At 45.4% G+C, this 144,092-nt stretch overlaps 2 protein-coding genes across 3 annotated transcripts; both read left to right on the top strand.

Moving 5' to 3' along the window:
- The first annotated feature begins 24,633 nt into the window (after positions 1-24,633).
- Positions 24,634-111,465, top strand: SIDT2 (SID1 transmembrane family member 2). 2 transcript variants are annotated; one of them, XM_040425967.1, is made up of 28 exons: positions 24,665-24,777; positions 28,826-29,126; positions 51,772-51,893; positions 53,627-53,791; positions 53,874-53,919; positions 60,645-60,746; positions 66,616-66,699; positions 68,801-68,900; positions 68,989-69,054; positions 69,877-69,970; positions 76,479-76,537; positions 78,182-78,193; positions 80,098-80,148; positions 84,039-84,116; positions 89,416-89,537; positions 90,882-90,955; positions 94,362-94,428; positions 94,526-94,599; positions 96,013-96,136; positions 97,716-97,833; positions 97,938-98,074; positions 100,604-100,712; positions 100,805-100,881; positions 102,504-102,550; positions 103,846-103,951; positions 104,033-104,143; positions 106,484-106,597; positions 106,722-111,465. In XM_040425967.1, exons 2-28 carry the CDS (start codon positions 28,953-28,955, stop codon positions 106,782-106,784), a joined length of 2,496 nt encoding a protein of 831 aa, XP_040281901.1. In that variant the 5' UTR covers positions 24,665-24,777; positions 28,826-28,952; the 3' UTR covers positions 106,785-111,465. The 2 variants fall into 2 exon arrangements, with proteins under 2 accessions (XP_040281911.1, XP_040281901.1); XM_040425977.1 differs by lacking the exon at positions 78,182-78,193 and having other exon boundaries at positions 24,634-24,779.
- Positions 111,466-127,322: 15,857 nt separating this feature from the next.
- Positions 127,323-140,167, top strand: TAGLN (transgelin). Its single transcript, XM_040425953.1, has 5 exons — positions 127,323-127,470; positions 133,821-134,015; positions 135,798-135,975; positions 139,081-139,183; positions 139,281-140,167. Exons 2-5 carry the CDS (start codon positions 133,833-133,835, stop codon positions 139,423-139,425), a joined length of 609 nt encoding a protein of 202 aa, XP_040281887.1. The 5' UTR covers positions 127,323-127,470; positions 133,821-133,832; the 3' UTR covers positions 139,426-140,167.
- The last annotated feature ends 3,925 nt before the right edge of the window (positions 140,168-144,092 follow it).

Below are 144,092 nucleotides of genomic sequence, written 5' to 3'. Positions count from 1 at the left end.
TCGGCAGCCGAAAATATCGGCCGAAAATGCACCTAATCCACTTCGGCCGATATTGTTACATATCGGCCGAAAATATGGGGTGTGGGATTTGTCACCCACCATCTGCGGGCGGGCGCCGGGCGGGCGGTTTACTTTGTCACTGCATCTTAATTTTACCTTACAATCGTGAGGCTCCAGTAACTAACAACTCTGCAGGCAGAGCGGAGGGCGGCGTAACGTCACTTACTCACGTGACGCGCCTGCTCCGCCTCCTTCATTCATAAAGTGGGCGGAGCAGGTGCGTCACGTGAGTAAGTGACGTTACGCCGCCCTCCGCTCTGCCTGCAGAGTTGTTAGTTACTGGAGCCTCACGATTGTAAGGTAAAATTAAGATGTAGTGAGTGATTAGTCTGCTGTGAGCAGCAGGGCCGGGGCTGTTATGGGTAGGGGGATCGGTCTATGGCACTGCTATGGGGAGGGGGGATCTGTGCACTGCTATGGGGAGGGGGGATCTGTGCACTGTTATGGGGAAAGGGATCTGTGCACTGTTATGGGGAAAGGGATCTGTGCACTGTTATGGGGAAAGGGATCTGTGCACTGTTATGGGGAAAGGGATCTGTGCACTGTTATGGGGAAAGGGATCTGTGCACTGTTATGCCCATAACAGTGCACATATCCCCCCCTCCATAACAGAGCCACCCACAGATCCCCCTCTCCATAACAGCGCCACCCACAGATCCCCCTCTCCATAACAGTGCCACCCACAGATCCCCCTCTCCATAACAGCGCCACCCACAGATCCCCCTCTCCATAACAGCGCCACCCACAGATCCCCCTCTCCATAACAGCGCCACCCACAGATCCCCCTCTCCATAGCGCCACCCACAGATCCCCCTTTCCATAGCGCCACCCACAGATCCCCCTCTCCATAACAGCGCCACCCACAGATCCCCCTCTCCATAACAGCGCCACCCACAGATCCCCCTCTCCATAACAGCGCCACCCACAGATCCCCCTCTCCATAGCGCCACCCACAGATCCCCCTCTCCATAACAGCGCCACCCACAGATCCCCCTCTCCATAACAGCGCCACCCACAGATCCCCCTCTCCATAACAGCGCCACCCACAGATCCCCCTCTCCATAACAGCGCCACCCACAGATGAATTTCATTCATGAAAAAGAATTATTAATAAAATCATTAAAAAAAAAGTATTTTAAAAGTATTTGGGCAAAAAGGCAGTTTCGGTTTCGGTTTCGGTTTTCGGTCAAGGGCATCCTGAATTTTCGGTTTCGGTTTCGGACCAGAATTTTCATTTCGGTGCACCCCTAGTGTTCTTTGACTGTCCCCTCGCCGCGCAGTCTCGGAAAATGTGTGAGTATATATGTATATATATATATATATATATATATATATATATATGTATGTGTAATGCTTGTATGAAGTGTACGCTCGCTAGCTGTGGTCGAGCCAGGGACCAAAGCTGGAAAATGACCCTCAGAAGTAGGACATGGGCATCCTGGGTAACAGCATGCGGCTTAGAAAAGAAGCCTAGAGCAACATGTAACATAGCCATAACACAATCAAGTATAACGTGCAGAATTAGGGCCAATGAGAGCGCCAGATAGCGGGGTATACCCTATAGTGTTTGTACAGCTTTAAATCTCATCCGTAGATCTCGCCTCTATAGAGCTTATGCTTCGACGTACGGTATAATGTTGTTATGTGTGTATGGAGAGGAGTTATAAAACTAACCATGGAACTACGCTCTCTGTCTGTATGTTACTTCCTACGTCTAAAGCCCCTTTCACACAGGTGAGTATTCCGCGCGGATGCGATGCGTGAGGTGAACGCATTGCACCCGCACTTGAATACCGACCCATTCATTTCTATGGGGCTGTTCACATGAGCGGTGATTTTCACGCATCACTTGTGCGTTGTGTGAAAATCGCAGCATGCTCTATATTCTGCGTTTTTCACGCAACGCAGGCCCCATAGAAGTGAATGGGGTTGCGTGAAAATCGCAAGCATCCGCAAGCATGTTTTACTATGCATTCTGTATTCAGAATGCTATTATTTTCCCTTATAACCATGTTATAAGGAAAAATAATACAATCTACAAAACACCTAACCCAAGCCCTAACTTCTGTAAAGAAGTTCGGGTTTGGGTACCAAACATGAGCGATTTTTCTCACGCGAGTGCAAAACGCATTACAATGTAATGCGGAAAAATTGCGGGTGTTCCCATAACGCACCCGCACATTTTCCCGCAACGCCCGTGTGAAAGAGGCCTAAGGGTGGCTGATCTGAAAATGACTCGCAGTACGTGCTGGAAAGTTTCTAGTAGGGATGTACCGATACCATTTTTTTAAGACCGAGTATCGATACTTTTATTTAACCGCCTCCGGACCGCCTAACGCAGGATCGCATTCCGGAGGCGGCAGAGTCACGCATCTACGCGTCATCTCGCGAGACGCGAGATTTCCTGTGAACGCGCGCACACAGGCGCGCGCGTTCACAGGAACTGCAGGTAAGCGAGTGGATCTACAGCCTGCCATAGGCGATCGTTCGCTGGCAAACTGTAGATGCGATTTTTTTTTTAACCCCTAACAGGTATATTAGACGCTGTTTTGATAACAGCGTCTAATATACCTGCTACCTGGTCCTCTGGTGGTCCCTTTTGCTTGGATCGACCACCAGAGGACACAGGCAGCTCTGTAATAAGTAGCACCACACTACACCCCCCCCCCCCCCCCCCCCCCTGTCACTTATTAACCCCTTATCACCCCATATAGACTCCCTGATCACCCCCCTGTAATTGATCATGCCCCTGTAAGGCTCCATTCAGACGTCCGTATGTGTTTTACGGATCCATGGATCGGATCCGCAAAACACGTACGGACGTCTGAATGGAGCCTTACAGGGGGGTGATCAATGACGGGGGTGATCACCCCATATAGACTCCCTGATTACCCCCTCTGTAAGGCTCCATTCAGAATTTCTTTTGGCACAAGTTAGTGGAAATTGATTTTTTTTATTTTTATTTTTTCTTACAAAGTCTCATATTCCACTAACTTGTGACAAAAAATAAAATCTCACATGAACTCACCATACCCCTCACGGAATCCAAATGCGTAAATTTTTTTAGACATTTATATTCCAGACTTCTTCTCACGCTTTAGGGCCCCTAAAATGCCAGGGCAGTATAAATACCCCACATGTGACCCCATTTTGGAAAGAAGACACCCCAAGGTATTCGCTGAGGGGCATATTGAGTCCATGAAAGATTGAACTTTTTGTCTCAAGTTAGCGGAAAGGGAGACTTTGTGAGAAAAAAAAAGGAAAAAACTATTTCCGCTAACTTGTGCCAAAAAAAAAAAAAATCTTCTATGAACTCGCCATGCCCCTCATTGAATACCTTGGGGTGTCTTCTTTCCAAAATGGGGTCACATGTGGGGTATTTATACTGCCCTGGCATTTTAGGGGCTCTAAAGCGTGAGAAGAAGTCTAGGATCCAAATGTCTAAAAATGCCCTCCTAAAAGGAATTTGGGCCCCTTTGCGCATCTAGGCTGCAAAAAAGTGTCACACATGTGGTATCGCCGTACTCAGGAGAAGTTGGGCAATGTGTTTTGGGGTGTCATTTTACATATACCCATGCTGGGTGAGATAAATGTCTTTTAGAGAGATATTTCTCTCAACCAGCATGGGTATATGTAACAAGACACCCCTAAACACATTGCCCAACTTCTCCTGAGTAAGGCGATACCACATGTGTGACACTTTTTTGCAGCCTAGGTGGGCAAAGGGGCCCAATTTCTAAAGAGTACCTTTAGGATTTCATAGGGCATTTTTTACACATTTTGATTTCAAACTACTTCTCACGCATTAGGTCCCCTAAAATGCCAGGGCAGTATAAATAACCCACAAGTGACCCCATTTTGGAAAGAAGACACCCCAAGGTATTCCGTGAGGGGCATGGCGAGTTCCTAGAATTTTTTATTTTTTGTCACAAGTTAGCGGAAAATGATGATTTTCTTAGTGGAATATGAGACTTTGTAAGAAAAAAAATAAGAAAATCATAATTTTCCGCTAACTTGTGACAAAAAATAAAAACTTCCATGAACTCACTATGCCCATCACAAAATACCTTGGGGTGTCTTCTTTCCAAAATGGGGTCACTTGTGGGGTAGTTATACTGCCCTGGCATTTTAGGGGCCCTAATGCGTGAGAAGTAGTTTAAAATCAAAATGTGTAAAAAATGCCCTGTGAAATCCTAAAGGAGCTCTTTGGAATGTGGGCCCCTTTGCCCACCTAGGCTGCAAGAAAGGGTCACACATGTGGTATCGCCGTACTCAGGAGAAGTTGGGCAATGTGTTTTGGGGTGTCTTTTTACATATACCCATGCTGGGTGAGAGAAATATCTCTCTAAAAGACAACTTTTCCCATTTTTTTTTTTATACAAAGTTGTCATTTGACAGAGATTTTTATCTTACCCAGCATGGGCATGAGTAAAAAGACACCCCAAAACACATTGCCCAACTTCTCCTGAGTACGGCGATACCACATGTGTGACACTTTTTTGCAGCCTAGGTGGGCAAAGGGGCCCACATTCCAAAGAGCACCTTTAGGATTTCACAGGGCATTTTTTACACATTTTGATTTCAAACTACTTCTCACGCATTAGGGCTCCTAAAATGCCAGGGCAGTATAACTACCCCACAAGTGACCCCATTTTGGAAAGAAGACACCCCAAGGTATTTCGTCATGGGCATAGTGAGTTCATGGAAGTTTTTATTTTTTGTCACAAGTTAGTGGAATATGAGACTTTGTAAGGAAAAAAAAAATCATCATTTTCCGCTAACTTGTGACAAAAAATAAAAACTTCCATGAACTCACTATGCCCATCAGCGAATACCTTAGGGTGTCTACTTTCCGAAATGGGGTCATTTGTGGGGTGTTTGTACTGTCTGGGCATTGTAGAACCTCAGGAAACATGACAGGTGCTCAGAAAGTCAGAGCTGCTTCAAAAAGCGGAAATTCACATTTTTGTACCATAGTTTGGGTAAAAGTTATAGCGTTTACAAACATTATTTTTTTTATCAGACATGTAGAACAATAAATTTAGAGAAAAATTTATATAGAAATGTAGTTTTTTAAAAAAAATATTACAACAGAAAGTGAAAAATGTCATTTTTTTGCAAAAATTTCGGTAAATTTTGATTAATAACAAAAAAAGTTAAAATGTCAGCAGCAATGAAATACCACCAAATGAAAGCTCTATTAGTGAGAAGAAAAGGAGGCAAAATTAATTTGGGTGGTAAGTTGTATGACCGAGCAATAAACGGTGAAAGTAGTGTAGGTCAGAAGTGTAAAAAGTGGTCTGGTCATTAAGGGTGTTTAAGCTTTGGAGCTGAGGTGGTTAAGTACTCACCGATACCAATTACGGTGTGGTAATGTTTTTACTTAAAATTTAATTTAGTCTTAGGGGAGACTTATTTAAACTTTGTACAAAGAAATAGCGGCTCAGTTGCTGATAGCAATGAAAAAAAATTAAAGCTGGAATTTCGTTGCTATGGACAACTGCTTTACTTTTTCTTTGTACAATGATTAATAAATGGGCATATAACAGTGCTTCCCAACCAATGTGCCTCCAGCTGTTGCAAAACTACAACTCCCAGCATGCCCGCACAGCTTTGCTGGGGAGGTGTAGTTTTGCAACAGCTGGAGGCACACTGGTTGGGGATCACTATTATATGCCCATTGCCCCCACCACCACCACCTTATTTTATTATTCACTGTTTGTCTGTTTTAACATGAAATGGAGAGAAATTAACTGGATTTCTTCTCCATTTCATGCATCATACCCACCTGGCCTGATGTAATCCTTCCCATGCAGATGCACAGAGTACAGCCACGTGACCTCTGCGATATTCTTTACTTCATTACATATTTCCGGCATAAATCTGTGACAACCCCTTTAATGGCCAGCATGACACAGACTGTATGAGTGCTCCCAGTCTGGTAGATTCTTGGTGACAACCACAGCAGCCAGCATCACAGCAGTCACAGGGGTTGTCGCCCACTTTCCCTGAAGTTCTCAATGCCAGCTCCTCCCACTTCTGCTCTGGATGGCTCTGCTTATGAGAGGCGGCCATATTGGCTGTCACACAGCTTTCTCGGAATCAGATGTGGCTGGCAAACATAAGAATGGACTGCAGTACCTGGGCTCCGGCAGCTCCTGCCATCTCTCCACCTCCGGCCCAGCTTCTTGCAGTCCCCTGAGGATAATATCCAGAACCCCAGCCAGAGGCGGCCTCTTCTTGCCGCTGCCGAGCCAGCACGTCCCCAGGTGTATAATATCCGCTGCCATCCCCACGCTGATCAGCTGGGAGCAGCGCCATCGCCGCCCGGAAGAGAAGATGGGACACGCCACCGCTGATCTGGGCCATGAGGTATCGGCCGTGGTATCGGCGACATTTGCACGAGTACAAGTACTCGTGCAAATGTCCGGTATCGGCCCCTATACTGGTATCGGGACATCCCTTGTTTCTAGACACATGTACTCCCGCGCAGGATCACGTCACTGGATGCATCTTCTACTGAAGATGGGAAAGACAAGATGAGCGTGCATGATTTTTATCAATAGAACGATATGGCGGGTTCCCTGCATGTTTCATGATATGTGAGGCTGGAAAAGGTGTCTCTACATGATTACAGTTAAGAAGTGGAGACTGTCAACATTGGTTAAAGGGGTTTATCCCAATGTGGAGGGGTCTGACTTCTGGGCCCCCACCCCCCGCGTTCCCTCATTTCAGTGGAGCGGCTGTCACACGTACACTGCTGCTCCATGAAATTTGGGATGGCCAAAGAGAAGCCGAGTACAGTGCTCCACTACTGAAAGTCAGTTGAATAGGCCAGCAATGGACATAGGTGACATTTAAATAGGGGAACACTGGCAGAGGTGAACTGGAAGCTAAAGTGGCCCCATGTTGTTGGCGGGTCTAAATTGACAGAAGGTGAGGCAACAGAAGTAGGCAGGGCCAACTATACTATAGTGCATATAGTATAGAGCGTAAAACTCAACAGAACCAAATACAACAGTGCAGCACAAAATACTGCCACCCTCACTGCAGTTTAAGTTAGGAGAACAGCTGCTGGCCAGGTGCATTTCCCTGTTGGCTCTATGGCCAATCTGCCCCTGAACACTGGGCAATCTATCCCAAGAAAATTTAGACTAGCACATCCAAAGTTAAAGGTGCACATCCATAAAGCTAACATGCAAACAAAATAATGCAGCACAATGTTATACATGCAACAGAACTAGGGATTATTCTGAATTAAAGTGGTACTATACACGAAAAATGGAAGCTCGGTGCTCACATTTTTGATCAAACGTGTGTTGGACCCATCTACCAACATCAAGGTGGCTTCTGCAGCTGGGTACCTAACACTAACTGAACTGCCTCTCCTTGGCCTAACCTAAACCTACGATGTTCGGGGCGGTGTAGGAACCAGCTGTATTTATACTCTGCTCAGAAGCCCTGGGCAGATGGGCGCAGAGTGCTTAATCTAAAGGAGGCAGCTACCCTCCAAACATACTGCAAGAACATTTAGACTAGCACATCCAAAATCACATGTGCACATCCATAAATGAACATACAGACAGCAAACAAAATATGGCAGCACACTGCATCCTTTAGATTGAGCACTCCCTGCCCTTCTGATACCATAAAATAGAGAAACTGAGCAAGGGCAGCACCGCCCAGCGTACACCCTGCAGGTAGTGTGTCCTCCCATATCCCGTCTGTTATACAGTGATCGTGGTGCTCAGCCCAATAAACAACAACTTGATTGTAGATAAGAAGAAAAGAAGGTGGCACTCCCCACTAGGATAGTAAATCTTTATTTTTCCATACGAATACAGATAAAATCGGGCTGGGGCGGACTTTCTATCTCACAGAACGCCAAGTAGTGACGGCCGTTTCACGTGTCTGTGCTACCTCGGCCACTCCCCGCCCATCTGCCTAGGGCTTCTAAGCAGAGTATAAATACATGTGGTTCCTACACCGCCCTGAACATTGTAGGCTTAAAGGGATTTTTCAGAGATTTTTTTTTTTTTTTTTACTGATGACCCATCCTCAGGATAGGTCAGCAGTATATGATTGATGTTTGTCCAACACCTACGATCCCTGCCGATCAGCTGTTCGAGAAGGCAGCAGCACTCCTGTGAGCGCCACAGCCTTTTCGTCGCTTTTTCTCAGGCAAATGAATGGGCCTGAGCGCAATATCAAGCACAACTGCTATACAATGTACGGCACTGTGCTTGGTGAGCTGTGAGAAGGCAACGGGGTCTCGGGTGTCAGACCCCCACTAATTAGATACTAATGACCTATCCATAAATCTCAGAAAACCCTTTTAAATTAGACTCAGGAGAGGCAGTTCTATTAGTGTTAGGTACCATCTACAGAAGCCACCCTGATGTTGGTAGATGGGCCCGACAGACGTTCAAAAATGTGCGCAAGAGCTCCCATTTTTCATGTATAGTCGGTATAGCACCGCTGTAATCCAGAATAATCCCTAGTTCCATTGTTTGCATGTATAACAGTGTGCTGCCATATTTTGTTTGTTGTGTGTGTGTGTATATATATATATATATATATATATATATATATATATACACACACATAGGGATTAGCTCAAAGAAAAAGTGTAGTAGTTTCACACAACCAATTAGATTTTCCTTTGGATGATGAAGGCTGCATTCTGATTAATTGCTATAGATTTGTTAGCAAACCAATTTATGAATGTAGTTTCCTTTCATTGGCTTGAAAACAAGTAGAGATCTTGAAAATGTTGAAAAACTGAAAAGTACATTTGAAATTTGAATTACTTTTTATAATGACAATTTAAAATCAAGTGAAACTCTCAACATGTGTGAAGGCACTTACTCTATCCCCAAAGGATCAACGGGGAGACCGAACAAGGGTCGTCTTGTACATCGCTCCCTCTACTATGATCAGGTCTCAGACAGTGTGTTGAGAGTTATTCCCAGGTGGGCTCTGACAACCACTGATCGAAGTGCTCTGGCGGTCTGCAGTAGTTGGCTGCAAGAAGACCACAAAAAAGTGGGTGGTAAAAAAGCAGCTTTGCAGAACCATGTTGTATTTGCCTCTATTCTGGTGAAAATCACAGCTAGGCTTGCCTCCCCTCCTGCATATTTACCTTTTCTCAGATCTCTACTCCTCCACACTGGCTCCTGCGTCTCCATCTTCTGGTCCACGGTTTGTTCTCTTCCTCCCAGGCATGATCATAGTCACCTGATCCTCTCTAGCCAAGCGCTGGAGACACATCACCGCTGAAGCCAGTATGGGGGGGGGGACAACTGTTAGAAATGATGTATTCCCAGACAACCCCTTTAAACTATAACTGTTGTTCTGTTTATTTTTAATATTGTGTAGGGACAGGGATGTGAAGCTTTTTTTGTAATATACTTTATTAGGCTACATTCACGCAGCACTTGCAGTGGTTTTTGTCCGGCCAAATCCCAATACTCATGCCAGAAACAGGCTGGATCCCATTATAGTCATGGGGCTCTGGTGGGGAAAGGCAGTAGTTGGCTATCTGTATACGATGACCTCCGGCAGGCTATTCCTCTGCTGGATAATTTTAACTCTAGTCTAGTGTGAAACTAGCCTTAAAAGCTATCTACACCTTTGGGGGATTATTTTTTTTTAAATTATTGCTAAAATCATTATTTCAATTGGTCTTTTTTTGAATGTTGAACAACTGTCTCTGTACAGCCTTGAGTTTCTCTAGTAGCATGATCCGAGTCTTCATTCTGTTCAGTCAGGCAGCTCAGCTGACGGCTCCTGATCTATGACCTTATAAACACTCACTATAGCTCAGTTCTTATCTTACTGATAAGAATGTGACTTAACCCCTTCCTGACATATGACGTAAAAGTACGTCATGGCGGCAAGTGCCTTGCCGCATTTTGATGTACTAATACATCATGGTGATCCGCCCGATCACTGCAGGGGCCCGGCAGTCCCTGATAGCCGGGCCCCTGCTGTATCCGCCAGCATTGCTGTAAAAGCCGATGACGGCGGATTAACCCATTCTATGCCGCGGTTAGCGCTGACCGCGGCATAGAAGGTGCATGCGGCGCATGAAGGAGCTCATCGGGTCCCCGTGCTGCTGTGGCAGGGACCCGATGGGTGAAAAGGCAGCCTGATGCCGTGCACGACATGGGGACCTGCCTTCTACCGAGGCCGATGAGATCTAGCCCCAGGCTGCGTCTCCTAGGCAACCTGTTAGTGTATTACACAGAGTAATACACTAACAGGCAATGCATTACAATACAGATGTATTTTAATGCATTGCAGAGGGGATCAGACCCCCAAAAGTTAAAGTCGCAGAGTGGGACAGAAATAAAGTTTTAAAAAATAAATTAAAAAGTGTTTTAATAAAAAAATATATATATTTTCAAGTAAAGAAAAACGCCCCTTTCCCCTGATTTTATTATAAAAAAAGAAAACACACATTAGGTATCGCCGCATCCATAACGACCAGCTCTATAGATATATTACATGATCCACCTAGTCTGGTAAACACTGTAAAAAAAGCGCCATTTTTGTCACCTTACATCACAAAAAGTGCAACACCAAGCGATCAAAAAAAAAAAGTGTATGTCCCCCAAAATGGTACAAATCAAACCGTCACCTCATCCTGCAAAAAATGAGACCCTACATAAGAAAATCGCCCAAACAAAAAAAAATAACTATGACTCTCGTACTATGGAGACACTAAAATATGATTTCTGTCACGATCAGTGTGGGGGGGGGATACGACGCCTCGTGCCCGCTTGACGTCACCTACGTCGTGCTCACGAGACGCGGTATGGTCCTTGGTTACCACAGCGTGACGTTACGCCCTCCAGAGGAGCAGGTAAGGTCAGCTTGGTACAGTTTACACAGACACCTCCTGTCCACGCGGGCACAGAGAGGCAACAAGCTAAGAGAGCCTTTTCACTGCCGCCGTGAAACAGTGTGTTCTCAGCCCGGGTAACTGCCACCAGCTTCTCGTTAATTATAAAAGCCCGGTCCGCTAACGAGATTATATAGGGTAAGAAACCAACCAGCGGTAGCTTATAACTAGACCGAAACACGGACGTGGGGATTCGTGATCGAGATACAAGATAGCACAAGATTAAATTATATATTTAATCGCCTTAAAGGGGTTCAGCTCTGAACCCGGACATATCCTTATTTTCACCCCGGCAGCATCCCTGAGGCTAGCATCGGAGCATCTCTTGCTCCGATGCGCTCCCTTGCCCTGCGCTAGATCGCGCAGGGCACGGGCTCTTTTGTTTATCATAACACACTGCCGAGTGGAAACTTCCGCCCGGCAGTGTGTTCGGTGACATCACCGGCTCTGATGAGCGGGCATTAGCACTGCCCTAGCCATTTTACTGGCTAGGGCAGTGCTAAAGCCCGCCCATCAGTGCAGGTGACATCACCGGGCTTCCTGGCAGCCCCATGGAGAGCCCTGGTACGTCACCAGGACTGCTAAAAATGCCTTTGCCCTGCGTGATTTAGCGCAGGACAAAGGAGAGCATCGGACCATGAACTGCTCTGATGCTCAAGTCAGGGGGGCTGCCTGGGTGAAAATAGAGGTATGTCCGGGTTCAGCTCTGAACCCGGACAACCCCTTTAAGGGCACGCTAGATGTAACACTATACGCAGAATATATACAGTGGTCTGAGGTTACAAATACAGGTGATATAGATACAACAGGGTTAAGCACAGCAAAAGTCAGTTACCCGGTAGATGAAAGTTCCTTTGGGTTATAATGATGGAATAGTCCTTGGCTGCAGTCACGTGGGGGCAGTGATGTCAGCTGGTTCCCGGTCTCTCCAAACACTGACACAATGTGACCCCCTTCAGAAAAGACACTGCCCGCTGGCTTGCATGGGCTTATGACCTGTAGCCGGCCGCTCCCCTCCCCGCCTATGAGTAGGGTCCACTCCTTCTCTGGTGCTGGCAGAAAATGACCCATACCCATAAAACCGCTTAGGGCTCATAGCCCTAGACCAGAATGTCGCAGGAAGATGATTCCGGGCCCAATTGATCCGCCTCGGTTCTGGCTCCAAGCATGGTACCGTTATTTGGTTTCTGTGGGGAGATATGTATATCTCCCCTGCCAGGCATCCTAGCATCAAGCCAGGACCACGTGGATGTTTGGCTTTGCCCCAAGATTGCAAAAAGATAACCAAATTATGCCTGGGATGGACAGACGATTCATAATTCCTTATGAAATGTAGGTGCCAACATGTCTGTGAGGTATCATTGATCCTGGGCAAGGGCTGAGACCTCCTACTGGGGTTTTTCCTACAGGATTAGCTTGCCTCCAACCTGGCTGGTTGAGGTGTGAATTTATCCACCTGGGGCCTCCTTAAAGCCTGGACCCTTGGGACTTTTTCCCTTGCTAGCTGACAGCAGATGGCTGGGGGGTGAGAACATATTTTACAAGTACACTGACTGTGTACATTGCAAAAGGTTAATCAAATGACAACCAGGGCTGCCAGTATATGATAATCCATATTCCTCACAGCTGGTATTCAGTGAGCTTTATAGAACGAGCCTGGATTCTACACACCTGTGGTTATGGCAGGCTGCATGACTAGGGGCTGGATTTATACACCTGTGGTAATGGCAGACTGCATGACTAGGGGCTGGATTTATACACCTGTGGTAATGGCAGACTGCATGACTAGGGGCTGGATTTTATACACCTGTGGTAATAGTAGAATGCATGGATGGGGCAGGATTTTATACACCTGTGGTTACAGCAGACTGCATCACAAGGGGTTGGATTTTATACACCTGTGGTAATACTAGAATGCATGGATGAGTGGGATTTTATACACTTGTGGTAACGGCAGACTGCATGGCAAGGGGCTGGATTTTATACACCTGTGGTAAAGGCAGACTGCATGGCTAGAGGCAGGATTTTATACACCTGTGGTAATGGCAGACGGCATGGCAAAGGGCTGGATTTTATACACCTGTGGTAACAGCAGACTGCATGGCTCTGCTTCTCAATGTACACAGCGGAGTGCAGAAGCCTCATGTTCGGAAGAGGAGGAAGTGGATTGCGGTCCAGATCCGAATGAGGAGTTAACCTCTTCATGCAAAACGATGGCCATAGAAGTGTCCAAACTCCTAGCCCCGGATATTAAAGCATCGCTGGAGGCCACAGTATCAACGGCCTTGCAGCAGTTACAATCAGAGGTGGCGCAACATACCTCCCAGATCACCGAAGTGCAGCAGAGGGTGATGCTGGTCGAGGAAGAGTTGGAAAAAGCTCAAAGCATTTCTGCAGGAGACCCACCTGGAAGAGACAGACTATTGGAGGATGCGGAGATTATGGGTGGGGCAAGTGATAGGATCATCCTCTGTGGGTAAAAAGGCGGGAGTCATTGTCCTATTGCACAAGCGTTTACAATATGTGATCAAGTCCACATCAACGGACGATCAAGGGAGGTGGATGCGTATATGTTTGGATTCCTCCGCAGGCCATATGGTCATACACAATGTCTACGCCCCTAACACATCTAGGGCAGACTTTTATAAGGGATTAGAGATGGATATTCTAAAAGAAGATTCGCCAATGATAATGGTGGCGGGAGATTTTAACAGAGTGCATAATGAACAGGAAGATAGGAAATGAGGGGTCTCTGGGTTCATCAATAATCAGGGTCGCGCACAGACTTTACTCCCTCTACTGCAGAACACCGGATTGTTTGATGTATGGCGGTACCATCACCCAATGGACCGCGAGTTCACCCACTTCTCACATGCCCGGGGGTCATGGTCAAGGATTGACTATTTTTTAACGTCATCAAGATTGCTGACGAGAGTTAAAATGGTTGAGATCTCTCTGACCATCCCCTAGTGATCATGGAAATCATGGACACTGTTCCCAGGGGACAGGTGTAACGGTCGCGTACACACACACACAGGGGGGAGGGAAGTGACCACTGCGCTCCACCCTTACCCCTGGCCCTGCCTACTTGCCTCGCGAGTCCTAATGACAGGGGACAACTGGACGGCAATCCCTAACTTGGAGTAAGTGCAGGGATGACAGACAGACAAACAACAGGACGTGAACGGACCGAGTCAATACCAGGAAAGCTGCAAAGTACAAATGGAGCAAGCAGAGAATTGTCAGGAGAAGCTGGGGTCATAAATACCAGGAGAGCAGAGAAGTACAAGAGGAGTCCTAAGAGAGTAGTCAGGTGGGAGCCGAGGTCACAATACCAGGACGGAAGCGCAGTACAGGAGGAGCAGGCAAAAGGATGGTCAGGGAACAGGATCAGGTAAGTATTCAGCAGTCCAACAAATAGCCAGGAACCTAGAAATTAACAGGCAATCTGTAGCCAGCAGGCTGCCTGTATTTATAGTGGGGAGTGAGGGTCATGTGACGTGGCCAGCGTCACATGACCGACAGACCAACCAGTCGAGCACCGAGTGATCAGCTCGGCGCTCAAGGCAGACTAGGAGCAGGGAGCCACCCAGCTAGTAAAGCCGCCCTGGGAATGAGGTCAAACACAGAACCTCATTCCAAAAGCTAAGCAACAGTTCTGCGGGCAATGGGGGACCGAGTGCACCTTCGGAACCCAGTGACAACAGGAATATATATGGAGAATGCCTCAGCACTTGTCCAAGGATAAGGAATTTATAGACAAAATGAGAGGGTGGTGGTGGGAATACTCACAAGATAACGCAGAACATGTGCGCAATCAGGCTCTATTTTGGGATGCGGCCAAGGCAGTACTAAGGGGTCGTATATTGTCACATACGATAGGGGGGGAAAAAAGAGGCGAGGAAAAAGTATGAGGAGGCTACTATACAGGTACGGGAGGCATACACAAGTTTCCTGCAAAATCCCACAGACTCCAACAAAATACTTTGGGTAACTGCTAAACATAATTTCGATTACTGCCTGGAAAGACAGGAAAAATGGTTTGGAGACTACCAAAAGGCGAATTTTTTTCGCCATGGTAATAAAGCAGGTCAATTGTTGGCCAACTTAACGTGTCCATTTGTCAAACAGTCACAATTACATCCTTTAAAAGATAAATCGGGAAGATTGTGTACTCAGCCTAAGGATATAATAGAAACACTGGGTGAATTTTTCCAGACGTTATATACTAAGGACCCCTTTGATACCCAGGGAGCAAATGAACTCTTGAGTAAGGTAGAACTGCCACAACTTTCTATAGATGTGTTGGAAACGCTGAATCGTGACATAAGTGAGGAGGAGTTAGTGGCGACCATAAAAACTCTTGCGAACAACAAGGCGCCGGGCCCCGACGGGTTCCCCGCGGAATTTTATAAGGCAATGATTCAGGAGTTGTCCCCGACTTTGACCAGTCTATTCAATACCATCATGAATGGAGAGGGCCTGCCGGACACAGGCAAAGTAGCCTACATAAAAATACTTCCAAAACCAGGAAGGGATTTAAGCCAGCCGGGCTCGTATAGACCGATATCCTTGATCAACCAGGATATCAAGATTTTATCCAAAATCCTAGCTAATAGATTGGCCAACTGTGTGTCTGAGTTAATAGGCCCACACCAAGTGGGGTTCATGAGGGGTAGATCGGCGGTGACCAACATTCGTAAGGTTCTAGCATTTTTAAGCATCGACAGAAATAGCAAATGTGAATACAAACCAGCGCTACTAGCAGTCGATACCGAGAAGGCTTTCGATAATGTTAGCTGGCAGTGGTTGGATATGGTGCTGGATAAGGTTAACATCAAGGGCAACTTTAGAAATGACCTAAAAGCGCTATATGAAAATCCTCAAGCGAAAGTTTATGTATCGGGCTTTTTATCAAAAAACATTGTACTCAGCAAAGGCACGCGACAAGGATGCCCCTTGTCTCCCTTGCTCTTTAACCTGGCAATGGAACCCCTAGCGAGATTGTTGGTAAAATCTGATACCTTTGAAGGAATTAAAGTGGGTAAAAAGGAGTTAAAAGTGAGTTGTTTCGCGGACGACATCCTGATATACCTAGGAGCCCCGGTGCTTCATTTAGATCGGGTACTGGATACACTAATCGCATATGGGAAAGTGACAGGTTATAGGATTAACGTAGGCAAGAGCCAACTGTTGCTCTTGGGACAGAGGACCTACCAGGAAAGTCAAATGAAAGCTAGGGTTGAAATCCGGAAAGATTACCTAACTTATCTGGGTATCAAAATAGGGCGCACCCTGAAATCGATATACACACTGAATTACTCCCCTCTCTTCCTAAAGATAGAGAGTGAATTGGAAAAATGGTAGGAGTTGCCCTTGTGCGGTAGAGAACACTTAATTAAAATGGTAAGCTTCCCGAAATTGCTTTACCCACTTCAGACGATTCCGTTACTACTAAAGCATACGGATACTACGAGGATGCAGAGGGCCTTTAACCGCTTCTTGTGGAAAGCTAAAAGGCCCCGCATTGCATATGCGAAACTGACGATGCTGAAAGGGGAAGAGGGGCTACAAATGCCAAATATTTGCCATTATAATCTAGCGGCCCTATTCCGACATGTACGGGATTGGGTGTGGGGAACAGGAGATTATTCAGCAAATAAGATAGAGCAGGAACTAGCCGGCTTGTGGAACTTAGAGGCTTTACTGCATCCAAAATTAAGAGATATTCCCATACCGACCAGACAGTCCATTTTGCTAAAAGACACCATAATGGCGTGGAAGTCGATTAGGAAGATCTATGGACTTCCTTACTATATATCACCCAGGATGCCATTATGGACGCTACCTGCGTTCCCACAAGGCAGAGAGAATATTTTGTTTCGGGGCTGGAAGAATAAAAGCATTACGAGACTCAGTGATTTATTGGAAACCAATGGCCAACAACTGATGTCATGGGAACAGAACAGATGAAGGGAAAGTATGATCTAGCTGACGCACACTATCTCCCCTTCCAGCAAATTAAGAGCTACTGCAAAGCCCAGGCAGGCTCTTTGGGTGACCCAGAAAAGCTTGCGTGGTTCGTGGCTATACTGGGCAAGGATGGCACGCACATGTCCCTCTCAGAATTGTACCGAAAGTTACATACCATACAGACGATAGGCTTGGTCAAAGGAGCTTTTAAGCCCTGGGAAAGGGAACTGAGTGATCAGAACATAGCCAAAAAAATGAGGGAAGGTCTTGAATTAGTAAGGCGAGCAGTTTACAGCGAACAATGGAGGGAGACACGACTAAGGCTTATACACAGAGCGACGTATGCCTTTAATTTGTCATATCAAGATGCCCCTGCCCATTACCTACGGCATTTCCCCAAATGTGACCTCCCGAAAGCTGGACTTCTTCATGCTTTGTGGGAATGCCCAAAGGTGCAACCGCTATGGCAACGGTCAGTTGAGACAATACAGGAGATCTGGGGAGAGATAGTGGGACTAACACCACAGCAGTGCATTTTCCATTACATACCTAAAAATCAGGAAGAGCAATTAGGGGCAATTGTGGCGAAAAGAGGAGTACATATACTATTGATGTCCGTGAAAAAATCCCTTCTACGGCATTGGCTGCAAGCAGAAGTACCGTCATGGGAAGAGGTAGTAGGGACTATGAGGAATGTACTGTATCTGGAAAGATTGGAGGTAGAACAGGACAAGGAAGGATTGATCGAAAAGTTCATCAAGAAGTGGAGGGAATTCATCGAGAAGCAATTGTCTAATTGCGAAATTCAGGAACTTATGGCCCCCTTCAAGCTGACTAAGTGGTACCTAGAGGCGCAATTAGCGAATAGATTGGGGAAGTTGGAAACACAGGTAGATATAAGAGAGACCCAAGCCTAAGGTAGGATATAACCTGTACTAACAAGGAAAAGAAACCAGCATAGTTTCAGAAGAGTGTTCACGGGTTGGGGTGCAGTTGGGAGGGATGATTTGGGGGGAAGGGGCAGCATTTGGGGGGAAAATTGTAAAATTGTGAATGGAGAACCATGTAAAGACATCTTGTGGTTTTGTTGTAAACTGATGTTTGTAACTAAATGCAATCTATGACTTGCTAACTATATGTGAAATTTATGGAAATTCTCATTCCAAAAATTATAGAGTAAGTGATCAATTATTTAAAACTTAACGTTTAATATAGTACACATAGAAAATTGGTCCCACGATAATTGGATACAAAAATTACAGAAAAGGGAACAATGCGGTGGTTCACCACATCGGTATTAATTGTACTAACAACCAAAACACATGAATATAACAGAAAGTGCTCGGCGGCACCAAAAGGTAACCATGTGGTCCTACCGCTCTGATGAGGTGCTCCTTGATACAACGAATGCCCAGCTGGTGTTAATGGATGTGCACACCGTCGCTGAAAGCAGTTGTAAAACACAGGGTTAAGAGTGCTAGGTATGCTGGCCCTAGTAATGCCCTAGGGACCTACAATGACCTAAGTGACCTGACCACGGATCCCCGTGACCAGTCACACGCAGGAACCTAACCCTGGAATTTGTGCGCCCTAGAAAGCCCTCGCCTGCCTGATCCCTACACGCATGTTTCGCTGAAAGGATGAGTAAAAAGCTCATCAGGGGAAACACGGGAGCTTGGGCTAAAGCTGTGCAGGGCACACTGACAATGATATCCAATGTGTGCTCTGCACAGAGGCAAAGTGTGACCACGATCCTGATGTGGAAAATAGTGGCCAAACTAGCTGTAGGGTAATAGGGGAAAAAACTGATACTGAGCCCCTCTCCTATTAACAAACTTATGGCGCATGGGCTGATGTAGCCTAAGGTAGCGCAGAAATCCGCCACCTTTTAAAGAAGAAGCCGGCCTCAAAACGAGGCTTGGCTAAAACACTCCCACCTGACCCGGAAGACGCGGCACATCTGCGCATGCGCGAAGAAACGGATTGCATGGAGAAAGGGGGAGGTCACTGGGCGGGCGCACGTGACAGAGGTGACGTCACCGCGCCTGATCTCGTGTATTCATGCGAGATCACGCAACAGTTGCCAGGCAATCAGGACGCTATTCCCTGACACTGTCGGACAGCACAGCTGCTGGTATGCGACTGCGCTTAAGCAAAGTATATGGCATTAATGGCAACAATGATAATAATAGTCATGAGTATGACGACAGTAAACGGACATATGTGATAAGGGAAAGGGGGCGGCACAGTCGGACAGCAGACAGGAGGGAGAAGGGGGGGAAAAGACTGGAGGGAGGAAAGGGGAGAGAACAAGACGCAGAGAAATGGATAAATGTACAAACATACGTTAGCAGACTAAAGATGATGTGTACAATGTTATAAAATATACATATAGGTATGGGCTGCCTAAATGAAACAGCTGTAGTTAAGCTGCTCGTTTAGGCCCATGGGTGAGACCGTGCGTAGCGTGTAGATCCAGCGGGATTCTCGCTGGAGTAACACACGATCCCAATCCCCACCACGGATTGGACGCCCAACCTTTTCAATTCCCATTGCCTTCAAGCAGCTGGGGTTACCCTGATGACAGTCATGGACATGCCTAGAGACCACTGTGTCCCTGCTGTTGGCAATGTCACCAAGATGCTCACCCAGAAGCCTACGCAACTCGCGTCTGGTCTTTCCTACATATTCCAAATTGCAATCACAGGTAATTTTATAAATTACACCCTGTGTCTTGCAATTAATAAAGTCCTTAATGGGAAATGTTCTTTTCAAATTAGAGCTAAAGAAGGTTTTGCCTGTCTGGACAATACTACAGGCTACACAGCCACTGCACCTAAAACAACCTGTGGGTCTGCGGTCAAGCCAGGTGCCCTGCCTGGGCACAGGGGTGAAGTGGCTGTGTACGAGAAGATCCTTAAGGTTACTACCCCTTCTGAAAGTTATCTGGGGGTTATCGTGTATAGCTTCCCTGATGTCCGGGTCCATCATTAGAACGGGCCAATGTTTGCCCAGGATCCCTCGCATTCTATCGGCGCAACCATCAAAGGTGGCTAGCAGTCGGATCTTCTGGTCTTCAGTTGTTTTTACTTTGGGTACCAGAAGATCCGAGCGGGCCGTATCAGCCGCCCTATGGTAGGCCTGCTTGAGTATACTGTCTGGGTAACCCCTGTTGAGGAACCTTTTCCTGAGATCATTCGCCTTCCTCCTAAACTCTGGCCCCTCAGAGCAGTTGCGCCTAAGGCGCAGATATTGGCCACAAGGAATACCGAGTTAGTGGAAGTGGGCTTCCTGAAGATGGTTGTTGAAAGTTCGTCAGTGCCCTTTCTGAAGATAGAAATATCAAGAAAAGAGAGACTGTTCGGATCGGATTCATATGTGAATTTCAATCCCATGTCATTATGATTTAATATATCAACCAAGCCAGAAAATTATGTTTTAGAGTCATTCCAAATGATGAAGATGTCGTCAATATAACGGGCCCACAATGCTATAGGCCCGGTACTTGACGACATCTCCTCAGAGAAAACACTATTTGCCTCCCACCAGCCCAGGAGCAAATTGGCGTAGGCCGGTGCACAAGAACAGCCCATCGCCGTGCCCCTGAGCTGGTGGTAAAGCTTTGTGCCGAAATGAAAAAAGTTATGTGTTAACAAATATTCAAGAAGTCTCAACACAAAATCATTGTGCTGAGAAAACTGACACCCCCTCATGCTGAGGAAATGACCTACTGCTTTGAGACCAGCTGCATGGGGGATAGACGAATACAACGCCTCAACGTCAATACTCCCCAAGATGGCCTGGGGTTCAATATTGACACCATCAAGTCTCTTGAGTAAGTCCATAGTGTCCCTGACATATTCCAATTCCTCTGCAGAGATTAATTTTTTAGTTTTTGCATCCTGGAGGATTTCCCTAAGTTCCAGCAAATATGAATCGGTTGGGTTAGATGACAGAACTTCGTAACTATTACTGTCCCGAAGGATCTGTTCACACATAGTCCTGTAGTCAACCGTATCCATGATCACTGTGTTGCCCCCCTTATCCGAGGGCTTCACAATGATCGAGGAGTCGTTTTTGAGGGCAGTAATGGCCTCCCATTCCTCCTTAGTGCAATTATTGCACAGGTGGGGTGGTGGTGCTACCTTCATAAGGTTTGCTGACACAAGTTGGAGGAAAACATCCAGACACGATGCATCACTGGAGGGGGGCATCTTGGTGCTTTCATTCCTTAAGGTCGTAAATGGGCCCAAACCAGTTAGGCCACCATCTGATTCCTCCAAACTGTGCAGCAGCCTAACATCAGATAGCAAACTTAAAGGGATCCCAAGTTCCTGACACTGCCGCTCATCCATATGTTTAAAAAACTTTCGCCACCTGAGTTTCCTGATAAAGAGATGCAAATCCTTAGTCCAGGTAAAGGCATCAAAGCGGCGTGTGGGAACAAAGGATAAACCTTTACTGAGGACAGCCATTTCGATAGTACTCAGTGTCCTCTGAGATAGGTTTATTACTTCGGGGCCTGTTGGTCCCGTGTCCTCGATCTGTTTCTCAATGGATATGGAATGGCTTGGTCTAAAAAACTCTGGGGTTGTCCTCTACCTCCTCTCCCCCTACCCCTTCTATACTGGTTTTTATTTCTCTTGATTGATGTGCTCGTCTGCTCGCGTTCACTGTCTGAGAGGTCGGTCTCAGTGGTAGACAGTTCAGAGGCCACCTCCCTGACAACGGCCTTGTCTTTGAGAACGGAATATGCCTTATTCTCTTTAAACTCAGCAAGGTCTTTAGTAAACTGCCAGTGCTTCCGTTCCCTAAGATAAAATTGATATTTCTCTATGGAGGCCTGCAGCTGCTTTTCTTTATTGTTAAAGTCAGGGTCCTGGGAGAAAGTTTTGGTGATTTCAATCTGGGCTTTCAATCTCTCCCCCAGACTCTCAAGGTTAATTTCCTCCTCCTCCTCTAGCAACAGGGTCATAAACTGAAGGGAGCTGGCAGTGGCTAATTGTTCCCAGCGGTTACTAAAGCCAGGACTCCTCTGTCTTTATTAATTGCAAGACACAGGGTGTAATTTATAAAATTACCTGTGATTGCAATTTGGAATATGTAGGAAAGACCAGACGCGAGTTGCGTAGGCTTCTGGGTGAGCATCTTGGTGACATTGCCAACAGCAGGGACACAGTGGTCTCTAGGCATGTCCATGACTGTCATCAGGGTAACCCCAGCTGCTTGAAGGCAATGGGAATTGAAAAGGTTGGGCGTCCAATCCGTGGTGGGGATTGGGATCGTGTGTTACTCCAGCGAGAATCCCGCTGGATCTACACGCTACGCACGGTCTCACCCATGGGCCTAAACGAGCAGCTTAACTACAGCTGTTTCATTTAGGCAGCCCATACCTATATGTATATTTTATAACATTGTACACATCATCTTTAGTCTGCTAACGTATGTTTGTACATTTATCCATTTCTCTGCGTCTTGTTCTCTCCCCTTTCCTCCCTCCAGTCTTTTCCCCCCCTTCTCCCTCCTGTCTGCTGTCCGACTGTGCCGCCCCCTTTCCCTTATCACATATGTCCGTTTACTGTCGTCATACTCATGACTATTATTATCATTGTTGCCATTAATGCCATATACTTTGCTTAAGCGCAGTCGCATACCAGCAGCTGTGCTGTCCGACAGTGTCAGGGAATAGCGTCCTGATTGCCTGGCAACTGTTGCGTGATCTCGCATGAATACACGAGATCAGGCGCGGTGACGTCACCTCTGTCACGTGCGCCCGCCCAGTGACCTCCCCCTTTCTCCATGCGATCCGTTTCTTCGTGCATGCGCAGATGCGCCGCGTCTTCCGGGTCAGGTGGGAGTGTTTTAGCCAAGCCTCGTTTTGAGGCCGGCTTCTTCTTTAAAAGGTGGCGGATTTCTGCGCTACCTTAGGCTACATCAGCCCATGCGCCATAAGTTTTTTTAATAGGAGAAGGGCTCAGTATCAGTTTTTTCCCCTATTACCCTACAGCTAGTTTGGCCACTATTTTCCACATCAGGATCGTGGTCACACTTTGCCTCTGTGGATATCATTGTCAGTGTGCCCTGCACAGCTTTAGCCCAAGCTCCCGTGTTTCCCCTGATGAGCTTTTTACTCATCCTTTCAGCGAAACATGCGTGTAGGGATCAGGCAGGCGAGGGTTTTCTAGGGCGCACAAATTCCAGGGTTAGGTTCCTGCGTGTGACTGGTCACGGGGATCCGTGGTCAGGTCACTTTGGTCATTGTAGGTCCCTAGGGCATTACTAGGGCCAGCATACCTAGCACTCTTAACCCTGTGTTTTACAACTGCTTTCAGCGACGGTGTGCACATCCATTAACACCAGCTGGGCATTCGTTGTATCAAGGAGCACCTCATCAGAGCGGTAGGACCACATGGTTACCTTTTGGTGCCGCCGAGCACTTTCTGTTATATTCATGTGTTTTGGTTGTTAGTACAATTAATACCGATGTGGTGAACCACCGCATTGTTCCCTTTTCTGTAATTTTTGTATCCAATTATCGTGGGACCAATTTTCTATGTGTACTATATTAAACGTTAAGTTTTAAATAATTGATCACTTACTCTATAATTTCTGTCTGACTCAGGTGGTCTCTAATAATTATCTATACTGTTATATTCTTATTAAATTCTCATTCCAATAAAGAGAATATAAAAAAAAAACTAAAAAAAAAACAGCAGACTGCATGACTAGGGTCTGAATTTTAGTAATGGCAGACTGCATGGCCAGGGGCTGGATGTTATACACCTGTAGTAATGGCAGACTGCATGGCCAGGGGCTGGAAGTTATACACCTGTAGTAATGGCAGACTGCATGGCCAGGGGCTGGAGTTTATATACCTGTAGTAATGGCAGACTGCATGGCCAGGGGCTGGAGTTTATATACCTGTAGTAATGGCAGACTGCATGGCCAGGGGCTGGAGTTTATATACCTGTAGTAATGGCAGACTGCATGGCCAGGGGCTGGATTTTATACACCTGTAGTAATGGCAGACTGCATGGCCAGGGGCTGGATTTTATACACCTGTAGTAATGGCAGACTGCATGGCCAGGGGCTGGAGTTTATATACCTGTAGTAATGGCAGACTGCATGGCCAGGGGCTGGAGTTTATACACCTGTGGTAATGGCAGACTGCATGGCCAGGGGCTGGAGTTCATATACCTGTGGTAATGGCAGACTGCATGGCCAGGGGCTGGAGTTTATATACCTGTAGTAATGGCAGACTGCATGGCCAGGGGCTGGAGTTTATATACCTGAGGTACTGGCAGTGAATGAAACCCCTGAATTCAATGATTAAGAGTGTACATTGCTCCACTTCTGTTCCAATATACTGACTGCCCCTCCACCACTATACATCTTCCGGACCAGGAGATAACACTTTATGGGATTGCTAGTCATGCAGTTCTCTCACACCTCCCTACATCTTCCTGCCCCTTACAGATGACATGAGGGGGTCTTCTCTGTTACTTTCCCTCCCACTACTAACACTTCACACTGCCATATGACCGTCACCCTCTCATGGGCCACATGACGACGTCAACCTAGCCCCGCCCCCACGTGGTCCTCTCAACCTCTCAGAGGCGGTACGACGTCCTCTAAGCCCCGCCCCCGTGCTCTTCTGTCAGGCTCTCAGCGGCGACGTGACGTCACCTCAGCCCCGCCCCCGTGTTGTTCTGCTCTTCCGGCTCCTTACAGCAGACAGTTCTGGGGACCGAAGACACCGGAGGGAGGAGCGGCTTGTCCGGTGTGTCGGTATCGCTGCGGAAAGACGGATGGGAGGCGGAGGAGAGGACGGCAGGAAGGTGTGAGTGTCCAGTGCAGCTGTATACTGCGGGTGGAGGCATTGTTGTCCCAGAGCTTTTTTTTGTTGTCCTAGCGGTTTTTCTTAGCTCCTCAGAATGGGTGAAATGTACGGATTGTGGGACCTACTAATGGCCCTGTAACCAGTGATGGGTTTATGTATCCCTATGGGACTAGCAGTGCTTACTGTCCTTCCATATCCCTGTGTGTGAATGGTTACCAGCCCACATAGACTCAATGGAAGCCTGAAAGCAAGTCGTCCATCACTTACACCTACTGGCGGCTGGCGGTGGACATTGGCGTATACCGCAAAAAGTGGTCGGGGACTTTAGCGCACTACTGATGGCGTTTGCGTTATTTATGAGCCTGTACGGGGGCTTTTGTTTAGGCTGAGCGATGCCGCCATATACAGGAGGGACAACCCTTCCGGGGCCTGCACCGACCCTCGCGTAACCCTTCCGGGGCCTGCACCGACCCTCGCGTAACCCTTCCGGGGCCTGCACCGACCCTCGCGTAACCCTTCCGGGGCCTGCACCGACCCTCGCGTAACCCTTCCGGGGCCTGCACCGACCCTCGCGTAACCCTTCCGGGGCCTGCACCGACCCTCGCGTAACCCTTCCGGGGCCTGCACCGACCCTCGCGTAACCCTTCCGGGGCCTGCACCGACCCTCGCGTAACCCTTCCGGGGCCTGCACCGACCCTCGCGTAACCCTTCCGGGGCCTGCACCGACCCTCGCGTAACCCTTCCGGGGCCTGCACCGACCCTCGCGTAACCCTTCCGGGGCCTGCACCGACCCTCGCGTAACCCTTCCGGGGCCTGCACCGACCCTCGCGTAACCCTTCCGGGGCCTGCACCGACCCTCGCGTAACCCTTCCGGGGCCTGCACCGACCCTCGCGTAACCCTTCCGGGGCCTGCACCGACCCTCGCGTAACCCTTCCGGGGCCTGCACCGACCCTCGCGTAACCCTTCCGGGGCCTGCACCGACCCTCGCGTAACCCTTCCGGGGCCTGCACCGACCCTCGCGTAACCCTTCCGGGGCCTGCACCGACCCTCGCGTAACCCTTCCGGGGCCTGCACCGACCCTCGCGTAACCCTTCCGGGGCCTGCACCGACCCTCGCGTAACCCTTCCGGGGCCTGCACCGACCCTCGCGTAACCCTTCCGGGGCCTGCACCGACCCTCGCGTAACCCTTCCGGGGCCTGCACCGACCCTCGCGTAACCCTTCCGGGGCCTGCACCGACCCTCGCGTAACCCTTCCGGGGCCTGCACCGACCCTCGCGTAACCCTTCCGGGGCCTGCACCGACCCTCGCGTAACCCTTCCGTCCATAGCAACCAGATCGATCCTTTCATTTTTCAGAGCTCCTTTTGAAAATGAAATGTGGAATCTGGTTGCTATGGGCAACTAAGCCAGTTCTACTTTACGGGTTTGATAAATCTCTCCCAATGAGATTTTATATATATATTTCCCAAAGAACAAGGCAGTGCTGCCTCGTTCTTTGGGAATTGTATACTTTGGAGGTATTTGCAAATATATATATATATATATATATATATATATATATATATATATATATGGGGAATCGACAGCAAATACTGCAACAAGCCCCGTAGTGTTTTTGTGATGAATTCCGCAACAAAATTTGTTGGATTTGCTGTAGTATTTTCTGTAGATTCCACCTGTGCCCTGCAGAGGGCGATATTTTCTATATAGATTTACATGCTGCAGTTTTACAATTTGCGCCACTTGTCAAGTGATGTGCGGGGTTTTGTTGTAGAAATTTTACACACCACATGGATGCGATAAAAAATAAATAAATATAAATATATATATATATATATATATATATATATATATATATATATATATATATATATATATAAATCTCATCTGCACCATTCCAAATGGAACGTGCCCAATTCCACTGCAGAAAATCCGCGGCGCATACTTCACATGCGTAGTGTGATGCACTGTAAGGCCTCATGCACACGAATGTATATTCTTTCCGTGTCCGCTCCATTTTTATTAGTTTTTTTTTCGGACCGTATCCAGAACCATTCATTTCAAGGGGTCAACAAAAGACCGTTTCCGTATGTCCGTTCCGCATTACGGACAAGTATAGGACTGTTCTATTAGGGGCTAGCTGTTCCGTTCTGCAAAATACAGAATGTACACGGACGTCATCCATATTTTTTGTGGATCCGTTTTTTGCAGACCGCAAAATACATACGGTCGTGTGCATGAGGCCTAAGGGTAGGTGCAGACTGAGGATGGGTCCACACACAGTTTTTGGGAGGAGGTTTTGAGGCAGATTTTCCTGAAGGTTTCCGAGGATCCAGTAGGAATGAGAATTAGACGTCCTTCCTTTATATTTCTCATTCCTCTCTAAGGCTACTTTCACACTAGCGTTTTTCTTTTCCGGCACTGAGTTCCGTCCTAGGGGCTCAATACCGGAAAAGAACTGATCAGTTTTATCCTAATGCATTCTGAATGGAGAGCAATCCGTTCAGGATGCATCAGTTCAGTCCCTCTTACGTTTTTTGGGCGGAGACCATACCTCAGCGTGCTGCAGTTTTGTCTCTGACCAAAAATCCTGAACACTTGCCGGATCCGGCATTACTGTCATTTACATTGAAGTGTATTAGTGCCGGATCCCGCATTAAGTGTTCCGGCAAAACGGATCCGGCTTTCCAGTCTGCGCATGCGCAGACCTTTTAAATAAGCAAAAAAAAAAAAAACAGAACTGCCTGCCAGCATCCTCTGCCGCAAGTGTGAAAGTACCCTAATCCACTTCTAGTTTGGCTGAAAAACCTGCAGGAAAATCCTCCTCCAAAAAACTGTGTGAACCTGCCCTGATGTTTTCGGAGGAGGTTTTGAGGCAGATTTTTATTGCAGGATTTTCTGCCAAAGCCAGAAGTGGATTCGAGAGGAATCGGAAATATAAAGGAAGGACTTCTACGTCTCCTTCCTGCTGGATCCACCTTTGGCTGAAAAAAACCTGCAACCTCCTCCAAAAAACGTGTGAACCGGCCCTAACCCTGCCGCTATTTATTACGTAACTGTGGTGTCTTTGTGGTTGTTTTTTTTTTTATTATTCATGTCGGTGGCATAAAAGCACAGATGGAGTAATAAGGCGGCTTTCACATCTGTGTTTTTCTTTCTGGTTTTGAGATCCGGCAGAGGATTTCAAAACCGGAGGAAACGCTTCAGTTTTGTCCCCATTGGTTGTTAATGGGGACAAAACTGAACGGAACCGAGCGCACCAGAATCTGCATTTCGTTCCGGTTTGTTGGATTCCCATTCCGGACAGAAAAATGCTGCAAGCAGCGCTTCTGTGCGCGTCATGGGATACTGATCCAGATGGATCTGGCATGAAACACAATGTAAGTCAAAGGTGACGGATCCGTTTATTTTAGAGATAATACAACTGGATCTGTTCTGAACGGATGCAGCCAGTTGTATTATTCAAATGGCGGTGTCTTTGCTGATTCCCTGCGTCATCTGGTAGCCAAATACGACAGAAAGGATATATATTGTAGTCTTGCTAACCGCAGCTACAGTGGAAAACCGCTTGGTGTAAAAATACTGCACATCCTTCTCTGTTTTCCTTGCACAGTGGCACCTCGCCCACCCATTTTTCATGGGAGTGATTAGGACGGGCTGCGGTTCCCTAGGATATGAACGATGGGCGTCCAACCACCTGTCCTGCAGGATAGGCGATCAGACCACCACTGATCATAAATTGATGGGAATTATCCTTTAAGAAACCTGCTGTCCGCTATGTGAAGGACACATTCATTCAGTTGGGACATTTTTAGGTTTGAGCTTTTCTCAGCTCTTGTGACTCTAGGATCTGGACCACTTAAAGGCGATGTTCACACATGGTGTAGACTGTTGCTGTTTTTTCATAATCTGTAGACAAGTACAGTCCAATGCATGTGAATAGGTTTTACAAAACCCCATTGATGTGGTGGAGACAAAAAGCCTCGTCACTGTGGCTTGATGGTGTGTGTCAGTCCGTCGTTCTTACTTTTCTGTATATTCTGCAGGGGATCTGATGGTGACTCAGTCACGCCGTCTTCTGATTGCCTAAGGCGTGGTGTGACGTTCTGCTGATGTTGGAAGGTGCCCAGGACGGCAGGGACTCTGCACTCCTCCACAGCTGGCTGCTGGAAAATGTTCTCCATAGGCTTGGTCCTGCTCTTTTTGTGGACTGTAGAGGGACTCCAGGACTCCCGGGACAAAGAAATCCATCAGAAGAATGCTGACTTTAACCAGGACTATAACGACACCATCAGTAGTGAGATCCAGAATATCTATGCCTTCAATCACACCATGCTGAGGAACAAGGTAAGGTCTACAGTAGATGATGGACGATGCACATGCGCTACCTCTCTGACGGTCCCTTTTATGGGACTGCCAGACATAAGTACATATTGTATGGTGACCTGTTTCTTTAAGGGATATTACTACACCTTTTCCCTTTCATCCTCCATGACGGCATACCATGAGAGATGACCCACCTCCAACCAGGTAGGGACAGGAAGTATAAAACAGACCCTCCTCCAGCATATCCTCAGTCTCTTCCTGTCCCTCCAGGTGGGAGATGGGTTAACGCTCATGGCATTTGCTATGGGTCCACTTCTGTGTAGGCAGGCAGAGGTGGGGGGAAATTCGAGGATGCCTTATTGCACATGAGGGGGCAGGCAGCACCAACCTCCTATATTGGAGTTGGTTTTGGTGCTGAAGGTCTAAGTATGTAAAACTGTTCCTTACCTCCTTGCTTGCGCGCCGGCTTGGAAGGGCCATGTGCTGACCGGACACTTACTTAGTTCCTCCGGTCTTGGAAGATGTTCCTCATCACAGCGCTTCCTCCGGTGCATAGTGATGACGTCACAGGAAGTCCGATGCGTTCCACAGGGACTTCCGGTTTGTGTGACGTCCGTAAGGGGGCGGGGCTTAATTTAGCGCGGCAGATCCGCTGATCTGAGGTCTGCAGGTAAGGAGAGATTTAAAAGAGGGCATGCAGAGCAGCAATATGTCGGATATTGCGGCAGGACAGATGGGAGTGCAGCTGCTGTAAGTCACATCCAGTGGGGGAGGCTATGAAATAGTATTACCTTTACTAATGTCTTCCTCCCTTATTGTGTGTCTCTCTCTTTCTCTCTCTTTCGACAAAACTGTCAGAAGGGTCCAAGAAACTTTGTAAATCTTGCACGGCTAACATGGCCAAGGACTTAGTCCCATCCATTAAAGAGGAACTAAGGGATGTGATTAGAGTGGAGATGCGGTCAGTTTTTTCGGAACAGTCCACATCTAACCCTGACCCGACAATGCATAAAACTAAGTCGCGGGGTAAAAATTACGAATCTTTTTCCTCAAACCCAGATCAGGATTCAGATTCAGACAGTGATGATTCTGTTGATTCTTCAGGCTCAGACACAGAATTCAGAAGTTTTCTATTTTCTTCAGAAGATACAAATGTATTGATAAAAGCAATTAGGACGACTATGGATCTTTCTGATGAAAAAATTCATAGGTCTGTTCAGAATAAAATGTATGGGGGTCTCAACCACAGAAAAAAAACGGGTATTCCCAGTACATAAAAATATGTTAGAAATGATTAAAAGAGAATGGAAATCTCCAGATAGGAAATTATTTATTTCCAGAACCATGAGGCGTAGATTTCCCTTTAATGATGAGGACGAGACTCTGTTAACCTCTTGCCCCAAAGTCGATGTTTCCCTTTCAAAATTAGTTAAGGGATCCAATTCTCTTCCCTTTTGAAGATATGGGATCATTAAAAGATCCTATGGACAAGAAGGTAGATTCCACTCTAAAAAAAAAAGCCTGGGAAGCTGCTACGACCATATTTAAGCCCAATTTTCTGCAACTTCAGTATCTCGATCCTTGAAAAAATGGTTACAGCAGTTAGAAGTCCTGCTTAAGGAAGGTAGACCTTATGATGCCCTAGAAGATTCTTTCCCTCTTTTATTAAAAGCGGTAGACTTCTTATCTGATGTGACAGCGGAGTCGGTTAGAATAGCCGCCAGAACCTCTAGTCTATCGGTAGTAGCAAGGAGGGCCCTGTGGTTAAAATCCTGGACGGGGGATGTTGCATCAAAAATAAAATTTGTGTAATTTGCTCTTTCATGGCAGCTTGATGTTTGGGCAGGATTTAGAAACTATATTAGAAAAAGCAGCGGATTCTAAAAAATCCATTCCAAAAGAAACAAATAAAACGAAATTTCCGTTTTCTAAGGCAAAGAAAAGGGGTCCATTTCATTCTAAAAGAACAGACAGAGGAGGACAGTGTTCAAAAGGGAAAAATCTAAATATGGGAAGGAACAGAGGTTTCATGTTCACCCCCAAAAACACGGAAGCTTCTAAACAATGACTCCATTCAAGTGGGGGGAAGGCTACAATTTTTTCAAATCCCACGCCTGTCTTCATTCGGCGCAGGCGCTCTGAGAGAAGGACGCTCGCCTCCTCAGCACTCCCTCAGTGCGCCTGCGCCGATGACATCACCGAAGGAGAAGACGTCATCGGCGAAGGTGCACTGAGGGAGTGCTGAGGAGGCGAGCGTCCTTCTCTCAGAGCGCCTGCGCCGAATGAAGACAGGCGTGGGATTTGAAATGCTGACAGGGCCATCCGGAGGAGGAGAGCGCTCGCTGGCCCTGTCAATCAACTGGAGTTGGGGGCGGTTTTTTTAAAGGAGGATGCGGCGGCTACCAGCAAGTAGACACCATACTTGCTGGTAGTGAAGTCATTTGCATATTTTAAAAGATCGATTTTTAATGAAACGAAGCCACAGACCAAGGTAAGAGCCCTATATAGGGAATAGTCGTTCAATAAGGATTTTAACAAGCCCAAAAATGAAAAATGTGTTTTGGGGGTGACAGAAGCCCTTTAAGGGTGCATGTATGAGCACTGAGTTCAGTTTTTGATATAAAAATCGCAGACCACCCTTGGATCATCAGGTTTTTAAAAGGAGCAGATAGATTGAAACCCTTTTCTAGACCTTATGTCTCTCCTTGGGACCTTAATCTGGTCCTTTCAGGGTTAACGGTAGCCCCCTTTGAACCGTTGTCAGATGTGTCCTTAAAATATATTACACTAAAGGTCTTGTTTTTAGTGGCCATCACATCAGCTCGCAGGATCTGTGAGATCCAGGCACTGAAGACAGTGGAACCTTTTCTCATGATATTTCCAGACAGGATGGTGTTTAGGTTGGATGCTTCCTTCCTACCTAAGGTGGTTACCAATTTTCATAGACAGGAGGAGATTGTGGTTCCTTCCTTTTGTCCCAATCCAAAATCTGAAGGTGAAGAAAAATGTCACAAACTTGATGTGTGCAGAGCCGTCTTAGTTTATTTAGAGGCCACAAAAGATTTCAGGAGATCAGACTATTTGTTTGTCCAATTCCAGGAAAAATGTAAAGGTCATAGAGCCACAAAAGACTCCTTAGCCAGGTGGATTAAGTCGGCAATATTAGAAACGTACAACTCTATGGGGGTTTCTCCGCCAAAAAATTTCAAATCCCTTTCCACAAGATCGATTTCCACTTCATGGGCAGAGAAGGCTAATGTTTCAATAGAACAGATCTGTAGGGCAGCAACATGGTCCAACCCTCATACCTTTTATAAAGCATTATAGGGGGGACAATCGGTCAAAGAAGGAGCTTTCCTTCGGTAGGAGAGTTTTAGAAGCCGTTGTCCCTCCCTAGGTTAGTATTGATCTGATATATCTCATGGTATGCCGTCATGGAGGATGAAAGGGAAAAACCCTATTACTTACCGGTAATTTCCTTTTCATGAATCCTCCATGACGGCAGGGATTCCCCCCCCCCCCCCCCCCCCAAAAAAAAAATTAAATAAAATATAAATAAATAAAAACTGTTATAAAAAGTAGGTGTTAGGTATGTGTGTGTGCAAAAAAAAATATTTATATATATTTCCGAAGTTTCAGCAAATATCGCAAGACTTACTTCGTCTCGCCTCAAAATACTAAGCCAGACTTGGCTACGTGTCTCATTAACGAAGCCAGGTTCAGCTTCGTATTTTGATACAGTAATTTATGCCAATAAACGAAGTGACACGTGATAGAGGCGAGACAAAGTAAGTCTCGCAATATTTGCTGAAACTTCTGAAAGACCTCCTTTAACAGTAGGACGGAGGCTATATTCTTAAAGTTTTTAAAAGAATCGGGTTCGGATACAGCAATCCAAACTCCATTCACTCAACCCTAAAAAAAAATGAGAAAGTTGTATAATATAGTGAACATATTATATATGGTTATTGGTAAATGGCCTAAATACAAATGAGGGGGGCATATGATTTTCCTGTGTGGAGCCCTGAAATTCCTGACTGCATCCGGGGGTCCAAGCCTGCTTGAAGCCCTGCTGTAAAACCCCCGTCCTAAGACACGGAAACATTGCTAACATGACATCTACATGGCAGGGTCCAGGAGAATGAGCTCTGAGAGCCAAGGTCACTGGTGATGTTGAGTCCACAGGGCAGAACCTTACAAGCCTTGCCATGACTCAGATGTAGACGTGATGTCATCGGGATAGGGAAAATGTCATGTGACCGTGATAGAGTGCAGGAAAACAGGGAACCCACTTTAACTTGTTGCCACATATGACAGTACCCTAATAGTTAAAACATGGGTATGTAATGCTGCTCTGTGCATTGTCCTTCTGTATTACTCTGCAGTGGATGATTATGTTTCAGCTACAGTATTCTTCGCTTTATAAGACGCATTTTTCCCCACCAAAAGTGAGGAAAAAAGGCTGTGCGTCTTATAAAGCTAATGCTAATGAGCATATCCAGTAGTATGCATTAAGTAGCAGGAGTGGGGAGTAAAGCGCTAAGAGTGCTTCCGGTACTCACCCTTCACGATCTTTCCTAGGCCCAGCGCCACACTGTCCTGACCACGTACGATGTCGGGGACGTAGTGTACGCAGTCAGGTGACAGTGCAGCGTGGGCCAGAGAAAACAGGGGAGCACGACTTCTGCAGAGACCTCCGGACGTGGAGAGGAGCTGCGGCACAGGAGAGGTAAGAGAAGTTTTTTCTTTTAATCTGATCTGAGGTCTGATGGAACTCTAATTGGTGGGGTCTGACATTGAAGGCTGATCTGGGGTCTGACATTGAAGGCTGATCTGGGGTCTGACATTGAGGGCTGATCTGAGGTTCGACGTGATGCCCTGATATGGGGGTCTGATGTGATGCCCTGATATGGGGGTCTGATGTGATGCCCTGATATGAGGTCTGATGAAAATATTTTTTTTCCTATTTTCCTCCTCTAAAACCTGGTTGGAGGCTTTGCATAAATATCTTCAGGACCGACCCCTAGCCATATACATATTCCTTGTGTCTATGGACAGGCATGTGGGTCTCTGCAGATTTTGTCACTTTGCTGGAGAACTTCACCTACAAGAAGTTTTTTCTTTCTTTCTAAACTTAGAACTAGGCTGTGATGCAATGTAATATGGATTTAAAAAAAGAGAACCATGGTCATGTTCACACTTGCGCCGCAGTATTGCACAACCGCTCTCAATGTGTTCTCTGCAAGGTAAGAATGTCAGAATTGGTAAATTATTCATTTTTGGGGAAGTAAAAAGCTCTACAAACGTTGTCCATTTAACATAGTGGCTTGGAGGAACTGAAATTCCGATCTGCGTTCTACAACAGATTGCTACACGGATTAAACCTTTGGGATTAAAGACCGCAAGTGTATTACAGCAGAGGAATGACGGGCAGCGCAATAGGAGGTTCATTTTATTTACTGAGCATATTTCGGGGGGATTAACCTCTTGAAGACGTCCAACGCCAGTTATCATGTCAATCTGCACTGTCTGCTCGGTGTTGGAGGCCATGCTTGTTTCCCCACTTTTTACAGAACCCTTCATCATTAAAAGGGTTTTCTGAAATTTTAATTGCTACATGAACATGTCATCACTCAGCCTGGGAAAAGCAAAGAGAAGGCCGTGGCGCTACTGCGAGTGCCGCTATCTTCTCAAACAGCTGAATACAGAGCCGGCCATACACCTGCAGTTCTCTGTGATTGTATTTCTACATGAAGGGGCTTTTTATGTTTTAACCCCTTTAGCCATAACTTTTTAAATTCTCCATTCTCAAATCCATATCCAGTATTGGAAAATGGGTAAAAAAAAGTATTTGTGGGGTAAAATTTAAAAAAAATTCCGCTCCAATGTTTTGGGTTTTGATATTACGACATAAAGTGTTTGCTAAAAATGACATGACATCCTTATTTTGTGGGTCAGTTCGACAACGGCGATGCCAAATTTGTATGGTTTTTAGTTTGTTTTATTACTTTTAAAAAATAAAAACCTTGGAAAAAAATCTAAATTTTCTTTGCATCACCATTTTATTTAATTATTTTTAAAATATTTTTATGTACAGAGCTGTATGAGGGCTTGTTTTTTTTTTCCGGACGAACTGTAGTATTTAAAGGGATTCTGTCATGAGATTTTACCCCTATAACCTAAACATATGCCCATGTCCGTACTAATAACTTCGCTCAACGAAGCCGCTGCCAGGAGTCCGCACGGGCGCATCAGGCTGAACCTAGTGCGCACACGCGGGATATTGCAGAGCTGAGGTGAGGAAGGGTGGGTGCGGCCGGGCACAATGTATTAACGGACGTCCCCTTGGGCACCTTAGGTAGGTGAGTGACAGGTTATAAAAACCTGTTTTTGGGGCTAATAGAGCCACAAGCAGGTTTAATAAGGCCAGCTTAGGATTCATGTTATTAGTACGGACCTGGGCATATGTTTAGGTTATAGGGATAAAATCTCATGACAGAATCCCTTTAAACAATATCAAGATATAGACGGGGTGGCATTGCCCAAATTCCTCTTGTAAGTCTCTGCTCTCGAGTCAGGTCTTTTTCCCCCCACTGTCGGCGGTGCTCTGCTCTCAAGTATTCATGCACATGTCCCACAAAAGAAAATCACATGATCGGCATTCACCCAAAAATATGGGTTTCTTTATTTCTGAACTTTCACATCAGTACAGGCATGGGGCGGATCAACATACCGCAGACAGTAACTCGTGGCGACGGCCGTTTTGCCCCTCAGCGCTTCCTCAGGCCTCTGACGTACAAGCGTCATCTTTAAGCGTCAGAACCTCTGCGCGGCACACACTAGTGACCAGAGGTTCGGTGCCATACATGAAAACATGTATTATAACATAACATAAGATCAAAAAAGAGAGATCACAAACCAAAACGATGTACTATCTACAAAAATACTTCTAAATCATTTCTGTCATTTAAGCCCACCGGGCCCATAGCTCCGGATCTCAGTATCCATCTTGCCTCTCTTCTCAAGAGCTCTCGATGTCTATCGCCCCCTTGTGGTGGATTACACACTAGCCCAATCCCTGCAAACCTCAAAACCTATTATGTTCCAATCTCACATGTTCTATTAATGGGAGGGGAGGGTAGATTCCCTATAGCCTGGGACAGGGAAGGGACCCATTCACAAGGTGCCTATGCAGAAAGGGGGGGCAGGGAGCCCTGAGGAAGCCTGGAGACCAGGCACTGCGCACAAACAAACAGGCTGACCGCATGGCGACTTTCTACAGCAACAGGCGCACGAAAAATATGTGGCGACCCCGAAGGTGGGCTGGGAATGGGGGACTCTCAGCATTGCCAGCCTGGAAGTCTGAAAAAAAGAAAAACTGTCAGCCGGAGGCTGTCCTACCAGACCCCAGGTGCTGTGTCCCCGAAGGGGTGCTGCAGTAGCCGCAGAAGCGTGCCGGAAGGCTGTATGGGATGATCCTTGATGCCCTGATGCCGGAATTAAGTGAAAACTCTGCACACAGGGCTAAAGCCTGCACTAGAATGAGATGGGGGGGGGGGGGGGCAGGAAAGAAGCCTGGGAAGTCAGAAGGGGGCCGGAGATGATGCGGTTTAGTCAAGGTAAAGGCCGTGGCCTCGATTTAATAAAGCGGCCAGTGGCCCTCTGTAAATAAAAAAAACAGGCGTGGGGGGGAGAGCTCCTCTCGGGGAGGGAAAAAACGGGGCAAAAGGTGCACCTGGGACCCAAGGACAGGCCAGAGAAGATGCTGCCTAGTCCTGGCAGAAGCCAGGGACTATGTTAGAAGGGAAGGCCGGGGAGGGACATGGGTGGCTAGGAAGAGAAGGGTTTCCCAGGCCCCCCGAATAAAGTGAAACCCACCCCCTGGCCAAAGGAGGGGAACTAACCCGAGACCCCATGGGACAGGGACGCAGGGGGTAATACTTACGGTCCGGCGTCTTCAGGCGCACTTACTCGCACTTATGTGGGATTACCGGCATGCCACTGCGAATGCAGTAATGGGGGACTGGGTGACCGGCGAGGTACTCAAAGTACGTGCCCGCAAGGGGTGCAATAAAGTGGTTATCCACGATGGAGCCCCATCCTGCAGCAGGCAGAGACCTGCAGACGAAAGGAGAAAAAAGAAAAAGAAAAAAGCAGCAAGACCTGCAAAAAACAAACATAACAGCAGGTCATGTCTGCCTCCTACGGACACTAGACTAAAACTGATTAGCCTAGTGTCTGTGGAGAGGGTATAGCCCACCTAGGTGGAGCTAACCATTTTGATATCTAGTGTTGCCTCCTAGTGGTAGCTGGGTGTATACCCATGGTGCTGTGTCTCCCAATGACATTAATGAGAAACCATCTTATCTCAGAGACACTGGAGACCTCTTGTTGGCACTGGGATCTTTCCAGTGGCAGGAGGGTTACCAATTGGTCTCTCTAGATTTAGAGAGTCTGTACACTCGTATCCTACAAGATGAGGGCATCATTGCTGTTAGTGAAATATTGAGTAACACCAATAAAAGTGAGAAGTTTGTGAACTTCGTAAAAGGTGCATTAGATTTAATTTTGAAGAATAATGCCTTCAAATTTGGGGACAGACAAAAATTTGGAACGGCAATGGGCACGCCAGTCGCATGTACCTTTGCACATTTATACCTAGCTAGGTTTGAAGATAAATATATTTTCACAGTTGATAACCCCTATGTGCCCTATATACAGCTGTATTTAGGATATATTGATGATGGTTTTATGGTTTGGTCTAGCTCTGAATCCCTGTTCAAGGAGTTTGTAGGATATCTAAACATGGTGAATATTATGAATAATTTTGGAGGATCTAGGTTAGAATTTTTGGATGTGATGGTGTTAAAGAGAGGGGGTGAGTTGGTTACTGAGGGCTATCGGAAGCCAACGGCCACCAACTCCCTGCTACACTTCACGAGTTATCACCCAGAAAGTGTGAAGAAAGCGCTCCCTTATGGACAATTTGTGAGATTGAGAAGAATCAACAAAACAGAAGAGAGCTTTAGGGAACAATCTTTAGACCTAAAGAAACGCCTATTGGCTAGAGGTTCTCCTATGAGCCTGTTACATGATGCATTGCAGTCATAGCGTCAGTTCACAGGGCTGCGGCACTTGAGGGGAATATAAAAACTAGGAGACAGGCAGATAACCGGAAACGCTTTGTTTTTCTTTCAAATATAGCCCTATCGCAGACCAAATCTAGAGTGATAAGGGAGATTTGGGATATAGTGGAAATAGATGAAAGGATATGACCCCCTAGGCCCCTTTCACACGGGCGAGTTTTCCGCGCGGGTGCGATGCGTGAGGTGAACGCATTGCACCCGCACTGAATCCAGACCCATTCATTTCTATGGGGCTGTGCACATGAGCAGTGATTTTCACGCATCACTTGTGCGTTGCGTGAAAATCGCAGCATGCTCTATATTGGGAGTTTTTCACGTGAATGGGGCTGCGTGAAAATCGCAAGCATCCACGGATGCGGTGCGATTTTCACGCATGGTTGCTAGGTGACTGATAGGAATCTCAACGTCCCACTTGGTACCCCTGGCACCAAACTTCTAGTATCGGCTTGGTTTGAGTCCTTTTCTGACGCCAGGAGAGCGCTTCACTCAGTAGGGAATAAAAGACACAACAGTGATGTACTGAATGAACACTCTGAGGTTTATTTTTAATGCACACAGGTTATATAGAGGGGGCTTTACCCCCCTTATTAGCATATCATCGTAAGTTATGTATTCAACCTATCATATTAACACGTTTTATTCTACAGACAGAAAAAGAGAAACAAAAACGGAACTTCCATATTAGGAGTATTGTCCGGGAGTAGTGCCAAAGAGATAAAATTCAGGGTTACAGAGAAAAGAAACTTAACAGCAATTAGATTAACAGCAATCAGAGTTAGTTTCTAACAGAGAAATGAAACTACGGCAAAAAGCAGAATTGGTTTTGACATATAAAAAAAACATGGATTCCTTTCAGTGACTATCGGGATGGGGACCCGATCTTTATTATTTCCCCTTATAACATGGTTATAAGGGAAAATAATAGCATTCTGAAGACAGAATGCAAAGTAAATTAGGGATGGAGGGGTTAAAAATAATAATATTATAATTAAACTCCCCTCATCCACTTGTTCGCGCAGCCCGGCTCGTCTTCATTCTTCTCCTTTGAGGACCTGGGAGAAAAAGTAACTTTGGTGATGTCACTGCGCTCATCACATGGTCCATCACCATGGTGATGGACCATGTGATGAGTGCAGTGACGTCACCAAAGGTCCTTTTCCTCCCAGGTCCTCAAAGAAGAAGAATGAAGACGAGCCGGGCTGCGCGAACAAGTGGATGAGGGGAGTTTCATTTTTATAAAAAAAAAATATAATTAACCCCTCCATCCCTAATTTACTTTGCATTCTGTATTAAGAATGCTATTATTTTCCCTTATAACCATGTTTATAAGGGAAAATAATACATTTACACAACACTGATCCCAAACCCGAACTTCTGTGAAGAAGTCCGGGTACCAAACATGCCGATTTTTCTCACGCGTGTGCAAAACACATTAAAACTCTTTTGCACTCGTGCGGAAAAATAATGCATTTTCCCGCAACGCACCCGCATCCTATCCGGCCCTCACACGCGACGCCCGTGTGAATGAGGCCTTAGTGGCTTTTAGGAAATGTCACACTTTAAAAGACAAACTGGTTAGAAGTCGCTTTGTAGAATTAAAGTCAGGTATGTGGCTGAGAGATTGGGGACCTATTGGGAATCGTCGTTGCGGAAAAAACTGTTCTTATTGTAAGTACAACCCTCAATGGGATGTATTAGCCTTGGAGGTCTGCAATACAGAGTTAATACTTTGACTACATGCAGGAGTAAATATGTTGTATATCTCATTTTATGTATATGCGGTAGATTTTATGTAGGCAAGACCATTAGGAACATGAATGAAAGATTTAGAGAACATCTAAACTCCATCCATACAGGGACAGATTGCCCACGATTAATAGAACATGTGAGATTGGAACATAATAGGTTTTGAGGTTTGCAGGGATTGAGCTAGTGTGTAATCCACCACAAGGGGGCGATAGACATCGAGAGCTCTTGAGAAGAGAGGCAAGATGGATACTGAGATCCAGAGATATGGGCCCATTGGGCTTAAATGACAGAAATGATTTAGAAGTATTTTTGTAGATAGTACATCGTTTTGGTTTGTGATCTCTCTTTTTTGATCTTATGTTATGTTATAATACATGTTTTCATGTATGGCACCGAACCTCTGGTCACTAGTGTGTGCCGCGCAGAGGTTCTGATGCTTAAAGATGGCGTTCGTACGTCAGAACTTCAGTGGCCTGAGGAAGCTCTGAGGTGAGAAACGGCCATTGCCACGAGTTACTGTCTGCGGTATGTTGATCCGCCCCATGCCTGTACTGATGTGAAAGTTCAGAAATAAAGAAACCCATCTTTTTTGCCGCTCATGTGTTTTTCTTTCGTGGGACACAAACTAGTATTTAGGCTACTTTCACACTAGCGTTAGGAGCGGATCCGTCTGATGTTTCATCAGACGGATCCGCTCCTATAATGCAGACATTCGCATCCGTTCAGAACGGATCCGTCTGCATTAAAACTTAGAAAATTTTCTAAGTATGAAAGTAGCCTGAGCGGATCCGTTCAGACTTTACACTGTAAGTCAATGGGGAACGGATCCGCTTGAAGATTGAGCCATATGGTGTCATCTTCAAGCGGATCCGTCCCCATTGACTTACATTGTAAGTCTGGACGGATCCGCTCGCCTCCGCACGGCCAGGCGGACACCCGAACGCTGCATGCAGCGTTCAGGTGTCCGCTCACTGAGCGGAGGCTGAGCGCTGGCAGGCGGATGCATTCTCAGTGGATCCGCCTCCATAGAGAATGCATCAGGGCCGGGCGGCTGCGTTCAGGACCGCTCGTGAGCCCCTTCAAACGGAGCTCACGAGCGGACACCTGAACGCAGGTGTGAAAGTAGCCTTATTGGTACAATTTTTGGGGTACGTTCAACTTTTTGATCACTGTTATTCAATATTTTTTTTAGGGGGACAAGGTGACTAAAACATGATGAATCGCATATTTTTATTTTATTTTCTGTTACGACGTTCAGACAGTTTCGGACACGACGATGCCTGTTATGCTTAGTATCTGAGGAAAGGGATTTAGGGGTCATTATTTCAGAAGACTTAAAGGTAGGCAGACCATGTCATAGAGCAGCAGGAAATGCTAGCAGAATGCTTGTGTATAGGGAGAGGCATTACCAGTAGAAGAGGGAGGTGCTCATGACGCTCTACAGAGCACTAGTGAGACCTCATTTGGAGTATTGTGCGCAGTACTGGAGACCATATCTCCAGATGGATATTGATACTTTGGAGAGAGCTCAGAGAAGAGCTACTAAACTTATACATGGATTGCAGGATAAAACTTACCAGGAAAGATTAAAGGACCTTAACATGTATAGCTTGGAAGAAAGACGAGACAGAGGGGAGATGATAGAAACTTTTAAATACATAAAGGGAATCAACAAGGTAAAAGAGGAGAGAATATTTAAAAGAAGAAAAACTGCTACAAGAGGACATAGTTTTAAATGAGAGGGGCAAAGGTTCAAAAGTAATATCAGGAAGTATTACTTTACTGAGAGAGTAGTGGATGCATGGAATAGCCTTCCTACAGAAGTGGTAGCTGCAAACACAGTGGAGGAGTTTAAGGGGAATCTGTGTAACGCACCTAGTTGATCAGTTAGGATCTCAACTGCGGAAGCAATGCACATCCACTATTATCCCACCGCCCTTGTTTTTGGCTGTGGGATTCGCGGTTACTCAGTATGTACCCCAGGCGTCACTCTCAGTCTTGGGCGGAGAGTTTGGGGTAACAAAATCATTTACCGCTATCCATCTAATTAGTTACTGCCGTAAGGAAGGTCCCCCAGTATACAGGAGTCACAAGTTAGTATAAGCTTGTGCACAGTTCAGAGTAGTATCTAGTATGCGCTAGGTTCAGAGTTAGAATAGCATGTCCTCAGTTTAGTATATAATATGCAGCAGGCTCAGAGTTAGTATAGCATGTCCTCAGTTTAGTATATAATATGCAGCAGGTTCAGAGTTAGTATAGCATGTCCTCAGTTTAGTATATAATATGCAGTAGGTTCAGAGTTTGTATAGCATGTCCTGAGTTCAGAGTTGGTTTGGGAATATCGCCTCACACCAGCAGGAACCACCCCACTCTGAGTTCCAGGACCATAATCAGAGCAGGTAACAGGCATATACTTGCGGTTAGTTGGTCCTGGCTAGGAAGCCAGCAGTGGGGAAGCCAGTGGCAAGAAGGTAGGAAGTCCTTCACAATGTTGTTAGGGATCCAGGTCTGGATATGTGGGCAGAGTCCTCAGATGCAATGGAGCTAGCAGGCTGCGCACTCCATTAGTGGAACACCCTGCTTAGCACCTGTCTTCTATTTAAGGCCTGGAGGTAAGTGGGCGGAGTCACAGGATGGCCCAGCGGCCACTGCGTTCCATGCTGGAGCGCAAGCCAGCGTAACAACACAGGCGGTCCCTGCGTTCCACGCTGGAACGCAAGCCAGCGTATCATCGCAGACGGCCGGTGCGTTCCACGCTGGAGCGCAAGCCAGCGTATCGTCACAGGGAGCCGCTGCGATCCAGGCTGTACTGTTACAGTACCCCCCCCCCCCCCCCCCCTTAAGGGACCCATCCGGGGTACCCCACTAGGAGAGGGTCGGTTGGGAAATCTTCTATGGAACAATCTTTGGAGTCTGGGAGCATGAACGTTTTGCACATCTTCCCAAGAGTCATCCTGGGGACCATACCCCTTCCATCTAACGAGATACTGGATCTTCCTCCGTCTTCTTCTGGAATCAATGAGCTGCTCAACTTCAAATTCTTCTTCTCCTTGGACCTCTATCGGCGGCAAGGGTCGAGGATCATTTGATGGGAACGGCCTAGGTCTAAACGGCTTCAGTAGTGACACGTGGAATGTGGGATGTACCTGTAATCGAGGAGGAAGGGTGAGTCTCACCGTGTTGGGGTTAATAATCCTTTCTATCGGAAAAGGACCCAGGAATTGTCTTCCCAATTTCTTGGAAGGTACCCCCAACCGAAGGTTTCTTGTTGATAACCAAACCGAGTCCCCGACCTGGTAGGGAGGATTTTCTCTCCTACGACGGTCGTAGTAAAACTTCTGTCTTTCCTTTGCCCGTTGAAGGTTGTCTTTTAGCGTCTTAAGGGTAGTTTGCAAAGTGGTCAGATAATCGTCTGTGCTGGAACGTTTGTGGGAAGGCTGGTTTGAGGAAGAGACCTAGGGTGAAATCCGTAAATAGCAAAGAATGGAGTATGTAATGTGGAGGAATTCGTAGAATTATTATAGGCGAATTCAGCGAGAGGAAGTAGGCCCTCCCAGTCATCCTGGAGAAATGAGCAGTGACATCTGAGAAACTGTTCCAGACACTGATTCACCCTTTCAGTTTGCCCATTAGTTTGGGGGTGATAGGCGGTAGACATTCTGTGGTCGATTTTGAAGTCTGGAACAAAGTGCTCTCCAGAATTTGGATACGAATTGCGAACCCCTGTCTGATATGACCTGGCTAGGAATTCCATGTAACTTAATAATATTAGACAGGAATACCACGGCCGTTTCCTTGGAGGAGGGTAACTTCTTGAGGGGCACGAAGTGTGCCATCTTAGTCAGCAAATCCACTACCACCATGATGGTGTTGTTTCCTCTGGAAAGGGGAAGTTCAACTATGAAATCCATCGAGACCCATACCCAGGGTCTGTTGGCGATGGGAAGACTCATTAGGAGACCATAGGGTCGGTTCCTGTCAGTTTTACATGAGGCACAGGTCTCGCACGTGGAAACGTATTCCTCAATTTGTTTGGTCATCTTTGGCCACCAGAAGTTCCTGAGTATCAGGGTAGTGGTTTTAGCAATGCTGGGATGTCCCGCGAGGGGTAAATCATGGCAAAGTTTGATCACCTGATTGGTGAGGGAGGGTGGTATATACAGTTGGCTGTCCTTGTAAAGGAGACCCTGTTGGTTCTGTGAAAGACCAGGGGGGGTATTAGCATGGTCATTAATTAGAGCATCCTTGAGCTGGGTTTCCAACGTTATGGTGGCAAGGACGAGTTTCTTCGGTGGAATGATCCATGTGGGGGCCGTGTCTGAGGTGCGAATTTCAGCCAGTCGTGACAAGGCGTCGGCCTTCCCATTTTTTGAGCCTGGTCGGTATGTAATTTGGAAGTTAAACCTGTCAAAAAAAAAAAACTCCACCGTACTTGACGGCCTGATAGTGTTTTATTGGTTTTCAGGTATTGTAGATTACGGTGATCCGTATAAATTGTGATGGGGTGTATTGATCCTTCAAGTAAATGCCTCCAATTTTCCAGGGAGCATTTTATGGCGAGGAGTTCCTTTTCGCCTATGGGGTAATTGAATTCGGCGGTATTTAGCGTCCGGGAGTAGAACCCGATAGGATGTAACGGAGTTGAAAAAGAGCTTCGCTGGGACAGAACAGCTCCTATGGCTGCCTGGGATGCGTCTACTTCCAGCACGTAGTGATGGTTCGGATTTGGGAGAGTCAGTATCGGTGCCGTAGTGAACCTGTTCTTTAATAACTCAAACGCTGATTGGGCGTCCTTGGACCAAACGAACTTCGTGTTGACACTAGTTAAGCGGGTTAGTGGTAGCGGAGAAATCTTTAATAAATTTCCTATAGAAGTTTGAGAACCCCAGGAACCGTTGAAGAGCTTTCCTGGAATCCGGGATCGGCCAATTTTGGGTGCAAGTGATTTTTGAGTGATCCATCTGGATACCCTTGGGTGAAATTATATATCCGAGGAAGGGAAGAGAAGTAGTCTCGAACACACATTTTTCCTGTTTGACGTATAAGCGATGAACACTTAACCGTGCAAGAACCCAACGGACATGTTTCCTGTGGTCGTGTAAGTTATCGGAATACACTAGTATATCATCAAGATAGATGATTACACATACGTCCAGTAGATCCCTAAAGATGTCGTTAATAAAATTTTGGAATGTGGCAGGGGCGTTGCACAACCCGAAGGGCATCACTGTATACTCGAAGAGACCATACCGAGTGCGGAAAGCTGTCTTCCATTCATCACCTTTTCTGATCCTAATTAAGTTGTATGCGCCTCTCAAATCCAGCTTGGTGTAGATAGTTGCTGTTTGTAATCTTTCTATGAGTTCGGATATTAGCGGCAAGGGGTACCGATTTTTGTTACTTTGTTCAAGGCTCTGTAATCTATGATGGGCCTTAGGCTTGAGTCTTTGTTTCTCACGAAGAACATCCCTGCTGCTGCCGGGGAGGTTGAAGGCTGAATAAAACCTTTTCGTAAATTCTCTTCTAGGTACTGTTTGAGGTGAACAAGTTCTGGTTGTGCCAATGGATAAATTCTACCCGTGGGTATCTCACTACCCGGCAGCAAGTCTATGGGGAAATCGTAAGATCTATGGGGCGGAAGAGATTCCGCCTTCTTTGCGCTGAATACCTCAGCAAAGTCTGCGTATTGGCTGGGAACCTGGTTCACTCCCACGTGCATGAGAGATTTGAGAGGAAAGCAGGTCTCCATACAATAAGGTGACGTAAACTGAACTCTCCCCTGTTTCCATAGGAGGGTTGGCTGGTGTATTTGCAACCATGGCAACCCAAGAATCACGGGAAACAATGGAGAGTGTATGATATCAAGGGATAAGAATTCTGTGTGGTTATTTTCACATGTCACCATGAGGGGTTGAGTCTGACTGTGGATAGGACTAGAAGTGGTACCGTCAATGAAACTCACGGATATCGGAACGTTTTTTCTCATGTGGGGAATTTTATTTCGCTCAACCAGATGCATGTCGATAAAATTCCCCGAAGCTCCCGTGTCCACCATGGCTTCAACGATAATCCGGTTTTTGTCCCACTGTAAGGTGAGAGACGTGTATATGTAACCACCAGTACTATTTTTTTGTACTGCCTAAGGTACAAAACGTGCCGCTCTTACCTTCGCACTTCTTACGTATCGCGGGGCATCCGTCAACGGTATGGTCAGCAGACTCACAGTATAAACAGAGGTTGAGGTTACGTCTCCTGGCTTTCTCTCTCTCGGTCAGAGGTCCTCGGATCGCCCCAATCTCCATCATCTCTACAGCAGGACCCTGGCTGGACGGTCTTGGGTTGGGCGTGTAGCCTGAGACTCTCTCGGCTCTGCGTTCCCTCAGCCGTCTGTCAATGGTGGTGGCCTTCTGCATCAAGGCATTAAGTGTAAGTGGTAATTCTCCTCGGGCTAATTCGTCCTTCAGGGCCTCGGAAAGACCTAGGCGGAACTGATTCCTAAGAGTGAGATCATTCCATTCAGTCTCCCGGGCCCAGCGAGTGTATTCCGCAATAAAGTCCTCTACAGGTCGTCTCCCTTGTTTAAGGCTGCGTATAGCGTCTCAGCGGTCAACTGTTTACTATGGTCCTCGTAGAGAAGGGCCATTTTTTCAAGGAACAGAGGGAAGGAATCCAGGACTGGGTCTTCTTTTTCTAAATAAGTATTGGCCCATGCTCTGGGCTCCCCCCTGAGGTAAGAGATCATGGTAAGTACTTTTGTTCTGTCAGTTGGGTAAGTCCGGGGCTGCAGCTCAAACATTAGTTTGCACGCGTTCAGGAAATCCCTGAACTGCCTTCGGTCACCCGAGAATAACTCAGGTGGACTGACCTTGGGTTCTGGTCCATCACGGGGGTGTCCCGGCCCCTGCGTGACAAGTTGCCGTAGTGCCTGGTTTTCTAGCTGGAGATGTTGTACAGTCACATTGAGGGTCTCGCTAGGTTCAGAGTTAGTATAGCATGTCCTCAGTTTAGTATATAATATGCAGCAGGTTCAGAGTTAGTATAGCATGTCCTCAGTTTAGTATATAATATGCAGCAGGTTCAGAGTTAGTATAGCATATCCTCAGTTTAGTATATAATATGCAGTAGGTTCAGAGTTTGTATAGCATGTCCTCAGTTTAGTATATAATATGCAGCAGGTTCAGAGTTAGTATAGCATGTCCTGAGTTTAGTATATAATATGCAGCAGGTTCAGTTTGTATAGCATGTCCTGAGTTCAGTGTTGGTATGGGAATATCGCCTCACACCAGCAGGAACCACCCCACTCTGAGTTCCAGGACCATAATCAGAGCAGGTAACAGGCATATACTTGCGGTTAGTTGGTCCTGGCTAGGAAGCCAGCAGTGGGGAAGCCAGTGGCAAGAAGGTAGGAAGTCCTTCACAATGTTGTTAGGGATCCAGGTCTGGATATGTGGGCAGAGTCCTCAGATGCAATGGAGCTAGCAGGCTGCGCACTCCATTAGTGGAACACCCTGCTTAGCGCCTGTCTTCTATTTAAGGCCTGGAAGTAAGTGGACGGAGTCACAGGATGACCCAGCGGCCACTGCGTTCCACGCTGGAGCGCAAGCCAGCGTAACAACACAGGCGGTCGCTGCGTTCCACGCTGGAGCGCAAGCCAGCGTATCATCACAGACGGCCACTGCGTTCCACGCTGGAGCGCAAGCCAGCGTATCATCGCAGACGGCCGGTGCGTTCCACGCTGGACCGCAAGCCAGCGTATCGTCACAGGGAGCCGCTGCGATCCAGGCTGTACTGTTACAATCTGTCACCTATTTTGAGCCTATAATACTGTTAACATAGCAATGTGCAATAAAGTACTTTCACTCCTGCATGTGTCCTCTTTCTTTTATTCAACTTTTCATTCAGATAAAAAAGCGATTTTTCTGATATACAAATTTAGTCTCAAGGTGCCCAGAGGGGCGTTATTACCCAGCTCTAGTGCCCAGTAACGCCCCCCTGCAGTGCCCAGCACGCCTCCTAAGAAATAAATGTCCTCCTACATCCTTGCCGAATGGCGCCGCCCCCTCCACTCACTACGTCATGTAATTTATTCACTGCACCGTCCTTGCTTCCTCCTCTCTTGGCCTCCGAAATCCCGCGCAGGCGCAGTATCTGAGTGCCTGCGCCTGTACGATACTCCTGCTCCAGAGGACACATGTAGGTAAGAAGGTACTTTATTGCACATTGCTATGTTAACAGTATTATAGGCTCAAAATAGGTGACAGATTCCCTTTAAGCATGCATGGGATAGGCATAAGGCCATCCTTCATATAAGATAGGGCCAGGGACTATTCATAGTATTCAGTATATTGGGCAGACTAGATGGGCCAAATGGTTCTTATCTGCCGACACATTCTATGTTTCTATATATTTTTATATGTAAAATTTGGAAAGGGGGGTGATTTAAATGTTTAATATTTGTATGTTTTTTTTTAAAACTTTTTACATTATAACTTTTAAACCCCTTTAGGGCTCTTTCACACGAGCAGATCCCGTGCGGGTAATCTTCTGCGTAAAAGAGAGCCAAGCCCTGTTCCGGACAGCAGAGACACGGAGCAGTAACATGATTGATAATGCTCTTTGCCTCACTGTGATCTTTTTACTACAAAATCACAGTGAGATAAAGTTGTCACTGCTTTTGTAGCACAAAGGTCACAGAGAGGCACAGGATCCGTGGGATCCGCTTGTGTGAAAGAGCCCTTAGGGACTAGAACCCTTGTTCCATTCACCATAAGAGATCATGCACAGCTTTGCAGACGGATTACCATGGCAACCCTGGAAAGCTTCATCAGGCCCTATCCTGTCATGGTAACTGATCGGAGCCCCACAATTTCACTGCGGGGCCTCTGATCAGAAGTCAGAGGGAGCCACATCCCTCTGCCTTACCTCACAGATGCCGCAATCGCTATTGAATGTGGGATTTGAAGGGTTAATCGCCGATCCTGGTCACTGCGGCCGGGTGCCTGCTGTACTATACAGCCGCCCCCCGCCATGTATGGAGCAGGGTCAGCGCAGCCGTGTGCTCCATGCGAGCCCTTCAACATAATGCAGAAAATGTACGTGATTATGCGTTAAGGGGTTAAATCTATAGAGTTTGGTGCTCTGATTATAAAAAAATATGGAGCCAGGAGAGAAGGATAAATATTTTAAGCCTATAAAGGAGATTTATCAAAAATGCTGTATATGAAAACTGTCTTAGTTGCCGATAGCAACCAGTCAGAGTCCAACAGCTGCTTTGGAAAATGTAAGGATCAGTCTGGTTGCTATGGGCAACTAAGCCAGTTTTCTTATAGCTGGTAGACGCAGGACTATGCGTATATGATGTGGAATAAAACTCGGATTTAATCATTTTCAGAAACGCCAGCTTTACGTAGGGGGGTGTTTTGTGTGTAGCCGGGATGCTTTTATGTAGTAGATTTTATGTCTTCCTTTTATGCGTTTGCTTAGGTCTTTAATTGGGTTTGTTGTTAGTTTGCCCTTAAAAGGGTTGTTCAACCTAAAGGTTAGAATGGTATAAAACAGTGATGTCGCCACATCCTGGGCCTCCTGCCATCTTCCATCGATGACACTTGACCCAGACATGTGACAGCTGCAGCCAAAAAACGAAAGGAACAGTGACGCAATTGGTTTTTGTTTTGTTTTTTGCTTTGCGCACCCAAGAAAACTATAAAAGTCAAATAGCAAGATGTCCAGTATTTTTTTTTTTTTTTTACCTGTTTATAAGACGCACCTGGGTTTTAGAGGAGGAAACTAGTGAAAAAAAAAAATGTATTAGACCTCAGGTCAGACCTCAGCTAAGATGCTCAGATCAGACCCTCATGTTAATAAGACCCCCATGTGATTTGGACCTCAGATCAGACCAAAAAAAAAATATCAACTTGCGTCTCCTGCTCTGGAAACCACCGCCGCACAGCGTGAGGTCACAGAGCGCGCCAATGTCCTTGCACGCGCACAGGTCACAGCACAGCATGCGGAATCCTGCAGGAAAAGACAAAGACCAGGGTGCGATGAGTATAGACCCCTCCTCGATCCTCCTATACTAATGAGCGCTTCCGTATTGGAAGCACTCATTAGTATTCTCACCATAAACCCCCCCCCCCCCCCCCCCAAGGGTCTCCCGTGCTCCCGGCCAACAGAGAGGCCGGCACTTTTTCCTATAGTGTGCAAGCACGACCACCACTGCTGGATTACGTGGTGGTCATAATCCCTGGATGCGATACAAGCAGTGTATAATGTGATGGAAAAATGAATCCAGCCAGCAAAGGAGACAATATGCACAATCACAATACATTAGTAAGTGCCTTGTATTAACTTTCTCTACATGATCAATGCTATTTGCTGTAGTGAGACGACCCCTTTAACACTGAATGACAGTATTGATGTTTTTCTCATCCACCGCAAAAAGAATTAATAAAAGTTAATGAGTTATGTGTACCCCAAAATTGTGCCATTAAAAACTACAACTTGTCCCGCAAAAAAACAAGCCATCATACGACTATATCGTCAGAAAAAAAGTTGTAGCGACAATGGAAAAAAATATATATATATTTGCTTGGTCACTAAGGCCCCAAACAGGCTGCTCACTAAGGGGTTAAATTAGTAAAATAGTGGGACATGTGGCCCTTGTACCAAAAAAGGCTGTGTATCCCTCTCCTAGATCTCTAGCTTCAGGGAAAACTTTCGGCAGTGGTAAATGTTCCGACTCTAGAGGAGATCACGTGTTCTGTGTGTTCCCGGGTCCATACCGTGTGGAGGCCCTGTTCTCCTGACAGCGATGCGACTGTAGGATCAGCATTCCTGGGTATTAATCCAGTAATCCACTCTGAGAACACCTACATATTTCCACAAAATAAAGAATTATAATTGGCAATCTTTATATCTATCTATCTATCTATGTGTGTGTACACAAATAACCATTAAAATCAATAGATCAGAGGGATATATATATAATTTAATTTATTTATTTTTTCTTAATAGTTAGTGTGCATTATTGCAATTCCATAGCGTATAGTATGCCAAATCAAGATCACGTTTATTATTATAGAAAAATGAATTTTTTAAAATATATATATATATATAATATAATATAAATATATGTAAGTGCAATGGTATTGGTCAAAATACAGACCACTTTGTGACTTAATATGCTGCAGTGCTGCTGCTATCACCTCAGACCTCTTTTACCATTTTTGCGCTACTCTTTCCATAGCGTCATATGTCTGACAGGCATCTTGGCTGCCATATGGTGTGTCCAGGTAGCACCGTATTACACAGATACTCTCCCGTAGTAGGAATCTTGGAGAGAGTCACTCCGTAATACAGTATCTGTGGAATATCCCAGAATTGTGATGTAAAAATCATGCGTAGGTATAGTAAGGTTCCATAGACTCCTATCGGTGTATACAGATCTGTTACGACTAAGGATATTTGTCCAAAACGCGTCAACAACCGCTTTGTGCAAGGATCTGTCTGTACCTGGATTTATGTTACGTTAAATAAAGAGGACGTTTTTACTGAATATCATTCCAGTGCCGGATATTTTTCTTCTATACAGCTCTGTACACCTCAGGAGTTCTATGGAGTCGTACAGCAGCGTGGATGTGCCCTAAGGGCGGCTCCCCTTCCTTTTATATATGAAATTTCCAATAAATTTACATGTATATGGAGCCATAGTATTATTATTATTAATTGTATTAGTACTATAACGTGCCTATCTGTGCTTTGTGACTTTTTAGACTGAAGGAGTCAGAGTTTCGGTCAAAGTGCTGTCTGACCAGAAAGGACCACCGCTGCTCTTTGTAGTCCGGCAGAAGGAAGGGTTGATGTCTTTCCAAGTACCGCTGACCCTCAGGGGTTTGTAAGTAGCCATTATTATATATTTTTTGGAGTAGGCTAGAGTATTATCCACATACATGGCACTTTGTTGATTGATATCTTGCACTGTTCCTTAGCCTTAACCTCTTATAGGGGGTGTCTTATCTTATTTACTTTATTTTCACTACAACCTGTGGAAAAATCCATACTCGCCTTCTCCCTGCTGCTCCGTTCCGGTTCCCTTTTTGGCGTTCCAGTCCCCTTACTTACTTTTTAACTTTTTGAATGGATAGGGACATGTCATTGGCTGCAGTAGCGTATGAGATCCCATCCATCTAGAAGTTGACAAATTAGAACTGGAAGACCAATGAAGGGTGGGGAGCAGGTGAGCATGGAAATTAGAAAAACCCCTTTGAGCCATTTTTTGGTTCTAAGGACCCGAATTTTTTTTTTTTTTCATTTTTGCGCTCTTTCAGGCATAGTATTTAATGTGGAGGAATGCGTAAATAAGCAATTCCCCCATTGTTTTTTTTATTTATTTTTGTTTCACAGCATCCACTGTTGCCTAATATAAATAAATAAATATATTTATTTGTATGTGTTTTTTTTCCCGTATTTTTAGCAGTGTATTTTTATATATATTTTTTATTTTTTTCTTTAAAGGGGTATTCCCACCTCCGGGACACACACCTATACCTGTGCATGCGTGGCTGCCCTCCATTTATTCCTGTGGGAGTGACGAAAATAGCCGAGCTGCGCGCTCAACTATTTTCAGAAGTCCCATTGAAATTAATGGGAAGTGCACTGTGCAAGCATGGCCACCGCTCCATTCACTTCTGCGGGGCTGACTGAAATAGCCAGTTATTTTCGGCGTTCTCATAGCAATGAATGGGGGGGGGGGGGGGGGGGGCGTGCATGCTCAGTGCACCCTCCGGGACTTTGCGGGCTCTGTTCTAAGCTTGGGTGCGGGTCCCAGAGACATTGGGGGCGTATCCTAGTGAATGTCTGACATTGGCAATAACCTTTTAAGTATCATTAGTGGACTTTGATCATTTTAAGGGCCACTGAGTTTTGGTACATAGAGACATATGAATAGTTTTGATCGGTGGGGGTCTGAGTGGTGGGACCCCCCACCAATCTCTACAACTAGGGGAGAGAAGCCCTCTTTCTCCTCGCTGCAGAGGATGGAATCGAGATGGGCCCCTAGACTTCTGCAGCGAGGAGAGAGTGAGATATATGTGCTCTTCCCCCTCCTCGTTCTAGTGATTGGTTGGGGCTCTTCTCGCTCAGACCCCAACAGATCTAAACTTTTCATATGTCTCTAATGACTTATCAAAAAGTTTTACCAAAACCCAGTGACACTTTAACACAGTGTTCCGCCATATGCTTTTATTATCTACTTTCCCACCACCGCTACTGGTACCTGAGGTAAGGCCTGTCGGATACTCTGACTAGACATTGCGTTGCCAGGGCTGACAGGGACCTTACAGTGTGACCTTCCTCCATTTGCCTCCACCATAGTCAGCATTGCTCGCGGTGCTTAAGGGGTTAAACAGACGGGATCAAAGCAAGTGCTGGAGTGCAGTTGTCAATCACAGCTATCCTCCAGCGGGTAGTCAGGCGGGCACAGCCTCTGTACACCACGTGAGCACAATCATGTTCTTGAACGTTGGGTTGCAGGAAGGGGTTAAAATCCTAACTTGAAGCTTCTCTCTGCTTTCTCTTTCACGTATGCATTTATGTCAGGTACTTACCTCTAGAAACGCTCTTCCCCAGGTACCAACGTAATTACCAGTATAAAGATGTCGGGCGCACACTGTGCCAGCCACCCACTCGGGCCGAGGCGAAGACGGAGTCCTTCTTTGTGGACGTTTCTACCTTGTCTGAGAAGAATGCCACCTACTACTTGCGTGTTACACATGTGGAGAGCTTTGTGCTGCGGTGAGGAACAACGTCCGGTGCGACCTCTCAGCTTGCGTCTGGATCTACGTCAACTTCACCAATTTATTTTTTATCTTTGTAGGACAAAAGAACGGTTCAGTTTTAATTCCACTCCCGCTCAGCCTCAGGTATAATGTGACGAGGTGACAAGTACATGTACAGTGAGGTTTCTATGTGCGTGTTTGCTCTGGTCTGCATTTTGTGTATGGTGTAGTTGTACCTTTTTAATGACCTACCAGAGGAAAGGCATCAAAGATAGAGAAAACCATTGCTTGATCTTGATGACCTGCTGAGATCTTCCACGTTACAGGCCCGAAGCCTGAAGCTGCACTGTTATAACAGGTTAGGATGAGAAGATGTTAGGAGCAGTTTTGTTGTGGAGGCCTTGTGTGCATGTGTCATTCCAATGCAGGTAGGATGAAGATACTATGGTAGTCGCACAAGGTTTCCTTGACAAACCTGCACCTGTCGGAAATCATGACCCTAAGTCAGTGATGGCGAACCTTTTACAGACTGAGTGCCCAATCTGTAACCCAAAACCCCCTTATTTATCGCAAAGTCCCAACACGGCAATGTAACCTGAATACTACAGTCCAGTATAGTATCTTCCATATACTTCGCTATAGTAGCCTGCCTACATTCAGTGCGCTGCCTGTGCCGTTCATAGTGCCCCCTGCGCTGATAATTGGCAGGAAATGTCTAGGGCACATTGGTACGCCTTAGACTTTTTCCAAGGCGCGGGTGCCCACAGAGAGGGCTCAGAGTGCTGCCTCTGGCACCCGTGCCGTAGATTTGCCACCACTGCCCTATGTTCTCATCAGAACCTGCAAGTTGTTCTTCTTCAGACTTTGCTCTGTTCGTTTAAAGGGGTTGTGTCATCTTGAGCACTGGTGGCATAGCACTAGGATATACCGCCAGTGTCTGATCCAACCTGGTCCAACTTCCATCTCTAGTGAAGGAGAGCAAACTGCGCATGCAGGGCCACCCTCTATTCATTTCTGTGGGACTGCTGAAAATAGCTGAGCACAGCGCCCAGAGGTGGGACCCGCACCTGTCAGACATCGTTGGCATACTCTAGCAATATATGCCACCAATGCTTGAGATGACACAGCCCCTGTAAGATTTATAGGGAGTCTGTCACTGCCAAAATCAGCATAAGCATGCCGCCATGTAGGGTAGGTGCCCCGAAACATACTCATACCTTCCTTGTTAAACTTTAGTCCTCTTATCCTGAGAAATGCTTTTTATTTTATGCAAATAAGGTTTTCGGTGCAACTGGGGCGGAGCTGCTCTGTTCAGTGCACCTGGCTTCCCCTGCATCATCTCTACCAGCTCTGAAATCTCCAGGTGTAATGGCAGATCAATGGTGCACTGAAAACCTTATTTGCATAAAATTTAGAGAGCAGCATTTCTCAGGATTAGAGGATCAGATTTGGTATGGGTATGTTTCATGGTACCTGCCCTACATGGCGGTTTTTGAGTTGCAGACTCCTTTTCATATCACAACATGGAAGATGCACAGAATCCCTTTCACATTGTTAAAGGGGTTATCCAACCCCCTATAATGATCCTTTACCCCAATGCCCGGGCCCCTCGTATACATTATATTCACCTGCTCCCTGGCACCCTCGTTCCTGCGAATCCCTGCACAGCCACCGATCTCTCAGATCAAAATATCCGGTGGGGGGAAGCAGCCAATAGCAGGCCGCGATGCTCGTCGACGGATGTTATGATTCACGCAATTGGGAGATGCCGTGGCGGCCGTGCAGGGATCCGGAGCGACGCAGGTGCCAGGAAGCAGGTAAGTATAATGTATACGAGGGGCCCAGGCATAGGGGGGGGAGGTGGGAAGGTCATTATAGGGGTTGAAGTGGTGGCTTTTGAGCATTTCATCTGGTAAGTTGCGTCAATTTCAGTTCCAGCTATAATGATGATTTTTCTATGCTGTGTGTATTGCCATTGCCAAAGCAGACGCTGCTCCTTGTGACATGCCTACGCCCTGCTCCCCCATATACAAAGTTGTCCTAGTATTTACCTCCTTTTAAGGGTCCATTCACACATCCGTGTGTGTTTTGCGGATCCACATATCCGCAAAACACGGACAGCAGCAATGTGCGTTCCGCATTTTGCGGACCACACATCGCCGGCACTAATAGAATATGCCTATTCTTGTCCACAATTGCGGACAAGAATAGGACACAGGAACAAAAATGCGGCCCCGGAAGTGCGGGTCCGCATTTCCGGAGCCAGGCCGCACATCGTGCTGCTCCATAGAAATGAATTGGTCGGAACGAAGTTGCGGACGTGTGAATGGGGCCTTATACTGGGTGGAGTGATAGATGTCTCCTCCCGTACCTTTCCCCTTGTCTTGAGATATCCTGTGATGTGTAGGATGAGATGACCACACAACGCCCCATAGAATAGCCCAAAGGGTTTTCTCTGAGCTAGTCATCTCATGGCATTCATTTGGATATCTTCATCCAAGGGGAAAGGTAAGGATGGACTCGCTGGTAATGGTTGAGATGGTAAAGACACAACCCTTTGGACTCTGGTCACTCTGAAAGTATTATCTAACCACCATTATAATAAAAGGCATGGTAGATATTTCCAGATCACGCCGCACAGTTGATGACTGTCAGATGCCACGTACGGTTTAATGAGCTCCTTTTAATTTGCTCCCGAAACGACTGCTCTGGTCTCTGACCTGCATCTTGGGTTTTTATTAGCCCACACCTTCTCTACACTAGTACGTGACCGCCCGGGTTCAGGTGACCCATTCCTACAGTATCTGGGCCTGTCTAAGGCTACGTCTACATGACGACATTTGCCGCGCGACATTTTTTATAATGGCAGTCTATGGTGTCGCACTGCAACATGCAACATACTGCGACGCAACAGTCGCAGAAAATCCATTCGAGATGGATTTTTCTGCGACTGTTGCGTCGCACTTGCAGCATGTTGCAGTGTGACACCATAGACTGCCATTATAAAAATTGTCGCGCGACATTAGTGCAACAAAATGTTGCGCTACAAATGTTGCAGTGTAGTTGTGCCCTATCTGTCGCGCGATTTATTGTCGTCGTGTAGACGTAGCCTTAATCTACGTCTTTCTCTGTAAGCATTTTGTAAAGAGCTTCAGATCATAGATATATCTTAAGATCCATGATTTAGAAGTACGTTATCGGTGGCCGGGTCAGAGCACTTACCTCAGGGTGTGTAACAGATACTGCTGCTAGTGATGCGCTCTAGACATGCAGTCTGCTGAAGGGTGTCACTTAATAGACAGCTGTTCCTACATTATGTATGGCAGGGATGCTCAACCTGTGGCCCTCTAGCTGTTGTAAAACTAAAACTCCCATCATGCTCGGCTGTAGGCTGATAGCTGTAGGCTTTTCGGACATGCTGGGAGTTGTAGTTTTGCAACAGCTGGGGGGCCGCAGTTTGAGCATGCCTGATGTATGGGATCAGTCAGTCCTAACCTGTGCTAGCGCAGAAGTGGTCTGACTGATTAATGCTGAATTACCCTATGGACCATCCGTTTACAGCGCCCTAGCAGATGTACGGCGTACGGCTCCAGTGCAGACTGTCAGGACAGTGAATGCTGTTGGTGATGTCGAAAACCCAATCCATGAAGCTCCGATGAACAATTGAAAGGGCTTGTCCGAGTGTTTAATACTAATGACCTATCTTCAGGATCATCATTATGTGATTGGTGAGGATCCGACACCCTGCACCACCCCTGCGGTACTCTAATGAGCGCCACAGCAAAAAGCACTTTACCCTTTATTGTATAATAGCTGTGCTGGGTATTGCAGCTCAGCCCCATTCCCTTGAATCAGATACTGATAGGATAGGTCATCAGTATTAAACACCTGGACATCCCCTTTAAAGGGGTATTCCCATCTTGTACGTTGGGGGCATATCGCTAGGATATGCCACCAATGTCTGATAGGTGCGGGTCCCACCTCTGAGATCCGCACCTAAACTTAGAATGGAGCCCACAAAAGCGCCCTCCATTCATTTCTATGAGACTGCTGAAAATAGCAGAGCGTTTACTTTTCCGTATGCCCCATAAAAGTGGTGGTGCTCTTCCTATTTGTTTCAGTGGGACTTCCGAAAATAGACGAGGGCACCGCTGGGTATTACAGCTGTAGACCGTTTTTTCTTGTTAGTTTATATGGCCTGCTGCTCAGTTGCTGACTGTTACTTCTTCATGATAGCAGCCCTTACAGGTGACCAGAGCAAATTTATTGATTCAAACGATCCTATTAAAGGGAATCTGGCATCACGATCTTGGACTATTATCTGCAATAATACTGCACATAACTAGTCCAGATCGCCATTTTATATTTTTCTCCTGTCCTCCGCTGTCAGGGTTTAAGGCTCCATTCAAACGTCCGTAGTGCATTGCGGATCCGCAATACACCCGGCTGGCACCCTCATAGAAATGCCTATTCTTGTCCTCAATTTTCTTGCGGAGCTGCAGACCGGAAGATCGGGGCCGCGCTCCAGAAATGGGGATGCGGAGAGCACATAGTGTGCTCTCCGCATCTCTTCCGGCCTCATAGAGAATGAATGGGTCCGCACCCGTTCCGGATAATTGCGGAACAGATGTAGACCCATTCTACGGACGTCTGAATGGAGCCTAAAGCTGCACTGAAATACATTGCCGTGCATGCGCACAGAAGTCCTCTCCATTATGTTGGCATGGCACATCAGTCCAGACTGTGTATTTTACTGCAGCTTTGAGTGCTGACAGCAGGGGAACGGGGAGCAGTAGGAAAAAGACAAAATGGTTGTCTGGTCTCTTTATGTGTAGTACTACTTATATATTACTGCAGATAATGGTCCAGAATCATGGTGACAGATTCCCTTTAAAGGGGTTGTACAGGAATCGAAAAACGTGTTCTTCCAGAAATGGTGCTGCACCCTTCTACGGACTGTTTGTGGTATTGCAACTCAGTCTCATTCTCTGAAATCAAGCTGAACTGTAGTACCAGACACAACCCATGGACACGTGTGAAGCTGTTTGTGGAAGAAAAAAGTCATGTTTTTCTGATCATGGGTAACCCTTCTAAATGAGTTATCCCACGACTAATGTAAAAAATAAAAATCAGACATCATATAGTACAGGACAAAGCTAGAACCAGCCCTGGACCTCACATGGATCCAGAGATCTCCCCATTCATTGCTCTGCTAGATTTATATCAAGCTGAAGCGGACTGTCTTTTCTGCTGCAGCTCAGGGGGCGTGTCTCAGCTCTCCCTATCACAGCTCAGGGGGCGTGTCTCAGCTCTCCCTATCTCAGCTCAGGGGGCGTGTCTCAGCTCTCCCTATCTCAGCTCAGGGGGGCGTGTCTCAGCTCTCCCTATCTCAGCTCAGGGGGGCGTGTCTCAGCTCTCCCTATCTCAGCTCAGGGGGGCGTGTCCCAGCTCTCCCTATCTCAGCTCAGGGGGGCGTGTCTCAGCTCTCCCTATCTCAGCTCAGGGGGGCGTGTCTCAGCTCTCCCTATCTCAGCTCAGGGGGCGTGTCTCAGCTCTCCCTATCTCAGCTCAGGGGGCGTGTCTCAGCTCTCCCTATCTCAGCTCAGGGGGCGTGTCTCAGCTCTCCCTATCACAGCTCAGGAGGCAGTTGAAGGATGAAACTGAGCATGTGCGGCGATCTCAGTGAGCAGGTCAAAGAAATAAGAAAAAAATAAACAGCAGATGGCGCTATACAGATATATTTTATTGAATAACTCAGTGGCTATGCTAAATTATTAATCACATGCAATTACAAAAGTATTTAGATCCAGGTGCTGGTTTGAAAACTGTACAATATTTTTCGTGGGACATCCACTTTAATGCCAAGAACAGACAATATGGTTGCCAAACGTGGCTGAAATACTGCCCACATGCCATGACTAGTAAGCACATGATTTTGACGTTTTACCAGCAAAATTGTGCTGCCGTTGCCCACCGCATGCTGATGGGGTTTGGGTAATTTGCATTGATAGCCTGTCCCTAGTCGAGCACAGCATTCCCATATGGACGTCGCTGTCCCAGGACAGAGACTTCCCCTTTACCATTTATTCATTTAAGGCCTATCCTAGGGGTAAACCATCAATGTAATATCTGAAAGAACATATTTAAAATCATGGCCTGTTGGATGCTTAAAGTGGTTATCCCACAAAGAAAAATGTAAAAGTATCCTTAGTAACGCACACAATTATTTTAACTATATCCATGCAAAAAATACTGCTTTTACCCTATTTTTTGTTTCTTCCCAATCTGGAGCTCCAGTCTCTTCCCTTTCTGTGGGTGGGCATCAGGCACCTGCATCTCTCAGGAGTGCATACAGTTGGCTTTTGTGAAGTCCTTCCTTCCCTGCATAGAGAATAGTCCATATAGCCCCATAGATACATATGATATGTAATGCCCCCACAATTTCCTTCTCCACTGTCTAGAGAGAGCTATATATCACTATGAACGTAGAAGTAGGGATGAAGGAATGAAAGTTGTGTGGGCCATTTCACTATGAGATCCGTATGCTGGCACTGAGAGGAGGGGAAGGGAGCAGGCAAGCTACTGAGCATGTGCGTCCTCTACTGAACAGCAGGGGGCGTTAACAGAGAGGAAATTGTAATGTCCATAAAAATTCTTACACTATTTGTATTGCGTGCATATCGCAAATGCCTGATTCATTGCACAGTATTACTTTTCCGGGAACCTCTATAGGAATGTTAATGGTTGGCATTTGCTATATCTGTATGAAGTGTATATTCTGGCCGTTGGCACAGTGTGCCAGTGTTATTTCACTCCTGTCTGTCTTGTATTCTGTGTGATATACCTTGTTTCCTATTGTCTGTTTGCAGTATTTTAAGTACGTCTTCCCGCCGGACGTGGACTCTGTGATTGTTAAAGTCACTTCTCCGTCTGCATTTCCCTGCTCTGTCATCTCCATACAAGATATTCAGGTATGTACCCAGCAGTAGTATCCGAAGGTACTGCGCCAGTGCCCATTGATGTCTTCAGTTGTGTACGAGCCTATTGCCAGATGTCAATTCAAATAGCGCTTAAATAGCAATTGCCCAAAATTTTATCATTGGTGAAGACCCGCTAATATGATTCAGGGCCGTAAAAATGAGCGATTCCCTGCAGACCTGTGCCCAGACTGTAATATCTGAATGGACCCTATGCTGTAATACTGCCTAAGGATTATCGGGGTGGGTCACCAGAAAAATGGGGGAGATTTATCCAAACTGCTGCAAAGGAAAACTGGCTTAGTTGCCTATCTCAACCAATCAGATTCCACCATTCATTTTTTTAGCGCTCTCTTGGAAAATCAAATGATCAATCTGATTGGAACGTTCGGCCCATACTAGAACTGTCCTATACTTGTCCGTAATGCGGACAATAGTAGGGCATGTGTTATTTTTTTTGCGGAATTGACATACGGACACGGAATGCGCACAAAGTAATTTCAGTTTTTTGGGGTTTTTTTTTGCAGCTCTATTGAAGTGAATGGTTCCACATACAGGCTGCAAAAAAATACATTTGTGTGCATGAGCCCTTACTCTGTGCACCCCTGCTCCTCCCCATTCCTCTGCCAGCCCCTACCTCTCTTTGACAGGGACAGGTGAGATGACTATATAGGCACCTGGCCCTGTCAATCAAGAAGGAGAGGAAGGGGCTGTCAGAGGAAGCAGGAGGAGCAGGGGTGCACAGAGTGACTTGCCCCACCTTTGGTGCACTTTACTGCTCATTTGCATAACGAATGAAGCAGCAGATCACTAAGTGACAGGTATCCTTACATTCAGCTGTGCTCGACCTACAAGACATTGTGCCTGGTCTGTCAGTGAATGTCATGGTAACAGGCTGCCTTTAGCAGAACAATTCGGATAAATGTAGGCAGTTCATAAGTACATTAAAAAGGCTGCAAAGCTGAATCCCCACTGACCAGTAGGGGTTAAGCCGGCTATACACATTAGACAAATGTAGGCTGAACCTGCTGATTTTGGTGGGATCCGCCAACCGTCTTATGTGTGTGGGGTCTCCTGACTTTCCCCCAATGGCAGATGTCAAGGTACATAAGGATTGTTCCTTAAAGGGGTTGTCCCACTTCAGCAAATGGCATTTATCATGTAGAGCAGTGGCCCCTAACCTTTTTTGCACCAAGGACCGGTTTCATGCAAGACAATTTTCCCAGGGATCGGGTGGGGCGGGAAGGGGGTGGGGGTTCTGGGGCAGGGCTTAGGGGGTGGGCGGGACCGACTGATTCACGCGCATAACAAAACACAAGGTGCATATTAAAATATATAACACTATATAATGACTATATAAACTGACTATGGTCTCTGCTGCACTGTACCGTATTTTTCGCCCTATAAGATGCACCTAGTTTTAGAGGAGAACAATAAGAAAAAAATATTTTTCATTACACCTCAGGTCAGACCAGCAATCAGACCCCCAATGTTAATCAGACCTCAGATCAGACCCCCAATGGCTCAGATCAACCCCCAAACCTTTAGCCATCTATCAGCCCCCAATGTCAGCCATAAACCCCCCCAATGTCAGCCATAAACCCCCCCAATGTCAGCCATAAACCCCCCCAATGTCAGCCATAAGCCCCCAAATGTCAGCCATAAGCCCCCCATTAGCCCCTCATGTCAGCCATAAGCCCCCCATTAGCCCCTCATGTCAGCCATAAGCCCCCCATTAGCCCCTCATGTCAGCCATCAGCCCCATGTCCCTCATGTCAGCCCCATGTCCCTCATGTCAGCCCAATGTCCCCCAGGTCAGCCCCATTAGCCCCTTATGTCAGCCATCAGCCTCATGTCAGCCCCATGTCCCTCATGTCAGCCCCATGTCCCTCATGTCAGCCCCATGTCCCTCATGTCAGCCCCATGTCCCTCATATCAGCCCCATGTCCCCCAGGTCAGTCCCATTAGCCCCTCATGTCAGCCATAAGCCCCCCATTAGCCCCTCATGTCAGCCATAAGCCCCCCATTAGCCCCTCATGTCAGCCATAAGCCCCCCATTAGCCCCTCATGTCCCTCATGTCAGCCCCATGTCCCTCATGTCAGCCCCATGTCCCTCATGTCAGCCCCATGTCCCTCATGTCAGCCCCATGTCCCTCATGTCAGCCCAATGTCCCTCATGTCAGCCCCATGTCCCTCATGTCAGCCCAATGTCCCCCAGGTCAGCCCCATTAGCCCCTTATGTCAGCCATCAGCCTCATGTCAGCCCCATGTCCCTCATGTCAGCCCCATGTCCCTCATGTCAGCCCCATGTCCCTCATGTCAGCCCCATGTCCCTCATGTCAGCCCCATGTCCCTCATGTCAGCCCCATGTCCCTCATGTCAGCCCCATGTCCCTCATGTCAGCCCCATGTCCCTCATGTCAGCCCCATGTCCCTCATGTCAGCCCCATGTCCCCCAGGTCAGTCCCATTAGCCCCTCATGTCAGCCATAAGCCCCCCAGGTCAGCCATCAGCCCCCAGTGCAAATAAAAAATAAAATAAAAAAACACTTACCTCTCCTGCTCCTGCTCACCATCGCGATCCTCTTCATTCTGCTGTCGGCTGGCTGTGTATAGCGGCGCACAGCGTGAGGTCACAGAGAGACCTCACGCTGTGCGCAGCCCTGCACAGCCGATAGCCGAGCCGTGGACCAGGAAGCGGTGAGTACAGATCCTTCACCGCTCCCTGGTCCTTCTGTACTAATGAAGCGCTTCCATAATGGAAGTGCTTCATTAGTACAGAGTTAAACACTGCCCTGATCGTCGCGGCCCGGCTAACAATCCTCCACGGCCCGGTCCTGGGCCGCGGCCCGGCGGTTGGGGACCGCTGATGTAGAGACAGTTAATACCAGGCACTTACTAATGTATTGTGATTGTCCATATTGCCTCCTTTGCTGGCTTGATTTCTTTTTCCATAACATTATACACCGCTCGTTTCCAGGGGTTTACGACCACCCTGCAATCCAGTAGCGGTGGTCGCGTGCTTGCACAATATAGGAAAAAGCGCCGGCCGATGGCTGGTATAATGGGAGCGCACATAGGCACGCATGCGCAGAAGCTCCCGGCCACCTCGTATCCGCGCTGCAGCGGTGGCCATCAACCCTGAATACGAGCAGTGTATAATGTGATGGAAAAATGAATGAAGCCAGCATAGGAGACAATATGGAGAATCGCAATACATTAGTAAGTGCCTTGTAGTAACTTTCTCTACATAATAAATGCCATTTGCTGAAGTGAGACGACCTCTTTAAGGGGCCACTGCCAACGGTGTCTGATGGCTGAGCAGCTGTTGAGCAGACAATCACAAGGCGGAGGCAGTCATACACATTTTAGTCCATATTGGGCGTTGTTCAGACTGGCCGTCCATGTTAAATGAGACCTGACAATGGGCGAATGCTCCTCCACAGAGAATCTTTTTCATGGAGAGATCATTCATGTGTTGGCTGATGGTACCATACACAGTTGAGGACTTGCAACTATCGGACAAAAATATTTAACACTACCGATTTTACGTACGGTATCTGTCTCTCATGGTCGGCTAAAATGACTGTTCATTGTTAAAGGATATTCCTATCACAGACAATGGGGGCATATAACCTCTGGGACCTTCACCTACGCTGAAAACGGAGCGACAAAAGTGGTGGCTGGAGGACCCCGGGTTTCCCAGGGTCCGGCCACTCCCATACAAGTAAATGGGAGCGCAGCGGCTTGTGTGGCCACCGCTCCCATTCATTTTTATGGAGCCAACGGAAATAGCCGAGCCAGCGATCGGCTATTATCAGCGGCCCCATACAAATGAATGGAGGGCGGCTGCGCAGTGCGCCTTCTACCACCTTTTCCCGCTTCATTCTTTGTGTAGGTGTGGGTCCCAGAGGTAGGACCTGCACCTATAAGACAATGGGAGCATATCCTAGCGATATGCCCCCATTGTATGTGATGGGAATACCCCTTTAAATTTCACCTGTCGAACGATCCTTCTGGATGAAAGCGTCGATTTTGGTCACCTTTAGACTAATGTGTGTGGCCTCCTTTTTAGACTGTGCTGCCATAGCTGTAAAACAGAACATGCAATGCAACAGCTCTCTGCAAACCAAATAAAGTACAAAAATGCATAATAATTGAAAGTGCTATACTAATAATTTAGAGATGCTTGGCAAATCATTTTGTACAAAATTATTTGAGCCCGTCTGCCGCACGTCAAGGCGATCTGTGAAAGACGGGTTCCTAACACTAAATACTACCTGTTATGTGCCATGACGGCTAGCATACAATTCAGGGAGTGTAGGTTCCACATAAATGCTGGGCCTGCTTTAATTTCTGTCATCTTTGGTGCCAAAATGGCCTCCATTATATCCAAGGAATGCAGGTACCAACATGCATGCCGGGCCCACTCCACACCACTCCTGGTGCCAAATGGCCACCAAAGACTGCAATGAGAGTCCACAACTATATCTCTCCTGGTGCCAAATGGCTTCCAGTGAGTGAGGGGGAGCAGGCCAAGCTATATACTCACACTAATTAAAATCAGCCTATGGGGCAGACAAGCTGGTCAGGGGTGCACGACTAAGGCCTCTTTCACACGGGCGTTGCGGAAAAATGTGCGGGTGCGTTCCGGGAACACCCGCGATTTTTCCGCGCGAGTGCAAAACATTGTAATGCGTTTTGCACTCGCGTGAAAAAAATCGTGCATGTTTGGTACCCAAACCTGAACTTCTTCACAGAAGTTCGGGCTTGGGTTAGGTGTTGTGTAGATGTTATTATTTTCCCTTATAACATGGTTATAAGGGAAAATAATAGCATTCTGAATACAGAATGCTTAGTAGGTGATCAATTGAGTGTTAAAAAAAAATTAAAAAATTAACTCTCCTTCTCCTCTTGTTCGCGTAGTTCCCGGTCTCTTCTTTACTTCTTTAATGATGAGCTGTGGGCGAAAGGACCTTTGGTGACATCAGATCACATGCTCCAATCACATGGTCCATCACCGTGGTGATGGACCATGTGATTGGAGCATGTGATCTGACGTCACCACAGGTCCTAGCCGGTAGTTAATCTTTTAAGAAGTAAAGAAGAGACCGGGAACTACGCGAACAAGAGGAGAAGGTGAGTTAATTTTTTTTATTTATTTTTTAACCCTCAATTGATCACCTACTAAGCATTCTGTATTCAGAATGCTATTATTTTCCCTTATAACCATGTTATAAGGGAAAATAATACAGTGAATAGACTGTCACCTAGCAACCATGCGTGAAAATCGCACCGCATCCGCACTTGCTTGCGGATGCTTGTGATTTTCACGCAACCCCATTCACTTCTATGGGGCCTGCGTTGCGTGAAAAACGCAGTATATAGAGCATGCTGCGATTTTCACGCAACGCACAAGTGATGTGTGAAAATCACCGCTCATCTGAACAGCCCCATAGAAATGAATGGGTCGGTATTCAGTGCGGGTGCAATGCGTTCAACTCACGCATCGCATCCGCGCGGAATACTCGCTCGTGTGAAAGAGGCCTAAGGAGGCAGCCACACCTCCGGTACAAACTGCAAAGAAAAAGGGGGTCAGTCAGCACATCCCAAATCGCAGGGGCACATTGCTATGGCTGAGAATAACACTGTAAAACAGAACATGCAATGCAACAGCTCTCTGCAAACCAAATAAAGTACAAAAATGCATAATAATTACTAGTGCTATGCCATAGCTGTGACCTTCGCACCAGATGATAAAACGGCCGCCCGTTCTCCAGGCTTTGATAATTTTGTTTGCACAGCTAGCCGATACTTTTCAATGTGGCCGCCAGGAATTTAACGTTCTCCTTTCTCTCTTTTCAGTGCCCGGTATACGACCTTGATAATAATGTGGCTTTCACTGGCATGTATCAAACAATGACCAAGCAGGCGGCTATCACCGTTCAGGTAGGCACGTCTTCTGCTGTACACGTACTGTATTATTAATCCCACCAGGACGCCCGCTTTTACATTTTAGGACCAATAGAAATCTTACCAAAGAACTGCACCGTCCTGCCCTATTACAGCAGCTTTTTCAGCTTTTTCAGCAAAATACTTGCTGTTAATGGTTGTGCAGTTTTGCTGTTAATGGTAGTGCCGCAGTATTGTCAGCAAAGTTGTGAGACCATTTGGCAAGCTCGGCCATGTTGGCGTGGATTTAGACATGTGCGGCCGCTGCTCTGGGTGTATGTTCCTTTAAATGGCATCTCTCAGCAGATTTGTACCTATGACACTCTCTGACCTGTTACATGTGCACTTGGCAGCTGAGGACATCTGTGTTGGTCCCGTGTTCATATGTGTCCGCATTGCTGAGAAAATGATGTCTTCTTATGTGCAAATGAGCCTCTAGGAGCAATGGGGGCGTTACCATTACACCTAGAGGCTCTGCTCTCTCTGCAACTGCTGTGCCCTCTCCACTTTGACAAGGCCAGGTAGTGAAAATGTCATCACGCCTGATGCAGGGGGAGCGTCAGTTGCAGAGAGAGCTGAGCTTCTAGGTGTAAAGGTAACGCCCCCGTTGCTCCTAGAGGCTCATTTGCATATATTAAAGCATGATTTTTCTCAGCAATGCGGACACATATGAACATGGGACTAACACAGATGTCTTCAGCTGCCAAGCGCACATGTAACAGGTCAGCCAGTGTCATAGGGACAAAACTGACCTTTAAAGGAGCTGTACTCATATTTTACTTTTTTTTTTTTTTATTTCATCCTGACCTAGTGGGACTTTAGAAGGGAACTGTTTACCTGCTCCCCATCACTTGGTTCTGCCTCCGGCTCCTGAGCTGTCTTCACTGTTCTTTCTGTCCCCACATGTTGACTCTCTGCGTGTACAGGATCACGTGTGCTGCTGCAGCTAATGAGTAGTGACGTGTCCCCAAGCAGTATGCCGCTGCCAGGTCAGGTGCCGCTTGTGGACATGTCACTGCTGAGGCCAGTCAATGGCTGCAGAAACATACGGGACTTTGTCTGTACAGGAAGTTTACATGCCATGATGAAAGCCCAGGACCCATGGAGATGGGACCAAGTGGTGGGGAAGCAAGTAAGTATGTTTCCCTTCATAGGTCACACTGGGTGGGATATAGAAAGTGGACAACCCCCTTTTACGCTTGCCATACACATTAGACAGTGACAGTGGCCGGTCAGCCATGCATGGGATCATATGTACAAATGATTCTACCATCAACATGTCAGACTAAACTGGCCGAGCATAATGGGAAATGATTGCTGAATTTGTCCAATCATGCCATACACATGTAGTTTCGGCTGACAGCGGACAAAATTTTCGAACCTGGCTAAACACGTTTTGGGCAGGCAGAAGTCTGGCATTGGCTGAAGCTAGCGTTCGCTCTAGTCTTAACATTAGACTGAGTTTCTTGTCCGTGCTGCTGTGGGTCAGCCCACCCCAGGACCTGACAAACGCCTCCTTCAAGCCAATGCACTGCATGTTCTATAGCTGAGCAATAGAAGATCCATACCACTGCTCATCCTGCGCATGCTGGTTCATGAAATTGTAACACGCAAATTTGGATAGGCTGCTCTCTGCAAGTTATCATATGTGATTGGAACGGCGAGTGCATGGGTATGGAGTAATATAAATAAGTGACTCTCGGTTCGCTAGGGGTATTGGTGGATGCAAGCTGTTTAATAGCTGACAATCTGACAATTACATAAAAAATATTAAAAGTGAAGTATCTTGTTATACCCACAATCCGTAGCTGAGCAATAAAAGGAAGCCAGTGGAGTGCATTGTACTTCCGTATTTTCAGGGGATATGCTCTTCCATGAATACGGCTATATTATAGCAGGGATGCCCAACCTGCGGCCCTCCAGCTGTTGCAAAACTACAACTCCCAGTATGTCTGGACAGCCTACAGCTTTTAGGGCATGCTGGGAGTTGTAGTTTGGCAACTGCCAGAGGGCCGCAGGTTGAGCATCCCTGTATTATAGCATGTTGTGTGTCTATGTATATCGGCCGACACCTCACGTACTCCTATATTCATTCCAGAGAAAGGATTTCAGCAAAGATGGTTTCTATGTTGTGGTTGTTGTAAAGACGGAGGATGAGGCGTGCGGCGGGGGTCTGCCTTATTATCCATTAAATCCAGGTAAGCCTCTCATTTGACGGCTCAAGCCCCTCAGCCCCCCGCTTCTGTACAGGTTTTTTTCCCCTACTACTTATATCTTGTGTTTCAGATACCCCCGTGGAGCATGGAGATCGTCAGAAGACCTTGGAAGTCCTAGTCAGCCCGGCCACCAGCAGTATGTAGTCTATGAATCCACCCTCTTTTAGCCCATTACAGTGTACCCCCAGTGCACACAGCATCGAAATCCCGGGGGACAGGATCTGATCCCACCCTTGGCTTTCTACATATCAACAGGATAAGTCTTACTGTAGGAACGCTGGGAGAACAGGGATCCCAAGGTTCCCTCACTTGATTGGGGTGGTTCACATGTTGGTCCAACGTGCCATTCATTTCTATGGGACTGACGGAGCGCTGTCTTACATCAGTACCATATGAGTGAATGTAATAGTGACACGACCTGCACTCCATTGGAACAGGTGGACTCATGGGACCCGTGGAGGGGTGATAAACACTGAGGTGACGCCTTCAAGGAGCAGACTCCTAACTGCTAACACCCGGTTGGACCTTTATTGCAGACTGCTGTCTATTCATTCATAAACTTCTAGTAGGAATAGTAAATGAACGGCACAACAGAATTATAACGACCCCTTTAATATATGCATTATGTTCAAAGAACTGCTGTATAGAATTGCAAGTGGAAATCCCAATACCTATGTAGCCATTATAGCTGAGGCCTAAATGTGAGCGTCTTACTTTCAAAGCAGATGGTCATTATTACCTTCTCTGATCTTGGAGGAGCCCTTTTAGGCTCCATCCACATTATTAGTGTATGCCCAGAAGGTTCCCGGCAAACGCACTAAACGTGTCCATAGGGGTCGGTCAGTCATATGAAGGTCAAAGGAGTGTCCTTTGTGGTTGTCATCTCGATGCGTAAATGTGGAAAAGATTAATTTTGGTTTCTGTTACCCATGTGCCGCCCATTTCTTGTCTCCCTCAGAGAGCACTTATATCGGGGGGATGCTCTTCTGCTTAGGGGTGTTCCTGTCCTTCTACATTTTCGCCCTTCTGGTATACTGCTGGGAGCATCGGAGGTAAGAAATGAAAGACGGCGCTCGCAATATAAAAGCATTTGTGTTGGTATAAATCAGGACAAAAGACAGAACTGCTTAGGCTACTTCGACATCTGCGTTTTCAATTCTGGTTTTGAGATCCGGCAGAGGATCTCAAAACCGAAATTAATTTGTTCAGTTTTGTCCCTATCCATTGTCAATGGGGACAAAACTGATCAGGATGTATAAACGTGCATCAGTTCCATTTGTTGGGTTTTGGTGGCAGACACAAAACTGCTGCAAGCTGCGGTTTTGTTTTCCGATTGCGAAATAGAACAAACCAGATCCGGCATGAAAATCAATGTAAGGGCTCATTCAGACGGCCGTATGTTTTTGTTCCGGGTGCGAACCCATTCATTTCAATGGGACCGCAAAAGATGCGGACAGCACACCATATGCTGTTCGCTTCCGTTGTTCCGTTCCACGGCTCCGCAAAAAATATAGAGCATGTCCTATTCTTGTCTGGACAAGAATAGGCATTTTCTATGAGAGTGATGGCCATGTGCAGTCTGCAAATTGCGGAACGTACAAAGGCCGGTATCCGTGTTTCTCGCCCAGTTTCCTTGGGGGACACAGAAGACCTTGGGTATAGCTCATCTCCCTAGGAGGCGTGACACTAAGTGAAGACTGTTAAGCCCCTCCTCCACAGCTATACCCTCAGCCTGGAGAGAGAGACTGCCAGTTTTTGCTTAGTGTCCAAGGAGGCAAGACACTCCCTGCTCTGCAGGGCTGCTTTCTCCTTGTTTCAATTTCCGGGTGGCGGCATACATACACTCCCTCGGTCGGTGGTTGTTCTCTCGCCGGTACATTGTTGGCCATGTGCATGACCCCTATACATAGCGGGGTGCTTGCACTCTCTCTGGATCCGCGGCCGGCCATATGCATGACCCCTCTTCTGTGGGCGGTGTACGCACTCTCACTGGATTCGCTGCCGGCCATGGGCATGCCTCCTTCGGTGGCATACACACTTTCTCACCGACTGCTCGCATTCTCCCTGGATGCGATGCTGGACATGTGCATGACCCCCCCCCCCCTTCCTTTTCTGGGCGGCATACTACACTCTCACCAGATACGTTGCTGGCCTTGAGCATGGCCTCTAACATGGGTGGAACGCTTGCGCTTCCATTGGATACGGTGCTGGCCTTGTGCGTGACCACCCCTCATTCCATGGGTGGAATTTTGCACGCTCACAAGATTCAAGGCTGTCCTTGTATGTGCTGTACTGGACTTGCACATGTTCCCCTTCATTGGCGGAGTAGTTACACTCTCACGAAATTTCGGGTTGGGTGAATTGTTGCACACTCACTTAATGCTAAGATAGCCCTGTGCATGCCCCCCTTTTTCACTAGGTGGACCTCCTGCGTTCCTGCTGGATACTGTGTGGCCATGTGCATGGCGCCTTTCTGGGCGAAGTATGGTATGCCCTACTTCTCTGACGTAGGTACGGCCTTGGGCATCACCCCCTTTTTGGGGCAGGCCTTTGCATTCTTGCCCACTGCAGTTTGCCAGGTACATTTCCCCCCTTTTTCGGGGCGGTCAGTTTGCGTTCCATCGCATACCATACTAGTCTTGTGCATAACTCCTTTCAGTTTGCACTCCCGTAGATACTGTGGCACTCTGTGGCTGGCCCTCTTCGCTGAGTGATATATTTTTGCAGTGAGCGGACGTTCTTGTGCGTTGTTTCCTTCTCGTCCCGTAGGTGGGTTGGCCTTCTCACTGCTTACGGGGCTACTCGTACGTATGCCTCCTTTCCTCCTGCGACATACTTTTTCTCTTGGGATACGATGATTGCCGCAAGCCTTGCACTATTCTCTAAGGAGATCATTCTGTCCATCTGTGTAAGCCTAAGGTGTTGTCCAATAAACAACAAATGAATACCTTATATTTAAGTAGACGGGCTCTACTGTTCGCTACTGCACAGAGCTGGGTGGTACTCATTCATTTCGTTGGCCCATTTGTCCTTCCGCGGCATTGTTTCCCTGTGCTAGTGGTCACATGGTCGAGAGCGCTGTCTGCAGCGCCCTTCGCATTTTATGTTGGCTCTGGCGGGACTACGGTCCCCTCGCCTAATACCATTTCCTCCTCTTCGGGTGCAGTGTGGTATGATTCTTTCCGGATTGGCGCCCTCGGTGCTTCAGTCTGATCTGCTACCAGGTTCGGGCCGCTATTCTTGGGAAGGTCACCCAACTTCTCTTGGGTGCTCGCTTATACAGGTCTGGGGGACCTCCACCTTGGGTTCTTCAGGGTATTCGCCTTCTGCGAGGCGGTGAACCGGGCGTCTCTGTGTAGCGGTGTTCTGCTTTTGAGCTGTCCTATGGCCTCTCTGTTGCCCACTCCCCCTTTCGGTTGGAGGGTGTTATACCGGCCTCTGTCTCGCCTGCCTTTTCTCGCCGGCTCTGTTTGGCTCCCACTCGGTACAGATCATTCCGATGTGGCGTCTGTTCCGGCCACGCTTCAGAGGCTGTTCCTTCACTGCCCTTCCCTCTGGGGAAAGCATGGTTGTTCATGTGGATGGTTCTGGTGTTCCTTTTGAGTCTCCCTTGTCCACACTGGCTGTACTAGCTGTGTGCCTAGTTACCGGGTCTACCGTTTTCTGTCCTCCCGCTGGGTGCAGATTGCGTTTTTTCCATTTTAGGCAATGTTTCTGCTTTGGATTCACCTTCTCGGTAACTTGGGAGGACTACCATTTGGTCAGGATTGTCTTTTAAATCTCCCACACCGGAACTGTAGTCCGTCTTCCTGTGGTGGCTACATTGGCTTCGGCTTTAGCCTGTCTTGTCCTGGCGGTTGCTGGGCGGACCCTTCGGTTCCTGTCCGTTTGTCCTTCTGCTTCCCCACTCTGGGGGGATACGGGACAACCTTGCTCGGGGGCCGACGGGACCAGTTCTACCGACTGTTCTACCCGTGTTACGGGTCTGCGCCTGATCATTGGGTTTTCACCCGCTTGCCCAGGCAACTCTAGTGGGCTCGCTAGTGTTCGCTTCTAGCCGAGTTTTTCGTCCAGGATCTGTGGTAGGACTTAGGGTTTTACCTGGGGTTCTGTGGGAAGCTGGGCGTTCCCCCACTCTGCCTTTCTCCATGGTTCTGTCTTTCTCCAGTCCGGCCTGGACCTGGGGCTGGGACTCTGTTGCTTGAAGTATCAAGTGTCATTCCTGTCCTTCCTCTTTCAGCGTTCCCAGGCCCTCTGGGCCTGTCAGGAACTTCTTCCATGGAGCGGCTCTTGGGTTCCTTTGTACTGTCCTCCGGTACCGTCCTGGGAACTACATACTAGGCTCTTGGCGCTCCAATTTTTCCTTGGAGCCGTTACAGAAGTTCCCTCTACTAACAGTTGGGTTTCTGTAGCCATCGTGTCTCTGATGGGTGCCTGAGTGGCGGCCCTTCTTGTTCCGAGCCTTCTGTCTTCCCCCAGGACAGGGCTGTTCTCCATTCCGTCTCTTCCTTCCTTCTGAAGATGGTGTTTGTCTTTCATTTCATTGAGGCAGTCGTCCTCCCCTTCCCACCCCAGGGAACGTTGGAGATCTCCGACTCTTGTCGACATTCGGTCTCTTGTGTTTCCAGGAGGTCCGTGCAAAGGGTTGACGGCCTCCAGGGTGGCTTTCCTCCGCTTTCTCAGAGTGGCTCTTGTTGTGGTTGCCGCACCAAGGGCAGGGTTCTGCTTTTGGTGTCACCATTCATTTGGCCAGAGTTGTCGGTTTTTTCCTGGGCCGGAGGCATTAGGCTTCGGCCATGCATTTGTGCAAGGCGGTCACTGGTCTTCCTTGCACACCTTACCGAGTTCTACAGGGTGCATACTCGGGCTTCGGCGTATGCTGTTTCGGGCCGCCTGGTCTGCAGGCGGCGGGTTTTTTGATGCCTTCGGGTGCTTCGCCTTGGTGCTGTGGTCCCTCCCCCTTTGGACTGCTTTTGAACGTCCCAAGGTCTTCTGTGTCCCCCAAGGAAACTGGGCGAGAAAACGAGATTTTTGTATAACTTACCAGTAAAATCTCTTTCTCGCTCTTTCCTTGGGGGACACAGCACCCACCCATTCTTTGTTCTTCTCTGACTGTTTCCGAGTTTGTTTACCCTTTGGGTAGTTGGCTTGTTGGTTCCAATTTTTGGACTTTGCCTTTTCTCACTACTTGGACACGCAACTGGCAGTCTCTCTCTCCAGGCTGAGGGTATAGCTGTGGAGGAGGGGCTTAACAGTCTTCACTTAGTGTCACGCCTCCTAGGGAGATGAGCTATACCCAAGGTCTTCTGTGTCCCCCAAGGAAAGAGCGAGAAAGAGATTTTACTGGTAAGTTATACAAAAATCTCGTTTTTGCGGATCCGCAATTTGCCGACTGCAAAACACATACAGCCGTCTGAATGAGCCCTAAGTCAATGGTACTGGATCAGTTTCTTTTGTTAGCGTAAAAACCGGATCTGGCCCCAATTGACTTACAATGATCTTCATACCGGATCCGGTTGTATTAAATCAAAGCTGAACAAACCGGATCCGGTATGAAGATCATTGTAAGTCAATTGGGGCCAGATCCGGTTCAAACTGATGCAGCCGGATGTATTATATGGCACAGATCCATTTAATTCCAGTTTTGAGATCCGGCAGAGGAATTGACAACACAGATGTGAAAGTAGCCTTAATGTAAGCGTATTTTCAGGGGAGTTAGGTTATAAAGGGTATATATGTGGTTTTCAATATTTTCTATACTTTAATGCTGAAAACTACCCAATATCCGACACCATTCTTTTTATGTTGATGACTAGGGATTAGCGAATTGACTTTGGATGAAACAACCAAAGACCATTTGCATAAAACGTTGTTAATACTGTACAGAGCAGGAGCTCCGTACAGTATTAGAATGTATTGGCTCTGATGAGCCGAAGTTATTGCGTCCCGAAGTCTCGCAAGACTTCGCGCATTAACTTCATACATTATTTTTGTACTGTAGAACACCATTTCCCGAACTCGGGTTCAGTTCTAAGTGGGAAATGTTTTTTTACAGTACAAATTAATTTATGAAGTTATTGCGCGAAGTCTCGCGAGACTTCACGAAGCAATAACTTCGGCTCATCAGGGCCAATACATTCTAATACTGTATGGAGCTCCTGCTCCGTTCAGTATTAGAACAAAGTTTTATGCGAATCGACTTTGGATGTTTCATCCTTAGTGGATTCACTCATCCCTATTGATGACCATCAGTATTGGATCTGCAGGGGTGCGCAGTGTCACACCCTCGCCAATCACCTGTTCTGCAGTAGCCCTGGTTACTTCATAGCTCCGTCTATTGTGTAGTGGACAAAGCTGGTGATGGCAGCACTGCTTCCATGCACTTCCAAGCGCTGCCCACCACTCTGGACGGAACAATGTATTTTTGGCACCTACTTCCCGTACTAGTGCTACCCTCGAACAGCTGATCGGCTGGGGTGCCTATTTGTAATTGACGGACCATCCCTTTAATGTTGCACCAAGTGTATTAAACAATGTGCTGATAAATGTGGTGCAAATTACGTCAAAGCAAAAAAGACTTCCCAATCTCCCCCAAGAACTAAACAGAACTGGACAGACCCTTTCATTACCATAGACAAGAGATGTCCATAGAGAAGTATACACGTACCACGACACTATGGATCGATGGGGGTAAACCATCAGACTATATCTGCTGCAGCTTCTGAGATCGGAGCTGAGGGATCAGTGTTAGAGGGGGTTCTCTGGGCTTTTACTATTGATGACCTATCCGCACCTGGCACCCCCGCCGATCAGCTGTATGAATGGAAGGCGTGCGCAGTGTGCATGTGCTGTCTCCTGTCTCTTTTCCTGCTTGCTGCCGATATGTGTATGGCAAAACAGGTGACGGCACGTACACATTGCACGCACCTTCTCTTCATACAGCTGATCGGCGAGTTTGCCGGGTGTCAGACCCCTGCCGATCTGATATTGATGACCTAACCTCAAGATAGGTCATCAATATTAAAAAGCCTTCAGAACCCCTTTAATACTCTATATATTATAGTATATTACTATATTTTCCTCTATTGATGTAGAACCTCCTGCAAATCTGGAGGAAAAGCCGAAAGCAGTCCGTCAGATAACTGCTCTCATGTTCAGAGGCCGATCAGAAAAGAACCACAGCAGTGGTTGGTTTATATTTTAGATAGGATGAATATGTCACTTAAAGGGGTCACTGTGCTTTGAGACATATCAAAAGTTTAAATCGGTGGGGGTCTGAGCGCTCGCTTAACGTTCTCTCTCTTTCGTCGCTGCAGAAGATAGGCCCATAGACTTTCTATTTAATCCGCCTTGCTTTATTTCCTGCAGGGAGAAGAGAGAATGCACTTCTCTCCCCTCGTTCTAGAGATTGGTGGGGGTCTCAGCCCTCGGACCCCCACCAATCAAAACCTTTCATACGTCCTTATAACATATTAAACGTTTTCTGAAAGCACAGTGACCCATTAAGCAATTTACAGATCAGCAGCATGTCTATATGTTCTGTATCTTCTTCATGAACAGAAAGAACAAGAAAGAAGCCGGGTTACTTCATTCCGTGGGAACCTTGAATGACGAAACAGGTAATCTCTACCGTCTCCCACCGCAAGGGGCAGAATCAAAGGAGCTTTCCAGGAATGAAATACCTCAGAATAAGTTCTCAATATCTGATCAGTGGTGATCCGACACCCCGTACCCCTGCCGATCAGCTGATTGTTCATTGTATAGTGCATAGCACAGTCCTGTTTGTTTAAATGGGACGGCCCATTGATCAGATAGTGATGACCTATCCTGAGGATAAGTCATCAATAGTTAAATGGGTTACCCCATGATTAATGTAAAAAATGACAATCAGACATCGTATAGTACATGACAAAGCTAGAACCAGCCCTGTACCTCACATGGATCCAGAGATCTCCCCATTCATTGCTCTGCTAGATTTATATCAAGCTGACCGCTCAGGGGAGTGTCTTTTCTGCTGCAGCTCAGGAGGCGTGTCCATGCTCTCCCTATCACAGCTCAGGGGGTGTGTCTCAGCTCTCCCTATCACAGCTCAGGGGGGGTGTCTCAGCTCTCCCTATCACAGCTCAGGGGGGGTGTCTCAGCTCTCCCTATCACAGCTCAGGAGGCAGTTGAAGGATGAAACTGAGCATGTGCGGCCATCTCAGTGACCAGGTCAAAGAAATAAGGAAAATAAAACAGCAGGTGGCGCTATACAGATACAGTTTACTGAATAACTCGGTGACTGTGGTACATTTTTAATTACATGCAAATACAAAAGTATTCAGATCTAGGAGCTGGTTTGAAAATTGTAGAATATTTTTTGTGGGACAATCCCTTTAAAAACTAGAAAACCCTGTTGGTCTGTGGAAATGATGATATTAATAGTCTTTTTAAAAAAAAATTGCTTTTTTTTTTTTTTTTGTAACCACCGTTATGTTACAGTATATTCTCATGATAGTGTTCAGTTTAGGGCAGTGATGGCTAACCTTGGCACTCCAGCTGTGGTGAAACTACGACTCCCAGCATGTTCCATTTATTTCTATAGAGTTCTGAGAGCAGCCAAGCAAGGGGGGCATCTTGGGAGTTGTGGTTTTACCACAGCTGGAGTGCCATGGTTAGCCATCACTGGTTTAGGGTGTCACCTCAGCACATCTCAACCCTGAATACATCTGGGACATATACATCCTAGTTTAAAGAGGACCTATCGCCTGTCCTCACATGTTTGTTTTAGTAGCTACTTGTATTCGCCATGTAATTACAATTCTGGAGCATCTTTTCATAGAAGTCTACATTGTGCAGCTCATCTGTTATTCCTCCCTGAAACATATGAATACATTGACAAGTGGGCCTTACTGTTTTATTTGTCAAAGGGGTCTGTCCCTACTCTTTAACACTGTGCAATCGGTGCTGACGGTGTTAGCCTGTGTAGGAACACATCCCATTGACAGGAGAGATGGTTACACCCAGTTGTCAATTTATTTATGCATTTCCAGAGGGAATAACAAAGGAACCACACATCTAAGAACAGGTGCTCCAGAATAGTTGTTTTATGGGGATTTAAGTATTTAGTAGAGAGGTGACCGGCCCTCTTTAGCAAGTGCTCTCTCCGCTCGTTTCGCATAGTACTGATGTGTCAGATATTCCGTATCTTGGTATGTGCATTAGCTTGTTGTACTGCTATAGGTTAACTATGTTTTTCTGCTTTTACCGTTTACCGTTTCCAGCATCTCTGCTCGGTAAGAGATATTTGAGGGCCTCAGTAGTCTGTGGGTAGAGCTGCATGCAATGTACAGTACCTGGCACAGTCCCATGCCATCCCGAAGCCAGGTTACCAGTGTGACTATAGCTTATTTCTGTTTATGGGTAATGTTTGATGTATTTTATGTTGATATTCATGTATTCACATCTTTTGTGGTTTTATCCTATTGATCCTCTTGGATCTTAGGTTGGACTTGATGTAACTATGTAAATATCCACTAACGTTATAACGAAAGCGCCTTACTCAGGGGTGCACAACCTCTTCTGGTCCAAGGGCCACATTGTCAGATTAAACCAGTCCCAAGGACTGCAGTAAAACTACAGGGTAATACCATATATGAGAGACATTTATGGCCTATTAAAAGTATGTGTCATAAACGTCTGACAGGTGCCACTCCCAGGTCTCCACCTGTCAAAAGAATGGGGGCACAATGAAGGTAGCCGCACGTATGTCTGAGGAATGGGGGGCACAATGAAGGTAGCCGCATTTATGTCTGAAGAATGGGGGCACAATGAAGGTAGCCGCATGTATGTCTGAAGAATGGGGGTACAATGAAGGTAGCCACATGTATGTCTGAAGAATGGGGGCACAATGAAGGTAGCCACATGTATGTCTGAGGAATGGGGGCACAATGAAGGTAGCCACATTTATGTCTGAGGAATGGGGGCACAATGAAGGTAGCCGCATGGATGTCTGAAGAATGGGGGCACAATGAAGGTAGCCGCATTTATGTCTGAAGAATGGGGGCACAATGAAGGTAGCCGCATGGATGTCTGAGGAATGGGGGCACAATGAAGGTAGCCGCATTTATGTCTGAAGAATGGGGGCACAATGAAGGTAGCCACGAGTATGTGGGAAGAATGAAGGTAAAATGAAAGTACTGTAGCTGCCTGTATGTCAAGAATGGGGGTATAATGAAGGTAGCCAAACCTATGTCGGAAGAATGGGGGGCACAATGAAGGAAGCCAGTCGTATGTCAGAAGTATGGGAGAACAATTAAGGTAGGAACATGTATGTCAAGAATGGGGGTGTAATGAAGGTAGCCAAACCTATGTCGGAAGAATAGGGGGACAATGAAGGTAGCCACACGTGGGCATGACCTTGTCTGCTCCTCTCTGGAGTGCCACACAGGGATCCCCCATTCTGCTAATGTATGGAGATCCTAGACATGGCCAAACAGGGCATCATTAGTACGTCCCTGCTCCAGAGCTATGTACCACTCTCTGAAGTGGAAAATACAAGGGAGCAGACAGACAAGCATGCCTGTGACCAGATGGTTGGGGCACAGAATGGTATGGTGGGCCACATGTGGCCCCTGGACTGTAGCTTGTGCATCCCTGGTCTAACTTCATGCATGGTTTCCTCACGGTCTTTTCACTAGAATGAATTCTAACCCTGGCATGTGTCCAGAACTTGTCACTACTGGTGAAGGGGTCGGCCTTTCTATCCTGTAAACTTCCAATAGTTTGGCATGCCTGGGACTGTTGGGGTGTGGACTGGTATACTTTTCGGACTATTGGAAGTTTCCACAGTTTGCCATGTTGTTTCTTGCACTTTCTGCAGTCTTAGAAGTGCTACAAACTCGCCACGTATCAGACCGCTGAACTGCATTTTACTAGCTTCCATTTTCTTTGTTGTGTTATCATTTACTACTAACTTTGTGGCATTTCTTAGACTGACAGCAATCCAAAAATCGTTTTGTGGTTTGCCTGACGCCCCCTTTTTTATATTGTTGGTAGCAGTTACTTTCCCACATTCTCTCGCAGAGACCTGGGCATTTCTATCCTATTCACTATCTCGCAGCATGTCCCCCCTTCGTCGTTCATGGTGTTTTTCTTTCTCTTTTCATCAATTTGTCTTTTTCTTGTCGCCTGTTTCTAGGGAAGTCTTCTATGGATCAGAGATATGACGGTTGTAGTTATGGCACCATGGGTAAGTGATCAGAACGGATTATCGTCTGACCATGGCCTCTGTCGATGGGTGGGATATGCAGTATTTGAGACAGCGCCTGACCAGTGAGTTCTTGAAGTTGAAGCTCTGGAAGCAGGAAAAATGGAGAAGTCTAAGGATCTAAGCAACTTTGACAAGGGTAGACGAGTCAGAGTATCTCCAAAATGGCAGGTGTTGTGGGTGTTTCCGGTATGTAGCGGTTAGTGCCTACCAGAAGTGATCCAAGGCTGATTGATGTATGTGGGGAGAGAAGGTTATCCCCTCTAGACCCTCAGAAGAGCACACGTATCTGAAAAATGTTAATGCTAAATATGATAAAACCACACAGGACATCACAGCTTACTGTGTATGGGGCTTTTTAGCTGTAGACCTGTCCGAGTGCCCATGTGGACCACTGTCCACTTCCAGAAGTGACTTTAATGGGCACGTGAGCATCAGAACTAGATCATAGAGCAATGGAAGAAAGTGATTTGGTCTAATAAATCGCATTTTCTTTTACATCGTGCACCGGGATGTACTATGGGCAGAAGACAAGCTGGTGGAGGCAGTGTGATCCTCTGGGCAGTATTCTGCTGGGAAACTTTGGGTCCTGGCATTTATGTAGATCTGACACTTACCACCTAATTAAACATTGTACCCCCCCTTTGTTCTCTAATGGCAGTGGCTATGTTCAGCAGGATGACGCCCAGGCCACGCTGCAAAAATTGTTCAGGAATGATTTGAGGAACATGACAAAGAGTTCAAGGCAGTGGCATAACGAGTAACCATTGGGCCTATTATTAAAACCTAATCCACCGTGACTATATTCAGCAGCTGGTTCAGAACACGAAATGCTGTTAATGGCTGGCTTTATACCAAAAAGAAAATTAAATTAGAAGAACATACCCATTTATTATCATTTACCCCTTAAAAAACAATATATTATACATGCATCACACATAAACCTAAATTATTTTCATACAAAACCTTAAAAAAAAATTATTATATTTTTTTAAATGGCCAGTATAATAATTACACGTATAGTCCTTAGGCTCCATTCAGACGTCCGTTTGAATGGTCCGGGTGCGGAGCCATTAACTTTCAATGGGGCCGGAAAAGATGCGGACAGCACAGTGTGCTGTCCGAATCTGCACTTCTGTTCCGCAGCCCCGAACTTCCGGTCCGCGGCTCCGGAAAAAAATAGAACATGTCCTATTCTTGTCCGCCATAGCGGACAAGAATAGGCATTTTCTATTATAGTGCCGGCCATGTGTGGTCTGTAAAATGAGGAACGCTCATGGCCGGTGTCCATGTTTCTCAGATCCACAATTTGCGGGTTCCGCAAAACACTTACGGACGTGTGAATGGACCCTTAGATTGGAATAAAATGTAGTCGCGGTCTCCCTTTCCTAGTGCGGAGCTCTCGCACTATTTTAAGACAGTTCTGTATTCCACAGCGATGTTACAAATGTCTGCAAGATTCTTTGCTGGTAATGTCTTGCTATATATCTTGTATAATAGTTGTTATGCAATACTCAGATTATTGCTACTTTTTATATTGTGCCTGCCTCTTCATATCACAGTTCCATATGTGGCATATTCATAAAATTTTACGTCAGCTATGGAGTTAGATGTAATACAATGTTTTTTCGCTTACCAGACTCCCGTTTTGTTGTTAAATATAGCTGGTATCTGGCATACAGACGCGTTTCCTTGTCTCATCTGCAGCTGCGAATCTCTTCCGCTGCTAATTCCCACGCTTGATTTGCGCGCTGGTGCCGGCACTTCTCCGCGCATGCGGGTTGAGAGCTGTGAGACGCTGACTGTATTGAAGGCTTTCAAGGCTTTTTTTCGGTACCTGTGCGATTTTCTTATTACCGCAGATATTTGTAATTATATCGCTGTTTGGATGATTCACCATTCACCAAATAATCCAAACACAGCAATATAAAGAAAATACAAATATCTGCGGTAATGAGAAAATCGCACAGGTACCGAATAAAGTCAGCGCTTGAAAGCATTCAATACAGTCAGCGTCTCACAGCTCTCAACCCGCATGCGCAGGGAAGTAAGTGCCGGCACTAGCAGCGTGGGAATTGACAGCGCAAGAGATTCGCAGCTGCAGATGAGACAATGAAACGCGTCTGTATGCCAGATACCAGCTATATTTAACAACAAAACGGGAGTCTGGTAAGCGAAAAAACATTGTATTACATCTAACTCCATAGCTGATGTAAAATTGAATGAATATGCCACATATGGAACTGTGATATGAAGAGGCAGGCACAATATAAAAAGTAGCAATAATATGAGTATTGCATAACAACTATTATACAAGATATATAGCAAGACATTAACAGCAAAGAATCTTAGACATTTGTAACATCGCTGTGGAATACAGAACTGTCTTAAAATAGTGCGAGAGCTCCGCACTAGGAATGGAAGACCGTGACTACATTTTATTCCAATCTAAGGACTATACATCTAATAATTATACTGGCCATTTAAAAATAAAAAAGTTTTTTTTAAAAGGTTTTGTATGAAAATAATTTAGGTTTATGTGTGATGCATGTATAATATATTGTTTTTTAAGGGGTAAATGATAATACATGGGTATGTTCCTCTAATTTGGTGTTCCTTTTGGTATGAAGCCAGCCATTAATTGAACAGTATTTCTACAATAGCTAGGTGGTACAGCAGGCTGAGCTATATTCCGGTGAGCTCCCTGAACAATATTGTATTACTGTTTGTCAGAACACAAAATGCTTTGAGGACTCAGATCCTGTTGAAAACTGAACTTTTTGGGGAATGTGAGGCTGCTGGGACCTCTTTTACTTTGGGCCTAGTTGCAGTCGCACACACCCGAAAACCGCCATCATTGCACCTGGTGCAGAATGAGGACTTCTCCTAGGTTCAGAGTGATGTTTTGGCCTCCAAATTCTCTAGATCTCAAAGATGCTCGATCGGATTGAGAAGTGCTGGAAAACAAGTCCGGTCCATGGAGGCTGCACCTCCATACTTACAGGACTTACAGGATGTACTGCTAACGTCTTAGTACCAGATACCATAGGACACCTTCAGAGGTCTTGTAGAGTCCATGCTATGATGGTTCAGAGCTGTTTTGGCAGACTGTTGGGACCTACACAATGTTCTGGCTGGTCGGTTTATAATATATTAAGTGCTGTATTTTATCTGTGGTATGATTGGTGGCAATTATGTGGTTGCTCTTTTAATAAAACCTGCATGATGTTCATGTAGTCTGCACAGGGCTTTATGAAATTGCTGTCAATGCAGTTCCTTATAAATCAATGTCCATAGCTTCATTTTAGTTAAAGGCCATGTACACCTTTTGGGGGCAATTTTTTTTAAATTATTGCATTGTACTCATTTTGAGCTAAAATGTAATTTTTTAATTGGTCTTTATTCAAAAAATTGCATCCTTATTTCTGTACAGAGCTGAGATGCTCTAGTAGCACCCTTTGGATTTTCTGTCTTTCCCGTCAGACCAGGAGCTGACGGGCTCCTTATCTCTGCTCTCTGACCTTCTAAACACTCATTATAGCTAGGTTCTTATCTTACTCATAAGAATATGGATTAAATACGTTTTTATGACCACTTAGTAATTTAGAGATGAGGTTTATTAGATGACCGGCACAAAGTGAAAGTATCAGTCACACAGCTAGAAAAACATTAACCCTTTGTGACAGAACGACTCAATATTTTTAATAAAGGCCAATTGAAAAAATAATTTTTAGCCAAAAAAGAGTAAAATACAATCATTAAAAAAAAAATTGCCTCAGTAGGTGTACATAGCCTGTAAATTCACAATGTGCTTTATTTCGAAATCCTTTCACAGCCTTTGCTCATTTCTCTTGTCTATCTTTATTGTGCAGCAGAGAACAGTTCCATTGCCAGTCCAGATGGTACAGAAAGTCTGATGTCATCAGCAGAGGCCACGTACAGTTACACAGGTAACCTACAAGTATCCGGTCACATGTGGACAGTGTACTATGTCCACGTATAAAGATCATTGTGATCATTAGTGTTGAGCGACGCGAGCTTCAGATGCTTCATCCAAAACTTCGGAATAATACTATACGGAGATCCGTCTCCGTATAGTATCAGAATGTATGGGCTCAGATGAGCCGAAATAAGTTAGTCACGAAGTCGCACGTGATGTTGTTTAATAACTTCGGTAGTTGATTTTTGAAGTGGAAAACCCCTTTAAAACTTGAAACCGACTCGGCTTCGGTTCTGACTAGTACCTCAGAACCAAACCAGAGTTTAGTTTCAAGTTTTAAACTGATTTTCTACTTTAAAAATCAACTACCGAAGTTATTAAACAAAGTCATGCACGACTTCGTGAATAACTTCGGCTCATCAGAGCCCATACATTCTAATACTGTACTGAGACGAATCTCCACGACTTCAGATGAAGCATCCAAAGCTCGCTTCGCCCAACACTAGTTATCATCATTTCATTTGAGGGGCTGCACGGTTTGTGCATTGCAATAACGCTGTTACGTTGATGAGATAATTACCTGCAGACCTTTTTAAAATACACATGGAAATCAAAATGAGCATTGGCAAATGACAAGGTCACCTCTGCTACATCTGTCAAAGTGAGATCTGCCTGTACGACATACATTCTGTCCCTTACATGGTTATTGTTGTCATAAATCCTGTTCACACTTCCACTGGAAATGATGGGAGGAATAGCTTAGTATTTGCACCATTCTTCCTATCAGATTGAAACTTGATAGAACCCATTATAAGTTAGAGGGATCCATCAGGCGACTTTGGTGTCTGTTTTATGACACATGCAATCCGTTATTTTTATTTTTCTGCGATGAAATAGAGAAATTGGAAAATTGTGCCTGAGGCTTTTAGGGTGGGGCTGCACCTAAAGATGGCGAATGTGGTCGCAAACAAGGGCGTAAGTATAGGGGACGCAAAGAGTGCGCATGCATTTGGGCTCAGGAGCCTTAGAGGGACCCTTTTTATCATTCTTCCCCATATGGCCAGGGCTGTAAATGAAGCATGTTAGATAGGGGTTCCTGATAATGATTTTACCTTGGGGGCCCCAGAGCTACAAATTACACTTCTGGTTGGGAGCTGTTTGCCCTGTGACATTGCAGTTGCAGAAATCCATGATCCTAATCATTAAAGGGTTATTCCCACCTCAGACAATAAGGACCCAGAGGTGGGACCCGCACCTACATCGAGAATGGATCCCTGAAAGTTGTGGGGGGCACACTGTGCATGCGCAGTTGCCCGCCCTCCATTAATTTCTATGGGGCTGCCGAAAATAGCCGACCGCCGCCTCGGCTATTTCCCTCGGGCCGCATAGAAATGAATGGGAGCGGTGGCTGCGTAAGCACGGTGAGCTCCGATTCACTACTATGAGGAGAGCGCTTGGCCACCACCTTCCCTGCTCCGTTCTCGGTGTTGGTGCAGCCAGGTCCCAGAGGTGGGACCCGCACCTATCAGTCAATGGGGGCATATCCTAACGATATGCCCCCATTGTCTAAAAGGGGTATACCCCTTTAAGCATGGCGAGCAGTGCGACATTTGCAATCCTAATGGTGCGCCGCAAAAGTGTCCATGTAGCCGTAACCTAAGGACTACAGGGAGCTTGTACTTTTTTTCTGCAGCACTCCAGTGGTTAAAAAGAGCATTTCCCATAGCGACCTTAATATTGGGGAAGTGCTATGTGTGCAGTTCTCTAATATTATCATCAGGAAATGTCTTTCTTCTGCAGGAACATCATCCTGTAAAATGTCAGGACCTCTTTCTGTCGGGCTCTGTAAACCAAATCCACATCTGCTCATCTTATGTAAACAGGGATTATGTTCAGGGTCCGAGGGGATCATCTAGATTTTCTGGATTTCTAGTAAAGATATAAGGGGAAGATTTTCTCCTCTGTGTTTATCCAACACATCTTATCTCATTTTTAAGGTCAGGAGCAGTTTAAGTGCCGCTACCTGTGTGCTATCCAGCGGCCTATGAACTCATTATGCGGTATTACAGGAGGATTGCAGACAGCCTCCATACCGAATACAAAAAACATATTGTTGTCTGAGCCTGTGGCTTAGCAGGAGTCGGTGCCAGAGATCGGGAGATTTCCGAGCATCCACTAGAGTCTAGAATAATAAGGGGACATATTTTTGGTCTGCATCTGATCCGCGTTTTTGGCAGACCCATTCATTTCACTGGGGGTCAAAAAAATGCGGACAGCACACAGTGTGTCCGCATCCATACATCCGTCCTGCGGCCCCACTAAAAAAAATAAAACCTGTTTTGTCAAGAGTAGTAATTTGTTACATAGTGCAGGACCTGTGGAAGGGAAAATGCGGGATGCACACAGCTGATATCTGCATTTTACTGATCCGTGATTTGCAGACTGCAAAACAGATGCGGTCATGTGAATGCACGGAATAACTGGGAGCCTGATTTTATATACCTGTAAACTATTGCCATCGGACTGCAGTCTGCATACATCAACTTCCATTATATATTTGAGTTATGTATACAATAGAGGAGCAGTGCTGTATGTTATTAACCCCTTCACACATTATGACGTACCTGTACATCATAATGCGTGAGGGGATCTATGGAGCGGGCCTCTGCTGCGGACCAGCTCCATAAGCGGCAGGTACCAGCCGGCACCCACCCGAACTGACAAGGAGTGGCGATTGCGCCGCCCCGTCATTTAACCCCTCAGGTGCCGCGATTAGCACTGATCGCGGCACCTGTGAGTGAAGGTTGCGGCTCCTGCTGCCTTCCGGTCGGAGCCCCCGCAGTGAAATCACGGGGCTTCGATCAGTTGCCATGGCAGCCTTGACGCCCCTGAAGCGATCCAGGCCTGCCATGGCTTTCTCCATACTGAGCAATGCACGAGGCACAGCCCAGAATGAAGTGTGTAGAAATCCTATTCACCCTAATAGAGATCTATTAGGGTGAATAGGGGAGGAGATCAAAAGATCCCATGTATTAGGCCCCTAAGGCGCCTTTCACACGGGCGAGTTTTCCCGCCCGGGTGTAATGCGTGAGGTGAACGCATTGCACCCGCACTGAATCTAGACCCATTCATTTCTATGGGGCTGTGCACATGAGCGGTGATTTTCACGCATCACTTGTGCATTGCGTGAAAATCGCAGCATGTTCTGTATTCAGCGTTTTTCACGCAACGCAGGCAAGTGCGGATGCGGTGTGATTTTTACGCATGGTTGCTAGGAGATGATAGGGATGAGCAACCCCGGACCCCATTAAAGTTAATTCACTGTATTATTTTCCCTTATAACATTGTTATAAGGGAAAATAATAGCATTCTTAATACAGAATGCTTACTAAAATAGGGCTGGAGGGGTTAAAAAAAAATAATAAATGAACTCGCGTCATCCACTTGATCGCACAGCCGGCATCGTCTTCTTGCTTCTTCTTTCAGGACCTGCAAAAGGACCTTTGACGTAATCGGACCTTCTAACTTAATTCAGAACCTGCACGATTACGTCATCAAAGGTCCTTTTGCAGGTCCTGAAAGAACCGGCTGCGCCATCAAGTGGATGAGGGGAGTAATGTTTTTATTATGTTTTAACCCTCAATGGACATTATACTTAGCATTCTGTATTAAAGAATGCTATTATTTTCCGTTATAACCATGTTCTAAAAGAAAATAATAAAATCTACAGAACACCTAACTCAAACCCGAACTTCAGTGAAGAGGTTCGGGTCTGGGTACCACAATCAGTTTTTTCTCACACGGGTGCAAAACACATTGCACTTGCGCGGAAAAAACTGAACATCGGAACGCAATCGCACACAAAACGTACTGCAATTGCGTGCCTACTCGCGAGGGTTTCCCGCAATGCACCCTGAACGCATCCGGCCCTCACCCGCGACGCCCGCGTGAAGGGGGTCTAAGGGCCTAAAAAAAAATAAGATATATTAAGTTTAATTCGCCTCCTTTCACAATTTTACATATAAAAATATATAAACAAAAAAAAAATAAACATATTGGGTATCGCCGCATCTGAAAATGTCTGAACTATTTTTTTAAATTCCTGTACGGTAAAGTCCGTAACGAAAAGGAAAATCACACAATTTCATTTTCTTTGTCATCTTGTCCCTCCAAAGAAATTAAATAACATTGATCAAAAGGACGTACGTCCCACAAAAATGGTACCAATAAAAAATACAGTCCTCATACGGCTCTGTAGACCGAAGTATAAAAGAGTTATGGCTGTCAGAATATGGCAATGCAAATAAATTATTTATTTTTTCAAAGTTTTTTTTTTTTTTTTTTTTTTTTTAAGTAGTAAACCAAAAAACCTATACAAGTTTGGTATCGCCGCATTCGTATTGAGATGCAGAATAAGGACGTCAGGTCATTTTTAGCGCATAGTGAACGCTATGATGTCAAAACCCCAAAAACCTTGGCGGAATTCTGTTTTTGTTTTTTTCAATTTGATCACACACAGAATTTTTTTTCCCCGTTTTCCAATACAAGATATGGTAGATTTAAATGGTGGCATTAAAAAAATGCATCTTGTCCCGCAAAAAAATAAGCCTTCATATAGCTATGTGAACGGAAACATAAAAAAAGTTACGGTTATTGGAACGTGGCGAGGAGAAATCCAAAGTGCAAAAATTAAAATAGGCCTCGACCCTAAGGGGTTAAACAATAGGTGACACATTTCGGATGACACATTCCCTTTAAGCTGGCCATACACATTAGATGAAGGTTGGCAGTACCCGCTGCTTTCAGCAGGACCCTTTAAAGTGTATAGGGATGCTCCAACCGTCCACCGATAGTAGATGTTAGTGGAAAGAAGGGTCAGGCATGTTGTAGTTGTTGTCACTGGAGGTTAGCTGCTGTATACTTCCCTCTTCCCATTGAGAACACATGCTATCTACGCTAGGTACGTACGGTTAGCCATAGATCTACCAACTCATTAACCATCATTGATGGAGACCCATAAAACTCAGCAGTTGTTTGAGGCACATTGTATGTATAGATCTTCTCCATTATATAAAGTATAAGCTGCAGTGTGTCTACGTGACCTGTAAGAAAGCGACATTAATGGGTTTTCCCATTGATAACATATTACATATGGTAAGATTCAATAATGGGGGGGAGGGGGGTTTCACTGATCGGACACTTACCTATGACTGTCAGCCAGGCTGCAGCACATCTGCGTGATCGAATCGTAGGTCATTCATTTTTTTTTTATTAACTTTTTACTTTTTTTATTTTCTTATTTCCCTCAGACAAATCTCTTGAAAATGTTGTTGTGCCCCGTCCGCGGCTGGAGTCTTTGAGCTCCGTAGAAGAAGATGACTACGATACGCTGACCGACATAGAGTCCGATAAGAATGTTATTAGGACAAAGGTAAGCTGAAGAGGATGTGACACGGATGCCCATACACAGGAAGTCGGCCGAACCCAGACCGGCCTGCATTCTTACGGTCTCCCGACAGAAGATGCTGGGGAAAGAAGGAGCAGACAAACTGGATTTCATCAAGCCCGATTTTTTTTTATTTTTGTCACGCTAGACGGCCTACTGACGGAGATGTGCGGCAGTGGCTTAGAGCGCATTTAGGTGCACAGAGCAAGAAAGCAATTATTGGGAAGGGACTGTTCCTTCCCAATCAGTGCTTGCTCGTTGATCGAGCATGCAGCTATCACCTCCACTGTATGGGGACATTGGGGAGGAGCGATCGCTACTGCAATTTCTCAACTCCATACAGATTGATTGCTTCTGGGCAGCAGATCGCTGTTCACACAGCAGGATCTGCTGCCCAGAATCAATGAATCTGTATGGGGCATTTCTGTGTATAGCGGATAACTACTAGATCGGTGGGGGTCCTACCGCTGGCACCCCCACCGATCATGGGAACTGGGGCCATGTACCCCATAGAGCCTTCTGAAATGAACCAAGCTGCTAGTCAAGCATGCATGCGACCATTCCATTCATTTCTATGGAAGTTCTGGAGACCGCCGAGTACAGCTTGTAGCTGGTGTAGATTTCAGTTTCTGGTGCATGGAAAGCCAGAAGATGTGACCAATTGGCGAATCTTACTCCAGTACACTTCTTTTTTTTTTTTTTTTTTTTTTTTTTACTAAGGTCGGCATAGAAAATATAGGCCACTTCAAATTGGTAGTTTATCTGTCAAACGTACGGACTGTTTACTGACCCATTGCCTTGAACTCTTTTTTTTTTTTTTTTTTTATTATTATTATAGAAGATTTTGAAATATGGCATACTGTTTCTTCATGGCTACTCGGTATGAAAGTGACTGACCCATCTAAGGGTCCTTTTACAAGGGCAGATCGCTCGTATCCCCCTCGTCCTTTTACAAGGGTGTTTGCTTGTATCCTCCTCGTCTCATACACTTTATATCAGCATTTCCTCTCTTTATGCAGCGATATGTGCCTCCGACAAGTGATCACACATAAAAGATGCGATCAGCTGACAAGTGACCGTTTGCTAGTTCGATGGCTAATTGATGGACATGGCAGTGGTCATTTATGAACATTCCCTCCACCCGTCATTACCCTTAGTAATTGGCCAGTAATTCCGGTGTACTTGGTTAATCTCAGAAGTGATCACATACAGTAGTAGCGGCAACAGAGTCATCAGATGTCCTGTACGTTCAGCTTCTAGCTTTTCATTGTGTTTTCTTAAGCTAAAAGAAAAAGATGTATCCGCTCATATTTGTCATGTATTTTTTAGAAATATTTATGCGTTGCTGATCTGGCAAGAAAAGACAGGCGGGTGATGAGAAAAAAGTACCAGATCTACTTTTGGTGAGTAAATGCCGCGTGTACATTTACCTTAATTTCACATACACTTATCGCCTTCTTTAAACGGGTTGTGCAAGAATTAGGGTTTTTTAGTAAAGCGACGCTTTCTTACCTTACTGGCCTGCGATGCTCCACAGGACTCCCTCGTTGAAAGCATTTGGTTTGACATGGCCTGCAGCCAGTCACAGTCACCGGTAGTGACTGGTTCGCCTTACGTCATGACAAATGCTCACGTGACGCAAGAGGATCCGGTCATCTGGCCGTTGATTGGCTGCATGCGATGTCAAACCGGATGTTTACAGCGAGGGAACCCAGGAGAAGAAGCCGGAACCCGAAACCCCCCATTCTTACACAACCCTTTTAAAGAGTATTCCCACAATGCTGTAATGCATCTGTAATAACATAAACCACATTTGCAGTTAATCTTGATTAAGAAGATAAAAAAAATTTTTTTGTATTGTATACTGTATTGTAATACGACTAATAGGCCTCAGCAAATCTTGTACCAAACCACCAAAATAAGACCTTTGCTCAATTAAAACATAACTTTTACTAAGTTGCGCTTAAAAGTATGGGGAAGTGCTCAAAAATAACAGTGATAACATAAATATGTATCTCATTGAATACCTGCAACCGGACAGACCCTAAAATAATAAGGAATGGTCTTACCAGATCCAAGAGTATCAGTCTGTCCGTATTACAACCGTTTGTATAATTCCAAACGGATTATTTGTATGCAGTTAGGCTCGCATTGCTGTATGGATTTTTCCATGGGACAGAGTACTACATGGCCCTAAATATGATCCCTAAACCAAGTGGGGGGGTAGGGGCTATTATACCCTGCCCATCAGCAATACAGAGCACCCGCCCCGATAGGGGCGACCCCGTCAGGAACCTGTCCCTATAGGGGGCCTAAATCCCTAATAGTATCCCTCTCTATTGTCCCAACATGTTTCATCCCACTACACAGGGACTCCTCAGGGGAGGTATATGATCTTAGAGAGTCAACTAAAGTGAAAACAAAAGGGAAAAATACAAAACAAAAACAATAGTCACAATTTGTTCTGAATATAAGGTAAAAGGATCACAAGCAAAATGATCCAACATCACTAACCGCTATAATATGTAGTTCAGTTGAACGCTGGAGATGTTGAGTGCATAGACGAGTCCATTTATTCCATGGGCAGCTTCAGACCGTGGTCCGTGTCCCAGTGTGGTGCGGGGAAGTGTCGCCCAGCCTCCACGTCTCACCGCCTGTGTATTTTATCAGGAGGGTGGCTCTCAGTATTGCGCCAGTTTCCCTTTTAAAATACCCCGCTCTGATACAGCCCAGAAGTAGCTCCACCCCCACTCCTTGTGCGCTGGAACGCACGCCGGAAGCGCGCGCCAAAAGGAGAGAGGGAGGAGAAACCACGTGACAATGGGGCAAGCCGAAGGTACGTGACGTTGCGAGTACACGTCATCCATTGCTAAGCAACCGGGTGACGCGCAACTCCGCCGTCTAGTCTGATAACTTGACTTATTCAACAAACGAGCACTGTTGCTCGATCTAGGATTTTTGGCAGACTCAGAAGCGGATACAATTCTAGATTATTTAGCTATAATATAAGAGCTCAATACTTATTCCTAAGAGGACCTATACATATATATACACTAAGCGGGGTGTATTTCATAGTATCAAACCGCACATCTATACACCTATGTAGTCCTTATACATGGCTACACATATCCATAAGTAGCTCAAATGAAACAACCATAATTCAATTGGTCATTAAGGCTATTGGGATACACTGTTTTCATGTAAAATATCCATTTGGCCTCACATTGTAGGATCTTTTTATCCCAATTTCCTCTTCTGCCAGATTGTTTAATTAAATCAATTCCCATAAATTCTAGGGAGTCCAGTCTTCCATCATGTTCAAATCTGAATATGACGGGAGACTGATGTCTCACTCTCATTTGTGTTGTCTCCAATATGTTCGCCTATTCTGCGCCTGAATTCCTTCTTGGTCTTTTCCACATTTACACGTGATTTTGTAGATGACACCCTTTGATTTACAGTTAATCATATCTCTGATGGTATACACTCTTCCCGTGACATTGCTCGCAAATGTTGTTCCACGGCGTACATATTTACAGGAGACGCAAGAACCACATTTATAGCAACCCGTAACTGGTATTCGCTGAGATACATATTTATGTTATCACTGGTATTTTTGCGCACTTAACTGGGTTTCCCCATACTTTTAAGCGCAACTTAGTAAAAGTTATGTTTTATTTGAGCAAAGGTCTTATTTTGGTGGTTTGGTACTTGATTAAGAAGACCATAATGTGGCGTGTACAACTCCTATGCAGAACCCCTATAGTCTGATCCTGACGTCGTACTCCTGCCTATCTGCCCTTTAGTTAATCTGCTAAATGAATGAATCTATTGCATGCCTTACTGGGGTTTTCCCAGGATTTTAATATTGATGGCTTTCCCTCAATAGAGGCCGTCAATGTGGGATCGACAAGGTTCCCTGCAGCTCGCCGATTATCCGTTCCCAAGCAGCCTGATTGCTGAAACGACACATCTCCACCCATTGTGTAGAGGACGGAGCACTGTTCAAGTACATGAGCGCTACGCTGCAGTAGCCAGCTCTGTCCTCTACACAATGGGTGGATCTGTGTAGTTCCAGCGCTGGAGCTAAGGAAGATCTGGACAGCGGATCTGGACAGGGTCATCCCCTGGTAATATTTGCTTACACTCTTATCACGACTGCAGTAGGATTCCCTGTTCCTGCAAGACATGAACCCTTCTCCTGGATTCGCAAGCACAGGGATCAGCAACCTCCTGCACTCCCAGCTGTTGCGACGCTACAACTCCCAGAAAGCACACTTGCTCGACTTGAATGGGACATGCTGGGAGTTGTAGTTCCACAGCAGCTGATGTTCTGGAGGATGAGGACCCCTATGCCTAGAGATGGCTGACAGCTGCTGCCCACGTTTTAGTGTATCATGTAAGTGAACATATGGGGGCCAGTTTTTTTGGTATAGAAAAAGTTGCACATTTTGTCGTAGGTGACATTTCGCGTCACATTTTACCACTTTAGCGATTTCAGACACCTTTGCCACTTTTTTAAAAAGTGGGTGGGGTGCATGGGGGAGGGGGCAGACCACTGGCAATGTTTTCTGCACATTGCGCTGAAAACCTACTCCAGCTCCTGACCGGAGTAGTTTTTGGTTCTGGAACACGGACAGCAGAAAGTGTGAGAAATGTATTAACAGGCCTGCGCCAATGATTTGGTCGGATCTTCCGCCCATCAGGGTTTTCCGAAGACCAGTATCTGAAACACGGTCTTTAGTAAATGACCCCCACAGTCTTTGCACCTATCCTACTCTTGCCTAATTCCTTGTGTCCCGTCTGCAGGAACATCTCCACGATTGCGGTTTTCTACGCCCTGCCAGTCGTGCAGCTTGTTATAACTTACCAAACGGTGAGAGAATCGAGACGCCGTGACCTTTATGTATGCCGTCACCTTCCCTTTTATACATCCAGACATAACGCATTCTTTCTCTGGTCTCTGTTTCTAGGTGGTCAATGTAACAGGGAATCAGGATATTTGCTATTATAACTTCTTGTGCGCTCATCCCCTCGGATCATTGAGGTAACAGCTTGTCTGGGAGGCTGTTCCTTATTCATTTTGAGTGAATATTTGCACAATTATCAGTCTATGGGAATAGTTTTCTTTGCAATTTTACAAATAATCCAATATTAGTCATCTTCTGATCATTTGCTAGTAACCCTATAAATGCCGATATACTCTCATCCCATAAAATACGGTTCTAATCCCATCAAATTGGGACAACATGGGACATTATTAAACAGCAGAATGAAAGATTGATGGCATTTCCTTGGTATATGACTTAAATGGGGGGGTTCAGGTCTAGCATCACTGACATCTGTGGGCTGTGTCTAGTATTACAGCTCGTCCTCATTTATTTTAAATCTGTTAAAGACAGAGTCTGGTTACCCTGTCACAAAAAGGTTTTCTGATAAACCAGGCACAATGTCTTGTAGGTCTACCTCAGCTGAATGCAATGATACCTTACACTTAGCGATTGGTTGCTTTATTCTGGAGAAAAAATACTTTTAATCCATATGCAAATGAGCAGTTAAGTGCACTGAGGGCGGGCCCAAGTCACTGCACCTTTGCTCCTCCTGCTCCCTCAGCCAGCCTCTCCTGCTCCTTCTTGCTTAACAGGGCCAGGTTCCTGCAGTCATCTCACCTGGCCTTGTCAATCAAGAAGGAAAGTGAGGGGCTGGCAGAGGAAGCAGGAGGAGCAATGGTGCACAAAGTGCCTTGGGGTCGCCCTTGGTGCACTTAACTGCTCATTTGCATATGGATTAAATCAAAGTAATTTTTCTCCAGAATGAAGCAACAGATTGCTAAGTGAAAGGTATCATTACATTCCGCTGAGCTAGACCTACAAAGCATTGTGCCTGGTTTATCAGTGTTTTTTCTGGTGACAGGTTCCCTTAATTAAGACCAGGCCATTTTCTCTTGGTTCTCCTGGCATAGTTCCTCTTCTTTCTTCTTTTTTTTTTTTTTTTGTAGTACATGCTAGTGCAAGCTTTAACAAGTTTTTGGTTTGTTATTGCAATCATTTTTGTGTCTTATTTTTCGTGATTCATAAAGAGACAAAGTGCCACCGAAGCAGATATTTCAGTTTTGTCCCCCTTTTCATTCCTATCAGGGATGTACAATTTTGGTTCCTCAGGGGCAGGGCTATAAATGATAGATAGATAGATGGATAGATAGAGATATATATATATATTATATAAAATTATTATTTTTTGTTAAAGTTATGCATTCATTTTGTAGTTATTTATTTTTATACGTCTTTGCCCTCATAAGAGTCTTTGGGTTATTATAATATGACTATGTAATAGCTCATTTCCCCTGTAACTGGGCCTGATGTATTAGCCGGGGAAATAAAGCTTCATGTTCAGTAACCCACTACATTATTGTGTGGTATATGTCTATTTTATGCTTTAATTATTGATGTTTTTTTTCCAGTGCTTTTAACAACATTCTCAGCAACCTAGGCTACATCATGTTGGGGTTGCTTTTCCTCATCATTGTGCTACATAAAGAGCTCCATCACAACCACTGCCGCATGTACATTAAGGGGCAGATGGAGGTAAGGAGGAGCTGCACTATATCTACATGGATTTATACATTTATAACTGGAGAAACTGTTCTGAACAACAACTACTGACAATTAAACCTCTTGGAAAGCCAAGTGACAACCCATGTGTGGGCTGTAGTGGTCCCTTTTTGGTTGTCACTGAGCTTTCTTATAAACCTTAAAAATTAAAGGCTATGTACACCTTTGGGGGCAATTTATTTTTATTATTGCATTGTACTCATTTTGAGCTAAAAATCATTTTTTTAAATTGGTCTTTATTAAAAATATGGAGTCCTTTTTTCTGTACAGAGCTGAGATGCTGTACAGCAGGGATGCTCAACCTGCGGCCCTCCAGCTGTTGCAAAACTACAAGTCCCAGTATGCCTGGACAGCCTACAGCTATTAGGGCATGCTGGGAGTTGTAGTTTTGCAACAGCTGGAGGGCCGCAGGTTGAGCATCCCTGCTCTAGAAGCAGCCTCTGGATTTTCTATCTTTTCCGTCAGTTGGGGAGCTGACTGGCTCCTTATCTCTGCTCTCTGACCTTATAAACACTCATTATAGCTCAGCTCTTATCTTACTGATAAGACTGTGGTCTAAATAAGTGTTTATGACCTCTTAGTAATTTAGAGATAAGATTTATTAGCTGACGGGCACAAAATTAAAGTACCAGCTAGAAAAACAGTTAGCCCTTTGTGACAGAATGGCTCAATATTTTTAATAAAGGCCAATTCCAAATATGATTTTTAGCCAACAATGAGTAACATGCAATCATAAACAAAAATTGCCTCCGAAGGTGTACATAGCCTTTACGAAGTAACATTTTTAGTAAAATTGAAAGGGACACCTATATTACCTGTTATATGAGGAAATGCTCTTCCCTTCTAACTACTATATTTACCATGTAAACTGCTAATCAAAGAGTACCTATTTAAAGGAGTTTTCCATGAGTTCAGTAATGATGGCCTGTTCTCAGGATTGGTAGCAATATCTGATCAGTGGTGGTCTGACTCCTGGCACCTCTGCCGATAAGCTGTTTGAAGAGGCCCTGGCTCAGCTCAGCATTGTGGCTTCTCCACAGCATACCAAGCACAGCACCACAGATTGTATAGTGGCTGAGCTTGGTATTACAGCCCAGGCCCATTCACTAGAATGGACCTGAGCTGTACACAGGCTCTGTGACCAATGAACATTACATCACTGGCCTAGAAAGAGGCAGGAGCACTCACCGGAACTCCACGGGCCTCATCAAACACCCGATCTGCGGGGTGTTGGGAGTTGGACCGCCGTGGATCTCCTATTGATAACCCTTTTAACAACCATGTCGTAAGTTTTCATCTTTGGAGTCTGAATGCTAAGAACCTCGTCGATTACTAAAATGGGGTGCTGTGCCGCTTCATCTCTGTTCATAGAAGTCTGAGGAGAACCAACAGGAAGGAAGGGTCACAGCACAAAGACCCTTACCAATCAGAAGCTTGATGGTTACTCTTTACGTCTCCCACGGTTTTGCTATATATCTTGGATATAATTTGAAATGGCCTCTCGTCTATTATTTACATTTATATCCATATTTCTCATTCTGTTTGTGCTCAGGAATGTGGGATCCCCAAACACTTTGGTCTCTTCTATGCTATGGGCACGGCTCTGATGATGGAAGGTCTGCTCAGTGCATGTTACCACGTGTGTCCAAATTACACCAACTTCCAATTTGGTTAGTATTTATGGTAATCACTTCTTATTCCTATATTTTATCTTCCAGAAATCAATTTCATGCTTGTTTTTATGCTATCACCTTTCTTGACTTTTTTTTTATAGATACGTCCTTCATGTATATGATTGCCGGACTGTGCATGTTGAAGTTATATCAGAAGAGACACCCGGATATTAATGCCAGTGCTTACAGTGCCTACGCTTGTCTAGCCATTGTCATTTTCTTCTCTGTCATTGGTGTAGTAAGTGAATTATGTAGAGTTTTATATGGAAGCCATTGTCAGCAGAAGTGTATGTTCATATATGTATCCATTGCCTTAACGCCCGTCTTGCCGGAGTTCCCTCATCTGCACCTTAGTGCAAAAGGGGAAGAGCCCCAGGAAGAGTTTTATAGAAGCGTTGTCCCTGGGTGCAGTCTTTGAGTCCTTTTTCCATGTATGTCTGGCCATAAACCTAAGTTAGCTGTCAGTCGCACACTTGTTTGGCCAACAGCTATTCCTTCTGGTCCCCACGTGCACATGCACCCTGGGCTTGGTCGAGTGTTCATGTGTTCTCAATAGGGAGAGGGGAATAAGCTGCTGCCAGACACCTATGGTAAAGGTTTCTCTCCCAACAGAACAAAAAGATTGAGCGTGTTAATAGCCAACATGCCCGACCTTTTATTTGGTACACCTGCCGTCAAGGGAAAGTGAAGACATCATTGTAGATGGTCGACCCACTGTCACGGCGGGCGTGCACTCAGACTCAGAGATAACCCACCAACCAGGCTCTGGGCGAGAGACAGGGGAAGGGTCACCTCCTAGCTAATCCCTGACCTCTTTCCCTGCACTGCTCAGCCCACATGCAGACCTTTATGGTAGGTATGATGTGTCCCCGTGCCTGGGCTGAAACACCCTAAATTCCCTAAGATGGTGAAGAGGGGAAATAGGAGCAGCCTGCTCGCACAGAACCTGGATGGGAGAGATGACACAAAACAACCAAACTTGAAATCACACTTATCTTTCTGAGCTGGAACAGACAACCTTCCTTCCTAGCTTCCAAGACCACAATGATTCCTATAATCCGCTCAGAGCACTGGGATGGTGTGCTATTTAAACTAATGACCCCACCCAGTGCACCTGATGAGAGGCGGATCCAGCACGGCTCCAAAACAAACACTAAACTCGTGCTGCTATCCTGGCCGACCTCCGCACATCGTAAGAGCGGGGCATGACACCCACATACATCTTATGTGTATGGTTCCCTTTACCGTACAGGACGGATGCACTGGGGATTTGCAGCCACGGATTTGTGGACGGCAAATGCATAAACAATCTACAGTACCAGAAAAGAGGACGAGATTTTAAGAAATCTCATTCATACACAGTGAGAAATAGTCTGCGGTGTAAATTTTAATTTTAGATCTGCAGCGTGTCAGTTTGTACTGCAGATTTGACCCTTTTAGAGCCATACTTTACTGAGAGAGTAGTGGATGCATGGAATAGCCTTCCTGCAGAAGTGGTAGCTGCAAATACAGTGAAGGAGTTTAAGCATGCATGGGATAGGCATAAGGCCATCCTTCATATAAGATAGGGCCAGGGGCTATTCATAGTATTCAGTATATTGGGCAGACTAGATGGGCCAAATGGTTCTTATCTGCCGACACATTCTATGTTTCTATGGGGAAATCTGTGCCGAATCTACATGTAACATGCAGAATTCACTGTGGGAATGCTGCAAAATCTGCAACAGAATTTCCTCCCCGTGGCCATCCCGTTGGGCTAGTTTCACATTTGCGGCACAGCATTCCGGTAGAGAACAGCCTATCTGAGTTGTCCAGTAACTATAAAGGACAGAAACCGCTGCGCGTAGGAGCTGTACCGCATGTGTGAAACTAGCCTTAGACCTCCACAGGATACAGTTAGTTTTCCAGTTATAAAATAGGCTTTAATTGGTCATTCTCAGTCTTAGATTGTACGCACACCCTAAAGGTATAGCTACACTTTCATGTACCTGAGGCAGTGTACTACCCAAGCAGAGGCTCTTAATAGACTGGGCAATGCACAGTGTCGCCCACACTACTGTGGAGGCCCCGTTCTGGCAACAGAAGGGGATCTCACTTCTGGCATTTGACATTTGTGGCATATCCAAGCGATATGACATAAATGTTGAGATGGGAAAACCCCTTTAATAGAAAATATTTTTATTTTTTTCACATTTTTGTCTATATTTTTTTTTTGGTCTGCAGTCCCATGTCATGGAAAATGAAATACAAGCTATTGGTCATCTGCAGTAGTAATCTCCAAGGGAGAAAGTTTCTGAGTGATAAAGTAATCTCAGGTTATGACTGCACAGGGAAGGGTTTATCTGCAAGGTAATCCTCCTTGCAGTAGTAGGTGGAGGGCTGGAATGACAGAGGGCTGGAATGTTCAATTGTTGTCTCTAGATAAACATGCTGGCATTGATGTATATAATGTGAGAAGCCCTGACTAGCCACACTGCAGGGATAGCACAGGGGAGGTGTGGGATTGAGTTACCACCCCTCACTTCTCCCTGGCCTGACTGATGGTCTGACAGAGACTGCTAAGTGAGACTCTATTGTGCCAAAAGCTCAAACAGAGAAGAACACTCTCAACACAAGCTGGTATGCATGGATTGACTTAAAAAATGTCTAGAAAAAACATTCACCACCAACTAAATATTTACATATAGATTAATATGTCATACAATCTGATGAGTCTATCTTTAGTAACCAATCTTTTTTTTATTTTTATTTTTTTTATTTTATTCAGGTGTTTGGGAAAGGAAATACCATTTTTTGGATTGTGTTTTCTGTGATTCATATAGTGTTTACGATGCTGCTGAGCACCCAGCTTTATTATGTGGGTCGCTGGAGGTTAGGTAAATGTCACACTGGTTACAGACGACCGGAAATAAATTTACCAATCTTCACTTCAACAGTAATTTTCTGACGCTTTCTGTTCTTTCTCCAGACTCTGGGATCCTGCGCCGCATCCTGCAGGTTCTGTACACCGACTGTGTGAGGCAGTGTAGCCCCCCGATGTATGTGGTGAGTCGTTTCCTACGTCCAGCACCATTTGTATATGCTTTAGGCTCTACATATAGGTGTCTTATCATATCATATCATTTCTTTTCTCTCTTCATGTGTATAAATGTATTTTATAGTCAGGGATATGATGGTAAGTGGCCAGGGAATCTTACAAGTGGATGTCTTGAGCAGGTGCCTGTTCTCTTCTACTCCTTTCTACAACACTGCCTTCTATCGGCCAAAATGCCAGGGCGGAAGAGAAACTGGGATTCCCGTAAAATAAGGGCTTAAAACATTTGGAAGATTTATATTGAGAAATATGTATCTTTTAGAAAGTCAATTAAAATGTTATATTTTATTGTCTCAAGCCTGGGAGAATGGGAGAAGTGCATTGGCAATTTGATTTCACCATTATTTCCTTTAGTGTTCTTCACTCTTTCTCTATCACTTATTGTCACCAAGTTACTTTGGTATCTTACACTGCCATACTTGCCTCGTTCCTCTAACCCTCCTTTTTCAGTTCCTTTGACTCCCTCCTTATCTTTTTTGATCTGTCCCTCCCTCTACATTACATCCTTCTTACTCGCTTCCTTTACCTTAGGGTACATTCACAGGAACGTAAGACGTATGTGCCCGTGATGCGGACTGCAATTTGCGGTCCACAATGCATTGACACTGGCCATGTGAATCCCGTATTGCGGCGTGGACCCATTCACTTGAATGGGTCCACAATCCGCAATATACGGCAAAAGATAGCACATGTCCTATTTTTTGTGGTGCTGAGGCACGGACCAAAAATCCCACGGAAGCACTTTTGTGGGTTTTCAATCCATGCCTCTGCTCTGCACCGTATCTTGCGGATGGTGGACCAATTCAAGTTCACATGGCCGGTGCCCCTCTATTGCTGAACCGCCGTTTGCTGTAAGCAATACGGGCACGGACAGCCTACGGTCGTGTGAATGGACCTTTACATCCTTCTCCCTATCTCTTTCTCCCTCTCTGCCCTTTAACCCCTTCTCTCTCCCCCTGTTCCTTACATACTCTTCTCTCTCCCTCCCCTTTCTCTCTTACCTTCTCTCTTTTTTTCTCTCTCTCTCCCTTACATGCTTCTATCTCACCACCAACATACCATACCATATTATTTTTTTTTTCTTTACCCTCTACCTCATATCTTCCTATTTTTTTCTCCAACTGTACCTTAGGACCTTCTCTTTCACGCCCCCTCTACCTGGCATCTTCCTCTACCTTATGTCCTTCTCTCTCGCCTCCTCTACATTACATCTTCTCGCTCTCTTGCCCCCTCTACTGTACCATTCATCCTTTTTTGCTCTTGCCCCCTTTACATGATATCCTTATTTATTTGTCTTTCGCCAGCTCTATCTTAGGTCCTCGTTCTCACCCCATCTACCTGGCGTCCTCCCCTGCCTTTCTCTCATTCCCCCTCTATCTTATGCCCTCCTCTCGCTCTCTTTTTCTTCTCTTTCCTCTACCATTATCCTTCTCTCTCTTACCCTCTTCCATCCTTGTCTTTCTCTTGCTCTCCCCTTCTGTCATTTTTACACTCTCCCCATTCTGCCCCTCTCTTCTCCCTGAATTTTCCCAATTGCATTTACATTACTCTAACATTCATACAATTCTTCCAGGACCGCATGGTGCTACTTGTAATGGCGAACATCATAAACTGGTCTTTGTGAGTATTTGTATTCTACTGGAAAGTATCATTTCTGAGTAAAATAAAAATATAAATGAATGAAAACGTAGGCGCAGGATACACCTTGCATCTTGATGCAGTGGAACCTAAATGGAGGTGGATTATAATAGACTCTGAACTTTTATTCTTTTCCATTGTCCCTTCTCGGCTATAATAAAACTGCATTAAAAAATGAAGTAATGGGGTCGAAATTGTGATCTTCTTACCTTAGTACCATTCCCACACTTGCCAGTACTCGCCACTGCCCAGTTTATCATGTGTACATAGAGCAGATATACTAATCCCGTCTAATGTAAGCTTAGACCAAGCAGTCTTAAAGATGCACAAGATTTGTCACAGTAGATCACACACTGTCTCATTTTAAGCCTTGTCCCCTCTCTCTGTGTCACACCCTTGTCCTGTAAGCCACAGCCTTTGTCTAGTGAGGCAGAGAAACTGTGGTGCAAAACAAGTATGGCGGTTTTTTGGCACAGACTACCGCCAGAATTTTGGCGCCTTCAGCTTAGTAAATCTCCATCAATGACTTGATGTCTGAATTAGATGAAATCCAGATTTATGTTCCCTCTTAACATTTGTTCAAATTCAAAGATAAGTGCAAAATAGTTAAATGGGTTCTCCAGTTTAATAATACGTTGTTTTTTTTTCTCCAGACTACCCCAAACACCACTTTTTTTTTTTTGCCCAATATATCAGTTTTTTATGTCAACACTTTAGTTGCCCTGTTCTCGGCATCACTGCATCCTGGCAGGATGTTTACAAGCAGAACTTCCTGTTTTCCTCAGCTTCCTGCTTGGTTTTCTAATCAAACCCGGCTTTGCTCTATAATGTTTCTCAGGGCATACGCCTGCTACACTGTTCCCTCTGTAGTAGTCACATCCCCTACATCTCCCCTCGCCATATTAACTAGGTGGAGCAAACCCTGTCAAACATTAGAGAGCAAAGCATGCTGGTTAGAAGCTGGGGAAAATAGGAAGTTCTGCATGTAAGTATCCTGCCAGGATGCATTGATGCTGAGGACTGAAAGTGCTGACATGTAAAACAAGTATATGGGACAGATAAAAAAAAAATCATGATGAAACCGGAGAACCCCTTCAAGGTCCATGATCTGGGACTCCCTCCAATTTCCTGAAAAACATAGTCTCCAGACTATTCAACAAAGGGGGCTTCAGTGACATTGGTGTGAATATTAGGGGGTTAAACAGATTGCATGTTTGTCCTTCAGTGATTTTATTGGAGCCATAAGCCAATGATGCATGTTTTCATTGTTTCTCCAGGGCAGCATTTGGCCTCATTGTGCGACCAAATGATTTTGCCTCTTACCTTCTCGCCATTGGAATCTGTAACTTGCTGCTTTACTTTGCTTTCTACATCATCATGAAGGTGAGAAATTAAACGTTTTCTGAACTGGTTTCCCTTTTACCAACCAGAATTACAATGTCTGTTTCCCATCTGTACAATTAGCTTCGCAGTGGAGAACGGATCCTTCCGCTCCCATTACTTTGTATCGCGTGCACATCTGTGGTCTGGGGATTCGCGCTGTTCTTCTTCTTCCAAGGACTTAGTACCTGGCAGGTAAGGCTGGAAAGAGGGTCTTGTGAAGCTGCCTATACAAACCCCTTTTAACCCCTTAATGACCAGACATTTTATTGTGCGTTAGCGCACAAGTTGTTTTATCGGCCCTAATAGTTTTTTCATTGGGCTATCAGAATCATTTTTGTGACACATAACTGCTTATTCGTAAATTATGTAGTTTGTTTTTTTGTTTTTTGGAAGATTGTTAAAATACATACATAAATATCACTTTTTTCCCAAATTATAATGTTGCAGGAGCTTTAAAGGGATTTTCCAAGTGTTTTATATAGATGGTCTGTCCTCAGGATTGGTCATCCATATCTGATCTTTGGGGGGTCGGAATCCGGGCACCCCCAACAATCAACTGCTTAAAGAGATGCACTGCTGCCTCCTCCCAGGCCCATAATGTCACATGGCCTAGCTGCAGCTCAGTCCCACGTCCCATTTAAGTGAATGGATCTGAGCTTCAATTCCAAGTACAGCCGGTGTGCAGTGGACGGCACTGTGCTTGGTAAGCTGTGAGGAGGCTGCAGCATTCACCATGCACCACAGCCTCTGCAAGCAACTGATCAGCAGCGGTGCCAAGTGTTGGATCCCTGCTGATCTGATATTGATCCATCCTGAGGATAGGTCATCAGTATTAAACACCCAGAAACCCCCTTTTACCCCTTGCCATACATTTACAATGACACAGGTTTAAAGCCAAGCACCACATGATGGACATGGTGGGTGGTTATCAAGTTAAACTCTCTCTGATCTGCCTGTTCAGTCTGGCATGCTGATGATCAGCTCGTTCATACATTTGGTGAATTTATCAGCACTTTCTGGGTACCTGGTCTCCTTCTGCAGTCTTCCAGTCCCTGTGCTATAAACTTCCTGACGGACAGGGTCACATGCGCCGCCACAGCAAGTGACTGTCCTCAGTGGTGATGCTGCTGTGTCACATGCTGCTTGGGGACACATCACTGGCTGCTCAGGCGCACATGAAACCTTCTGTCTGGGAGTTTACAGGATGGGGACTGGAAGAATAGCACCCTGGGGGAACAGGTGAAGATGTATTGGTACTTGGGCGTCAGATTCTAAAGTCTGCCCAAAGCCGGACAACAACCTCTTTGTCTGAGAACAAGCTGTGCAAGAGAGGATTATACGTTTCAACACGCTAAAGCGATCCATTCTTGCTGTGAATGCTTGTTTAGCTAGCAGCTATTCCTCTCATACGAATGCATGCTTGACTAGTCGGAGCATGCATATGTACTGTATGGGAAGCAGATTATCTCCTGAGAAGACAAGGACCAGGCAGTTGAAATCCAACAGCTGGAGCCTTATCTCCAGCAACATTAGCCACCGGGAAAAAGTGTGGAGGCCCCATACATAATAGATGGTCATCTGAACCTACCGAGATCGGCCAACATAGATCAAATGTGTATGGCCAGTTTAATTCATCCTTTACAGTCCTAGATGGCCAGAGTCCCTGCATATGGAGATCTCCAGACCTCCTGAATGCTGCCCCTTCAAACGGCGTCTTGAGCCTTTTCGGCACTGTGTTTAAAGAAATATTCACTGTTCCTAATCCTGTAATATCCAGCAGAAGTAGTATTTTTCTACACCAGGTGGGGCCCCTGATCAGACAGTGTGAAAAACCTCTTCTGTAAGACTGGTTTCACACGGGCGTTGCGGATTGGGGCAGGATGCGTTCAGGGTGCGTTCAGTGAAACTCGCACTATTTTGCAAGCAAGTTCAGTCAGTTTTGTCTGCGGTTGCGTTTAGTTGTTCAGTTTTTTCCACACGGGTGCAATGCGTTTTGATGCGTTTTTCACGCGCGTGATAAAAAACTGAAGGTTTACAAACAACATCTCCTAGTAACCATCAGTGAAAAACGCATCGCACCCGCACTTGCTTGCGGATGCAATGCGTTTTTCACGCAGCCCCATTCACTTCTATGGGGCCAGGGCTGTGTGAAAAACGCAGAATATAGAGCTTGCTGCGATTTTCACGCAACGCAGAACTGATGCGTGAAAAACAACGCTCATGTACAAAGCACCATAGAAATGAATGGGTCAGGATTCAGTACGGGTGCTATGCGTTCACATCACGCATTGCACCCGCGCGGAAAACTCGCTCGTGTGAAAGGGACCTAAGGATGGCAGTAGTAGACGTCTTGAGGCAGACGGCTCCTTTTTCACATCTTCTGGGCCAGATATTATATGATCCAATGTAAATGGCCACTTCTCCTACACATAATCTAAGGAATTTAAAATATTCTTGCATGTTGCTATTTTAACATCGTGTGACTTTCGCCTAATAACATTTTTTTTTTTTTTTTTTAATATCTATATTCAGAAAACTCCAGCTGAATCTCGGGAGCACAACCGAGATTGTATTTTACTTGGATTCTTCGATGACCATGATATTTGGCATTTCCTCTCCTCCATTGCAATGTTTGGTTCATTTCTTGTAAGTTCTCTTATCCAGAAATTTTATTTGGGGGGGGGGGGCACGCTATCAATAATCTATGGATCTGAGGTTTCCAAAAAGCAGGCTCACAAAATGGCTCATTTTGGATGTTTCTCTTTCCCAGGTTCTGCTGTGTCTGGACGATGATCTGGATGATGTACAGAGAGACAAGATTTACGTATTCTGAAACGTGCCACAATGGACGATACTACCGTAGCGAATTGTAGGTCTGAGCTGCCGCGGGGTGAGAGAAATGAAACCATCCTGGAGAAAGATTATCCGTCCAGATACCCACCGTCCAGAGACCTATATCTCAGATAAGGGGATGTGCCACCAATTTATGCTAGGTCATAGAGGCTGCCTTTTTTTGTCAAACATTGTACTTTGTACATTGGCCACAGTGTGGCAGTGTGGTGTTTCCTGTTGCCAAAAACTGAGCTTATTCAGAGCCCAGCCTCTTGGCCATTATATGGCTTTATGCTGCAGTGCTGAAATCATGTAGACGGTTGGCCTACTGCTGGTTATCTACAACTGGTGGTAATGATTGTGTGCGTGCAACAGTGGCCGTGGACAGCAGGGACACACCAATCAAGGCCGGTCTTCTTGTTCCCAACTTTTATTTAAGGCATTTGTGTCTCCACTGAGGATAAATCCTACCCGGTAGACTTACTAGAAGTACCGCTCCTACTGCTACCAGTCTGGTTCTGTTTGATCATTTGCAGAGGAGACTAGACTCCAGACTCTCACGTGTTCAATGGCCATGTTGGGTCCCTAGATAGAGAATCAGCCTCTTCTTGTTGCATATCCTTGCAAGTGTCCAATGACCGACGTCCAAATATCTCTCATACTTTACAACGTGACGCCTCTAGCCAAGAGTATAAGGCTAGAATACTCCAGGTACTGTGAATGTAGTTCATGTCAGCATTGTGCAGATAGGAGCCCTAAATCTTATTTATAATGGAGACCCCTTGAAATGTAAGATTTTGAGTAGATGGGGCCAGATGTAGACCACATCTTCATTAATTTCAGGTATAGGGTAATATGTGCCTACTCTTCGTGTTTTTTACATCCCATTGTACACTTAAAGGGGTATTCAGATTTTTATCTTTTTAATTTATTTATAGGTGTATACATTTTGCTTACATATCTTTCTTGTATCAGGTTGTTGACTCCTCTCTGCACAGCAGAATGGTATAGTTCATGATTAAGTCAGTCCTGTGTAATGCATCCATGGTCTAACGGAAACATAGCATCAGCCATGTGACACCCCACTGACATTCAGTAAGCAACAGTGTTACCTGGCATACTGTATATGTGGTGGGTCAGCACACGGGACACTGCCATTGGATAACTACATAGGACCCATGGAAACCATTGTGGCAATTATAACAATTATTTTACTGTATTGTGTTAACATGGCTGCCTGTTTCTAGGGGATTTGTACAATGGCTTCCTGTCTCTAGGTGATGTTGTAATGTTAATAAAGTTAACTGTAAAAAAATTACAAACATGGCACATACAGGGAGAACAATGTTAGATGTGCTTCTACACTGACAGACATGATGAGATGCTGCTGCCAGTAATACTGTATATCTCAATAAACTACTATTCACCTGTTAGATATCTGCACAGTGACTGAATGCCAGGGGTCACATGACTGACACCATCTTTAGTCCTACGGATGCATTTTACATGACTAAAACGGGCAACACCATTTTTTTTTTTTTTTTTTTAATAAAGATCCTATTGTGGGGATGTAATAAAGGTCTGTAAGCAAGATTTTGAATACAGATACATTGGAAAACTGTATGACTTCCCGTTCTCTAAACAAAAAATGTAATCATTAAAATCTGAATACCCCTTTAAGGAGGTTGTGCCAGATTAGAAAAGCAGGCCATCATCCCACAGAGACTCTAATTGTCTGAGCTGCAATGTGGTTGACTAATATCTGATGGTATGGTATATCTATATCTGAGAAGTCTACAGCCAGAGATGGAGGAACCTGCAACCTTCAGTGCAGGTAGATAAAACCTTCACCGACCTCGACCACCAGGGTGGTTATCAGCGATGGTACCCAGATATATAGGACTTCTCCGCACTCCAGCTATTGTAAAAACAACTCCCCGCGTGCACTTTTGCTCAGCTGTTCTTACAACTCCTATAGACGTGAATTGAGTATGCTAGGGGTTGTAGTTGCCCAACTGGAGTGCTGGTGGTTGCGGACCCCTGCCCAGGAACAACCTCTTTAAAAAAAAATTACATGGAGAAATACCTGTACACTAAAAAGTAAAAATAATAATCACATTCTGTTGCTTTCTTTCCGCTGTGTAAAGGATGCCTCCTTGCTTCAGAAATATACTTCACTTCTTTCTTTTACCAAAAACTCTCCTCGGCGTTCTCTACAGTTGTGACTTTCTAATGTCAATGATATAAAAAAAAAACAAAAAAAAAAAAAAACTGTATTAACTGTAATGGTTTACTGTGCCTGAAAGACACCTGCAAAGGGTTAAGGATCCTTTGAGCTCTGTGTATTGTGCATTACATATTATACATAGGGGTTCTTGTACAGCCAGGATGCAGCTGTCCAGATTTGAGCATCCATGTAAAGGAATATTCACATGTAGCAAGTTTGTTGCAACTGTCCCATTCATTTGAATTGGATTTGCTGAAAGTCATGAGCATGACTTCAAAACCACCCTGTTTAGGCAAAACCATCTGCGTGTGATAGAGCACACGTTGGAGCTCTATCTTCTAAGACCGGGGTCAGCAAAAGCGTTGGGCGAACTTGAAGTTCAGCGTCATCGAAAAATCGCGTTATGGATTCTAAATTCCGTTATGGTCCGTGATAGCGGAATCCATAACGCGATTCTTCGATAACCCGAACTTTAGACGCCGAACTTAAAACACAAGTTCGCTCAACACTAGTCAGCAACCCTCGGCACTTCAGCTGTGGCGAAACTACAATTCCCAGCATGCTCCATTTATTTCTATGAGAGTTCTGAGAAGAGCAAGTATGCATGTTGGGAGTTGTAGTTTCACAACAGCTGGAGTGCCGGAGGTGGCCTAACCCTGTTCTACGATTTAGAACTTCCTCTGAAGGATTGGGTGGATTTTGCACATACGCTTGATCCTTGAAGTGGGCCGACATATATCCCCTATTCAGACTTGGATTACACAGGCGCTGCATCATCCCACAGAGACTCTGAGTGTTTGAGCTGCTCTGTGATAGACATACAACATCATCAGATATCAGTCAATGTCTGAGCAGTCTACAGCCTCCAGTACTGGTAAAGCCTTCACTGCCCTAGACCACCAATGTGCCCGTATTACTAATAGGGGTAAAGTCAGCAGAACCTGCCGATTTTGGTGGGACCGTACGACTGTCGTATATGTATGGGAAGGATCAGGCATATTGTATTTCAACACTTGATCCCTTTGTTCTCAAAGGAGAGAAGCCACCACTAGAGGTGTCTAGCTGCCGCTTATCTCTCTCTCCCTCCCCACTGAGAACTCTGTACACCTCTCTAGACCACCAGGATATTACTATTAACCCCCTCACTTACTTAGACCACAAGGGATGCCTGAGATGTTACCAATAGCTGCAAAAGAAATTAAAGGGCATCTGTCAGCAGATGTGTACCTAACAAAGTGGCTAACCTGTTTCATGTGCACTTGGCATCCAAAGACTTCGGCGTTGGTCCCGGAAAAACCCCCCAAAAAAAAACGCTTTATTGCCCTGCTAACAATGACCTTTTAAAGTGGTATTCAACCTTGAAGCATTTGCCACCTAACTATTGGCTTGGATACCCCTTTAATGCAATCTGTCCAAAGACTTATGGATTACAGTGTATGTACATGCTGTAATTTGCCACAGAGGGGCGCTATGGACACTGGTGAATGTTGTCATTATCCTCTTGTGTTATTGATGAACAGAACTCCTTATTTTCCTGTTTGTTGTGTTCTTTAACCTGTGGTTCTCCAGCTATTGCAAAACTACATATAACTCCCAGCATACCCCGATACCTGGAGACAACCACTCACAGTGCAGCTTTCCTTTTCTTACAGCCGTTTTAAAGGGTTGTTCACTTTCCCAATTAATTTCAAAAACACCATACACTGACGTGAAATGCCATAAAAAAAAAAAAAAAAGTAAAATGCTTCAGGACTATGTTAGCCCGCACTGTAAAGCCCCCACTTCTAAACAATCTTTGGGGTCCATAGGTTCCCAAGATGGCAGCTGTGTCCTCTACAGCACAGATGTATTAAGTGCTGGTCCAAATACAGCCCCTGGACGTCCATAACCTTCCTAGATGGCGGCTGCACTTTCTACAGTCGGTAATATCTCCTGTATCTGCAGCTGTGCTTGAACACTTTCAGGACCTGCGCAGTGCAGGAAGCGATGAGATCTTGGGTACACGCCTTGGCTGCCCAGTGAGGCCGAAACCCACCTTCCTATCATGATTTTGCAGTATTACTGTACGGTCAAAATCATGGCTGCGGATGGACAAGTTTTCGCCCCCACGTGCAGGATCCACAGTCTGTAAGCCCAGACTTAATAAAGAGCTTGTCCTGCTGGGACGCCCCAAGCACACAAATACAATTCTGACTTCTTGTTTAATATCATACTTGCCAGAACATCCAGGAGATACTAAGGAGACCCCTACCAGATTTCAGGAAGAGTTGGCAAATCTCTCTGGCACAGTATTAAGGGCTGCTTCTCTCCATGCGCTTTGACTGTATGTGCCATTAGGCGCAGCCCCAGTGCCCAAAGTGCACTAGGGGGCAGCAGAGGAGAGGGGGCGGAACACTGTATAAAAAGCCGTGTGATGTCAAGGGTTACAGGGCTGGGCCTGGTAAAAGGGGCGTATCATAAAATTACCGGTGTGTCTAAAAATTACAGCTGCTCGCACCTCACCCACCAGTGTCTCATGCCAAATCACCACTTCATTTACCCTGTAAATAATAAGTATATAAAAATAGGAAGTGACGGTTCTCTTACAGCACCCACAGGAGAAGAGGACCCGTCCCCTCTCCTGACATGTCTTTTCTAGTGACTACTTGCATCCCCTTTGTAATAACAATTCTGGAGCATCTATTCTTATGACTCTATGTTGTGCTGTTCCTCTCTAATTCCTGCCAGAGGTTTTTGAAACTTGCAATGGAGGTCCAGATGGGTGGTACCAGTTGGGTGAATGCCCCTGCACAGTCTGACTGTGCCGCTGTCAGACTGTGCAAGGAATGATACAACGTAGAGTTATAGGAATAGATGCTCCAGAATTGCTATTACATGGGGGATGCAAGTAGTTCCGAAACCAGACATGTCAGGAGAGGAGAGAGGTTCCCTTTAATTTGGTTATATTTTTCTAGATGTCATGTAAATCTGCTGTATTTTTTTGCAACAGGTTAGATCTCCCGGGTAGTCAGCATGAACTGGATTATGGATTTAAATGTACACCTTTGGGAGCAATTCTTTTTATTAGTGCATTGTACTCATTATGAGCTAATTGGCCTTTGTACAGAAAAATTGATTCCATATTTTTAATAGAGCCGAGATGCTCTAGAAGCAGCCTCCTTATCTCTGGTCTCTGACATTATAAACACTCATTATAGCTCAGCCCTTATCTTACTGATAAGAATGTGGCTTAATTAAGTGTTTGACCGGTTAGTAATTTACAGATAAGGTTCATTAGATGACCGGCACAAAGTGAAAGTACCAGTCACATAGCTAGAAAAACAGTTAACCCTTTGTGACAGAACGGCTCAATATTTTTAATAAAGACTAATTGAAAAAAAAGATTTTTAGCCCCAAATAAGTAAAATGCAATCATAAGAAAATTGTCCCCAAAGGCGTACATTAGCTTTAAATATTCGCATGATGGACTGAATAGGTTTACAGACCTTGTTGCAGCCAGATAGTAAATTCAGGTTAGAGTGAGTTCACACCATCGCTTTATGTTTCCACTACAGGAGCAGAACAACGAAAATAATGGAACTAAAACGGAGCTGAACAGACTCCATTGACTACAATGGAATCCGTTCAGTTTCCAGTCGGGATCCGTTTTTTTTTTTTTTTTTTTTTAATTGGACAAAAAGAGTGCAGGACTTTTTTGTCTGGTCTTTTTGATGGAATCTGCAACAGATGCTCAGAACGTAGATGTGAACAAGCTCTTTGTTGTATTAGAGGAGTTCATTGGAGTGGTTATGTGAGCACAGGGCATTCTCTGGAGATCGGTACCTAAGCTTATAGCACATGGACCCACCCTCGGTCCCTGGTGTTGTCCACTTTTGTTTTAACCGTTTATTTTCATGTTGATTTTATACTGTTGAAATGAGAAGGCAAAATGAAATATAAAAAGTGGTCACTTCTGTCTGTCTCTTTATTTGAACTGCACACAAGTAGGATAAGAGACATTTGATTGTATATCATATTGGACCCTGATAGGGACAAACACATTTTTAAAACGATGCTGTCGTAAAGCTGCTGTAATGCAGTTTTTCACGCCATATTTAACCAGAGAAAAAATTGTGAGTCCTAGAAGACCGATTTGTTAGAATCGGAGCCAAAATGAATGTAAAGACCTCTAGTTTGAATGATCAAGTCCCTTAGTGGGACTGAAAAAAAAAAAAAAAAACATGCATTGTAGACCCCGTTTTACAATTCCATTCTATCACTTAGCGGTTTTCCATTCTTTGGGTAAGTACAAGGTTCTCCTGGCCTGTCCACGTTATCCTTTGAGAACGCTAAGGCCTCTTTTACCTTCTCTGCATGCGGCATGGCCGGAAACTGGCGCCTGCCCACCAGACCCTATTGACTATAATGGGAACCGGCGACAATCCGGCTGCTCCCCAGTATACAGTTGTTCAAAATAATAGCAGTCAGACATCACTAACCTGATCAATCACTGTTTTTGGTAGAAATTATATTTCTACATGGCAAATAATTTACTAGCAGGTGTAGTAGAGTAATAGAAACCCAACAGACCCACCAGTCATGACATGCATGCTGCTGATTCTCTGTAATTCAATCACTTATTGAAAGGGGCATGTTCAAAATATTAGCAGTGTGGAGTTCAATGAGTGAGGTCGTTCATTCTTTGAAAAACAGGTGGCAATCATTGCCCTTATTTAAGGAAAGAAGGCAGCAAATGTTGTACATGCTTGTTACAGTGCATTTCTCTCTGAAATTCTGAGGAAAATGGGTCGTTCCAGACATTGTACAGAAGAACAGCGTACCTTGATTTAAAAGTTGATTGGAGAGGAGAAAACATATAAAGAAGTGCAGAAAATGATAGGCTGCTCAGCTAAAATAATCGCAAATGCTTTAAAATGGCAACCAAAACCTGAAAGACGTGGAAGAAAGCGAAAAACTACAATTCGAATGGATAGAAGAATAGCCAAAATGGCAAGGACTCCGCAAAGTCCCACTGTTGAAAAAAAAGACGTGCTGAAGAGGTTACAATTTGCCAAGAAGCACATTGACGGCCTAAAGAGACATTTTGTGGACTGGTGAAAGTAAGATTGTTCTTTTTGGGTCTAGTGGCTGGAGACAGTTTGTCAGACGACCCCCAAACACTGAATTAAAGCCACAGTACACTGTGAAGACAGTGAAGCATGGTGGACAAGCATCATGATATGGGGATGTTTCTCATACTAAGGTGTTGGGCCTATTTATCGCATACCAGGGATCATGGATCAGTTTGAATACATCAGAATACTTGAAGAGGTTATGCTGAAGAGGAAATGCCCTTGTTCCAACAAGACAACGACCCCAAACACACCAGTAAACGGGCAACATCTTGGTTCCAGACCAACAAGATTGACGTTATGGAGTGGTCAGCCCGATCCCGGATCTTAATCCAAGAGAAAACTTGTGGGGTGACATCAAAAATGCAGTTTCTGAGGCAAAACCAAGAAATAGAGAAGAACTGTGGAATGTAGTCCAATCATCCTGGGCTGGAATACCTGTTCACAGGGGCCAGAAGTTGGTTGACTCCATGCAACACGGATGTACAGCAGTTCTCAGAAACAGCGGTTATACAACTAAATATTAGTTAAGTGATTCAAAGGAAAGCAAAATCTTCAAACATTTTTCAGTTTATATAGTGAATGTTTTTAGTCTAATATTTACGTTTCTTCAATTATTTTTTTTTTGAGGAACAGCACAAATTTGATATACTTTTCTTCATGTTTTGATTTGGAATAGAATGTGTAGTGTTCTCAATGCATTTGTGTGTATGTAAATAAAAGCTATTAGAAGGATTTTTAGCTTTATTCACTTTTTTAAACACACTGCTATTATTTTGAACACAACTGTATATGCTGGGATTCGGCTATACAAAAGTTGCTGCACGCCACTGTTTTTGTCCGGCCGAATCCCAGCCTTCCAGGTGTCGCCTGATGCTGGTGTGAAACTAGTCTTACTCCACGGCCGGATCTCACAAATATTAACCCTGGATCTTTACAATCTCCCCCCTTCCTTCTTCCTACCTTGGCCAGACCTGCAAAGGGAAGATTACTTACCTTGTTCCCCGGGCCTTCTCCTCTAGGCCTGCGATGCTCCAATGGGTTCTCTTGCTGTAAACATCCGGTTTGGTATCACTGCAGCCAATCACTGGCTGCAGCGGAGACCGGATCCCCTTACATCATGACAAATGGCCACATGACGCAAAGGGATCCGGTCAGTGATTCACAAAAGAAAACTGTGGTCTGTCTATACATTTCTTCCTACAACCTGAAGCTGTGCCCGAGCGGCTGACAGTGCTGCGTGATACATATAGACGCTAGGCACACATACATGCATGCTCAGCAGAGCGAACATGTCTCCTGTCTGCACAATGCCAGATGGCGCTGTAAGGAGAGAATCTGCAGAAGGATGAGGAGGGATCTGCTCCACTTATTTAAGCGCCTCCTAACAAAGTGAAGGCATCTGCAGAAATGGTATGCCTTTACTCAGCAGGAGCGACCCTACCAGACAACATGTGTGATTTTCATAGTAACCCTATTAAAATCACACGTTGTCTAATAGACAACATGTGGCTGCTGGGACATGCCATTAACAAGCACAGAAACATGACTGGGGCTTTTAGGTAGCACTAGAGACAGATTTTTTTCCACCTGGGGGTAGTTTTTACACTTTTTCCGGGGGAGCAGCCATGTCTATTAGAGCTACAGGATAAGGGCTCATGCACATAAACTTTTTTTTTTTTGTCCGTTTCAGTTCTGTTTTTTGTGGCCCACATGCGGAAACATTCATTTCAATGGGGCTGCAAAAATGCGGAAATGACTCCCATGTCCGTTCCACAAACAAAACAGAACAATTCTACTTCTTGTCCATTTTGCGGGCAACTATAGGACTTTTCTAAAGGAGTCAAAAATAAATGGAGGCATGCCCTCGGGCGGGATCCGTGTGCATGAGGCCTAATAAATACAAGCTACAAAGGGGTTGTCCAGGCTGCAGATATTGAGCTATTCTCTGGATTGGTCATCAGTAACAGTCCGGCATGACTCCTGGTACCCCCACCTATCAGCGGTTTGGAGGGTGAGCGCTGCCTCCTCTTCAGCGCCTACCTGTATGTCGTCTACTAGTGGCGGTGCAGTCATGCCATTAAAGTGAACAGGAAAGGAATCTGCAATTATCCTGCACTGCTACTACGGTCTAGACAGCGCGCAGGTAAAAACTGAAGAGGACCCGGCACTCACCCTTCAAACAGCTAATTGGAGCAAGTAAGAAGCTAGCATCACCCGCGATGCTTGGGAGGCTCGTCCCCGCCTGCCATTGGCTGCTCCCCCACCCAACACCGTATGTTTTCATCCGTGTACAGGGAGAAGCGGCGGTGCGGGGGACGGTGAGCGGGGTAAGTATTAAGTATATTACTGGTGAGGTTTTTTTTTTGAGAAATTGGATAACCCCTTTAAGGAGCTGATGTTCATCCTTTCTGGTTCATATACTCTAGAACAGTCCTAGATCCGAAGTCGATTTATTCAAAAACTTTGATGTTAATGCGGTTTCCGTAATTAAAATGTATTGGCTTTGTGGAGCCGCGCGAGACTTTGGGGAATTGCTACTGTATTCATATCCGCACATAAAACGTGGGCTTTGGTACCGAGGTAGCAGCCAGTATGAATACAGTAGTAATTCACTGAAGTCTCGTCCGACTTCGGTTAAGATGAAGTTTGACTCCACGAACCCAATACATTTTAACAGAATGGAGAAACAGCATTAACATCAAAGTTTTTGAATGAATCGACTTTGGATCTATGATCCCAAGGTCGATTCGCTCAAGCCTAAGGCTACTTTCACACTGGCGTTTTGGCTTTCCGTTTGTGAGATCTGTTCAGGGCTCTCACCAGAGGTCCAAAACGGATCAGTTTGCATTCTGAATGGAATAGGATCCGCTCAGAATGCCTCAGTTTGCCTCCGATCAGTCACCATTCCGCTCTGGAGGCGGACACCAAAACGCTGCCTGGAGTGTTTTTCTGTCCACCATGTGGTGCGGAGCAAGACGGATCCATCCTGGCACACAATGTAAGGGTCCATTCACACGTCCGCAAATTGCGGATCCCTGCCATGTGCTTTCCGCATTTTGCAGACCGCACATGGCCGGCACTTTAAATAGAAATGCCTTTTCTTGTCCGTGTCTGCGGACAAGAATAGGACATGTTCTATTTTTTTGCGGAATGGAAGTGCGGACACGGACAGCACACTGTGTGCTGTCCGCATCCTTTGCGGCCCCATTGAAAATGAATGGGTCCGGATCCATTCCACAACGTTGCGGAACGGATCCGGACCCATTTTGCGGACGTGTGAATGGCCCCTTAGTCAATGGGGACGGATCCGTTTTCTCTGACACAATAGAAAACAAATCCGTCCCCCATTGACTTTCAATGGTGTTCATGCCGGATCCGTCATGGCTATAGAAGATATAATGCAACCGGATCCGTTCAGGACGGATGCATGCGGTTGTATAAGGCTACTTCACACTTGCGTTTGGTGCGGATCAGTCATGGATCTGCACAGACGGATCCGTTCAGATAATAAAATGTCTGCATCCGTTCAGAACGGATCCATTTGTATTATCTTTAACATAGCCAAGACGGATCCGTCTTGAACACTATTGAGTCAATGGGGACGGATCCGTTTTCTATGATCCGTCCTCTATTGACTCAATAGTGTTCAAGACGGATCCGTCTTGGCTATGTTAAAGATAATACAAATGGATCCGTTCTGAACGGATGCAGACATTTTATTATCTGAACGGATCCGTCTGTGCAGATCCATGATGGATCCGCACCAAACGCAAGTGTGAAGTAGCCTTATACAACCGCATGCATCCGTTTGGCTCAGTTTCGTCAGATGGCGTTTTGGTGTTCGCCTCCAAAGCGGAATGGAGACGTAACGGAGGCAAACTAATGCATTCTGAGCGGATCCTTTTCTATTGAGAATTCATTAGGGTAAAACTGATCCGTTTTGGACCTCTTGTGAGAGACTAAGAAGACAGGTTGGCATTAGCAGGAGGTGCTCAAACCCACATGCAGTTGTGCATATACAGTACAGACCAAAAGTTTGGACACGCCTTCTCATTCAAAGAGTTTTCTTTATTTTCATGACTATGAAAATTGTAGATTCACACTGAAGGCATCAAAACTATGAATTAACACATGTGGAATTATATACATAACAAACAAGTGTGAAACAACTGAAAATATGTCATATTCTAGGTTCTTCAAAGTAGCCACCTTTTGCTTTGATTACTGCTTTGCACGCTCTTGGCATTCTCTTGATGAGCTTCAAGAGGTAGTCCCCTGAAATGGTTTTCACTTCACAGGTGTGCCCTGTCAGGTTTAATAAGTGGGATTTCTTGCCTTATAAATGGGGTTGGGACCATCAGTTGCGTTGAGGAGAAGTCAGGTGGATACACAGCTGATAGTCCTACTGAATAGACTGTTAGAATTTGTATTATGGCAAGAAAAAAGCAGCTAAATAAAGAAAAACGAGTGGCCATCATTACTTTAAGAAATGAAGGTCAGTCAGTCAGCCGAAAAATTGGGAAAACTTTGAAAGTAAGGGCTATTTGACCATGAAGGAGAGTGATGGGGTGCTGCGCCAGATGACCTGGCCTCCACAGTCACCGGACCTGAACCCAATCGAGATGGTTTGGGGTGAGCTGGACCGCAGAGTGAAGGCAAAAGGGCCAACAAGTGCTAAGCCTCTCTGGGAACTCCTTCAAGACTGTTGGAAGACCATTTCAGGGGACTACCTCTTGAAGCTCATCAAGAGAATGCCAAGAGTGTGCAAAGCAGTAATCAAAGCAAAAGGTGGCTACTTTGAAGAACCTAGAATATGACATATTTTCAGTTGTTTCACACTTGTTTGTTATGTATATAATTCCACATGTGTTAATTCATAGTTTTGATGCCTTCATAGTCATGAAAATAAAGAAAACTCTTTGAATGAGAAGGTGTGTCCAAACTTTTGGTCTGTACTGTATATAGGGGAGCAAATCCTGCACTTGTGGCCCGTTGCTAATGGCAATCCCCAGCAAAATGCATACAATGGAGGATGCCCGCGGCGAACCACAATAGACATCCTACACAAGATAACAAGTGCGAATGTCATAATTAATATAACAATATAACAAAACAATAACAAGGACAGGTGCACTCTGCAGTCTCACTAAACCCTCAAACTGATTTTAAAATTGAGAGATTAGTCAACATGTCCTACGGTGTAGAACATGTCTAAGCCCGGACACCACGCCAAGGTTTCTCAAGTAGCCCGGGACCTAACACTCTCCTACCTGAGCCGTATGGGCGATACCAGGAGCCAGTGGGCAAATTACAGGAGCATAAGGCCGACTCACAAACAGCTCACCAGTTACCTCCACCGTGGTACTTGTGGTTCGCCGCGGGCATCCTCCATTGTATGCATTTTGCTGGGGATTGCCATTAGCAACGGGCCACAAGTGCAGGATTTGCTCCCCTATATATATGCACAACTGCATGTGGGTTTGAGCACCTCCTGCTAATGCCAACCTGTCTTCTTAGTTTGTATATATAGATTTCTGGAGGTGTATAAACTCCAATTTAAATGTGCCTGTTTTCCATCTACAGGCCACATTTAGGTGCACCTGTGAGGCCTGGGACATATCAGCCAGTCTTGAGTGGGACTCGCAGACTCCTTCCTCCTCCCATTGGAAGCATGGCTACATGCTGGAGGTAACTGGTGAGCTGTTTGTGAGTCAGCCTTATGCTCCTGTAATTTGCCCACTGGCTCCTGGTATCGCCCATACGGCTCAGGTAGGAGAGTGTTAGGTCCCGGGCTACTCGAGAAACCTTGGCGTGGTGTCCGGGCTTAGACATGTTCTACACCGTAGGACATGTTGACTAATCTCTCAATTTTAAAATCAGTTTGAGGGTCTAGTGAGACTGCAGAGTGCACCTGTCCTTGTTATTGTTTTGTTATATTGTTACCTCTTGTGAGAGCCCTGAACGGATCTCACAAACTAAAGCCAAAACGCGAGTGTGAAAGTAGCCTTGTAACGGAAGCATTTTTGCAGATCCATGACGTTTCCACAAAAAACGCTAATGTGAAAGTAGCATGACATCATATCAAAGTCAGAACCAGCCCTGTACCTCACATGGATCCAGAGATCTCTTTCATTGCTCCAATTATTCTGATAGATTTATTTCAGGTTGGCAGCTCAGGGGTTGTGCCGTTTCTAAGGGAGCATGTCCTTTGTGCTGCAACACTCTCCTTATCACACCTCAGGAGTGTGTCCTTTCTCGGTTTCTCAACTCAGCACAGAATGTCACATTGTCACACTCCCTTTCTCACTAAGCCAGGCCCACTGCATAGATACAGTATATCTATCTATCTATCTATCTATCTTATATCTTTCTATCCATCCTGCATCTATCTATCTATCTATCTATCTATCTATCCAGGGCCGTCTTTAATATTGATTGGCCCCTGGGCAAGCATTTACTTGGGCCCCCTGGATCCCACCACAACACACACACAAAAAAAATAATCCAGACACCTGGTAGAGTAGTAAACTTTAATAATGATGAGTGGCCACTAGAGGTGTTACTTGGCAGTAATGTAAATACTGTATTTTTTCTGAAAAGGCAGTGTTTACATTAGAAAGCTTGCAGAGACATGCTATAGACACCAGAACTACTACATTCAGCTGTTGTGGTTCTGGTGACTATAGTGTCCCTTAATATAGAGAAGGGGGAAAAATAATCAGCACAAAAGTATCAAATAAAATGGCTGTATCATTATTCAAAAAATTAAAAAAGTACAACTTCTGACACAAATATATAGTATTTTGCAGATTCCTTTTTTTTTTTTTTTTTACAATGTGCAGATATTACTGTACTACTAACCCCTCCATCCACCCCTACATACAGGGTAATACAGCGCCACATACCTCTTACATCCAGTGACGTCTCTTTGATGTAGATGTTCTCTTTCCTCATCTTCTTCTTTCAGACCTTCAGACCAGACCACCATTTTTCAGCCATTTCTCGTCTCTTAGTTTACTACTTTTCCATCATCCTCCCATCTTCTGGACAAATCATCCTACCACCCCCAATACTGTGCCGCTGTGCTCCCCAATACTATACTGCAGAAACAGATAAACCCCCTGATAATACTAGTACCATGCAGATAGTGCCCTTCAATAATAATTGGCACACAGTGACCTAAAATACCTGTGCCCAGCAAATAGTGCCCCTGACACTAATAGTGTAAACAAAAATAACGTCCCCCAAAAATAATTGTGGTAAGCTGGTACTGTGCCAAGGTACCCCCAGAGTAATAGTGCTCCCAAAAGTCCCACCAATAGTAATAATTCTCTGCTAGAGCACACATGGTAGTAATAGTGCTCCTACAGTGCCCCCAACATGTCCCCACTGTGCTGCAGAAGTAATAATGCTCCCATAGTGCCCATACTAGTAATCATGTTCCCTATAGACCCCCAGTAGTAATAAAGCCCATCATAATGCCCCCCAGTAGTAATAATTTTCCTTATAATATGCCAGTGCAAAAAATACCCCCTTTTAATGCCCCCAGTTGAGCTAATGTCCCCATAGTGCCCCATAATGTGCCAGTATAAAATACCTCTATATAGTGCCCCCAGTAAATGCCCTATAGTGCTCCTCTCCCCCCTTTTTCCTAGTGCCCCCCATAATGTACCAGTATAAAATGCCCCATATATTGCCCCAGTTAGATGCCCAGTGTCCCCCATATAGTATAAAATAAGTATAAAATACCCCTTCTTAGTGCCCCCATAGATGAGCCCATAGCACTCCTCTCTCCTCTTCCCCATAGTATCTACCATAATGTGCCCCAGTATAAAATACCCCTTTACGGAGCCCCCCATATAAAATACCCCTTCTTTGTGGCCTCAGTAGAAGCCCCCCATAGTGTTCCTCTCCTCTCCTCCCTTCCCCCATATAAAATACCCCTTCTTTGTGGCCTCAGTAGATGCCCCCATAGTGCCCCCAATAATGTGCCAGTAAGAAGTGCCACCCAATAATGTGGCAGTAAAAAGTGCCACCAATAATGTGCCAGAAGAACCCCCATAGATGCCCCCACAGTGCCCCCAATAATGTGCCCCCCCATAGATGCCCCCAATTGTGCCAGTAACAAGTGCCCCCATAGATGCCCCCCAATTGTGCCAGTAACAAGTGCCCCCATAGATGCATCCCAATCACGTGCCAGTAACAGGTGCCCCCACAGATGCCCCCCAGTCATTTTCCTAGGGTCGTTGCTAGGGGCTCAAAAGATCTGAGGCCCAAGCCCAGGGGCGTAGCTAAAGGCTCACGGGCCCTGGTGCAAGAGTTCAGCTTGGGCCCCCATTCCTTTAGTGCTTGTTGGCAAGGGGCAGGTGAGCACATAGCCTTCCTGCTGCCAGAGGCAAACATTGAAAGGGCACCCCCTCATGCCAAATTCTTGACCTAACCCTTTCCCTCCAGCCAGAGGTGTAAATTGAAAAGCATGCACTTTCTATAATGTCAGTGTCTTATGTGGCACAAGGGTTTTTGGGCCCCCTCAGGCTCCTGGGCCCGGTAGCGACTGCTACCTCTGCACCCCCTATAGCTACGCCCCTGCCCAAGCCCCAATCAATATGGCCCAGTTCTCTAGTCTAAGTCGACCCCCAGCCCCCCTCCCCCACATACCGCATTTTACTGTACTTGCTATACAGCAGCACATACCGCTCAGATCCAGGGCCTCCAGGTGACGTCTCCTCCGATGTAGATCTTCTCTGTCATCATCTTCTCCATTTGGTCTGTGCAACTTCTTTCAGCCGCGCCTCATCTCTGTACAGTATGACACACAGACATCTTAGCTTCTTCACATTTCTATCATCATCCTCCAACCTGGAGTCCCAACAGTGTTATCCTGCTGCTCGCTGTGCTCCCCAATACCCTCAAATTCTATCCTGAAGAAATAATAGTGCCCCATAGTAATAGTGCTCCTCATAGTTCCACCAATAGTAATTCCCTTCTAGAATGCCCTCATTAGTAATACTGCCCCCTACAGTGATAATGCTCCCTAAGAGTACCCCCATTAGTAATACTGCCCCTACATACCCCAACCACGATAACGCTCCCAAGAATGCCCCCATTAGTAGAAGAGCCCTCCAGTATTAAAAATACCATCACAGAGCCTGCAGTAGAAATAAGGCCCCCTATTGTTCCCCCAGTGGTAATAAAGCTCTCTACTGACCCCTCAGTAGTAATAAGGCCCCCATAGTGCTCTTAGTAGAAATAAGGCGGATCTATAAGTCCCTCCTATAGAACTCCCAGTAGTAATCAGACTGCCGATAATGTCCCCTGGATTTATAATACCCCTACAGTGCCCCCAGAATTTATACTGCCCCCTACTGTTATAATGCTCACCCTGAAGTGCCCCCAGTATTTATAATGCCCCCTGCAGTGCCCCCTGTAGTTATATTCCTCCATCCATCATACAGTCCCATGTAAATAACATCACACCATCTCTCCTGCCCCCTCCAAAATACAGTCCTATGTAAATAACATCACTCCCCTCCCTTCAGCCCCTCCAACATACAGTCCCATGTAAATAACACTATTTATCTCCCTCTGCCATAATGCCCCATGTAAATAACATCACACCATCTCTCCAGCCACCTCCAAAATACAGTCCTATGTAAATAACATCACCTCCTCCCCAGCCGCCTTCAACATAGTTCCATGTAAACATCACCCCCTCAACATTCAGTCCCATGTAAATAACATCATTCTCCCCACCAGCCATCTTCAACATACAGTCCCATGTAAATAACATCACCCTTCCCCAGCCCCCTCCAACATTCAGTCCCATGTAAGTAACATCACTCCCTCCTACAGCCACCATCATACAGTCCTGTGTAAATAACATGACCCCCTCCCCAGCCACCTCCAACACACAGTTCCATGTAAATAACATCCCTCCCTTCAGCCCTAACATACAGTCCCAGTTAAATAATAATACGTTTTTTCTATTCCCAGTTAAATAACCACAACTCCCAGCATTGCTCTGCCTCTCCTTTCACTTACCTCTTGTCATGTAGCAAACATCACCACAGCTTCGTCCCCCAGGACTTCTGGGCTTCACTGCCATCCTCCCCTGCACTGGTCACATGATGGTGACATCATGGCAGGTCCTTCTCAACCACTGCTTTCTGCACTGATCACATGACCTGTGATGTCACCACAGGTCTTTCAGCATTTCCAGTGCATTAGATGCAATTGTATTGCCGTTGTTCTGTCAGAATACTATACCGGGGCGGGTGGCGGGTGGCGCTGCGCAAGCCCAGATCCACGGGTAAGTTAAAATTATAGCACCTTCGCGGGAGAAGCGCCCACTTAATGAGCATGTGCAAAACCGTCCGGGACATACTGCGAGCCACGGCTGGGTGGGAGAGGGTGCGCACGCGCGGCTATATACTCCCGTTGGCCACACACATCAGGATTACACTGTGTGTGCGCACTCAGGGGTAGGTAGATTTGTCAGTGCAAAATGTTGCATCAGATCTCCCTACCCCTGAGTGTGCATGCGTGGTGTAATCCTGATGTGTGTGGCCGACGGGAGTACATAGCCGCGCGTGCGCATCCTCTCCTACCCAGCCGTGGCTCGCGAATGCGCATTAAGTGGGCGCTTCTGCCGCGGCGGTGCTATAATTTTGACTTACCCGTGGATCTGCGCTTGCGCAGAGCCGCACACCCCCTCATCCAGCTGATTCTCGTCACTTCCGGTGCGGCTGCGTCACCAGAAGTGATGAGAGTATAGCATTCTGATAAGGTATAGTATTGTGACAGAACACCGTTCTGAGGATAGCAATACAGTTGTATCTAGCTGGCAGGCAGGACATTCGGGGCCTGGGACAAAACATCAGGGGCCCAGGCCCCGAATGTTTTAAACTAGCAACGCCCCTGCATGTGCCAATAACAAGTGCCCCCATAGATGCCCCCCAATCATGTGCCAGTAACAAGTGCCCCCATATCATGTGCCAATAACAAGTGCCCCCATAGATGCCCCCCAATCATGTGCCAGTAACAAGTGCCCCCATAGATGCCCCCTAATCATGTGCCAGTAACAAGTGCCCCCATAGATGCCCCCAATCGTGCCAGTAACAAGTGCCCCCATAGATGCCCCCTAATCATGTGCCAATAACAAGTGCCCCCATAGATGCCCCCCAATCATGTGCCAGTAACAAGTGCCCCCATATCATGTGCCAATAACAAGTGCCCCCATAGATGCCCCCCAATCATGTGCCAGTAACAAGTGCCCCCATAGATGCCCCCTAATCATGTGCCAGTAACAAGTGCCCCCATAGATGCCCCCAATCGTGCCAGTAACAAGTGCCCTCACAGATGCCCCCCAATCATGTGCCAGTAACAAGTGCCCCCATAGATGCCCCCTAATCATGTGCCAGTAACAAGTGCCCCCATAGATGCCCCCAATCGTGCCAGTAACAAGTGCCCCCACAGATGCCCCCCAATCATGTGCCAGTAACAGGTGCCACCATAGATGCCCCCCAATCATGTGCCAGTAGTAGTACCATATAAAAAAAATAAACACTTAGGCCCATTGCAGATGAGCGTGTCCGGATTAGGTCCGGATGCGTTGCGTCTGTGATCAGGGAAACCCGCGCGAGTAGGCATGCAATTTCAGTCAGTTTTGATTGCGTTGCTTTGCTCAGTTTTTTCCGCGCGAGTGCAATGCGTTTTGCACGCGCGTGAGAAAAAACTGAATGTGGTACCCAGACCCGAACCCGGACTTCTTCACTGAAGTTCGGGTTTGGCTTAGGTGTTCTGTAGATTTTATTATTTTCCCTTATAACATGGTTATAACAGAAAATAATAGCATTCTTAATACAGAATACTTACTAAAATGTAGCATAAGGGTTTAAAAAAATAAAACAAAAATAAACTCACCTCATCCACTTGATCGAGCAGCCGGCATCTTCCTCTTTCTTCTTCTTTCAGGACCTGCCAAAGGACCTTTGATGACGTGATCGCGCTCACCACGTGGTGACGTCAGCGCAGGTCCTGCTGAATGCAGTCCTAGTGCCTGCGGCCTATCAGAGGAACGGGGAAGGGAGACGCCTCTCCCTCCCCTGATCCGCCGCAGCACATCCATCTGTATCGCTGTCCTGAGGACAGCGATACAGATGACTATGGAGATGAGTGCTTCCACAATGGAAGCGCTCATCTCCCTGTGCCCTGCCGCTGCCCCCACATCACCAGTGGCCAGCGGGGCTCAAGAGGCAGCTGCCCCTTTTGCCCCGCGGTAAAGACAGCCCTGTATCTATCTATCCATTATTTATCTATCTATTTATCTATCTCATATCTATTTATCTATCCATCCTATATCTTTCTATCCTATATATCTATATATCCATCCATTATCTATCTATCTCATATCTATCTATCCACCCTATATATTTCTATCTATATATCCATCCATTATCTATTTATTTATCTATCTATCATCTATCTATCTATTTAATACCTTTCTATCTCATATCTATCTATATATCTATCTATCCATCCTATATCTTTCTATCTACTGTATATATCCATCCATTATCTATTATCTATTATCTATCTATTTAATACCTTTCTATCTATCTCCTATCTATCTATCTATCTATCTATCTATTGATCTAATATCTATCTATCTATCTATCTATCTATTTAATACCTTTCTATCTATCATCTATCTATCTATCTATCTATCTATCCATCCTATATCTTTCTATCTACTGTATATATCTATCCATTATCTATCTATCTATCTATCTATCTATCTATCTATCTGGTTGTTGCTGGTCTTGGAAGCATTTCCTATCTATATTTTATTAGCTGAGTTTTGCATTGACAGTAAGTAATTATTTTTAATGTTTGTTTTACAGAAAAAAAAAGTTAAAACTAAAAAATGTGACTTTTGCAGCTTTTGAGAATGAGAATAGTGAGCTCCATTCGGCATAGCGTCATCCAAGTGTTCGTGGCCCCCCCTGAAGCGTAAAGGGTTTATCTGGGAAGTGTTGCCCCCGAATTGAGTCTATAAAAGGATGTGCTGGAAGGAGATTTCCCCCCTCCTGTTCAGTGACAGTCTCTTCCCCTTTCCCGCATCCTTTAGGTATCCGGGGAATGCGTTCATAGCCCCAAACCCAGCAGTTCAGTCAGACCTTCCCCTAATATGGAGTTGGGAAGATCAGAGACTGGAGGGGGGAGAAGGTGGGCTGATACTCCCCCACATTACATGCAGAACCAGGACTTTTATTCTCCCCTTCCTTCTCCTCTCTCAGTCAGTACTTTGCATCCTGGAGACAGACACCTTCACCCAGTAGCAGCCTGTGAGTTTGGGGAGGGATGGGATTTGGGGGCTTGGGCTGGGGGGGGGGAGGGGGGTGTTAGCATTTCTATGCTCAGTTGTATGCATGCAGGTTATATAGAGTTTGTATAGAGATAATACCTTATGTGCATGATGTAGGATGATGGGTCAGCAACTTAGGCTTTTGCTATTGTGGAACTGTAAGTCCCAGCAAGTTCTGGCAGGTAATTGTTATCTTATGTGCTAATATATCCCGTTACCTATATGACATGTGCAAATTATGTCACCCAAACCAGAGGCTCTTTCAAAAAGCCAAAAACGGACCCACCTGTCTCAGGGGTCTCTGGCTTGGCTCACATGAGCTATTTTGCATACTTTTTCCCCATGGAGCATTGCCTTATACAATATGTCTCCAAACACTATGGGTCTTTTCACTGAGAACCAGTAGCCCTGAGCTATATGACACGGGGATCCGGAGAAGTGAGTGCAGATAAGTGCCGAGAGTAAGGTGATGGGCAAGAATCCGGCTATAATGTTATTCTAAATAAGGGAAGCTGGAATGTTTTCTTGACGTTCCCAGCGAATGTATTGTAGAAACGTGCCAGATCTGCTTCACGTTCCTTCTTTTTAGGGTACTTTCACACTTGCTTTAAAGTTTTCCGGTATTGAGTTCCGTCCTAGGGGCTCAATACCGGAAAAAACTGATCAGTTTTATCCTAAAGCATTCTGAATGGAGAGTAATGCGTTTAGTATGCATCAGTTCAGTCCCTCTTACGTTTTTTGGCCGGAGAAAATACCGCGGCATGCTGCAGTTTTCTCTCCGGCCAAAAATCCTGAACACTTGCTGGAATGCCGGATCTGGCATTAATTTCTATTGAAATGCATTAATGCCGGATCCGGCCCCAAGTGTTTCGGCAAAACCGATCCGGTTTTGCGGTCTGCGCATGCGCATACCTTTAAAAATGAGGAAAAAATAAATACCGGATCTGTTTTTCCGGATGACAACCAGAAAGATGGATCCGGTATTGCAATGCATTTGTGAGACGGATCCGCATCCGGATCCACCTCACAAATGCGTCCGGATTGCTAGTTCTGGTGACGGAACTGCCTGCCGGAATCCTCTGCCGCAAGTGTGAAAGTAGCCTTATGGAGTGAGACCAATGTAAACACAGTAACAGTCCACGGACAGATAGCGAGAGATGACTCCTCGGCTTCTCCACTTTCCATAATTGGAATGGACACGAGAACGAGACTTTACACCCAATATTGTAAGGAAACCAGACGCTGGGTTAGTAAATATTCAGGTTGGTAAATATTAAACTTTTTTAGTTATAATCCTCGGAAAATTGAATGACAACCAATATGGCCACCATATCAGGAGTTGTCACCAAAGCAGGTTTATGTCCTATTTAAAAAAAAATTATTTTATGCACTTATATAGCGCTACTATGTTCCGCAGCGCTTTACAGACATTAGCATCACTCTGTCCCCAATGGGGCTCACTATCTAAGTTCCCTATCAGTATGTCTTTGGAGTATGGGAAGATCCCGGAACCTGGAGGAAACCCACAGAAACATGGGGAGAACATACAAACTCCATGGAGACGTTGTCCTTGGTTGAATTTGAACCCAGGACCCCAACGGTGCAAGGCACCAGTGCTTAACGCTGAGCCACCATTCTGTAATTAGCGAGGTGTGCAATCGCTGGGACCCCATAGGTATTGAGGGTCTCTAGTACAGCTGTGCATGTTCAGTCCAGAAATCCTGGGTGACAACCCCTATGAGAGATGTACTAACCACCACTACCGGTTGTCACCACTAGAAGAGAAGAATCAAATGGGACTTAAATGTTTTGACAGAAGATGAAATTTTTTTTCATTTTGGATAAAACATATCAACTAATTACAATTTTCCTATATCAGAATATCCTGTTTTTCCAGATGTAGGCTAGTCCTGTCTATGTCCCATGTTATCTGTAAGGCTCACCTGCAGATTTTCCAATATGTTTTTTAAGGGTAAATTCACATACAGATTTGTTGCAGAAATTTCAACAACTGAAAAAAATAAAGCGGAAGTGCATGTCCTTGCTGCAAAAACAACCCCTTTCAGATGAATGGAAGTGATTATCAGACGCAGAATTTCCCCCGGTGCAGGATTCCCTATTATTGCAGAAGGTCAAACATTTGTGCATTATAGACTGGCACATTAGGTGATTATCAGCGGTGTAGCTAGAGGTTCAGCACAGATTTGGGAAGGGGCACATCTGGGGCCTGAGTGGGCCCCTAAACCAGGTAACACCACCCACAATCACTACCGATCCCGCTAAATAGTGAGTGAATAATATTACCATACTATTCCAAAATAAACACTATACAAAAAACAATATCACAACCATACAGCGACCGTATAGTAGTAGATATTAGGTTACACAGACAATACGGCTACACGGCGATCTTGGTCACACTAAAGGAATGGGCGTTGGGATATCCGTGTAGTGCTGCTAGCATAGAAATGAATGGGGTCACAGCATGACTGCACTTCTGCTGCGACCGTTACCTCAGAATTGCAAAAAATCCAACACGGCTGTATTTTTTGCGTGTCATGCCGCTGCCAAACGTGCAAGTCAGGGTGCAACCCCATTCATTTGTATGCTAGCACCGCTTGAGATCCTTGGGTGAGACTGCTGTCATATGACCAAGATAGCAGTGTACTGTAACTGAACCTTACAGGCTTCTCTGATTGGAGTTGTTCACTTTTCCCATCTTTTCCATCCAGCCCAGACCGCCATGATAACTTTTCTGACTGCTCAGTTTTCCAGCACGAAGGTGTTTTTCCAGACTTCACAAACTCCCCGTCTTGCTGAAACCTCCAATTCTGTGCTTGTTTCTGCCTGATCCACCCATATTACTGTACTTGCTGTTGGCACAGTGCCCCCAAATACTGTACTTCAGATATAATGTTGTCATAACTATAGTTACCTAGCAAAAGGTGCCACAAAACTATGAAAACAGTGGTGCCAGATAGTGGCTCATATTGTGACCTAGATGTTTGTAGCAAAAGTACCATCTTTTGTACATCAAAGAGTAATCGTAATGTCCCTTTAATGCCTCTGCAAAGTACATTAAATGATACAATACACAGTGCAGCATGCTATTTTACATTCTTATACATAGTCCATTACACTATAAGGACACCTTCACATTGCACCTACGGGAGCTTTTATGACATCCAATTCTAAATCCAAAGGCATAAATATGGAGCTTTTTTTTTAGTTATTCTTAGTGGTTCTTTCCCTTTAATTATTATCATGCAATCCAGTTATATTACTTGTTAATGTAGTGAGTTAGTTAGTTACAGATACAAAGTCTTTGAGTTCTGTGTCAGATGACCACCAGGCTGCATTCCCTAGTGGTTACATGCATATTACACACTAGACATTCTGAGGAAGGGCACCACCGGTCTGGACGGTATAGAGTTCTATGCATATAAAAGAAACTGTTTAAGCTCCAAGAGACACCTGAAATGAAGATTTGTATGGCTAACTCTCGCCACCATTGGGCATTGGCCATGTTTGGAGCTGGCTGACGAGGGGCCTGCCCATTGATTGCAGGTTACAGTGATTGTTACTTTAACTCTTTATTGACTTAGCCTTTGTTAAGCCTATTTTATTCCCGTATTTTAGAATCCATAGTAAAAAAAAAAAACCTTTGCAGATAAAACAGCTTCCACTTTTCTGGGAAGGTTTTCTACAAGATTTTAAAGTTTTTGCCCATTCATCTAGTATAGCATTTCTGAAGTCAGACACTGATGGAGGAGAGGGCCTGGGTCACAATCTCCATTGTACGGGGTGGGCCATTTATATGGATACACCTTAATAAAATGGGAATGGTTGGTGATATACTAATGTGCCACAAACAGGAAGTTAATATGTGAGGGGGGAAACTTTTCAAGATGGGTGGTGACCATGGCGGCCATTTTGAAGTCGGCCATTTTGAATCCAACTTTTGTTTTTTCAATAGGAAGAGGGTCATTTGACACATCAAACTTACTGGGAATTTCACAAGAAAAACAATGGTGTGCTCAGTTTTAACGTAACTTTATTATTTCATGAGTTATTTACAAGTTTCTGACCACTTATAAAATGTGTTCAATGTGCTGCCCATTGTGTTGGATTGTCAATGCAACCCTCTTCTCCCACTCTTCACACACGGATAGCAACACCGCAGGAGAAATGCTAGCACAGGCTTCCAGTATCCGTAGTTTCAGGTGCTGCACATCTCGTATCATCTGAAGGCAATCGTCTATGCTGTGAAGATACGAGATGTGCAGCACCTGAAACTACGGATACTGGAAGCCTGTGCTAGCATTTCTCCTGCGGTGTTGCTATCAGTGTGTGAAGAGTGGGAGAAGAGGGTTGCATTGACAATCCAACACAATGGGCAGCACATTGAACACATTTTATAAGTGGTCAGAAACTTGTAAATAACTCATGAAAGAATAAAGTTACGTTAAAACCGAGCACACCATTGTTTTTCTTGTGAAATTCCCAGTAAGTTTGATGTGTCACATGACCCTCTTCCTATTGAAAAAACAAAAGTTGGATTCAAAATGACCGACTTCAAAATGGCCGCCATGGTCACCACCCATCTTGAAAAGTTTCCCCCCTCACATATACTAATGTGCCACAAACAGGAAGTTAATATCACCAACCATTCCCATTTTATTAAGGTGTATCCATATAAATGGCCCACCCTGTAGTTCATCCCATAGGAGTTGGATGGGGTTGCGGTCAGGCTCTGTGGTCAGTCAAGTTCTTTCACTCCAAACGCGCCCCAACCATGCCATTATGGACCTTGCTAAAAAAAAAAACACTCCTTTAGCATTATACCTCCCCCACCAAACTTTACAGTTGGCAAAATGCAATCAGGCAGGTAACGTTCTCCTAGCATTCACCAAACCCAGATTTATCCATCAGGCTGCCAGATAGAGAAGCACGATCCATCACTCCACTGAACGTGTTTACACTGCTCCAGAGTTCAGTGGCGATATGCTTGACACTACTCCATCTGATGCTTGGCATTGTGCTTGGTGATTTAAAGGGAACCTGTCATCAACTTTTCAGTGACCTCCCTGAGGGCAGCATAAAATAGTGACAGAAATGCTGATTTCAGCAGTGTGTCACTTATGAGCTTAAAGGAAGTGGTTGTTGAGAACCATCATCATAATCATTGCAGCCCGGGCCTTGGAAAGAGTCAAATCTACTAGAGAAGAGTCCTGGTTATTCATGAATTCCTGCTCTCTCGCCCATCTGCTGATGATTGGCAGTTCTCTCCTAGAGACAAAGGGAGAAAACTAGGTAGAAGACTGTGAGTCATCAGCAGGTGGGCAGGGAGAGCAGGAATTCATGAATAACCAGGACTCTTCTCAGGTGGCCGGGACTCTTTTCCAGGCCCGGTCTACAATGATTGTGATGTTGGTTCTCGACAACCACTTATTTTTAACTTTTAAATGACAGACCGCTGAAATCACTCACCTGTCTCTACTTTATGATGCCGTTAGTATGGGCAGCATAAAGTTGATGACAGGTTCCCTTTAAGACTTGAAAGCAGCCTCTCGACCATGGAAACTTATGCTATGAAGCTCCAGATGCAGCATAGTTTTTGTCCTGATGTTAATGACAGAGGAGGTTTGGACAGTTATGGAGTCGGCACAGTGCTGGTGACTTTTATACACTATGTTCCTCAGTACTCGGCGACCCCGCTCTGTAACTTTATGTGGTCTCCACTTCGTGGCTGAGCTGCTTGGTCCCTTCCACTTTACCATAATACCACTCACAGGTGATGGTGGAATATCTAGGAGGGAAGACATTTCAGGAATTGAATTGTTACAGTTGTGACATCCTATTACAGGACCACGCTGGAATTTAGTGAGCTCTTTACAAGCCATTATTTCCCAAATATTTGTAAAAGCAGACTGCACGGCTAGGGCCTGGATTTTATACACCTGTGGCAATGGGACTGAATGAATTACCTGAATTCAATCATGAGTATTGTCCCAAAACTTTTGTCCGTATAGTCGTAGGTATATAATTATACATAGTGCAGTATACTATATGATTATACATAATGCAGCAGAATATATTATAGTAGTATATGTAGTCCAGTGCATTATATTATTATACATAGGGCAGCACATTATATTAGGATGTATAGTGCATAATATATTATTATACATAGTGCAGTATATAATATATAGTGCAGTATATTACATGATATTATTATATAGTGCAGTATTATATTATCATTGCATAGTTTTTTTGTGTTTTTTTTTTTACATAATACTACTTTCACTTTTCTTGTTATGTTGAATCCAGGTCCAAGCAGCCATGGCTAATAAAGGTCCAGCCTATGGTATGAGCCGTGATGTCCAGTCTCGCATCGAGAAGAAGTATGATGATGAGCTGGAGCCTCGTCTAATCCAGTGGATTAAGTTGCAGGGTGGCGCAGAGGTGGGAGAGCCACCTGAGCCAGGAAGATATGGATTCCAGCAGTGGCTAAAGAATGGAGTGGTGAGGAGAGGACTAACAGGCCATAACATGTGACGTGTTCCTCCAACCAACATCACGTATAGAAGTTCTGGGTGCTCCCACACTAGATCTTTTTACTGGCTTTTTTTTTAGCTTGCAAAAAAATGAAATTCTAGTGGTTTTTTTACAAGCATTTTTGGGGCGGTTTTTTAGTCACACAACATTTTAGTTTTTCCGACTTTTTTTTTTTTTTTTTTTTTCCTTTACAGAAGTCATCTGAAAAATACCACACCCATCCATCAACTGGGAGAGATAGCTGTTAGCCAAACGAGCATTCGGGTGACTGCTCTTGAAGGTGTATGGGCACCTGTAGGGTGGCCATACACTAGAGATGTTAGATGTCTGACTTCTGAATCACTTGTCTTTCATGGTTGGTCGCTGCAGGCTCTTGCTCCAGTTGACAATAAAATATTTTTAAAGGGGTATACCCACATTTATGGTATATCGATATGAATTATAGGATATGTCATAAATATCTCATAGTTCCCTGTTCTACCTCTGGGACTCACTCCTATCTCAAAAACAGGGCACCCTCCATTCACCGCTTTGGGACTTTTGGAAGTAGCTTAGCCAGCACTTGACTATTTTTGGAAGTCCCCTAGCAGTGAATGGATGGTGACCATGCATGCGTTGCTTGAACTCTATTCACTTCAGGATTCGGGCCCATGAGACGTTTGTTTCCTATCCCATGGATATGTCACAAATGTCCCAGATGGGAACATCCCATTTGGCAGGAATGACTATCCGAGGATTGGCAACATTGCAGATCATGTTTTCCATAGACATCAGCCTGTGGTCAGCATCTGCCACTCTGGTTGTGTCACAAAAAGACTCCAGCAGTTGTCAGAAGATAGTATAAAGCTGGCCATACACATTAGATAAATGTCGCCCAAACTTGCCCAGGACTGATCGATTTACATAGCTGCCACTCTTTTGGTCGACAGCTATCTCTCCTGACCTATACACATGTACACTATGCTGCACCTGAACTGCCTGATTGGCAGATTTCAGGAGAACGTCAGTAGGCCCTCACCTCCCTATGTTCCCTATTGGAAGTGCAGCGAGCCCCTGAGGAACTGCTGCAGAGGATGGGAATGGTATGAGGTGGTATGGTGGCATGTTAGCTAGCCATGGATTAGCAATTGCAGGCACTTGTGTTTATAGGTGTCCACCGTAAAGTTCCCACCTGAACTTTATCTGGCCAAGTGGTGGTATGGGTGATGGGTGTCTAAGCAGTAGGCATCACCATGGTACGTTTGAGTCACAAGGGCTGTCATACGGAGAGAGCTACTGCAGAAATGGCACATTCCCTGAGCTACAGTAGAAAGGACACACAGCAATGTATGGGGAGATCTCTGGATCCATGTGAGGTACACGGCTGGTTCTAGCTTTGTTCGAGATTGTCTTGTACTGTGCATGGGAAGAAAGCTGAGTGCAGGATTTTATTGAGGCTGCTATCAGGGACAATCTACAAGCTAGATTTGCAATATTGCAGAATTGTGAGAAGGATAGGTTATTAGAGAAGCATAATGTCTATATAAATGTCATAGATGGAAACATGTGTGAATTATCCCAATCCTGGTGGGTATTTATTACTACTAATACCCAGGAAAACTGGAGCCATTACCCACAGCAACCAAAAGGACTTAATTAATTAATGGAAGGTGGAATCTGGTTGCAGTGGACAACTTCTCCACTACACTAGATACATCTCCAGTTCAGTGACATTGTGTTATTCAAGAACGTTCTTTTCCTCTCCTTCAGGTCCTCTCCAAACTGATTAACAGCTTATACCCCAAAGGATCACAGCCCGTGAAGATCCCCGACCCTCCTCCCAGCATGGTCTTCAAGCAGATGGAGCAGGTGGCCCAGTTCCTGAATGCATCTGAGGCTTACGGAGTGGTGAAGACAGATATGTTCCAAACCGTAGACCTGTATGAAGGTAACCTCAGAGCCAAGACCTGCATGTTCATAGGATGTGAGGCGTCTGTCCATATTTCTAGGGGGAAGGCGCAAAAATCCATTGGCAACATAGAAATATGATCTTCAGACTATAGCAGGCTTCACATCTGACCATAAAACTAGCCAAATTATTCAAAAGGGACTTAGATTCTTGGGACTTAGATACCGATGACCTATCCTCAGACATCCCACACCCCAACCAATATGCTATTTCGGGCCGCGACCAGTGCCAGAAACTATATAGTGGATGGAGCCTGAGGCAGGTGGTGCCGTCCATTGTGTAGTGGCCATGCCAGTGTACTGCAGCTCAGCTCACATTACGGTAGAGGTGGAATTGCTACGTTAGGAGTGGAGATGAGGGAATCGTACACATGCAAGGGTCTGTCCACACATCTGAAGACGCTACCCCTGCTGCTTGATTGACAGGGCCAAACATTTCAGCCAACCTTGGCAATCTTGCACCTTGCCACTGCTCTGAGTAGTGGCTTCTGCTACAGGAACAGTGACTGTGCATGCGCTGCTACACTACGCCTCCTATTACTAGTTAGGACATCAGCTCAGCTGTTAGGGGCATGTCTGTCGACAAGATTGTCGACGGTTTCCAATAGCAACTCTTGGCAGAATCTTAAATGCAATCCAACTACACAGCTCCTCCCTCAGAGAAGGCAGGGCTAGCCTCTCTCTGCTGAGGTAGGGCACAATAAACTAAATATTGCTACCTTTATGCATCTATATGGATCACATACAGAGCATAACAAAAAGCATGAACTCTTTTAGCACCAAATTAGCTATTTAGCAGAGATCTGAGTCACTGCATTTCCCCTTATTGGAGATGAGCTGTTTTTGGCGTCTTGCCACGTAGATTGGCAAAACAAACAGCATGCATGTACGCAAAAGCACACAATTGGGCTGACTTCTTTCTCTTGACTCTTTCCTTTATCAGAGCAGTTGGGAAGTGGGCAGACGGCACAGTGAGTAAAAATGGGCAATGATGGTCTCTTTTCATATGTAAAGCATTAAAGTCCATTCCCTGGGAATAATATTGGAAGTTTGTATAGGAACATCACACAGTGGCTCAGGAACGTTTGAGTCACAATGGGAACACCATTGAAACGTTGTCAAGCAATCCTCAAATAGCTCAGGTATATTAGAGTCTTTTGTTTGGGTACCTCACTTGAATGTTACATAACACTTCACAAAGCTCTAGTCCAGGTAACAAGCAGGTAGCTTGCCTTGATTAGATCTCTCAGATCTTCTCAAATGTGGTCGGGACTGGGGGGGACTGGGGGGACTGGGAGGACTGGGCACTGGTTTTTCCAGCTCCTTTGGGCTGGAGACGTCTGTAGGTTCTGGAGGACTTGGAGGACTGTCACTTGAAGCCATGGGAGCAGTGGTTTCAGGAACCATTGTAGTGACTCGAATACAGAGGTTTGATCAGGCACTGCATCAAGGACTGGTGTTTGGGCAGCTCTGGTGACTTTTCCACTTGCTGGTTAACTTTACAATTTTTCCAACTTAGGCGCAATCCCATTAATGCTATGACTTGCATGCACAATGTATAGTATAGTTGGATATATTGGCCATACTCTTCCTCTTCTTTCCTGATTATATTTGCTTGTATAGGAATAAATGCCTTGAAAAATGTTCAAGAAAAACATTTTGCAAAAAAAAATGGAAATGTATAGATAAGTAGGTCGTTAGGTTTGTGTCCTTTGGCGAGTACAAAACACACTTGTCCTTGCCAACACCATCATGAAAAACTGCAGCATGGTATTAAATGCCTATCTAATTCCTGTTAGGCCTTCTGCTTATATTATCAATCATAGCAGGCTATATGCTAAACCAGGTATAGAAAAAAAAGAAAAACATAATGCAGTCCTTCGTTCATATCACGCACATGCTGTAAAAACCATGTTCAGAATTTAAATCATGATGATAGTTTTTAAAATCCCCTGCATGATGTATTCTGCTGCAGATTAAGGCTACATGTGTCACGGCCAGGATAGTAGAGTAGCGATGATCCCATAGAAATGAATGGAATTGCCATGCCAGTCGCAGGAAATCAGCATTTCCCAGACCGAACGCTACTTCTCAGACCTGAACTGACAGCATCATAAAAATTAATGATCCTGCAAGTTCCTGCCCAACTGTGGTTTAGGGCTTGTTCAGACGAACGCATTTTGCGTTCCGCATACGGTCCGTATACAGAACCATTCATTTCAATGGGTCCGCAAAAGATGCGGACAGCACTCTGTGTGCTGTCCGCATCCGTTGCTCTGTTCCGTGGCCCCGCAAAAAGTCCTGTCCTATTCTTGTCCGTTTTGCAGACAAGAATAGGCATTTCTATAATGGGCCTCCTGTTCCGTTCCACAAATTGCAGAAGGCACACGGGCGGCATCCGATTTTTTTGCGGATCTGCAATTTGCGGACCGCAAAAAACGGCATGGTCGTGTTAACAAGCCCTTACTGTGTACTCAAGGCATTATGTGAGTAGAGTACAGTAGACCAGCGATTGAGCAGGAACTTTCAACATAAATCATTATGATGTTTTAAGTTCAAGCCCGAGAAGTAGTGTTGGAAATACAACCAAAGGAAAGAAAAATTAACCCTTCCACTGCCCTAGACCACCAGGACTATTGACAAAACATTCTCTGCCTCAGACCAACAGGGATTTTAACATTAACCATTTTCCTGCCCTAGAGATATCGAGAATAACCCGTTCCACACCATAGACCACCAGTGATGCAGTCATTAACACCTTCTCGGCTTTAGACCACTAGGGTTGATAATTTTAACCCCTTAGCAGCCCTAAACCACCAGGGATGATCTCATTAATAACCCCCTGCTCTACCCTAGGTCATCAGGGATTCTGACAGTAATCCCTTCTCTACTGGAAAAAAAAACCAAGAGTTACAGACATTCACCCCTTCATTGCCCTAGATCACCAGAGGTGCAGACATTAAAATATTCTCTGCACAGACTGAGGGCTGTACATTACTATACCACGGTCTGATAACTGACTCGGGTTCAGTTCTAGCAGACCCACTGCCTAACGGGTTATAATTTATCTCCATCTTCTCTACAGGAAAAGATCTGGCTGCCGTTCAGAGGACAATAGTAGCTCTTGGGAGTATCGCAGTTACAAAAAATGATGGCCAATACCAAGGAGACCCATCCTGGTTCATGAAGTAAGTGGAAGAACTGGACATTATAGGACACGGCATGTGTTATATCTCCTAAAATGTCATGTACCCTCACTGACCCCCATCCCATCTATTTACCCAGGAAAGCCCAGGAGCACAAGCGGGACTTCTCCGAAGACAAACTGAAACAAGGAAAGCATGTGATCGGTTTGCAGATGGGCAGCAACCAGGGGGCCTCCCAGTCTGGCATGACGGGGTACGGCCGCCCTAGACAGATTATCAGCTAAATTTAAGTCAAGAAGGGTTAACCTTGTCACTGCTGGAAGGGTCCTTGACTAAGACACAGCAGTGTAGGGGTATACACATTTCTAGCGCTCTATGCATCACATTCATGGCAGAAGCGCCCAGTTACAGCCCATCCAATTACAAGTAGATGTAGTAACAGTGAATTAAAAAAAATGTCCATATCCAAGTAGTCATCATCTCTCTTATGCAATGGTTTCTCATTACACACAGCTTAGCGTGCAGAATTACTGAATAGAGGGTGCACTTATAGATCATGTAAGGTTAGTAGCAGATGACCGAGTCTGTGAACGCTTCTGACCCCCACATTGGACTGAATTTCACACATATCCAGTTTAAAATAGGAGGAAACTCACTTGTAGCGACATCACTTCAATGGCATGGCAGAAACACGTACCTTCAGCCGCCCCTGACCTGCATGTCAAGGTCCGCACTCAACCATTAGAGACATCGTTTAGGAGCATCAGAAGTCTCATTTTTGTTGCCTATATTCTTTGCCCTTGAAAAGCTCATTTTTGACTACTTTTCGTCCACTCCGGCCTTCATTCTGCACGGTCTTTTAGTTTCTGCCCCATTAGCACCATACTAGACACTATGCTTTACAGCAGTAAAGAGGTTAATCGGCTTAAGTCTTAACAAGGAAATGTTCTATCCAATAAGGTGTTTTTAAGATGATTTTTTTAAACTTTTATTTTTGATCAAAATAAAATTGTTTATCTCATTAAACTTTGGTTCCGTTTCTAAATTTAAAAAACAAACAAACAAAAAACAGGTATAAATGAGAATAAACATAAACCCAAAGGGAGTGTGTGCTGCCAGGACAGAGCCGATCTTGTGGGTTGTTTTTGTAATTTGGTAAAGATTTTAGAAGAGTTTTTAGTTAAGGTTTTCCTGCTTCCCCATTGACTGCTATGATATCCACAAGCAAATCTGCTTAAAAGAAGTAACACATCACTTCAAATCAGCTACTAAAAAAAACTTTTAAATTTTTGCACTGTGTGAACAAGGTGTAGTTGTATACATTAACATCAATGAGGAAACTGTTGGTGGAGTTTTTGAATGTGCATTTAGCAGTGGAAAACACACGGCTTAAATCAGTGGCAGATTTTAGCCGTGTGCCTATACCCTTGGTACATACACATGGTAGTGTAGTGTATGTGGATTTTCTGGACCAAATCTGCACCAAAATCCGTATCAGTTACTTTGGATTTCTGCACTGAAAATCCACAAAAACAATTGACATGCAGTAGAATTCTAAATCTGCACCGGAGGTCAATTTCATGTAGAAAATTTCTGCACCGTGTACGCGAGATTATGAAAATCTCATCTAAAGCTGGTATTCTATTGCAATGCAGATTTGTCCACATGAAATTCCGCACATAATATGCATCGTGTGCACATGGCCTGACAGAGCATGGAAATGTGCAATAATCTTTCTGGAATTTTCTTAAAAAGAGACCTTCACAAATCCCTTGCGACAGCTGCAGTGCACCCATACCAGTGATCGCTCGGGTCAAAGCAATAGTTTCCCCAACAGCTCCAGGACTACACTTATGTCAGGCAGGGGTGTAGCTATAGGGGGTGCAGCCTGGCCCAGGAGCCTGAGGGGGCCCAAAGACCCTCGTGGCGCATAAGAAGACACTGGTATTATAGAAAGTGCATGTTGGTCAAGTTACACCTCTGGCTGGAGGGAAGGGGTTAGGTCAAGAATTTGGCATAAGGGGGTGCAGTTTAAATTTTTGCCTCAGGCAGCGTGTGTCCCTGCCCCTGGCCACAAAGTACTGAGGGAAGGGGGGCCCAAGCTGAACTCTTGCACCAGGGTCCATGAGCCTTTAGCTACACCCCTGATGTCAGGCAGTAACTATACATTCTGCTCCTTTGCATTTTTCCCACTGTGGTGGTGGACATGGCAGAAGGGAGAGAAGACGGAAATGTAGGTGTACAGAAAGAAAAGGAATACAGCGAGGTGTAGGCGATGTACTGCAGTTCTGTGGTGTGACCAGGTGTCATGCGTTTGCCACCTGTTTACTAAGCCAATACATCTCACATTTTATAAATAATGGAACAATGGTATGAAAGTGAAGTCAAAATATTAAAAATGTTACAATAGTTCAATCTTTTAACAAAACATTGATTACCGGTATGCTACATTTAAAGGCAATATGCACTTTTGCATTGATTGTTTTTAGGGTTTGTTTGTCAAATGCAAGATTAACTTAGGTCTCCCAACAGTCTTCATTAAAAATTTCCTTTAGCTACCCTGTAGAGTCTGTGCAACTTCTTTCCATAGCTTGCTGTCCTGCTGCTTCTGACATAAATCAGACAGCACACTGCTCTCCCCCTTCTCTCTCAGTGTTAGAGATAGCAGATCAGAGTGTGGATATAGAGGAAAGCATTCGAGTCTACAAATCACACAGCCTGTATTGTATCAGAGTGCAGATAGAATGGAGAAGAAATGTGTAGAGAGAATCACCAGAAAGCACAGAGGGGCAATATTTCAGTCCTTAGTAGAGTCTGTCAGCACAAGTGAGAGGAGATCCCTCATGGACTGTAGAATGAGGAATCAGACCAAGAATGAAGCTGTGCTGATACATGCCACCTAATGAAGAAGCAACATCCTGGGCATACAGACCTCTCACCCAGTATGTATTATTGGAAAGGGTATATCCACACGAGAAAAAAGTCTGCGACTAGGATATCAGGAGGTCTGAAAATGAATGAAGATTGCAGACGTGCATCAATTCTAACTCACTTTTAACATAGCCTTTAAATGGTCACTAACTTTTCATAAAACTTTTGATATGTCATAGAGACATATCAAAAGTTTAGATTAGTGGCAGTCTGAGCACCATTGGGAAATAAGTCCACAGACTCAGGGTTTGCAGTAAACCAGTATGCCTCTTTACTGGGGGAGCTCACGTGCAAAACAATACAGGCGAGGCATAGGGCTAGCTTCTCCAGTCTCCTCCCTGGCAGAAGAAGGGTTTGATGCTGAATAAATGCCTGGGCTACCTGTCCATCTCTCTCAGAAGGCTGGTGCCCTGGTTCCAAACGCTGGGAGGCCCACGGTCTATGGCTCAGTAGTTCGGGTGGATTCTTGGTCACAGGGCTGATGATCCATGGTCTGTAGCTCAGCGTCCCTGTCTTCTTCTGGTCACTTGTGCAGACTGGCAGTCTCCTATTCTAACCACTGGTCCCTAACTTCAGAACACTAGGAGCTCTGACTGCTCTCCATATATACCATCTCTAGTGGGAAAGGTGGATTAGAGAAACTCAGCCCAAACAGATACAAAGCTAGAACTTCCCTCCCTCCTAGACTTGCATTAGAGATTCAGTGATATTCAATAGCAATGACACAGAAGTTTTTCCAGACAAAAACAAGTCTTCAGACATAATAACATAGCAGCAACTGGTATTCAAAAGGTCCATCTGTCTGGTTTTGGTGGTAAACAAGTCTGGCTTTTTGCCTCCAAAACAGTCTTCTTTAACCTTTACGGTAACTGTGGAAAATTACTAGCTTCTCATTAGCAGCTAGATAGTCCCAAAAGTTTGTCAGTATTCATTAACCCTTTCAACAGTGCTGTGCAAATACAGTGCAAATGAACAGGATATATATCTTAGCAAACAAATAAAGTGCAGTTACACAGTATGAAACAGTATGTCAGTGCAAGTTAGTAACATAGTAACATAGTACATAAGGCCGAAAAAAGACATTTGTCCATCCAGTTCGGCCTGTTATCCTGCAAGTTGATCCAGAGGAAGGCAAAAAAAAAAAACCTGTGAGGTAGAAGCCAATTTTCCTCACTTTAGGGGAATAAAAAATTCCTTCCCGACTCCAATCAGGCAATCAGAATAACTCCCTGGATCAACGACCCCTCTCTAGTAGCTATAGCCTGTAATATTATTAAGCTCCAGAAATACATCCAGGCCCCTCTTGAACTCTTTTAGTGAACTCACCATCACCACCTCCTCAGGCAGAGAGCTCCATAGTCTCACTGCTCTTACCGTAAAGAATCCTCTTCTATGTTTGTGTACAAACCTTCTTTCCTCCAGACGCAGAGGACGTCCCCTCGTCACAGTCACATTCCTGGGGATAAATAGATGATGGGATAGATCTCTGTACTGACCCCAGATATATTTATACATAGTAATTAGATCTCCCCTCAGTCATCTTTTTTCTAACGTGAATAACCCTAATTTTGATAATCTTTCATGGTACTGTAGTTGCCCCATTCCAGTTATTACTTTAGTTGCCCTCCTCTGGACCCTCTCCAGCACTGCTATGTTTGCCTTGTTCACTGGAGCCCAGAACTGTACACAGTACTCCATGTGTGGTCTGACTAGCGATTTGTAAAGTAGTAGGAATATGTTCTCATCACGGGCATCTATGCCCCTTTTGATGCAACCCATTATCTTATTGGCCTTGGCAGCAGCTGCCTGACACTGTTTTTTGCAGCTTAGTTTGCTGTTTATTAAAATTCCTAGATCCTTTTCCATGTCAGTGTTACCGAGTGTTTTACCATCTAGTATGTACGGGTGACTTGCATTATTCCTTCCCATGTGCATAACTTTACATTTGTCAGTGTTAAACCTCATCTGCCACTTATCTGCCCAAGCCTCCAATCTATCCAGATCCCCCTGTAGTAGTATA

Source organism: Bufo bufo, chromosome 1 (genome assembly GCF_905171765.1).
Source record: "Bufo bufo chromosome 1, aBufBuf1.1, whole genome shotgun sequence".
NCBI lineage: Eukaryota > Metazoa > Chordata > Amphibia > Anura > Bufonidae > Bufo > Bufo bufo.
This window is presented reverse-complemented; position numbering and strand designations above follow the sequence as displayed.

Bases quoted from the DNA above. Each gene is read 5' to 3' on its own strand.
- SIDT2 (XM_040425967.1), top strand. From the start codon at position 28,953: ATGTTCTCCATAGGCTTGGTCCTGCTCTTTTTGTGGACTGTAGAGGGA. The intron at 89,538-90,881 runs GTAAGCTGAAGA...TGTATTTTTTAG, and splicing joins AGAATGTTATTAGGACAAAG to AAATATTTATGCGTTGCTGA. The intron at 97,834-97,937 runs GTTAGTATTTAT...TTTTTTTTATAG, and splicing joins TTACACCAACTTCCAATTTG to ATACGTCCTTCATGTATATG.
- TAGLN (XM_040425953.1), top strand. From the start codon at position 133,833: ATGGCTAATAAAGGTCCAGCCTATGGTATGAGCCGTGATGTCCAGTCT. The intron at 134,016-135,797 runs GTGAGGAGAGGA...CCTCTCCTTCAG, and splicing joins AGTGGCTAAAGAATGGAGTG to GTCCTCTCCAAACTGATTAA. The intron at 139,184-139,280 runs GTAAGTGGAAGA...CTATTTACCCAG, and splicing joins GACCCATCCTGGTTCATGAA to GAAAGCCCAGGAGCACAAGC.